Source organism: Centropristis striata, chromosome 21 (assembly GCF_030273125.1).
Source record: "Centropristis striata isolate RG_2023a ecotype Rhode Island chromosome 21, C.striata_1.0, whole genome shotgun sequence".
In the NCBI taxonomy this organism is placed as follows: domain Eukaryota; kingdom Metazoa; phylum Chordata; class Actinopteri; order Perciformes; family Serranidae; genus Centropristis; species Centropristis striata.
In genome coordinates this window covers 25,088,060-25,193,956 of record NC_081537.1, presented here as the reverse complement: position 1 = coordinate 25,193,956, position 105,897 = coordinate 25,088,060, and the positions used below count along the sequence as shown (strand labels likewise).

General features: G+C 37.7%; 7 protein-coding genes across 7 annotated transcripts; 3 read left to right on the top strand and 4 right to left on the bottom strand.

Annotated features, from left to right (window-relative positions):
- Positions 1-3,392: 3,392 nt before the first annotated feature.
- On the top strand, positions 3,393-12,211 carry ghrhr2 (growth hormone releasing hormone receptor 2). The gene is made up of 13 exons (XM_059325211.1): positions 3,393-3,446; positions 3,964-4,084; positions 4,176-4,280; positions 5,187-5,296; positions 5,404-5,501; positions 5,587-5,719; positions 8,833-8,986; positions 9,065-9,125; positions 9,716-9,782; positions 10,649-10,740; positions 10,830-10,959; positions 11,856-11,897; positions 11,984-12,211. The coding sequence occupies exons 1-13, from the start codon at positions 3,393-3,395 to the stop codon at positions 12,074-12,076; spliced, it is 1,260 nt and encodes a 419-aa protein (XP_059181194.1). The 3' UTR covers positions 12,077-12,211.
- A 2,109-nt stretch (positions 12,212-14,320) lies between these two features.
- On the top strand, positions 14,321-25,142 carry LOC131959179 (S-adenosylmethionine synthase-like). Its single transcript, XM_059324280.1, has 9 exons — positions 14,321-14,493; positions 17,618-17,695; positions 18,569-18,691; positions 18,873-18,985; positions 20,107-20,250; positions 22,884-23,102; positions 23,736-23,918; positions 24,313-24,446; positions 25,040-25,142. The coding sequence occupies exons 1-9, from the start codon at positions 14,361-14,363 to the stop codon at positions 25,140-25,142; spliced, it is 1,230 nt and encodes a 409-aa protein (XP_059180263.1). The 5' UTR covers positions 14,321-14,360.
- A 2,474-nt stretch (positions 25,143-27,616) lies between these two features.
- Positions 27,617-60,430, bottom strand: LOC131959177 (transmembrane protein 150A-like). The gene is made up of 8 exons (XM_059324278.1): positions 60,202-60,430; positions 56,366-56,439; positions 51,573-51,620; positions 47,461-47,547; positions 44,647-44,714; positions 39,635-39,762; positions 30,289-30,466; positions 27,617-28,950 (listed from the first exon to the last, which is right to left on the bottom strand). Exons 2-8 carry the CDS (start codon positions 56,428-56,430, stop codon positions 28,670-28,672), a joined length of 855 nt encoding a protein of 284 aa, XP_059180261.1. The 5' UTR covers positions 56,431-56,439; positions 60,202-60,430; the 3' UTR covers positions 27,617-28,669.
- Positions 60,431-73,008: 12,578 nt separating this feature from the next.
- Positions 73,009-85,954, bottom strand: LOC131959178 (elongation of very long chain fatty acids protein 6-like). Its single transcript, XM_059324279.1, has 4 exons — positions 85,661-85,954; positions 79,572-79,703; positions 75,743-75,894; positions 73,009-73,674 (listed from the first exon to the last, which is right to left on the bottom strand). Exons 1-4 carry the CDS (start codon positions 85,747-85,749, stop codon positions 73,247-73,249), a joined length of 801 nt encoding a protein of 266 aa, XP_059180262.1. The 5' UTR covers positions 85,750-85,954; the 3' UTR covers positions 73,009-73,246.
- Positions 85,955-90,480: 4,526 nt separating this feature from the next.
- On the top strand, positions 90,481-95,486 carry LOC131959175 (gastrula zinc finger protein XlCGF57.1-like). The gene is made up of 2 exons (XM_059324276.1): positions 90,481-90,792; positions 93,855-95,486. The coding sequence occupies exon 2, from the start codon at positions 93,859-93,861 to the stop codon at positions 95,131-95,133; it is 1,275 nt and encodes a 424-aa protein (XP_059180259.1). The 5' UTR covers positions 90,481-90,792; positions 93,855-93,858; the 3' UTR covers positions 95,134-95,486.
- A 1,493-nt stretch (positions 95,487-96,979) lies between these two features.
- Positions 96,980-99,361, bottom strand: LOC131959176 (zinc finger and SCAN domain-containing protein 22-like). Its single transcript, XM_059324277.1, has 2 exons — positions 99,034-99,361; positions 96,980-98,355 (listed from the first exon to the last, which is right to left on the bottom strand). The coding sequence occupies exon 2, from the start codon at positions 98,349-98,351 to the stop codon at positions 97,269-97,271; it is 1,083 nt and encodes a 360-aa protein (XP_059180260.1). The 5' UTR covers positions 98,352-98,355; positions 99,034-99,361; the 3' UTR covers positions 96,980-97,268.
- A 3,410-nt stretch (positions 99,362-102,771) lies between these two features.
- On the bottom strand, positions 102,772-105,477 carry LOC131959167 (zinc finger protein OZF-like). Its single transcript, XM_059324268.1, has 2 exons — positions 105,205-105,477; positions 102,772-104,626 (listed from the first exon to the last, which is right to left on the bottom strand). Exons 1-2 carry the CDS (start codon positions 105,344-105,346, stop codon positions 103,149-103,151), a joined length of 1,620 nt encoding a protein of 539 aa, XP_059180251.1. The 5' UTR covers positions 105,347-105,477; the 3' UTR covers positions 102,772-103,148.
- Positions 105,478-105,897: the final 420 nt, after the last annotated feature.

Here is a 105,897-nt window from a genome sequence, read left to right as displayed (position 1 = left end):
AAGCAAGCAAAAAGGAAGACAGACTCCTCAAAAAAGAATCTGACACAATAAACGCAATATAATATCAGGTTTTAATGTCGGTGAATCATTTTGGTGATGAAGAGAAAAGCAAAAAGTTGTAGCATGAGTTTATTTTTCTTACTTGACATTGCACGTCCTTAGATATTCTATATTATCATATTCTATATATTATATAAGATATTAGTGGTGTGCATGTGCAGATCAATGCTGAAACAATAGATCGTGCAGCTTCAACTGGTGGTGCACACAGCTGGGAATAAGATGGATTTCACTTTTCTACGAAGGATTTAGGAGGAAAAAACTTTATTTCTGTCACTAAAAGGATAATTTAAACATCTATAAACCTCCACAGCCAAAGGTCAAATAAACAAGATTCTATAGGATAATTTTCTTTACCCTGAGGTTTAAAGACTAAAGGAACATACCAGAGTCTTTGCTGCCTGTTTCAGGTTCGTACAGGTTTCTGTTCATTCTGTGGTGACACAGATCACAGTGCAGGAACAGAGTCGACTCACAGGGAGAAAGTATTTGTGATTGGGCTGTGACAGAAGATTCACATCTGAACACTTCTCAGGACAGTAACGAGTCGTCAGGCTGCAGCTCAGCTTCAGGTTTCTGTCTGAATAATGTTAAAACATAAAGACACTAACTGACCGTCTGCTCTCACTCTGTAACACCGGTTTATCCAAGCTGTGATAATTCCTCTGGATTACTGTTAATAACTTCAGCTGTCTGTTTCTATCTCACACAGACCTTTACTGCAATAGAAAAGTCTGGAAATATTATACATTTTATTATCATAATGAAATCCTGTGAAAAGAAACTAGACATTTAAGGTATTAAGTATTTCCTTATTTCTCTGCCAAAGACAAAACAGGCTCATGTATCAACAGTAAAAGTATTAATTGTGCAGTCAAATGTTCCCTGTCTGTGTTTAACTATTAAATATCATGTTTTTGATGACAGAACTTGACAAAATCTGTCTGAACTGACGACTGAAGAACAAAACATGAATCAAACACTAGAGGGAGATATTGTAACTTCAACACTCACTGCTGAATGAAAAAATATGTATATTTTTTATTATTATAAGCAAAACAAAGACTCAAAATACCAGATTATACTAATAACAAGCTCAGGTTTAATATATTGCTCAAGGCATTCTGTAAAAACGTTTAAAAAAAAAAGTTTATGACGTTTAAAGTGGGAAAATACTAAATAATTGTGCATCTGCCACTTTCTAGGGGGTTTCAAAATTATTTTATCAATAATATTTTCAATTGTCAATAAAGAGCTTCAAATGTGAAATGAAAAAAAAAACGGAAAAAAATAGTTTAAATAATATTCGAAGATAGTGAAGATGCATTCTGTCTTCTTGGAATTTATAATTATTAATCAATTTAAGATGTATATTTTGCTGTGAGGGTTTATAAATGTTCCGACAGGGATTAAAGAAATATATTATATTATATTTCTTCCATAAGAGATGACCTCTCAGTGAAACTTTCAGCTGTCACTCAGGTTTTCTCAGCGTGTGTTGTTTTTAATATAAATATTAAATGAGGAGAAACTCCTGCTGAGATTCATCTTCAGCTGAAGTGTTTTAGTCTCAGAGGTTTAATTAACTTTTCTGCATTAAAATGTCTAAAAATGAGCAGAGCTATGTTTATTATAATGTTGACTTGTGTTTTTACACAACACTCAGATGTTTCCAACAAATTTTAAACTCAGGGAACTCTGCATTTTAATGATTTTTTTCTGAAATTTAGTTGCATGTTAACGGCATCATATTTCCTTTGTGCATGCGTCAGTGTTGTGGTGTTCTGACAGTCCGTCATAAATCATCTATTTATCCGGTAATCCAGTTTAAGACACAATTTAATGATGCACCATTTAGATTTTGATTGTTTTAAATTCTTTATTTTGACCAGATAAAGTATGTAAGTTTTCAGATGTGTGGTTCTGAAGTTATCAGAGGAACAAAGTGAGCAAATGTTAGTAACAGCTTGGGTCGCAGCCACTCAGGAGTTTTTTATGATACAATTTTTAGATTTCGTCACCCTGTTAAAATAATCGCCTAACTCATTTTTTCAAGTGTTGCAGGAAAAAAAATCACCAAAAGTGTAACATATGACATTTATTGATCATTTCATCAAAAAGGATGCAACAAAGGATGGCTATTGGCATAGTAATAACACTGTGTGTAAATTATGTAACTTAAGAGAAATAAATGACTTAGGCAATTTTTTGAACAAGCAAGATATGGTAACACTTTATTTTGAAGGTGTCTACATAAGAGTCACACAAGCCTGTCAGAAACATGACATGACAAGTATCATGAGCATTAATGTTACTTCAAAGTGTCATTAATGTTCATGACACATCCCATGCCATGCTTATGACATGCTCATGTCACTCTTATGTAGACACCTTCAAAATAAAGTGTCACCATATCTTGCTTAAGTCACAAAGGCATGCTCCAAAAAATTGCCAAAGTCACATTTTATTTTGACTAAGACATAATACATCCGCTTAAGTCACACACTTGACATAGGCCATTATCTTAAAGGGGTAAAATCACATGATCTGATCAACTGAGGATGTAGGTGATTTTACCATAGGTGGCCGGCGTCATGAGGAGATGATTTAGGCAAAAAAAAAAACTATTTTGACAAAAAATTACTTAGGCGATTCTTTTAACAGTGTGACGATTTGGGTTGTTTAAAATTCTTTATTTTAACCGGATGAAGGATTTTAGCCATCAGACATTTTTTTCTCAAATTAATTAAGATTCAAAGTGAGTTAAAGTTTGCAGCACACGTCCTGTATCCAACAAACATCATCAGTGAAACACTGATTTTTAACGTGAAACTGCTTTATTTTGTGTTTTACTGGTTTTAATCTGTTTGTTTTGGAGAGGAGGAGAATTTTACTGCTGAAGGAACCTTAACCAGGAGGATCTGACTGTAATGGATGAAAACAACAACTCCCATGATTCCACACGACTTCACAACATCACCAAGCTCCGCCTTCTGTTGTTGTTTTGACTTAGAGAATATTACATATTGTGCATTTAAAGTTCAGCATCATGTCCACAGTGAGCAGCATTAATTATTAATTAAATCACCTTGTTTTGTTTGATCTCCGACTGAGTCTGAAGCTGCTCATCTTCCCTCTGCAGCTCCAGAAGAAACAGCTTAAAAATATTCTCCATTTAAAAACCAAGTAAACAACATATTTCTATTGTTAAATATGACGACAGATCTTCAGTTTGACGCAGAGAAAGATTTTTGTTTTCATTAACTTCAGAAACAACAAACAGCGAACAGCAAACAAGTTTTTTTTTTTTTTAACTTTTTAAAGGATTAAACATGAACTTGAGTCTGACTGCAGCTGTTTACATCCTGATCTTCTCTCAGAACACGGTGAGATCTCAACTTTAAACTAATTACTGCAAACAATCTGACACAATAACTATGAATCATTAGTAATGTATTTATACTGTTTACATTTTTTCATGTGTTTGTATGTGTGAGTTATATGTATTTATTTAATATTTTTGTAATATTCATGTGTTTTCTTGTTTTTTTTTCATGTTTTCTTTATCACTATTTTTTCTTTTTCTTGTTTGCATCTTTTTGTGTTTTCTTGTTTTCTTTTTTCTAATGTTGTTTTTTTGTTTTCCTTTCTCATGTTTTCTTGATTTACTTGTTCTTGTTTTCTTTATGCGTTTAATGAATTTTGCTGTGTAAATATGTGCCTTTCCTTACATTTTGAGTTTGTACGTTTGAGTAAATCAGATTACAGCGGTGCATTGAGGATGAAACATTATTAACATGAAATATTATGAAAAATAACATTATGCAGATTATAAAAACCAATGTGGACGTTACATATGAATGAAATGAACCTGTATTAATCCGTATTAATGTGTTTTTTCAGGCGAGGTCGAGTCATCCTGAGTGTTCGATTGTTTTTCAACTGCAGAAGAAAGAGAACGAGTGTAAAGTGAAGATGAAGACTGAATCTGAAGCTTCGCTGCAGAACACAAATGAAACTGCAGGTGACTGTTACTTCTGATACAAATATAAAAACTTTTTAACATCATATGAGCATTACTTCCTCCATATCATGTTTCTGATGTTGTATTGAAGGCTGTGAGACGCAGTGGGACGGGGTGAGCTGCTGGCCGGCGTCCTCTGAGGGACAGACCGTCTCCGTCCTCTGTCCTCTGCTGCTGAAGCCTCAAACTCCTCCAGGTGGGAATTATTTCTTTAGTCTCTAAACTTCAGTTATGTTATGGAGGAATACTGAAGCTCCAGAAAAGAGACTTTTTAAAATATAGGTGAAAATATATATTTTTTATTATATTCATCTAATATTTTTCATTATAATAATTATATTTTATTATATGCTTCTATAATTATAATACAATGTAGTTGTCATTAAGTTAGCATTGTAGCATTAAAAACAAATTTTAAAAACTTTTTAACATTTTTGCCATGTCTCACAATTTATTTTTACTATTTAGTCAGTATTCATAGTTTTATATTAAAATAATTAAATATGTAATGTATTTTAAGGCTTAAGGTCAGTATCTTTAATTCTTAAAAATAAATAAATAAATAATTCAACTTTAAGTTCAAACCAACAAGACGTTCAGTTTAAACTCTAACGTTCTAACGACACCAAATACGTCTGATTATATATTATATTTTTCCACATAAAAAAACTGTTATTAAAATATATTTTCTGTCAATTTTTCCTCCCAACACAGTCACCAAAGTTACATTTACAAAATTCAGTTTAAAAGCTTCATGTGTCAAGAATTTACAGTGTTGGAGAAATAAGAAAGCTCATTTGATTATCATTATTATATTATTTAAACTGAAAACTCACCAAGGGTTTGATTCGTGTTGATTTGTCCTCATCATATCATTAAATACCTCATATATATAAATATATCTAAATAATAATGAGGACACAGTCTCAGTATTATCATGTATGTTACATTCTGTATTTTACAATACCATCTGTATCTTGTATTCTGCTGCATCATGTTTCCTTTTAAGGTCGTAAACTGGAACAAAATTATTGTTTTAGAGAGTATTTCAGGCCCAGCTGCAGTTTGAACCCTTCTTGTTCCCTTCAAACATTTTCTCCAGTTGTGATCACAAGAAGCTGTACGCTGGGCGGGTGGAGCGAGCTGAGCGAGCCGTATCATGAAGCCTGTTTCTCTGAAGCTCCAGAGGAGGACGAGGCCGTGAGCAGAGAGGTGCAGCAGACACGACTTCATCTAACTCAAGTCCCTTTTGGCAGCAGGGATCCAAAGATTTAGTTCTTTATGCTTCTGATGAATAAATATTTCATGTTTTGCTCCAGAAAAACTTCTTTGCTACGGTGAAGCTGATGTACAGCGTGGGCTACGCAGCGTCTCTGGCTGCTCTGCTCCTCGCTGCGCTCATCTTCTGCTGCTTCAGGTTGGTTCGACATTAAACAACCCAAAGAAAGTCTTTAAAGTTTAATAAAGGAATGTTTGTGACAGTTTTCATCTTCTTCTCTCAGGAAGCTGCTCTGCACCAGAAACTACATCCACCTCAACCTGTTCCTGACCTTCATGCTGCGGAGCGTCGCCGTGTTCGTCAAAGACGCCGTGCTGTTCGCAGATAAAAGCACCGACCACTGCACCGTGTCCACAGTGAGACCGTCTGCTGCACCGTGTCCACAGTGAGACCGCTGCACCGTGTCCACAGTGGGACCACTGCACCGTGTCCACAGTGAGACCGCTGCACCGTGTCCACAGTGAGACCCCTGCACCGTGTCCACAGTGAGACCACCGTGTCCACAGTGAGACCACCACTGCACCGTGTCCACAGTGAGACCGCTGCACCGTGTCCACAGTGAGACCACCGTGTCCACAGTGAGACCACTGCACCGTGTCCACAGTGAGACCACTGCACCGTTTCCACAGTGAGACCACTGCACCGTGTCCACAGTGAGACCACCGCTGCACCGTGTCCACAGTGAGACCACCGTGTCCACAGTGAGACCACCACTGCACCGTGTCCACAGTGAGACCGCTGCACCGTGTCCACAGTGAAACCACCGTGTCCACAGTGAGACCACTGCACCGTGTCCACAGTGAGACCACTGCACCGTGTCCACAGTGAGACCACTGCACCGTGTCCACAGTGAGACCGTCTGCTGCACCGTGTCCACAGTGAGACCGCTGCACCGTGTCCACAGTGGGACCGCTGCACCGTGTCCACAGTGAGACCGCTGCACCGTGTCCACAGTGAGACCCCTGCACCGTGTCCACAGTGAGACCCCTGCACCGTGTCCACAGTGAGACCCCTGCACCGTGTCCACAGTGAGACCACCGTGTCCACAGTGAGACCACCACTGCACCGTGTCCACAGTGAGACCGCTGCACCGTGTCCACAGTGAGACCGCTGCACCGTGTCCACAGTGAGACCACCGTGTCCACAGTGAGACCACTGCACCGTGTCCACAGTGAGACCACTGCACCGTTTCCACAGTGAGACCACTGCACCGTGTCCACAGTGAGACCACCGCTGCACCGTGTCCACAGTGAGACCACCGTGTCCACAGTGAGACCACCACTGCACCGTGTCCACAGTGAGACCGCTGCACCGTGTCCACAGTGAGACCACCGTGTCCACAGTGAGACCGCTGCACCGTGTCCACAGTGAGACCACTGCACCGTGTCCACAGTGAGACCACTGCACCGTTTCCACAGTGAGACCACTGCACCGTGTCCACAGTGAGACCACCGTGTCCACAGTGAGACCACTGCACCGTGTCCACAGTGAGACCGCTGCACCGTTTCCACAGTGAGACCGCTGCACCGTGTCCACAGTGAGACCGTTGCACCGTGTCCACAGTGAGACCGCTGCACCGTGTCCACAGTGAGACCGCTGCTCCGTGTCCACAGTGAGACCGCTGCACCGTGTCCAGATGAGACCACTGCACCGTGTCCACAGTGAGACCACTGCACCGTGTCCAGATGAGACCACTGCACCGTGTCCACAGTGAGACCACTGCACCGTGTCCACAGTGAGACCACTGTACCGTGTCCAGATGAGACCACTGCACCGTGTCCACAGTGAGACCACTGCACCGTGTCCACAGTGAGACCACCACTGCACCGTGTCCACAGTGAGACCGCTGCACCGTGTCCACAGTGAGACCACCGTGTCCACAGTGAGACCACTGCACCGTGTTCACAGTGAGACCACCGCTGCACCGTGTCCACAGTGAGACCACCGCTGCACCGTGTCCACAGTGAGACCGCTGCACCGTGTCCACAGTGAGACCACCGTGTCCACAGTGAGACCACTGCACCGTGTCCACAGTGAGACCACTGCACCGTTTCCACAGTGAGACCGCTGCACCGTGTCCTCAGTGAGACCACTGCACCGTGTCCACAGTGAGACCACTGCACCGTTTCCACAGTGAGACCGCTGCACCGTGTCCACAGTGAGACCGCTGCACCGTGTCCACAGTGAGACCACTGCACCGTGTCCACAGTGAGACCGCTGCACCGTGTCCACAGTGAGACCGCTGCTCCGTGTCCACAGTGAGACCGCTGCACCGTGTCCAGATGAGACCACTGCACCGTGTCCACAGTGAGACCACTGCATCGTGTCCAGATGAGACCGCTGTACCGTGTCCACAGTGAGACCACTGCACCGTGTCCACAGTGAGACCACTGTACCATGTCCAGATGAGACCACTGCACCGTGTCCACAGTGAGACCACCGTGTCCACAGTGAGACCGCTGCACCGTGTCCACAGTGAGACCACCGTGTCCACAGTGAGATTACCGTGTCCACAGTGAGACCACTGCACCGTGTCCACAGTGAGACTGCAGCCAGCAGTGGGCCAGTAGAAACTAATCAGGCCTGCAGCTTACATTTATTTTCATATCAAATTAATCTGCAAACTTGAGATGCATGCATGCAAACATGCCGTTTACTGTCATTTATGACAAAGACAAGCAGAAAATCCTCTAAATTTAAAGAAGCTGCAGCCTGAAAAATGCTGCATTTCTGCAGTTTTTATTCAATAAACAACTGAAACAACTAAATAAGCAAGTCACCCTTATAATAACCATTTATGTTATTATTATATATTATCACTTACTCACAGCGTGTTATCTGCAATTCTTGAAGAAAACTTTGTCTTGCATGGTTCCAGGGTAAACAGAGTATCTAAAAATACAGAAAATGGTATAAAAATGAGTTATTTTGCAATTTTTAAGTTTTCCTTTAATTTAAAAACGCTTCACTTTGGGCCTTTAAAGGCAGTTTTGCCATTTTATGCTTTTTGAGTTGTATTTTTAATACTTTAACTACTATAATTTTCCCGATAATTTTCACATAATTTTACTTGCTTAAGAAAGACTGTCAGTGCAGGACTTTAACTTCTAGCAGGGCACTTTTCACAATGTGATATTAGTACTTTCACTTAATTAAAAGCATCTGATAACATCCTCCATTTCTGTGCGTGGCCTTAATGCAATTAAAAACTGATATGTGAAAATATTATTCAAACTTTAATGCAATTTAAGCACAACAGAACATGCTAAAAGTCTAAAGTTTTTAATTATATATGAATTAAATGAGAGGATGGAGTGAGCTGAGCAGAGTGTATTAAAAGTTACACTGTTTTTAAAGACATTTTCAACTATTTATTAAAAGAAGAACTTCACTTAAACCTGCTTATCCTCACCACAGAAGCAAGAATGTGACCCCTCCTGTGCAGTAAAACATGTTTTTGTCCTGTCAGCTCGTCTGTAAAGCTGCTGTGACCTTCTTCCACTTCTGTGTGCTGTGTAACTTCTGCTGGCTGCTGGTTGAAGCTCTGCACCTGCAGACGCTGCTGCTCTGCAGCTTCACTCACAGCAGAAACATCTTCTGGGTGTATGTCGCTGTGGGCTGGGGTAACCTCTGTGTTTATATCTAAACAGATATTATTTATTATCATTTATTCCTGCACTGATCCAGAGTCTGACCTGCAGGAGCTCCAGCAGTGACGGTGGTGGTCTGGGCTCTGCTGAAGGCTCGGCTCAACGATCAGGGGTGAGAAACACTCCATATCTCATATTTCATGTTTAAATGTTAAAATGTTCATGGTTGCAATATTAGATTTGTTACTGGCGATGGGTTCATGATGCATCACTGCCATCTCTATCAGAATGTAGGTTGGACTTAACTGGCTCTAAGAAGGGAGCAACACTGTATATTGTTTATTTATAAGGCACAACTAAAAAACTTCCACTCTCTTAACTATCCAACTCGTGCACATAACCCACTGGCTCTTAACATCCCTGCTGTTAAAACGGAGGTCGGGAAATTCGCTTTTGTTTATTTTGCTCCTTTTAAATGGAATAATCTACTGCCTCAGCTTCAATTGGATATGATTCCTTTTAATCATTTTAAAGACATTCTTGTTGATCTTATGATTTCTGAATGTACATGTGCTTGTTGAATTCGTTATGTGCTTCTGTTGAGTGTATATTATTATGGATATGTATTGTAATGTGTTGAATTGTATTTGTGCTGTAATCAGAGTGCCACTGGAAATGAGAGCTTGCTCTCAATTGGCCCTCCCTGAATAAATAAAGGTGAAATGAAATGATAAATATATATATTTGTGTGTTCATGCGCAGGTGTTGGGACGACCTGGACAGCAGCTTGTGGTGGATCATAAAGGTTCCCATCCTGCTCTCCATCTTCGTAAGTTCTTCACGCTTTACATCTATTTGTCTTATTTACCTAAATTTTCTCCTAAAGTTTCTCCTGCAGCAGCTTGTGAAGTGAGCAAATCACTGCTTTTACCTAACTTGAGTATTTCCATTTTATATAACTTTTTACTCATACTGCACTACATTTAGAGGTAAATATTGCTCATTTTACTCCACTACATTTAGCTTACAGCTTCAGTTACTTTTCAGGTGGAGATTTAACATAACTGATAAAATGATTACACATAACAGTATATAAAGTAGTTAAAATGAAAATGAACCCACCATGACAACAGGAAGGTGTTGCTGACATAAATGCATCAAAAATAGTAATACGATATCTTTTATTCATCAATGTATTATTATTAATCAGCCATTTATATTGTATACATTGATCCTAATTTTATATTTCCTCTTCATAAAAATGGTAATACTTTTCTATTTATTATTTTATTGATGCTTCTTTCTATTTTTGCTGCTGTAACTCTGGAAATCTCCCCTTTTGTGGCACTAATTAAGGATCATCTTATTTTATCTGATATATCTGGAATATTATAAACATTATGTATGACGAGTACTTTTACTTTTGATGCTTTAAGTATATTTTGATGATGATACCTTAGGTTTTGAATGCAGGACTTTTACTGTATTGTAGTATTCCACTTTTACTGCAGTAGAAGATCTGAATACTTGTCCCACCACTGTGCAGCAGGTTGAGACCATCACAAGCTATTAAACAAATAATGCATTAAGTAACATCTTAACTGACAGACAGAAATCCTGCAGCTCTAAGATCTTCTACCTTCCTCACCTCATGATACAGTTTATTATCTACTGCATATGATTTCTGATCCTCAGATAAACTTCCTGATCTTCCTGAACATCAGCAGAATCATCGTCCAGAAGACAAAAGACACCAGAGTGAACCAGAGAGAGACACACCTGTACAGGTGAGACGGATACTGAGCCATTATTCTCACATCTAGTGTTTCTGTGAGTGAGTTTTCTGTCCTCTCCTGTCCTCTGCTGCCCCCTGCAGGACGCTCCTGCGCTCCACTCTGCTCCTCGTCCCTCTCTTTGGGATCCACTTCATGGTTTTTGCTCTGATCCCAGAACACGTCGGTGTCGGAGCTCGACTCTGCTTCGAGTTGGTCTTAGGATCCTTCCAGGTGACTCAGCTGTCCACCGCTCATTCCTAAAGAGGGTTCAGTTATATAGAAGAGCTGCTGTGTGTTTTAGACACAGACTTATTATTGGTATTAGATACAGTGCCTTGCAAAAGTATTCGACCCCCTACGATGTTTTACCCTTTTGTTGCTTTTACACATGCAATCATGGTCAATATAATTTGGCCTTTTTAAAAAAAAAAATTGCAAAAAAAAACATCTTTAATATCAAAGTGAAAACAGATTTGTACAATATAGTATTAATTAATTAAAAATATATAAGGTAGTTGAATTATGTCAGTTACTTCAAAGGGTATGAATACTTATGCAATTATTTATTCTACCTTATAGATTTTTAATTAATTGATACTATTTTGTACAAATCTTTTTTCACTTTGATATTAAAGAGGGTTTTTTTGCAAATTCTTTTTAAAAAGGCCAAGTTATATCGACCATGATTTCACGTGTAAAAGCAAGAAAAGGGTGAAATATATAAGGGGTTTGAATACTTTTGCAAGGCACTGTATAAGGGCTGGGACTCAATTATTAATTTTGTCCAGAAAACAGCAATAACAACAGCAGGTGGGACTGTGGGAAACTGTGGGCAGTTTTCTCTATTTTCTGACATTTTTAAGAGCAAAGCATTCACTGATTAATTAATAAAATAATAGTTTGATCTAAAAATGTCAGAAAACTATGAAATCTGCCCTTTATAGTTTCCCTCAGTCCACCCCAGTGTCAGCAAACATCTATTTTTATTTCAAGGAAATTGTCTAAAAACCCAAAGATACACAGTTTAATGTCTAATAAAACCATAAATAACATAGTAAGTCTGAAGCATTTGAGAAACTGGAAGCAACAAATCTTTCCTAACTGTGATGTTTCCTGTTGCTCTGCAGGGTTTTATTGTCGCTCTGCTCTACTGCTTTCTGAACGGAGAGGTGAGATCAGTTTAAACAACATAAAGTCATCAGTTTTATCTTTTTAATTAAAAGCATTAAAGTTATAACTAATTATTGTCTCTCAGGTGCAGAGAGAGATCCGCAGGACTCTGAGACGATTTTGGCCAAAGACAAAAACTAACGACGTCAATCTGCCAACACAAGAAATCCTCCCATGACGTCTAAACACAGAGAATATTATATGTAGTTTGGTGATTTTTAGTTTGTGATGATGACTTAAAACAGCTGCACAAGTGAACTTTTAAAACTAGTTACTCAGAAATGTTATTTCTTTATCATGATAGCTGAATAAATCAAAAATATTCTTTGTTCTCATTTATAAAACTTCTAAGGAAATCTTGAAGAATAAAGTTAATTTATTCAAACTTAATTATTAATAAAATTATATTAAAATTATTATTTAAAATTGTTTGTTAAAAACTGTCTGCTTAACTGATAGCATCATTATTTTAAGACACATAACAGAAAAAAGAGCTCATTAACTGTATTTCACATTGATTATCCTGCTCTACCTGCAGTGTATTTATTAAAATGTGATTAAATTGAACATAAATCACTAAATTAATATAATCTTTTGTTGTGTCTTCACTCTTTAGTATCAGTGTGTAGATTTTAGTTTGTTACTGTGGGTGAATATATTTTCTGTTCTTACTGAAGATAATTAAAAAATAATAAAATACATAAAATAAAAGTTTGGAGTTTGTTAATTTAGTATTCAGAATAGAGTCACATGACCAAAAACAGTCTGATTATTTCAGTGTTTCTGCATCAGACTGACCCCTGGTGGTCACATCACCACATTACATCTGAGAGCAGAAACAGTTTACCTGCAGATGTTCTCGTCTGTTATAAATATTCTTTATGACAAACATAAACTGGAGCCAGAATATGGGAAACTTTAAATTTAAATTGTATGCACATAATTTTAAAAGATACTGCAGCTACTGATGTTAAAGCAAAACTTCATTTAAAATGTGTTATTGCTGTATTAGTGTGTTTGAAGACATTTGTACTTAATTTAGAAAAACAATAAATCTCTGAAAGGTAATGCAGTAACTTTCTGGAATTTAAAAAAAATGTTTTCAGTGTGCATAATCATAACTTTTACTCGGTCAACTATCTGAACTGTGTATTAATATTTTGGCATAATTAATGATTTTTATTTTATCTTAATCTTAACCTGGAAAGTAAATAAAGCTGTCGGTTAAATGTAGTGGAGTAAAAAGTACAATATTTACCTCAGAAAGTTACAGAAATGGAAATAAAACAAATCAAGAAAAGTACAGTACAATACTTTAATACATTTACTTAGTTACTGGGAGCAATACTGCTGTTTAGTTTCATTGTTGTCGAGAAAACATGAGTGAAGTAAAAGTACAAAGTGCCATAAAATGGTTATACTCTAGTAAAGTTACCTCAGAGTTGCACTGAAGTCTGATACTTGAATCTGCAAAGTAACTTATGCAATTAAATAAATGTAGAGAAGTTAAAAGTTAAATATCTCCTCTGAGATGTCGGGGAGTAGAAGTGAAAAGCACATAAATGGAAATACTCAAGTAAAGTTCTTTTAAATCATTTCTTAAAACCACCTTTTATAGACTTGCTTTTATGTAATGCTTTCTATCTCACCACTCCTTTTTACTTGTTCACTTTTTATTTTTTTACTCCTTTAACCGACTATTTTCTGTGTATCTGAGAATGTCTTGTGATTGTTCCTACACTGTTTTTATTGTTTTACTTTTAATGTAAGAATTGTTTTCAGCCTTATGGCATCATTCTCCTTGTGATGAACTGCTCTCCGTCAAAGCGCTTTGTAAACCGCAGTTTTTAAAAGGTGCTGTATAAATAAAGTTATTATTATTATAAAGTTACCTCAGAGCTGCAGGGGAGTCTGATACTTGGGTAAATGTACTTAGTTACTTCCTATCTGAGCTCTGGCTTCATGTGTTTTCAGACCTCAGGGGCCACATTAGGGACCTCAGGGGCCCCCAGGTACAAAGAAACAAAGAGCCGGCTGAATGAACCAGTGGAGGAGCTTCAGAGATAAACTCAGAGAAAATAAACTGTCAGATTGAAGAGTTGGACTCTGGGACAGATCTCTGAGAGGAGACGCTCTCAGCTCGGGACGAGTTCAAGAAAAGTTTCTCAGAGAAGAAGAAAACGGAGAGGAATCCACCTCCCCGTGCTCGCCTCTGAATGGTCTGACCCGCTGGTTCACATGGCTCCCTCCCCCCTCGAGTGTGTGTGTGTGTGTGTGTGTGTGTGTGTGTTGTCTTTGCTTTATATAGTGCCGTGGGGTCCGGCTGCTCTGCCTTGGACTGTGAGCTCAGCCTGCAGCCGCACCGTCTGGTCTCTGTCGCCTGTTTTCATAGGAAACAAGAGAAGAAAAGCTTCTCTCCTCTACTTCTTCTTCTTCTCTCTCTATCCAGCTATCGGGACAGAATGAACGGTAACGTGGAAGTGATGAACGGTAACGTGGAGGTGATGAACGGTAACATGGACGGGATGTACGAGAACGGTCCTCGTGAGGGCTCCTTCATGTTTACCTCTGAGTCTGTGGGAGAGGGACACCCCGGTGAGTCCGGACTTTCTGTCCCTGTCTCCACGCTGCTGCTGGTTTTACTGATCACTGATGAGTTTGAGGAATGTGCAGATTCCTGAGCGCTGCATGGAGCCACTGTAGCAGAAAAAAGTCGTTTGAAGAGCAAAAACGGCTCAAATTTATGGTGCAATTTTTTTTAATTTGTATTTTGGGCATAAAACCTAAACTTTTAAGCTATAAAATAACACTTTAAGCATGCTTTAATGCATTATCAAAGAGGAAACCTGCACTTTTGCATAAAAAAAGTAGTTTGAGGAGGAAAAATACCTCAAACTTATCGTGCAATTTGTATTAATTTGCATTTTGAGCATGAATCCTGGAATGTTAAGCTATAAAATAAGACTATAAACATGCTTTAGTGCATTATTTAGGAGGAAACTGGCACTGTTGCATAAAAAAAGTAGTTTGACGAAAAGAAACAACTCCGATGGTGCAATTTGTATTAATTTGTATTTAGAGCATGAAACCTGAACTGTTAAGCTATGAAATAAGATTTTATAGTTCATTATAAAAGAGGAAAATTGCACTGTAGCATAAAAAAGTAGTTTGAAGAGCAAAAGAAACCAACTAATGGTGCAATTTGTATTAATTTCTATTTAGAGCGTTAATCCTGGACTGTTAAGGTTTAAAATTAGACTTTAAACATGCTTTAGTGCAATTTTGAACCAGCACATGAGCTGCACATGTAGGGTTTTAATCCAGGTGCAAGAGCTGCAGCTTCACTGTAAACTGCTTAAAAATATATTTTACTTAACTAAACTTGAATACTCACTTCAAAGTCATCTCATGCTTTTTTTAATTGTAAAACCTTCTGAGGAACTTTCATTTCATGTTGATTTTGGTGCCCTCTGTGGACAGAAGTGGTAGTGTTTATATGAGCTGCATGTGCATTTTTATTTGACACGAGTAAAAGAAAGATGCAAGATATTTTAAACACGTTTTTGTTTTTTAAACACAGCTGTTTGCAAAGTGTTGACGTAATGTTTCTATTAGTGGAGCTGTAAGATGATGATGGTGAAACTGAGTAAACTTTGTTTTGGCCACCTTCGTATCTTCATATATTGATGTATTGATATAAAGTCAGTCATTTCTGCTGACACAACAAGTCTCACTTGACTGCTGCATGTGTGACAGATAGACGCTCAGCTGGCTGCAGAACGCCTCAGATGATGATTCCTGTTTTTTACAGTTTCTTTCTCGTCTTAATACATTTTTTGACTTCATAATTTTGGTGAAGTTTGCATTTGTACTACTACTACTCCTAGTGGCAGGAGTCAGATGTTCAGTGACTTGTAAAAATACAGACAATGCTCATGAAATATCAGTATTTAAAAATATATATATTTGGAAAATAGCTAAAAGCTTTTTACTGTGATTTGACCCACCTGTTGCTGCCAAATCTTGCGATTTTTTTAAATTCATACTAAAGAAGTTCAAGTTAACTTATAAAAACAAAAACAAAAAAATACAGTACATTTTGGGAAAGTAACTTACTTTTTTATACAATTAAGATGTAGATGTTTAGATTGACTTTGGGCATAACATTTCTTTGTTTTTTAAAAACATATTTTATAGAGAATTTTGCCCAATAATTCAAATAACATACTTTGACGAAATCTGTCAAAGTAGACATGTTAATGTATAAAATATTCCAAACCTCTGACTCGCTACTGCCACCTGCTGTCTCAAACTCTGTTGATGCTGAACTTCACAGTTAACAAAGAACATTTAGCTTTGTATTACTGGCCGATCATTTATCAGCTATAATTTCAATATCGGGAATAATAATAATTATTATAACATAAATGTCCCATTGTCAAAACAAAAGCCTGAACCCGAGTGTGTGAGAAGCCACAAACACACACACATTAAAGCAGAGCTGCGAGCGCGCACGCACGCACGCGCACACACACACACACACACACACACCGGACAGCAACACAACTTTGTCTCCAGACTCACCTGTCTGATGTCTCTGATCCTGAGTCCTCAGTCTGCTGCAGCTCCAGCTGCTTGGCTCGGTTCTCCTCAATGCAGAACTCATCCTGACCGCAGACTCTCTGTCAGAGTTTAAACATGTTTCTGTCACACACTGACTCACTAAAGGTAAAAGTTCTGTAGAACTGATCCTGTTAGCATCATGTAGCTGAACCCAGCATGCACCTGGAGCTGCAGCATCACCAGAGTCGCGTAAGATTTGCATCACCCTGCAGGCGGTGAACTGACGGCACAGGTGTAACCACGCCCCTCACACCACCTGACACATGCTCAGTGCAGACAATACAGACAGACAGACAGGTGAACAGACCATAGACTGTATAGACAGACAGACCTGCAGTTGATTTATTCCCTGCCTTTTTTTCAGTCCCACACAGTTTATCAGAAGTATTTGATGTGACAAAATTGCATAAAAATTAGTGTAATTTCTTACTTCCACCCCTGGTTTGCAAATGTAATCACTGTAAGAGGTTATTTAGTCAGAAAGATGTATTAACACGATATGAATTAAATCTATAACTATTCATGGAGTAGTTCAATCTGCAGAAGTCCTGCTCCTATAGAGCCAATACTGTTTATCACTGAGTCCTAAAAAACCTTATTACAAAACAAAAAAAAAGAGTAAATAATTGCTTATTATTTTGTTCTTAAGTTAAACCAACATTATTAAAAACTTCTGCAGCTCAAATACTTAGTTGCTTTGCAGTGAAAATAGATTGTAATGTATATATATATTTAAATAACTTGAAAAGGAGATTTTGTGCACTGAGAAATGCATCATATTTTATGTAGATGTTTTGTGTGAAAAAAGTTGCAACAACTTCAGCTATGAGATGAATGTGTTGCAGTGAGTGAAGCTGTGTGTTGGGTACAGTAGTGATAGTAGCTGATGTCAGAGCGGCTCTTTGATGCTCTGATGGCGTCTCAGACTACCGTGTCTCTCTTGCTATTCATAGACTCTCAGCTCCTAATAGGAGGTCATGTAGTCGAGTGATATCTGATATTTTCAGGCTCGGCCTGGATGGAGAATGTGTGACATTGGCAGCTGAAGGTCACACAAGGAAACAACCAAACTAACAGGTATTTGTGTGTTTTCCAGATAAGATCTGTGACCAGATCAGTGACGCCGTGCTGGACGCTCACCTGAAGCAGGACCCCGACGCCAAGGTGGCCTGTGGTGAGGAGAGAGTTCATCTAAAGCACATACAGCTGCATTTAAAACAGATTTTATACAAGAGTTAGATGTATTTATTAAATACACTTTAAAACATGTTACAAATAGAGCAGATTCTACCTGCAGATGAGAAGTCTGATAGTTTTCTGATATTTTAAAACATTTCAATCCACAAAAAATCATAAAAACAGCAGCAGGAAACACTCCAACCACCCTGACAGATCCCAGTGGATACATAAATACATTAAAAAAACATTTTTAAAGGGGAAAATAGATGGAGAGAGAGAGGTATCAACCAGATTTTTACTTAAGTTAGAGAGTCAATATAGGAGAGAAAATCCTGTGAAATTCAGAGAGGGTTTTGTGTTATTGTGCGCTAAAGTTTTTAAGTGGAGGAAAAGTTTAACAAAGTGACATGGAAGAATGAAAAAAATGTATTATTTCTTTACTTTCCTGTAGCTGACAATTGAAGATAAAATAAGGCTTTATTGAGGTTTATTTAAAAAAAATTCTGAAGAATTCTGAAAATCATAGCCTACAGATAAATAGAGAAAATACAAAATTAATAGTAAGAGGTTTATGAAAATAAAATAAAAATAGAAACAAGATAAATCCAAAATTGAGAGGAAAGACTGGCAGTGATGTGACTAGTAGCAGCACCTTCCCTGCCTAATAAATCAATAATCTTTAACTTAGTTTTAAACAAAAGGAACACACTGTGCTTGATTCCTTTACATCAGACTTTACAGATTATTTAAGGATCCAGAGCAATGAACACGAAACTTTCTGCTTGCACTCTGAGAAAGGCAGAGCTCAAAACGTGTGTGTGTGTGTGTGTGTGTGTGTGTGTGTGTGTGTGTGTGTGTGTGTGGACAGAGACGGTGTGTAAGACCGGCATGGTGCTGCTCTGCGGTGAGATCACGTCTCTGGCCAACGTGGACTACCAGAAGGTGGTGAGAGAAACCATCCGGAACATCGGATACGACAACTCCGACAAAGGTCACAAACACATCAAACACATCAAACACATGTTCTGTTTCTAATCTCTGCACCTTTTTCTTTCAACAGTTAGGTTAAATTTATGGGTTTGCATGAGTGAAAACGTCCCACTGGAGCTGGAGCTGGTATCTGTGTGCATCAGTCAGGAGCCCTTTAATTGAAAACGTGTCTGTGTGTCCAGGCTTTGACTATAAAACGTGTAACGTGCTGGTGGCCCTGGAGCAGCAGTCCCCAGACATCGCTCAGGGAGTCCACATCGACCGCCTGGAGAACGACATTGGAGCTGGAGATCAGGTCTGTTTTATCACCTTAGACCCTCACATTTGGTCTTTTGATGACTTAAATGATGTTTCTATACACTCAAAAAAGTAAAAGCAACATTTAAACACTTAAAAATATTGAGTTGATTTGAAAGCTCTCAAATTAGTTAAACAAAACATGAGTAATGATTAAATTTTAGTAATATTTTCAAGTGCGTCTGAATGAATTGACTTGGATCAATTACCACATAAACTGAGTAATGTTAACCATATGGAAAATATTTAAACCATGTAATTTGTGAGTCAAATATTAATTTACTTTGAAGAAGTAAACTTAATTTACATGTGGACGTTTTACACAAAGATTCCTGTTGGAGTTCTTCTAATGGATTTTGATGTAGTCAACTCAAATACTCATCATGATGATATTCAGCAGTTTTATTTAGTATGCATGCCTTTATATTACTGTCACATTTACAGACTCCTTGAATCATTTCTTAGAGTGTACACAGAAATACTTACAGAGACAAAAAACGATAAAGTCAGAGAAAGCTTAACCCTCCTGTTTTTTTTAAAGTATTTTTTGGGACGAAACCTCTTCTTCTTTGCTAAATAAGTGTAATCAACATATAAAATGAAAATGGTTCATTTCACATATTTGCATTTTAAGATTTTAAGTCAGCGGGTCAATCTGACCCTGAACAGAAGAGGTTTGTCATGTTAATTTATCAACAACACTCAAATAAAAAATCAATGTCATGTAAAACTATTGCATTCTTTATGTACGTAAGTCTTTCCAATGTACATAAACAAGTTTTAACATGCATTTTTTAATGAAAAACGAGTGAATTCTCCTCATAGAACCTGATCGGTGAGAGGGAAAGAACACTACTGCACTAAATATTGATTTAAATGGTTAGTAATGGAGTTAATCATGAAATATAAACAATGTTTATTGGGATTTTGGGGTTTGGGGTTTGGGGTTTCTGACACTTTTGGATAATTAAACACTGTCAAATTGACCCAGGAATATTATTGCTGTTTCTGAGAAATGAACATAACAGGAGGCTTAAAGATGAATCACTCACACGAGGCTGTTACAAACAGCATAAAAACATTGATAACACTCTGATATGTATGGTCCTGTGGTGACAGGGTCTGATGTTCGGCTACGCCACAGACGAGACGGAGGAGTGCATGCCGCTCACCGTTGTCCTCGCACACAAACTCAACGCCAAGATGGCCGAGCTGAGACGTAACGGAACCGTCCCCTGGCTCCGCCCAGACTCCAAGACTCAGGTGGGTCCAGACACAGACAGACAGAGTTCAGGAGAGCAGAACATGAGACCAGTTAGACAACCATGACTCTAAAGGAGAAGGGATGCTTTCTAAACAATTTTATGTTTTTTGAACTTTCAGTTTTGTTTCAGCCACTAAACAAGCTGCAGAAACTACAAGATGAGACCTTTCAGATGAAGACTCATATGAAATTTGACCTCACATTTCTTCTGTTAGACAATTTTACTCAACATTTTGTTTTGGTCTAATTCTAACTCTAACCTGAACCTAAACCTGCATGGTGTATAATCTGTTAAACTTTTGTGTTTGTAGACATAAACTCTGGATTCTGAATTTTAAACATTGTTTTTTGTTATTGTTTACACAGCGTCCCAACTTCTTTAGAATCAGGATTGTAGTTTTATGCTTCACAAACATTTCTTCCAATCAGCCAAGAAAGTGAAGAAGTTTTTCTATGAAGTTTAATTCCCAAATCTGCAAAAATGCACAATAAAAACATGAAAACTGACTTCAATCTGATCTAAATCACATAAGAATAAAAATTACATAAAAAATATTTTTTCTTCAGGGAGACTGTGACTCTCACGACCTGCCAGCGGGTATGAATAGTATGTTTTCTTTTTTTTAAATTGCCAAAAATAGACAGAAACTGTCTATTTACAGACAGAAACTGTAAAAAAAAAAAAAAAATTAAGAAAAAAAATAAAATATAATAATAAATAATAATAATAATAATAATAATAAAAGGCATTATTTAGTTGGTTATGAGTTTTACTTTTCTATGCACTGCAGTGAAACAAGGCAGGAGTGAGTAAAATGTGAGAGGAGCAAAAAAAAAAAAACTGCAGAAACTGCGTTCAGAGGGTTAACTTTAAGTTAAACTCTTTTTCACATAAAGTTATTTTTCATGAGACAACATGATGTTTTTCATCTAACTCAAAAATCAAACAGAAGATTTTTCCTAAAAACATGAGGAACAATTTGTGCTAAAACCACTTTACACTAAAATAAAGAATTCACTTCAGTAATTCACAAAATCTCCCAGGTAAAAGTTATTTCTGTAACATTTATAAACCGTTCTGATGTTTGGTCATCCTACAGTGATGTCCCTGTACGGGTCACTGTCCTGCTTCCTCACTAACAGAATAAAAGCTGAGAGCATCAACTTCCAAAAATACTCTGATTGCTCCGTGATGAAGCGTGTCACATGACAAACAGCAGGTTTACCCCGGGTCAGGGTCCTGGTCCTGGTCCTGGTGGTCAGCATGCTGAATGCTGACAGGGTTTCTCTCAAGATTTATTCACGATTCATGATTATTATATATGTATTTGCTTTTTCTACTTTGTGCTGCATAACAATCTCCCCTGGATTCTTTAATTAATTTATTGAATTATTCTTATTTTATAGATGCTGACTTTTCTGAGTACTAATCCCAAAATGTTATACTTCTGAATGAATTAATACGTAAAGTAAGCAGTCATCACAAATAATAGTAATAACAATAATATAATAATAATAATAATAATAATAATAATAATAATCAACATATGTTTATTTACGTTCGGATCAAAACAGATCTAAAGTGAGAGCTACAGTGTCCTGTTAGTTCGTCACTGGGTGATGCAGAATGTGCTGAACCAACCAGAGCTGCTGCTGGAATGTAACATCTGAGCCGAGACGTCTTTCCAACAAGCTCTCAGCAGCTTCAGCAGCTCCAGGCTGCACACGCAGCGGATCCAGTCTGTGCACACGTGTCCAGTTCAAAAGATCAAATGTAAAAAGAGGAACGAGGTCGATACTGTAGAGTTTCATGTCTTATTACAGTTGAAAATGTACATTACTTTACATGCAGGAGGACCAGAAGCATTATCATTAAAATCAATTATCGGTTAAGAAAGTTTCTGTTATAAAAAATGACCAAAACTTGTGTTAAAATGTTGATATTTGTGTCAGAATCTCTTCATTTTACATGTGTAATTTAAAATAAAGCATTTGCACTAATCAGATCCTGTTAAAAACATTAAATTCTGCTCCTCAGAGACACTGTGAGGACATGATTGATTCTGCTGAGACGAACGGTCACGTGACACATGTTCACTGAAAATCTGTTTACACAGAGCAGAGAGGAGAGGACAGGAGAGGCTGTTTACACAGAGCAGAGAGGAGAGGACAGGAGATTCTGTTTACACAGAGCAGAGAGGAGAGGACAGGAGAGGCTGGAAACATGACAATACTTCAATATTTGGAGAAAACTGTTTTTACAACATTCAGGAAACTTTTGGACACTTCGGACAAATTAAGTTTTAATCATGTTTAAAAAATAACTTATCAAAGAAATTCAACTTTTTCCGGTTTCTGTCAATCTAACTGTGTTATTTTGCACAAAGACATGTTTGAGTTGTTCCCACTTCTAGCCATGGTTGTGCTGTACAACTATAATTTTCTGATTTTACAACTTTTAATGATTTTTAATGAGGTCACCAAAAAAAATCCTTTTAAAGCTTGGCGACATCATCTCAATGAGTGGGACAAGAGATGAATATGCTGTGCAGGCACATATAAAGCCATTTACAGGCCTTAAAACTGGAATTATATCCCAGTATATATTATTTTTTCTCTCCGTTCCCTCCAGGTGACGGTTCACTACAGCCAGGACCATGGTGCTGTGGTCCCCCGGAGGGTCCACACTGTGGTGATCTCCGTGCAGCACGACGATAACGTGAGTCTGGAGGAGCAGAAGAAGGTCCTGAAGGAGAAGGTGATCAAAGCTGTGGTCCCCTCCAGGTACCTGGACGAGAACACCATCTACCACCTGCAGCCCAGCGGACGCTTCGTCATCGGTGGACCACAGGTGAAATAAACAATGTTTCTCTCAGGCTCACGCTGTTTAAATGTCCCTGAAATTTGTTTTATGATCTCTCTAAAAGCAGTCTAAAAGCAAGAAAGAAAGTTTTGTGTTTACTACAGTGCTGCTGCAGTTTTTGATGATTTTGGACTAATTTTCTCCCCCATGTAAAGGAAGCTGTAGATGAACTCTGACACGACCACAGGCTTTGAGACTTTGAAAACATGAAGATTTAGTGCTCCATATCATATTATTGCTGAAACGAAAAGTCAACAAAAGATTTGTTCATTCACACAAAATTAACCATTTACAATTTAACAATTGCTGAATAATCTAAAGCATCATCATCAAAAGACAAACGCCAAATATTCATCCCTGACGTTTGTACTGCATCTTGAAATTGTGATCAACATTTCACACAAAGTTGGGACACTATATTCAGATTTTCAGAGTTTGTTTCAGAGTTTATATTCACTAAAGTTTATCAATTTGAACATGAACCTGTCTGGTAGCCTAAAAGAAATTGCACCAAAGCTTAAAAAAGAACTGTGAGGTCCAAAAACATAAAATTCTTCATTTGAAAGGTCCCATATTTCTCTGTGTGATGGATATATAAATCTTTGTGTGTTTCTCCATCAGGGTGACGCCGGCGTGACAGGCAGGAAGATCATCGTGGACACGTACGGCGGGTGGGGTGCTCACGGTGGCGGGGCGTTCTCCGGGAAGGATTACACCAAGGTGGACCGCTCAGCTGCGTACGCCGCCCGCTGGGTGGCCAAGTCTCTGGTGAAGGCCAAGCTGTGCAGGAGGGTGCTGGTGCAGGTGAGGGCAACACAATATACACACAGGATGTTTGGTGTGGAGCTTCTTTCACTGGATTTATGTTTTTCTGGTTTCACAAAGCTTTAAGGGAAAACACTTTAACCTTTGACCTTTGATTTACGCTTTTGTGCTCATTTTCTAAGTGATTTTTGAAGATAAAGTTGTACAGTTTTTGCTGTATTTTCTGATGCTCTTGTATCTGAATGGGAGAATATTTCTGCAGCAGGTTCAACATCTGGTGCAAAATGGAAACCAGATGATTGAAGCTGCAGATTGATGCTCCTCCTTTTGAAATAAGATGCACAACAATCACACATGTTCAGGCCTGTGTACCTATTCATCCAGTCAGGTCGAAACACAGAAGTTACAGTGTCTCTGTGTGTCTGTGTGTCAGGTGGCGTATGCGATCGGCGTGGCCCACCCGCTCTCCGTCTCGCTCTTCACCTACGGCTCGTCTCAGCGCAGCGAGAAGGAGCTGCTGCAGATCGTCAACAAGAACTTTGACCTCAGACCCGGAGTCATCGTCAGGTCAGAAACTAACCGATGACACTGAAAACATTAAAGTTTAACGCCACTGTGGTGGTGGAACTAATACTGAAACTATCAACAAGTACAACAGAAATAAGACAAACTAAATAAAGCTGCAGAAGAACTAACAACAAGTAAAAGTCCTCATTCTGCAGTAAAATGTTACTGATTGTATCATTATTTATTAGTTCATTATCTCAATACTGATGCAGCAGCAAGTAAGCAGCATTTTATAATTGTAACTGCTTGAAAGTGGAGTCAGTTTCAACTGATATATGTACATGTATATGTTTATTCCAGTATTTTCTAACCTCTGGGTCGGGTTAGAGACACAATATAAGAAGTCAAAAAAGGTTGGAATACCACTGGTTTAACGTGTGTGAACTTAATCTGCAAAATAACAATAAGATGAAACTTTATTTTTTACACATACAGTCGTAGACAGCACAACGTGTAAATGTAGTGCAGGAAAAAGTAAAATAACTGTAACAGCAGTACAAAGTGGGATAAATGTAAATACTTTAGTGCGGTACTTGAATACTTCTGGACCTGTTTTAACTGAAAGCTCCTGATCGATCTCTCCCATTCTGCAGAGATCTGGACCTGAAGAGACCCATCTACCAGAAGACAGCCTGCTACGGACACTTTGGAAGGAAGGATTTCCCCTGGGAGGTCCCCAAGAACCTCAACTTCTAGAGTGTCCCTGTGTGTGTGTGTGTAAGTGTGTATGAGTGTGAGAGAGTGTGTGAGTGTGTGTGGGTGATAGATAGCTGTCCTCGTGCTCCTGTAACCCAGTAAGAGTCCGGCAGCTGGGAGCAGGGATGGGTCAGGGTGGGAGCAGATGAGCTCTTCTGATTGGACGAGGGGGAAGCATCTGTAATTTATGACCCTTTAATAGAAAAGTGAAATGTGAGCGAGCAATTTGGTATTTTTGTCCCGTAGATTCGGAGTACAGTCACATGCCTGCAGTCAAACCGGCTGATTCCTGTCCAGGAGTGAGTGAGTGACCAAAGTTGGACGGAGAGCCGAGCACATGTTCAAACACTTCAGAGTCTTAAAGAAATCTAAGTTTTTATAACTGTTGTCAGTATTTTTATATGATTAATCTGCAGGTTTTCATTTTTAAAACCTTCTGGAAGATCTCAAAGTGTTTTGTTTTCCAGAACGAAGTCAAATCTGCACCCTGAAGATAAAACTGTTATTTCTTATGTTTTATATAATTTTTCTATTAATAAAAAACAATGAATTAAGACCTGCAGACACAAAACAACGATCACAGAACAGCAGATTTCCCAAAGAAACAAATGCAATTCACTAATAAATCAGAGTGAAATTTAAGATATTTTAATTATTTTTATAGAAGAGATGGATACAGGTGACAATTTAGTAGTTTCACCTCCAGCCTTTAAAGCTGCAGGTTCAACTGAGAGTTTTAACATTTTTTGGAAGTTAATGCATCAACTTGTTCTCTTCGTCTGAGTTTTATATTATTGAGTATTCAACCAAATGACCTACAGACACTTGATCACCACAAAATGACAACGAAACAAAGATGAGAGAATAATTGTCCCAAAGAAATTTTAAAAAAATGTAGATGCTCCGAAAGTGGGAATTACAGAAAACCTGCATGCTGCTTAATGTTTGTAGCTTTATAGTACTTGGTAGAGAGCTGGCTGCTTGGAACATCTGCAGGTTTTAGACGTTATCACACTGTTGAATCAGAGGTAATCAGCGCTGTAAGTATGGGTGAGTAGGTGCCGGCTCCACCTGTCCAGTAGGTTGTTATCAGCTCATTTTGTTGCTTCTTGCTGTTTTGTTACATTTCATTTCATTTTTATAAGTTTCAGCACTGAAAAGGGCTGCAGTGAATACTTCTCTAAAGTTAGGGCTTTACTAAAGCATTGTTTAAAAAGTGAAAAAAGCATGTAAATGCCAAAATTTAAGTAGTTACGAGGACGGCGTTAATACTGTTAGTGACATAGTTATGTTAAAAATTCTAAAAATGTGTTTACTTTTGGTACGTGGTCACATGGGACAAAAGTGCAACGTTTGATGCTTTTTCTCTGCTTTATCGTTGATAATTACTACAGCTGCTAGAGAGCGCCGACAAGACACATTAATTTTGCAGCTGAATGAATGAGCTGATAACAACCTGCTGCACCTACCAGCAGGTGGAGCCCCCTACCCACCTGTACTGATAAACACAGATTCAGTCGTATGACAACCATCTAATCTGCTGTTTAAAAGTATGCTGGTAGGTCCAGTAGGTTGTTATCAGTTCATTCTGTGGCTTCTTGATCTTTTGTTACATTTAATTTAAATTTTTGACGAGGCTGCAGTTACGGCTCCTCAAAAGTTAGGGCTATACAATATGTAAAACATTGTTGTTGTTGTTGTTGTTGTTGTTAGTTAGTTAGTTACAAGGACAACATTAACACTGTTAGTGACAGAGTTATGTTGGTAACTAAAAAATGTGCAAGTTAAGTGACGTTACTTCAAATAACATGGTTTACTTTGGTTTCACATGGGACAAAAGTGCAACTTTTGATGCTTTATTCTCTGTTCCTTTACTTTCTGTGCTTTCACACTATTAATTTTGCAGTTGAATTAATGAGTTGATAACAACCTGCTGCACCTACCAGGTGGAGCAGTTCCCTACTCACCTGTACTGTCATCTGACAACAATCAGATGGCCGGTTTAAAGGTACGAAAAGTTAAGACTTTAAGTCTTCATAGTTTTTTTAGAGCTCATTTTCTTTTTCTAAACTGGGATTATATTTCCTTCCGAGGTTGATGTTAGCGATAAAACTGTTGAAAACATTGTGAACTTCATGGAGATGAAGTTTTAAATGTCAGCAAGTTGAGACTTTGGGGAAAATACAGAAAATCTGAATGCTTCCTAATTTTTATATAAATGAAGGCTGCAGGTTTTACTGGATCATCTGAAGATCTAAAACCGATCGAAGCTGAAAGTCTAACAAGAAACAAACCTGCACCAGCCTGCATTCAGAACAAACAACACAGATTCCAGTAAAGTTGGGAAACTGTGAAAAACAGAATAAAATCTGAATTCATTAAATACAGTACAAAGACAAGATATCTTTTGTTTATTATAAATATCTGTGCTCCCAACTTTTCTCCGGAATCGTGTATTTACCATCATATTTTCTCGTTCTTTCAGATGAAACATCTGCTGTTTTTTTTTAAGTTTTATATTATTTGACACTAAACAAAATAAAGTTCATTGAACAGAGAGAAGATCTTAAAGAGCTTAAAAAGTCAAAGAATCACAGAAAATCTTGTGAACCCGGAGCTTTGTGACGGACATTTTCTCTTTCTTTGCACAAACTGTGTCATTAATCCTGGAAAAATTATGTAAATATGATTTTTGAACAATAAAACTTTTTAACAAGAGGAACTTCACGTCTCTTTGTGTCTTCATTCATGAATGAATATAAAGAAATCATGTTTTTTCCCTATTTTCTTTATTTATTTTGTTCTCGGCGTACATTCCTTTCCTGTAACAGTATTTATATATAAAACCAAATACAGCAGACATTCTTATTGATAGTTTGGTCCCATTCAAACTTTGGCAAACAGCTGATACAACAAAATATACAACAGAGCTTATCGGAGCGATGAGACAGCTAAAAGTCGCACAAAACGTAAAATAACATTAGAAAAGGTTCAACATTAAGACAGATTATTATTTTGGGAACAAACGTACAGTTTTCATGTCATAAACACAGAGAGAGAACAGTTTTTTCTTCTGTATAAACCACATTAAGAGAGATTATTCTTGGCACACGGTGACCTTTGGTCCATCTATTGTCCAACATGTTTTGGAAACCTTCACCTGCTCAGTGAGGTAAAGAGCCAGGACTGATTGTGTAACAAAACTTCCTGAGTTAAACAAAGTGCCGGCGCAGCTTCTGAGGCGCTTTGAGGGCGTCGAGTCTGATGAAAGGCAGCTTCAGCTTCAGGAATGCAGCGTGATTGTTTACAGACTGAAAACAAACAGCGTGTGTGTGTTTGTGCACGTGTGGATCTCGTTCTGTGTTCAGAGATGTGATGTTGTGCATTGTTTTTGCATTTGCAGCTTGCAGGAGAAAAAGTCAGTCAGTCTTTGGTTTCTGCTGAGCGGAGCAGCTCCGTGTGCAGCTTCCAGGCCCCAGAGTCCAGCTACGTGTCTTACAGAGTCACCCTTTGACTTCAAACGTGTCTTACAGCATGGATAAGCTCTCCGGCTGGTGGAGGCTGGAGCCGCCACCCACCTCCACCTTGTGTCCTGTGTTGGAGAAGCTCAGCCCCCCTCCTCCTCCCCCTCCTACCCCACCTCCTCCTCCTCCTCCTCTGGACAGGACCATCAGCGTGTCCCCCGACATGCCCCCGAACTCGAAGGCGAACGTCCCGTAGAAGAGCATAATTAGCATGCAGTAGATCCACTCGAAGATGGCGGAGGCGTGCTGCAGGGCGAAGCTCTCCTGGCAGAAGAAAACACCGCCTGGGGGGTCAGAGGTCAAGGACGACAACGGCTGCAAATCAAACATCCCTCAGCTGCAGATTTATGTTCTTTATGCATAAGATTATTCAGGCAGCGAGATTTTATTATGCACCAGTTGCATGTGTAAAAAGTAATTTAGATTTGGAACCAACATTTACAAGTAAAAAAACATAATTTTCATCAGAATTTAGGTTTTCTTGTCTGTTTTTTTTTTTCTGGGTTTAAAATGTTGGACCAGTAAAACAATAATAATCAGGTCATAAAGATGAGGTTGTGCTGGAAGAATGACACCATTATGGCATGGTGAACATTTTTTAAGTTTATAAAGAGGCAGAATGAGAAGGAGTCAAAAACTGACACAACAGCCCAAAACACAAAAATGTTACCACCTCATTATTCGGCTGTTATCAACCTCATACATACAAATTAAACATCTCCTCAGCTGCAGATTTATCTTATTTATGCATAAGATTATTCATGCAGTGAGATTTATTATGCATGTGTTAAAGTCCAGATGTTGGTTGATGTTTGGATTTATGAAGTGGATAGAAAGTGCCTGTTCTCCAGCAGGGGGAGTCATAACACTGTTCAAACCTTTATCTATGGTTCAAACTCACAACCTCTGGACAAACTGGAAGGACGACGCAGCATCACAGGCAGATTGCTGCCTCTGATTCTTATTTACATTGTCTTGGATCTTTAATAACTTTGTGATAACTACAAACTACAGACCTAGAACATTCAGAGGACAGATGGTTTGTTTCTCAGCCAGAAACACAACACAAGAGCTCGCCTGAAATACAGAAATCTCCAAAATGTCAAAAGTTTTCAAAACCAAATCACAGCATAGATTTTCTCTGCTGTTCCTTAAAGTTTCGGTGTCTTAATGTGGAATTCTGGAGGGATTTTATGGACTTTTTTGAAACACCAGAACACTCACAGTTTACTGATAAGATAGTTAATCTATGTGGAACTAATGAGTTCAGTATTTATTTCCCAGCTGTAAAATACAACATGCACAAAAAATTAAATCTGTTTTTTTTTTTGTTTCAGTGTTTGAAGTATCTTTTTGGGTTCTGAACTAATTTATTTTTGGTCAAAACTGTTCAAGATTAGGTGCATGATCCAGTTTAAAAGCCGTTCAATGTTAGAGTCTGAAAACTAATTTCATCTAGAAGTTTCAATTCTTTTTGAAATGATGTTTAACTGATCTCACAAGTCAAAACTCACAAAGCAAGAGAAGAAAAATGCCTTAAGTAGTTTTGGAAGATAAACATGTTTCTGTTGTGAAGACAGTGGTATAATAAAGCCAAAGTGAGCTTGATGTAGTGAGGATACTGAGCACCAGGGCGACCAGAGCCAGCAGGGTCATGCCGACCCGCAGGTGCCCGACTCGGTACTCGTCCTGGGTCTTGGCGAGTCTGTAGGTCAGCGCCGACTGCAGACACACGAACAGCATGCTGGACGGGAACGCCACGCCGGCCCCCACGTAGTGCAGCACTTTGGCAAAATCCACCTGAGAAACAAACACAAAACAATTTAAATCTTGCACAGGTAATATTTAATCTTGAAAATGATTAGTGAAAAAAGGATGATAGGTTAGAATAACTTCAAGTACTTTCATAAGGGTTGGCATCATTATACATAAACAGCTGCTATAATTTCTAGTTCTAGCTTTAGTTTCTCTTGTTCCCTCATCAGGGCAGCCTTCATTTAACTTTCATATCTCAACAACTATCGGCTGGATTTCTATAAATTTCTGTGGAAACATTCATTGTTCCCAGAGGATGAATCCTAATGATCTTAGGCATCTCCTGACTTTTCTACTAGTGCGACAATGAAGATCATATTTGCATTTTTTTTCAGTAAAATGCCTCAACAACTACTGGATGAAATGTTCAACAGTGTTTTAGGGTGTTTGTGGGTAAAAAAATAAAGATTACAGAGGCAGGGGAGAGCGTAATATTCCAAGTAAAACCTCAAAGTTTCCAAGAATTGTGTGGTACATTCATCAGAAAGAAGCCCACAAATTTACAAGGAAAACATTGAATATCCTCTCAGGTTATAAAGTCATACATTTACAAGAAAAAGTTGTTTTTTTGTCAAGAAACCACAAGAATGGATTCCGTGCAAGTGTCCTTGAGTAAAGAAATTCTTAGTCGACCAAGACTCTGTCATTAAATCAACTCATCAATTAGCTGATTTATTGGACAATTTGATAAAAGATGCAAAGAATCCTGCAGAATGTTATGTCTCAAGCTTATCTCTCAAGCTGTATTTGAACATTGATCTGGTATAAAACAACTGACATCTTTCATAAAAACATTAGTGTTATTGATCTACTGATAAAATTCTCCTCACACACATAAGTTTTATAATCTTTACCCTCAAAAACATGTTGAAGAAGTCGACCCGTTCACCTCTTAACCTAAAAACATCTGTTCTTGTGACAGAACAAAGCTGATATACAGACGACACACACACACACACACACACACACACACACACTGTCACTGTGACCTGACACACGGCACTCTGGGTAATCACTGAGAGAGACGGAGACATCAGAGACATCAGAGAGAGGACGGGACAATCTGCACCAGGGGACAAAACTCTAATGACACCAATTTACACAGAGATCATCTCCATTATCAGCTGAAGCTGTGACTGTAACACAGTGTCACAGTGCAGCTTTACTACATTTATAATAATGTTTCTTTTATATTTCCTGTGTGCCCAGTTTCAAACGCATCAGCTGGTAGGATGATGACACAACCTGAACAGAAGTGAGTAGAAGAGGTGCATCGTGGGAGAAATCACAGCTGTTTGAGCTGTAATTACAGAGAAGAAACACAAAGAACAAGCAAACATATGTTCGGATTGATTTATATTCTGTGTGCTGGTTTCACACAAACCACAGAAGTTCACACTCACGTTTCTCTTCTTTAAAGCAATAATCTCAGATTGTTTATTCATGTAAATGTCCCTTAAATCACTCTTTATCCATGACACTCTGATGATTTGCAGTATTATGAACCAGCAAAAGTATTTCTCAGAAGTGGAATCCAAAAGCAAACCTACAATTATCACCGAAAACTGCCTTCAGGCTCCATGAGGCCAGTTTGTGTTTGATGATGATAGAACAAGTAAAACCGGAGATATGGACACATATTTTTAGTATAAACATATAGAACTATATGTTCTCCTCATTTCACCTCTTAGATGTTTGATTTTCAACCAACATTTATAATTCTTCACTAAAACGAAAGCAAAAAAACATCATTTTCATCAGAAATTAGGTTTATTTTGTCTGTTTGTTTTGGGTTTAAATTATTGATCCATTAAGTCAAATTGAAACAATAATGATCAGCTCATAGAGGTGAGGCTGTACTGGAAAAATGACACCAACATGTCATGGTAAAGATTTTTTAAGTTTATATACAGAAGAAGGATGAAAAGGAGTCAAAAACTGACAAAAGAGACCAAAAACTCCAAAGGGTAAAAGCAGCATTCATTTTTTTTCGAGGTGCAAGATTTGTTTCATAAAAGGCAGAAGTTCTTTGAATTAAAGTGTGTGGGTGATGAATGAATCTGCATATCCTGTTTCAAATGTCATCACCTCATTATTCGGCTATTATCAACCTTATACATGTGAGTTAGATGGTTCCTGGGAAGTATTTTTAACTACAAAAGGAATATTGTTTATTATAAAGAAAGGTCCTGCAGAAAAAGTTTGGGAACCAGTGGTTTAAGTCATTTATGAGGAAAAATATTACAAAAATTATCTGCTCTATTGTGTGCAGATCTGCTGCTTTTCTCTGTTCTCTCTGACCAATATAATATAAAATAACTACTAGCAGGTCACTCAGAGAGCACAGAGCTCCTCCGAGGCCGACTCACAATGTTACAGCAAAAATAATGAGTGTATCCGCCCCGAGATTCAGATCCACTGCAGGATTTAATGGATTCTTCCCTAACCCCATGCTGCACCTTCTACCATTAAACTGGGACAGTAGTTTCACTGGTGACAGACAGACTCATAAAGCTCCTTCAGGGGGAATAAAAAGGATGTTTAGGGGTTAAAAATGTGGACAAACTACTGAAAACAGATCTGATGTTTACTGTAAAGCTTCTATCTTTGGCAAATCTCATTCATGATTTCCAGGAACTCTGATTGGACATCAACACTTCATGTCAGAGATGTAAACAGCCGCGCACACGAGGAGCAGATGTTTACATCTCCGACAAGATTCAGAGTTCCTGGAAATCATGAATGAGATTTTCCAAAGAGAGAAGATTTACATTAAACATCAGATCTGTTTTCAGTATTTTATCCACATTTTAACCCCAAAACATCATTCTTATTCCCCCTGAAGGAGCTTCACAGCTTCACAGTAAACATCAGATCTGTTTCTAGCAGTAGTAGAAGGCTCTGCAGATGGATGGAGTACTTTTATAAAGTCAATCAGCTCCTCAAGGACTCCGGCCATGTTTACTCTGAGAGGAACACCGAGGCTCATTATGTAAGACTGAGAGCGTACAGGGAGGTGGGCTCCTGCAGCCAATCAGAGAGAAGGAGGAGGAGGAGAAGGAGAAAGAGAGAAGGAGGAGGCGGAGAAGAAGAGAGAGGAGGAGGAGGAGGAGAGAGACAAGGAGGAGGAGGAGAAGAGAGAGAAGGAGGAGGAGGAGAAGGAGAGAGAGGAGGAGGAGGCGTAGAGAGAGAAGGAGGAGGAGGAGAGAGAGAGAAGGAGGAGGAGGAGAAGAGAGAGGAGGAGGAGGAGGAGGAGGAGAAGAGAGAAGCAGGAGGAGGAGGAGAGAGAGGAGGAGGAGGACCACCCTGAGCTGGTCGACGGACCCTGAGGATGAACGGGGCATGTGTGTGTGTGTGTGTGCCCCTAACTGTAATTAGAGGGGCCCCGGCGTGTGCAGACAGAGCGAGGAATCTGAGACACACTCTGCAGAAACTCTGACCTGACCCACACACACACACACACACACACACACACACACACACACACACACACACACACACACGGCGTGTGTATCACCTCCTCACGTGGCTTTATAATGACTTTCAGCTCTTTGTTGGTTTTCAGGCGCAAAACTTATTCAGAGAGAAAACTGTTAAAAGCGTCCACACACTGCCTGTAACTGAGACAGAGTCAGTCAGAGCAGCTGGTGAACACAGAGCAGCAGTTAGCAGCTAAAGAGAGAGAGAGAGAGAGAGAGAGAGAGACAGACAGAGAGAGAGAGAGAGAGGGAGAGAGGGAGAGAGAGAGAGCGATCTCCCTCAGGAGGAGGAGACCAAAATAGAGCTAAAAGAGAGAATATTGGACACAAAGACTCAACATGTCGATCTGTAACTGCTGGATGAGGAAAAAAAATTAACTGTTTTAGTGAGACTGGCCTACCCTTAAAAAAGCGTCTGTTCAGGCAAGAAAGTATGACTCATATCTACGTTTCAGACTTTCCTCCGCTCCATCTTGCTGACGTAGCAGTAATGATTGATGGTGATGTGGACTTTAAATGGTGATGTCATAATCGGGGGGAGGAGGAGGATGGGAGTCTTTCACCAGGAGAACGGGGTTCATGTCCCATGTGGAAACTAAAGGAAAACACTTTTTACTTAACTTCCGTGGCCCACGTCATCCTCATAACTACTTCACTTCCAGCATTTTTAGAACGCTCCACTCTGTATCGTGAGCTGCCAAACACTCATAGGAGTCTATGGGTGGTGCTGACAAACTGTCGGTTCTGTCGTTTAGGTTGGAGATCTGGTTGGTTTTAGTTTATTTTAACTATTCTTAAAAGGATGAAACGAAACTCCTGACTAAGAACTAAGAATAAGGTATTCTCCTTAAGTGAATGAAAAAAAGATACATTTTAATTCATATTATTACACGGTTAAGTTGAATACTTGATTCTGATTAAGCAATTTCAGCACTCTATGATCTGTTATTTCTGAATATCAGACCACTGCTTTGACACAGTTCTCTGGAGAAAGCAATTAAGTCATTATTAAATCAACATTTTGTGAAAAAGTACTGATTTATTCAGTAAGTAGCTACGTAATAAGCAGGATAACATGCAGAATTTATTGCAGAATGAATCCTAACAGGGCGGCTCAAGACCCAGACACAAAGCAGAATCTCCTGCTCCATCCTCTGCATCACCTTCAAAAATTTCTATCCACTTTCACACCTGAACCACAGCCTAACAGGGATTATAGAGACAATTTCACAGGTCACCTTTGAGTTATAGAGCAAAGTGTTATGAGCTAATATGCACATAAATATAAATGTGAAACAAATCCTTAAATTATGGTTAAAACGATAATCAGTGTGAGAAAAACAACCTGTGGAGCATCCTAAAACATTCATTCAGCGCACCTGACGTTCACTCACTCAGGTGTTTTTGACTTATTTCACCTGATTTTGCAAACTTTGAGGATCTTTCTGAACCTCAGATTAGTTTGGTGATCTCTTGTAGTTCCAGCAATGATCAACCAAACTTCAACCTGAGGAAAAGTCTAAATAACCAGAATAACACCTGCATGCATGTAGACAAACTAAAGCTTTAATAAAACTTTTAAAAAGCTTATATAATGTTTGATAGACTCTTTGCACAATGCACAATATTTTACCAGCTTGTATTTGTTCTGTAGATCAAACCTGCATTTCAACTAATAGGAGTGGAGATGCTTGGATAAATCTCCTTTATCTCTTCCCATGACTGCTGCTCCTGAACACATGAATGTCGATGTAAAACACATACTGAGCTTAATTCCTGGCAGAAACCCAGAGTCCTCACATGTTCAGATGTAACGATGCAGCAGCACCTGAGGCGCTGAAAACCGCCAGGCAGCGCCGGAGGAGCCGTGTGTACAGTATGTTCCATACATGTAGCTGCATGTGCTGCAGTAAACCTGTCTCCATCACAGCAAATATTTAAAACCAGCAGCTACAAGTCAGTCAGCACGGAGGGTGACCCTCTCTGAGTTATCATTACAGAAGAACTGGACGGAGCGAGCTGAGGACAGGACACGCAACATCACGTCTGCTTCTGAGATCACGCTGCTGCAGAGAACAAACAGCAGCATCAAAGAGAGATTGTGTTGGAAGGTCTACAAAGTGTTGAGAGCGCCGGGGGAGCGGCTCATCAGAGACACAAACACGTGTCCAGTAACTGCTCCTCAGGAACAAAACTACTGACACCAAGTCCGGTTCTCAGTCTGATACTGGACTCATGCAAACACTTCTGACTGTGATCTTTGCTGCACTGATTACACAAACATCCAGCAAAAAATGTCCAAAATTAACAATATTATAATTAACGGTTTATATTCTTTTTATCCATGCTTTCTTATTGTGATTTTATGCAATTTATATGTAATTTATTTTATGTAGTGCCTTTTATCTGGACCTTGTGTCTGTGATAAAGGTGATTGATTGATTGATTAATTAATGACATTATTACACAGTGTTAAATACTCAACTCTAATTGGCTTTCATAGATGCTGGAGGAGGAAATAAAATTGTTTTCAAATCAGTACAATCCTTATTTATTCAATATTGTGTAACATTATTTCTATAGTAGGCAGGTATGTAGTACAGTCATGGAAAAAAATATTAGACCACCCTTGTTTTCTTTTAAATAAATTTCTTTTACATTTCTTGTTAATTTTAATGCCTGGTACATTCGATCTGAACATTTTCCATAGTTTTCTTGATAATGATTTTGGTTATTATCAAGAAAACCATGTTAAATGTCCAAACAAATGTATCTTTAGATGTACCAGGCATTAAAATTAACAAGAAATTGAAGAAAACAATGGCCTACTCATTTTTTCCATGACTGTAAGTGCAGCGATTGGTTCATTAATACCAGCTGATTCGGTCGTTATCAAACTATCGGACAGGTGCTTATCAACAGTTATCATCCTATCAGTATGGACGAGTAGGGACCTGCTCCACCTTCTATCAGGTGCAGCAGGGTGTTATCAGCTCATTTAATATATATTGATATATTAATGTGTATTGTTGCCGGTGCATTCTAGAGGCAAAGCATAAAAATTATGAGTGTGAAAGCAAAGGAATGTGGTATAAAACATTAAAAGTTGCGTTAGTGCTGGTGGAGCAAAAAAGAAATCCCTGAACACCTTTACTGTTCCATACTACTATATTTTCCAAGCATTTTCACTATACAGTTTTTAAATTTTTCAATTCAATTTTGATAATAAAAACTAATCATATTGATGATTTTTGTATTTCTCTGTACTGGACTCTATTCAAATACAGTCATGGAAAAAAATATTAGACCATTTTTTTCTTCAATTTCTTTTTCATTTTAAAGCCCGGTACAACTAAAGGTAGGTATTTGTCTGGACAAATACAATGATAACAACAAAAATAGCTGATAAGAGTTTAATTTAAGAGCTGATATCTGGACATTTTCCATGGTTTTCTTGATACTGATTTTGGTTATAATCAAGACAATAATATCTTACCTTATCTAATCAGCTATTTTTTGTTGTTATCATTATATTTGTCCAAACAGATGTACCTTTAGTTGTACCAGGCTTTAAAATGAACAAGAAATTTAAGAAAACAAGGGTCTTGCTTTTTTTTCAATGACTGTATTTTGGTGTCTATTTTGTGAGGCAACAATTCTGTCTCAGAAGTAAGAGAGAAGACGAACAACACAGCTACTCGTCTCTGCTACTAATAAAACATTTTTTTATGAGTCATCTGTGAGATAAGTTTGAAATGTCTTTCTTTCTGTTGAATGAAACAGTGATTAAATATGTGTCAGTGTTTTGGTGGCTCTCAGAGAGCAGAAAGTATTTCATCTGTTTAAATCTCTGAATCTGTTTTGAATCTCTGTGTGACCTGCAGCAGAGACCCAGTCCACCTGTGTGTTTTACTGTAACCTCCTCACTGTTACCACACAGACCCTCTGCTTCCTGCTGCCATGGCAACGACCCACAAACCACGACCAGTCTCATCTGAGCAGCTCGGTCACATGTTTAACATTAAATTAAGAATGAAGCTGAATTCTAACTCCATTCCTAAGGACAATGACTAGTTTAACTGGTATTTTAACACATTATTAAATGCAGATTTACAGTTTAAAGCTGACATTAACAGTATAGTGATGTAATCCCAGACGCCCCATTGAGCTGCAGAAAGGATCAAACAGTCTGAACTCAGCTGTGAGTCACAATAGACGGAGGCGTCAGATAGAAATCTCTCTGTGTGAATGAAAACCTTTTGGAAATTATGTAACAAATTATGTAACTAGCAGCACTTTTTATTTGATTGTTTTCATGAAGTCAAACCTCTTGTACGGTGTGTTCCAGGTTGTTTTGTCCTCTTTTCTTTGGGACATTTTAGTGACATAATATCACTTTGTTTGACTCCCTGATCACTCAAAAACCTGTCGGGGAAACTGAGTCAATTCAAAAAGATTAAATGTTTTTTAATTTTAGTTTTCTGTCATTTTTCCAGGAGATCAAGAAAACCCAGCATCGTTCTTGATCTTCTTGTTTTCCTTCTTGTTGTTGTTGTTCAATTATCCTTATTTAGTTGTTAATACATTTGTAATACTTTGGTTTCCCTGGCTCTTTCTCCTCTGTTTAATCTGATTGCTTCTCTCCTCTGTTTGGCTCTTTTCTGGGAACTTAACAGATGAATGAAAGCAAACGGTAAAAGGAAAGACGTGACCCGGAATTCAAATTACGAGAAAAATAAGAGTGTCACTGAGAATAATCAATAAGCATTTTATCTCCATTATCTTGTTTTCATAATCGTTGGAAGCCATAATCCTAATTTTAAGTCTGATTTATCACCCATCTCTACTTGGAGAGAGGAGCGACATGAAATATGCCACATTTTTTACCACATTATTATTATTTATTAGTGAACCCTAGAGGTGTGAGGACCTGCAGGTCGGGAGTCCAGCAGCAAATAAGAAGTTGAAAACCCGACTTGAGGCATAAAGAAAATGCTGCTTGATTGACATAAAGTGAACGATTACACAGACATGAGAGTACAGTTCACTCTGTGCTGTGCTGTTGTTCTGCAGCTGTTTACAGTGACGCTCAGTGTTTGATCAGCAGAGGTGGAATGTAACTACATATACTCAAGTTCTGTACTTAAGTACAATTTTGAGGTACTTGTACTTTACTTGAGTATTTCCATTTTATGTAACTTTATACTTCTACTTCACTACATTTTGAGGCAAATATTGTACTTTTTACTCCACTACATTTAGCTGACAGCTTTAGTTACTTTTCAGGTCGAGATTTAACATAAAAAACATCATAAATTTAAAGTGATTAGACTTTTCTTTAATTAAATGTCATAACAGTATATTAAGTAGTTAAAATTAGTCCAATCTTTGCTAAATTAAAACACTTCTTACATACATGCATCAATACAAATAATGTAACAATATATTTAGAATATATAAAACAATCTGAGTGGGTCCATTCTGCTTAACGAGTACTTTTACTTTTGATAGTTTAAGTACATTTTGATGCTGATACTTTTGTACTTTACTTAAGTAAGTTTTGAATGCAGGACTTTTACATGTAGTGGAGTAATTTCACAGTGTGGTGTTAGTACTTTTACTTAACTAAGGGATCTAAATACTTCTTCCACCACTGGTGATCAGTGTGTGTTACCTGGAAGTTTCCCACCATGATGAGTCCGGCGGCACAGATCCAGGCGGTGGAGAGGCCGGCTGTGTTCAGGACGCAGTTTTGGTGTTTCTCGATGACGTGAGCGTAACGCAGCAGGCCGATCAGCATCACTGCAGAAACATGGAGAGAGAGGAGAGATATTTCATCAGTCAGTCTGACTCAGATCTGTTCCAGGAGCTGTGAGCTCACTCTCTACTGATTAACAAGAAAAACAACCACAGAGAGACTTTCTGCATCTAGAAACACTTTTAGATTTCTGAGTAACTTCACACACTGACCAACATGCATCATATGTGTTTACTACAAGCATTTAGAGTTGTACTTTATATTCTTCTCAATTTATTTTAAAATCCCTCCATGCTTTCACTGTTCCTGGCGGGACACAATAATCCAGATTAGATTACCTTTATACAGCACAGTAAAAGGTTCGGACACCTTCTCATTCAGTGGTTTTTCTGTATTTTTATTAGATGTTCTACATAGTAGATTAATATAAAAGACATCAAAACTATGAAAGAACACGTGGAATTATTTGGTAAACAAAAAAGTGTTAAACAAACCAGAATGTTTTATATTTTAGATTCTTCTTTCTGCTTCTTCTCAAACACATTAAAAAGGCAAGAAATTCCACAAATTAACTCTTGAAAAAAATGCACCTTCCATCCAGGTGATCAGCTCGTGAAGCTGCTGAAAGAATATAAAAAATAAAACATATTGTGGTTTGTTTAAGCCTTTTTTTTATTACATAATTCCATATGTGTTCGTTCATAGTTTTGATGTTTTCAGTATTAAGAAAAAACATTAAATGAGAAGGTGAGTCCAAACTTTTGACTGGTGCCGTTTGTAAAGTGAAGTTCCCAAAAAATATCTAAACTTGGTTTGAACCCACTGTCATGGAAAACCTGGCAAAGTCATGGAATCATTAAAATCTACACTGAATATCATAAAGTTGGAATATTTTTTCACCTCTTTCATGAAATGATTGTGAATAAGTGATTTAATCTTGACCTCTAAAGTGTATATCTTCTCAGAACTTGATTAATCATCTCTTCCAAAGTGATTACTGATGCATTTAAATAGGAATAAAAAGAGAATTGTGTCTGAAAACTAAATAATTAGAACTTTTTGGGCAACAGGGTAGTTTTCCAGGCCTGGAAAAATCATGTAATTAGTAAAAGTCATGGATTTTTGTTGTGTTCATGAAAAGAAATGTTCAAACTTGCATCCACAAGTTAGTTTATAATAAGATACTGAAGAAAACTCTTCCCTGAAGGCTTTCCTGAGATGGAAAACCTGGCAAAGTCATGGAATTCTTAAAGCCTAGTTTTTCAGGCCTGGAAATGTCATGAAATTCTGCAAAATCCTTGAAAGTTTTAGTAAAAGTCATGGATTTCTGTTGCGTTTAATGAAAATAATTGTAATATTATTTGTTGTATGTTGTTGATGTTGCAGCAGTGGTTTATAACATGCAAAAGTTAGTTTATAATTAGATACCTGAAGAAAAACTCATTGACCTTTGACCTCCAGAATCTAATTAGTTCATACTTGAGTCCACGTGGACGTTTATGCAGAAAGTTTAAGATTTATCTAAAGGTTTTCCTGAGATATGTTGTCCTGCAAAGGCTGCATTTTTATATTAAAGGTGATACAAATAAAGTTACTATTATCATTATTATATGTTTAAATACGCTTGTGTTATGGGCACATATTTATGTATGCTGCATCTTTAGAATGATGCACTATTAACAAACAAATAAACTAAATAAAATGCAAAAACACGCTGAATGAAGCTGCTTAATAAGATGAGATATGAGGATGCAGCGTGCAGAGAGCAGCAGGTTCAGGTCTCAGTGTGAGCAGATTCCTGACGTCTGTTTATTAATCTGCTCCATCAAAGCTTCTCAGCAGCTCCACGCCGCTCTCCTGAGGCGCACGCCGCTGTCACATCTGGCGCTCATCACGCCGCAAAGTACACTCAGCGACTGTTGTGATGTTCATGTTGTCAGTCCAGCAGCGAAGATAAACGCTCTGACCACACCTCAGAATCAAACAGCTGACTCAGCAACACAAACTCATGAAACACTTCTGATGTTGGAGGAAATTTCCAGAGTGAGAGCTCAGAAACACCAACACAGTCTCTCACATTTAGAGATGAAATTATCAGTCCATTAGTAGATTAAAAAATGAATCGTCAACTATTTTAATCCTTCAAGTTTTAAGCAATGAGACTGAGAATCTGCAGGTTTGTTATCAGCTCGTGTTTATGCTTCTATTGAATATTTTGACAGATTTCAGGAGAAAGTGTCCAGTCAGTCACATGACAAATGAGGTGGAAACTGCCTCAACTGACAGAAATATGAAATACTTTTAAAAAACATGAGTTAGTGCAACATTCCTGGAAATATTCTCCATTTTACACTGAACTCTGATACTAAATCTTGAGTGGTAGGACACACAGATAAAAACCTTGGCTCCGACAGGTTAACATGCGTTTTAAATTCCAGCAAGTTCTAAGAAGGAGCCAGGTGTTGCAGGTGAGACAGAGAGTGCAAATATGCAATTTCAGTTAGTACAGTCACGTCACGGTTTAACCATTTACTGCAACATTAGAGGTGTTTCAGTCTGAGAAACTGCTCATATGAGAGCGTCCACAAGAAGAAGCTCCAGATCTGTTTTTACAATTAGTGGCACATGTATCAGATGACTGTTAAACAACTTTAATGTACTAAGAGTTTAAGAGCACATGCTATCTGTTTTTAATCTCCTTTACTGTTTCAAATATTCTTTATTGTTGAACATAATTTTTAAAGATAAACTTATGCCGTGCTTCTTTTCCATATAAACAAACATGTTTATATGTGAAAAATTATTAAAAATACTTAAGGAAAAAAATAATATTTAAATAAAATAAAATCAGTGATAACTACATTAAAAAATGAATAAATAAATGAAAAATACTAATACATTAATTAAATATTCAATAAACAATAATATTTCCAACAGCTTTCCACACTTTTCTGATGGAAAATGCAACAAAAAAAAGACTTTAATGCTGTGTGGCTGTGATATTCCTCCTCAGTGTGTGTGTGTGTGTGTGTGTGTGTGTGTGTTACAGATGGCCGTGTGTCCTGCACAGATCAGCCTACGTGATCTGCAGCACTTCACACTTTATTCATCCACCAAACCCAGTTCCTCTGAAAACTACATCAAAAAGTCACCAGAGCTGTTCAAACAAACATCTGTGTTAGAGACAAGAAACTGGATTATACAATAATAATCACCGGAAAGTTACTCTTTTCTGTTTAATGCAATTTTTTTTTATTTGGTGCAAGTCTGCCAAGTCCTGCTTTCTGTCTACAGAGACAGATTAACATGTTTACTGTTAATAACTAACCAGGATGCAAAACTTTTTAAAACTGGTGCATGAAGCCAAATTGACCCTCTGAACCTGAAACATAACGTTACACTCCACTGCAGCGTGACGTCAGGTTTCACAAAAATTTTATTATGTTGCAGCTTTTTGTTGCAGGCTGCTGCAGCATAAACACACAACACACATTCACATGAGGATGAGGACTGGTGTTTTACAATGCAGCACCTGATTGGGTGTAAATGCTGCATCAGAATATCTTCTATTCTGAAAATTTTCACGATTATATACATATTTAAACAATATACAACATAATGCCCCCTGGCCTGCCACAAAAGCTACATTTTGTTGAAAGATAAAAGACTGCAACAAATGATATTTTGGTCATTTTAGGATGATTTAATGCCGATATACTCCAGGTCAACCATCCATTACCTGTATACATTGTTTATTTGTTAAAAATGTTATATATGTACATCTTTTTGTTTATCTGTGGACTCTCTTTAACTTGCTCAGTTTTCAGTTTCTTCCCCTCTGAAACTTGCACATCAACAAAATGATTCAAAAATAATATGATATCTAGACATTTTTCATGGTTTTCTTGATAATGATTTAGGTTATTATCAAGAAAACCATGGAAAATGTCTAGATATCAGCTCTTAAATAAACTCTTATCAGCTATTGTTGTTCTTATCATCATATTCGTCCAAACAAATGTACCTTTAGTTGTACCAGGCATTAAAATGAACAAGAAATTAGAGAAAACAATGGTCTAATAATTTTTTCCATGATTGTACTTAAAGCCAATAAAGCCTGTTCTGATGAGAATATAAAAGCAGGTTGTGTTTGTTTGTTTGTGTGTGTGGAGGAGCTTCCTGAGCCCCGCCCATGGTGAACCTCTGGCCCAGAGAGCGGAGGAGAGGACAGAAGCAGCGTGACCAGAAATGACAGTAAACCGTGTCTCAGCATAGGTTTTTTTTGTTCATTAGGCTCATAAACTCTGGAATCATGTTGGCTAAAGCGTTGGTGACGAGCACAACAATATTATATGATAAATGGACTTGAGCTTGATATTGTAATTATTGTGACAGACGAAGCCCCCCACCCCTCCTCTCTACAGGCCGCCAGTGTTGTTTGGCCAATTCAGAACAAGTTGTTCCAAACAACTATAAACACTTTGACATGTCCTTTGAAATACTTCTGAAGTTTGGCTGCAAAACCTGGCAGAAAAACCAGGTAGTACCCAAGAGAAGCAGCCATCGATTCCACTGGAAATAATAGTTTAAGTACACCAAAGCTCAGTGTGGAGGGTAAATACTCAGAAAGTTTTAAAAAGCAGAAACATCTACATGCACACAGAGTGAACCACAGAGCAGAGCTGGTTTTAAGTGGTTCTGACACACAGCAGAGCCAGTAGTTGCCCTCGTGGTCACACAGCGAATGCTCATGGGTCATAAAAATTAACCATTCATGGCACAGAGTAATTTTTTCCTTCAGAGAGGAGGTGGTGGGGGGGGGGCAGAGATTTGGCTGGAGCCACTATACAGCTGAGAAAACAAGCCTGTTCAACAGAGAGCAGCATGGTGAGTAGAAACTTCTCTGTACACAAACTGTTGGTACTCACCCATAAAGGATCCAGTGCTGCATATGAGGCTGAAAAAGCAGCTTTCAGGAGGCAGAGTTCCACATTTACTGCAAATAAAGCAGAGAGGAGAGGAGAGGACAGTCAGAGTGAGCTAAAGTTCAATCAAGTTCCTACAGAGTTCACATCAGAACTGTGACCTGAGTGTTCCTGCTCTCAGTCCTGTGGTTTCTCTTTTTAACTACCTCAGAAATGGACATAAAACAGCAGCATGGTTTTATTTGTGTCCTTATTGACTCTGTGGCATTGAAAGCACAGCAACATGTTTTCTTGGAAAGCAGATGTCTATAAATGGAGGCGAGGATGAGGAGGACACGGAGATCTTCATCTGCAGATCAAAAGCACCGAAGACGAGCTGAACATCAGCAGCAGAACTGAGTGTCACTGTGAGCAGCGAGGAAAACAAACACTTCTTGTTTACATTTGACGGCTAAGTGTGGCGACTGAAGGATCCACTACACACAACAAAAGCTCTGCTTCCTGTGGAGGTGCAGAGGTCGAGCCTCCTCCCTCCGGCTCAGAGCCTCGGCCAGGCGAGAGTCGACTCATTTGACTCAAACTGTGCAGTAAAAGTGCACTTTTACTTCAGTAAGTTTTGGATGCAGGACTTTCACTAATAGATGAGTCATTTAACTGTGTTGGTACTTTTACTTTTAAAGGATCTGAATGCTTTTCCACCACTGGTGTTTACTTTGTTCCACTGACTGTTGGTCTTGCATTTCACTGTATTCTGTTTTATAAATTGTGCGAAAATAGACCTGTTGATTAAAAATGATAAAAAGCTGTTTCATGTTGCAATCAGTGTTTTTCAGACACAGGACGTCCCAGAGGAGCTGCAAGCTGAACTGACGGACTTATTTTTCTGCTAACTTAAGATCCAGACAATCTGTTTAAAATCTAGGATTAAAAATGAACAAAATCCACTAAGTATATCGTAAAAATGTCTTTAAAGTGAATAAGAAGTCAGTTTCTGACAGCTTCCAGATCTGAAACACACCATTACTGTGATTAAAATGAAAGATTTCTGCAAATCTTTAGAGTCTGAAATAATTTGAAACATTTGTGATAATGTTTGCAGACAGCTACTCAAACTATATAAAATATGTCAAGTGGTTTTTAGATATTTCAGTGCGGACAAGATGCATATTATTCCTTTGAAATTAGTTTTATTTTCTTTGTGTGTGAGATGAAGATTGAGACATTTATAACATTAATGTAACAGCACTCTGTTTAGACTTGACTTGAGAAAAAGGAACGTGTGTGCTGATTCAGACAGAGATTACCATCAGATTAACATACAGAGGTGCACAGCTGAAAGGTGTTTATATTAATGGACAATATTCAGCAGATTCAGACTGATAAATGTTCTGCTGCAGCCACTTAAAAGTCTAACATTTCACATTCCGTCCATGAATCATAAAGTCCATATTTTTCACTAATCACGGCTGCACAGCGAGCCAAGACAAACACAGCCAGCTTGACTTATTCTTGTTTTTATATTTGGGTTCAGAGCTTTAAAAGGGAGTTTTAAATAGTGAAAAAATAGAAAAAGGGCACATTAAACTGAGTGGAGGAAACCACAGAGCGCAGCGAGGCCCCGCGGTCACGTCACAGCACAATGTGAGTCTGTTGTTGTGATGTGAGAGGAAAGAGGATCCTGGGCCCGTTCGTCATCACTTCACCACCGAGGCTCCAAGAAACCATCGACTCATGTCAACAATGTGCCATTGTTCGGCTCACTGAAGAGCACAAACAGAACCAGGGAAATATGAGAGTTTCATTGAGGTTTCCCGTATTTGTAATTATGTCGATAAAGAGAGAAATATACAGTTAAATAAAATATAAAAAAGCAGGACAATACTGAGAAAACAGCTGCATACTGAGGAGAAATGGTTTAAAATCACTGGAGCTGATGCATGAATGTTTTCTTATTTTCCTCTTATTTTTGTTCTGACAGCAATAAAAGGAAAACAAGAAAATCCTTCGTGGGATTCATGACACATGCAGAAGTCTGTTATAACCCCCGAGAGTGTTTGACCTCATTAATTTGTAATTAGTTTATGGAAATAAACCCATATAAGGGCAACAACATGCAAAACCACGAACCACCAACGAGCCACTGACAACAGAAGATAATAAAGAAAATCATAAAATAAAGAAAATAAAATCAGAAAATCAGAAAATATCAGCAACGCTTCAGAATATCTAATACAATTTTTTCATAAATAAATGAAACTCTAAAATAAATACATGAACATTTTTTTTCAGCCTTCAGTAAAGACTCAGATCATTTCACAGTAACAACATTGATCTGCTATATGTCAAAAAGTAAAGTAAACTGCTTTTTCATCAGTATTATTAATATTTCAGAATTATATACCAGAATAAATAAAAAATGTATCCTGATAGATACTTTTCAGAATAATCCATTATTGGTTTATTATATTATTAATATTACTAAACATGAATAGTAGGCCTATGTTTGGGTGTATCAGCGAAATTTTGATCTTACTTAAGAACAAACGTGAAGTATGAAAGCTCTCATAACTGATTTTACAAATCTGCACAATTTAAACTTAATTGAAGTCTTTGCATGAGAAAGATTCATGCATGAGTCCCAGAGTCTTAAATTATCCAGGGAAATGAGAGTGTTTATCTTGCATATAAACTTCATGTGTTTGGTGCACAAAAAAAAGTAAAGGCAGATTCAGAGTTAACCCTTGAAGCATAAAACAGTTGGTAGATTTGGATGTTCTGCAGTACAAACTGAACTCGTCTGCAGGTTGGATAACTGACCTGATGAGCGGGACGTTGTCCAGCGTGCAGCACAGGACCGGACCTCTCTGCAGGGGAAGCTGCTCCTCACACGACTCGTTATAAAGCCTGAAAACACACAAACACCTTCAGTCTGCAGACACTGACGGATACACAAACGTAGAGACACTGCAGGTTCAAAAGGACATAAGCTGGCCATTCAAAACTCATTCTGGGCCCGGCTGGAATCTTTGAAACTCAGGTCTCAATGTTTCATAATGCATCTACAGATGAATGTGAAATGTTTTAAAACTCTGTAAATGTTTGAGCATCAACTGGCACATTTGAAGCATCAGGACTCATGAATTACGTAAACAAGTGTAGAAAATTAACCCAAAATGTTTTTAGGTGAAAGGTTTCTTAAATAACAGTTCAGCTGCTTGTTGTTCTGATCACAGATCAGTGAAACGATTCAGAGCTAAATCCTTAAACCTGACAGTGTTATTATATTACAGTTATTATATTATAGAGGTATTATATTACATAATTATCATTATTACAGGTTCGGCTGTTTTCAGACTTCTTAATTCAGTTATTTCGTTTAAGTTTTCACAGTTTGTGGCCTGAATTTAATTTTCATGAAAGTAGGTTACTTTATTTATATATAAAAATGCATTTAATTGAATATTCAAATGATTTTATATGGTTTTATTCCACCTGTTCTGCTTATGTCATATAACTTGTATAATTGTTTTAAAATTGTTTTTTATTCTATATGACTGCAGATTATTACTATCTTTTTTGTGTGTGTGTAAAATTAATGCATTCAGTAAAAGTTTGTCATTCAAAATGTTACTGAAGTTCATAAATATTAAAATACAATTTTAAGTATTAAAAGGAAAAGTGGTCATTACACAGGCACTTTTCAGAATTCTATATATATTATAGTGGATTATATAATCATAATCCACTATAATATTATATAGATTTCTTAACATACATGAGATAAAAGTGACAGAAAATAATAATAGTATTTATTCTTTTTAAATTAGCCTTTTCTAGAATTATGCGATAAGCATGAAAATAAGTTACATTTAGGCGTAATAAATAAGAATATGATATAAAATATATCATAATATTTGAGCTGTTGGATGCTGTTAGTTGCACTGAAGTAAAATCAGCTGTTTTGCAGATTGATTGATGCATTTTTTTTGTGCAGATAAGGTTTTTGAAAACATCTCGACTTATCACTATAACTGTTATTAATGCACTCTGTCATATTAATGTTTTCTGTACCAGCCTGAGAAGAGATTTAATAAACAGGTGATTCTCCTCCGTGTTTAGCTTTCACATTCCTCAGCAGAGACTCGACGTGCAGATAACTGCAGCTGCAGCTCCGACACCACTTTAAATCTCTAACAGCACCCACACACCCATGTTAACAAACGCACACAACCTGCGTCTTAACTCTGCCCCCACGCCAACGTTTGCCCCGGCTGCACTTTATTTTCTTAAAGTCTTGGTCCCTGCAGCTCGCTGTGTTTGAATTAGAGCTGACAGGAAGCAGAGCGAGGCCTTGCTGATGGAGGTAAAGAAAAGATTCCTCTCCATGAACGACCTTTTTCCTGAAACGATGCTGCACCAACAGCCAACTGAGACACATTTTCCCTCCACAGTTTTCACAGTATACCCAGTGGGCATCTGCAAGTAATTATTCACAATCAGTGGCGGAGTTTTCTGGAGTTCTGTGGCATATTAACAGGAACTGAAAATAGAAAAAAAGCATTTTCCCGCTCTGTATTGGCCACACTGAGCTGGCTCTGTACAAGAAGCAGCAGGGTCTCTTTTCATTATCTGGCTTCACTTAACAAACAAGTGTAGCATGTAGTCCAGGAAAAAGCTACAGCTTCTAAATACAAACTGATAAAACTTATGTGTGAATGCATAAATAACATCACTGCAAAAAAAAGTGAACATGCATGCAGACGAAGGTGCTGCAAAAAGAGTTTGCTGCTTAAAACGTCTCTGTGTGTTCATTAAATGTAATTAAATATGAGTATTATCTGGTGTGCAGACTCGTATCACTCATATTCTTCATCTTATAATATCACCACCCCAGAGGGCAGAGTAGATATTATTATAACTTTTGTATTGCATTAAACCAATGTGTTGCTTAGCTGTATTCTTACCAAGAAAACCCTGAAGTTACCTCACTAACATATCCAGCTGTGTCTTAGACTCAAGAATGAAGCTTTTCTACAGTTAAATTAACACAAAACACTGGCTTCCAGTAAAAATAAGGAAACAAGGACATAAAGTGCTTCAATAGCAACAGAAAAGTTTACTGTATTAAAACACTTATCAGAGGTTTAATCAGGAGACACTTTGTAACTGTTTTGTTGTTTGTGGACCCAATGATATTTTATAATAGTTCAAACAGAACAGCTGATTGGACATCAGGACATTCGCTGTGAGCTAAACTGGCAAATGTGTTTCCATATTCCTCCCTAAACGACATCAATGGAGAGTAAAAATGTTTTCCGAATAAAAGTTTTATTGACTTTTACCGTTTCCATTCAGCTATTCAGTCTGTCTGCTGTGTAGTGAACACTGGGTTTTTACAGCTTTTTATTCATTCATTTATTTATTTATTTTCAGCAGAAAATATCTGCATGCTGAAATCTTTTCTAGTTAGTAAATTCAAACTCATGGGTCAGAAACCTTTTTGATACTGAGCACCATTTTTACATTTTCTCATTAATCAGACTACAAACTATATCAAAATGGAAATCTCCAACAGATCTGTTGTTTTATTCAGCCTATTTTTTCCATCCCTATACAGTCATGGAAACAATTATCAGACCATTGTTTACTTCAACTTTTTGTTCATTTTAATGCCTGGTACAACTAAAGGTACATTTGTTTTGACAAATATAATGATAACAACAAAAGTAACTGATTAGAGTTTAATTCAAGAGCTGATATCTAGACATTTTTCATAATGTTCTTGATAATAACCAAAATCATTATCAAGAAAACCATGGCAAATGGCTAGATTAAATTAAATTAATTCAGTTTAATTAAATTAAACTCTTATCAGCTTTTTTGTTATCATTATATTTTTCCAAACAAATGTACCTTTAGTTGTACCAGGCATTAAAATGAACAAGAAATTAAAGAAAACAAGGGTGGTCTAATAATTTTTCCCATGACTGTAGACCACTGGTTCCCAACCTGAGGGTCCTGACCCCCACTAGGGTCCCCAAAGCTTCACAGGGGGTCAAAAAGCTTCTTGATTTTAAGGCTGTAAAGCTGCATTTGACCATGAAAGTACCAGGTAATGAGTCTGTCTGGTACTTTTGAAGGCACTAAGAGGTTATTAAAACATAATTACAGAGGTGAAATATTTAACCAACCTTTCACTGATCTTATTCTTTAGGAATAAATTGAACAATATTTGTACTTTTTTACCCGCTGTGTTTTTAAACTAAATGCACCGTTCCCATTTCAGCTGATTTAAATGACATTCACTCATTTACAAAATGTTGCAATAGCAGCAAATGTCACAAAGGGAGAATTAAGTGTAACAAACAGAAATATGAGCACTAGCAAGCGGCCTCCTTATCTGAAAGGTCATTCAGGGTGCGGATGAGAGGACACTGCAACATTTTCAGTTTTTGCTGGTGTGCTGTTGGTTCAGCCACCGTGGTGCCCATGCCTCAGGTTAGTGCCCTCTGCTTTAAATGAACACTAACAACATTAGATGGTTGATAATCAACACAGGAAAACTGTCAGGACGCTTTGCTTGGTTTGGTTCAGTGTGTGAAAGTCTGAATCACTTAAAAACATTTAAACTCACAGTTAGAGAGAAACAATATCAGTGACAGTACTGACGCCAGAAAGCAGTGTGTGTGTGTGTGTGTGTGTGTGTGTGTGTGTGTGTGTGTGTGTGTGTCTATGTGTCTGTCTGTGTGTGTGTGTGTGTGTGTGTGTGTTTGCATGTGTGTGTGTGTGTGTGTGTGTGTGTGTGTGTGTGTGTTTGCATGTGCGTCTGTGTGTATGTGTGTGTCTGTCTGTCTGTCTGTCTGTCTGTCTGTCTGTCTGTCTGTCTGTCTGTCTGTGTGTGTGTGTGTGTGTGTGTGTGTTTGCTGTACCAGTTGCTCACAGGGCAGACGTGCTGGTTGTACAGGGCCATGGCGTATCTGTGGAGTTAGAGAAGAGGAGAGACTCTGATTAAAGGACTGAACATAAAGTAACTCCTCAAACATAAAACAAGCTGTCTACACTGTGAGAAAACATTCACTTTAACCGACTGAATGAAGCACTTAAACACACGTCACATAGAGGCAAATTAATTCCCGTCCAGACTCTAAAGTAAAACATACGTTTCCACTAAGACAACACGTGTCACATGAATAACCACTGAGTGTCTGTGGCTGTTAGCAGGAGCTGCTGGCTGTGTTTTAACCTGCAGTCTGACGCCAGACGAGCTGCTGCTGTTAAAGCCTTAAATCTGTCGGCTACACAATAACCACCTCCAAAACACACACACACACACACACACACACACACACACACAAAGACTGTAAACCTGTGATAACTCATCACACACACAGATACACAGAGTCTCGTTCAGCGGAATACCACATTGTGAAAATACTCCATTACAAAGAAAAAGTCCTACATTCAAAACCTACTTAAGTATACTTTAAATATCAAAAGTAAAAGTACCAACTGTGCATGACAATAAGAAGTACAGTAGTTCACTCCCTCTGTGGTTAAAGGTTGAATTTCTTCCACTATAAGCTGGATCCAGAAGTGAGTCAGTCCTCAAAAACCAGTTTTCCACCAACACAAACCTCCGTCTGGTACTGGTGCTCAGGCTGGAGATCCACGTCTTTACGTCACTGTATACGATAGCACCAACTTCAAGCACTGCTTTGATTTTGTGTGCTGAGTGAAGCTTAAAAATTACATCATAATGCTTATTTCAGACGCCGTTTTAAGCCGAGATATTTCCTCATCTGTGAGTTTTACCTTCAGTCTGAATGTCTCAAAATGGAGAGGATTGATGTGAACCAGCTAAAAATATATGACATGAATTATTTGGCAATAAGAAAGGAAGTGAAACACGCCTCACACTGAGTCCCAACAGTCATCGAATCATGCAGAACAACTTTGCTGAGTCTGCAGAATCTCTGCAGAGAGAAACAGACGACCTGCAGATCTTCACCATCATTGTTCTGAATTCACTCGTCTTCTTGTACGAGGCAGGATCAATGTGAGTGTGTACTTGTTGGTCACGATAATCCCGACCCAGACACATGACGAACACTACCGCTCAGAGTTTGGTGTCACTTACAAATGTCCTTATTTATGAAAGAAAAGCAAAACATTTTTTAATTAAAATATCAGACATACAGTCAGTACGTTTACATGACACTTGGAAAAAAACGAAACATTGCCTTATCTGACTATAACTGGACAATTGAAGAGCATGAAAGTGTTAGTCTGACTGATGTCAGAGTTCTCCAACTCCAATTAGGACATCCAGATAATGCGATCAGAATAGGATTTTCGCCGGCATTTATGACAAGACAATGCATGTGCGCACGTTCCGCAGGCTCCACCCCCTTTGCTGGCGTATGACCCCGAAAAAAAAAAAAAATTCACGGAAGTCACATTAGTCGGTCACATTAGACGGTCAGTAGCTGAGGTCAACTGGAAAAGGGGCCATATTAACCCACTGAAATGATGCATATCGCCACCCAGTGTTGAGGAGGATTACACGTTCCCGTCAGTTATTCGATTTTCTCAGTTGCATGTAAACTGGGACAGGGACAGAAGTCCGATAAGATGTCAATATCGATTTTTAAGTATAGCTCGATCAAACTGTGCATGCAAACGCACTGACTGTAGACATTGGTAATGTGGTAAATGGGTATTAAAGCTGGAAACGGCTGATTTTCTTATGGGATATCTATTATGTATTGTCTCCTGTGTTCCAGTGGCACATTGTGTTAATCCACATTTATAGTGTTTAAAGGCTGATTGATCATTAAAACACCCGGGCATCATGTTAGCAGCTGAAACTGTAATAAAATGATCCTTCATCAGGCTGGCTGAGGATATAGTGCAGGGTCAGCAACCTTTACTAACAAAAGAGCCATTGTTTGACAAAAAAAGAGAAATAATGTCGTAACGGAGCCGCAAACCTTATTTTGAGCCTCACAATGAAGATGGTACAGCCTACTGAGTCTAAATTAGCCGACCAACATTACTAATAAGTAATAATGAGCATTTATTAACATGATTTTGTCAGAATGCAGCAAGGAGCAAAGTGCAAATGAGGCTGGAAACCAATAAAATATCTCAGGAGATTTAGGATGGAAAGCAAGTCTAGCTAAAGAAACTCAAAACTAGACTTGAAGTTGTCAAAATGTAGATGTTAAGTTGCCGGCTGTAGACGTTTTAATACTGTTTATAGGGAAAACAGAAATAACTGTTCATGTCATTTTTTTTGTCACAGCCACAGGGAGCCACTGCGGAGGGCCTAAAGAGTTTGAAAAGGTATTGCAGGATTTTACAAGTTTAACAAGACAAGAGGGCAGAAATGCCCACAGGATGTAGACTCTCTGGTTTACTTTAAACTGTGTTAACAACGTGTCAGCTAGAGCTCAAGAGGAAGATTACAAGAGTTTAAATCAGACATTGTGCCACAGATAAGACACAGGAATCAATCGTTACTGTACAGAAAGTTAAAATGAGCCGTGGTGATCGGAGCGGCTCTATTGATCGCTGATAACAGAGACGGTCAGGAGAATTGATCGGTCTTTACTGACGGAACTGTGATGGAGGAGATCACAGCTTTCTGCTTTAATAATTAACTCGCTTTGGTTAAAACGTGAAGCACAAAGCTCTTATTTTACAGCCAGAGCTCTTTATTTTCTTTTAGTAAACTTGACATTTGGTATGTCACCATGGTTACTGAGGGTTATTATATTATGTTATTAGAGTCTCCATAAACACATAATCATAATTATTGTTGTGATAACCCTGTTAAAAATAGTCAAATTTTGAGATATTTTCATCAAAATTGAACTGGTAGTAGGTAATATGATATATTTTCACCCCAGTGTGTTTTCCAGCTCATAAGTCCCTGTTATAATGATCTGCAGGCCTGTATTTACCAAAAATATTCAGGCGGACAATAAAAAAACATTTTTTTCACTATGTTTTAACTTCCATCACTCAATAACAGCAGCACTTACAGTTATTCTGACTCTTTGTGAATAAACTCCAGTGCTACCTTTCAAATGTGACCAAAACTACAGATTTACTCCAAACTATTCGAGAACAGCTTTCAATTTACTCTGGATATGTCTTTGATTTTTTTTTTTTTAGGCGTTTTAAGGTTAATTTGCAGGAATGCTAAGGGGTTAAGCTCCAGTTGTGTTTCTCCTCAGCAGACAGGTGTGGACGTGTCTGAGGACAGAGCGAGGGGGATCACAGGCTCAGCTCTGACAGGAGAAGCTTTGGAGAGCCGGTGTGAAGAACCCTCACGCCCTCTGTGCAGAGGTGTGAAAGGTTTCCCAACAAAAGGAGAATGTGTCAATCTGCTCACACCGAGGAGAGACAGGAAGCAGGAGCAGAGACACAAAGACACAAAGACACAGTCACACAGGACAGACACACTCTCCACGTCTCACTGCGTCTCCACATCCTAAACCTGCCCCGCTCACTGTTATCATCATTAACACACAGAGGTCAGATTTCTGTCTTTTATGGCGGGGAACGAGGGATGTTTAGGGGGAGACAGCAGGTCAACAGGAGACGCCACATTCAAGCTGAGCACGTCATCAGAAAGCTGGAAATCTGAAGGTTAGTGTGAGATGCAGTTCAAAGTTAGAGGAAGAAGTTTTCTAGTCATAAATCTGTCATAAACATTGTGTTATGCGAGGTGCCTTTTAAAATCTTGTACTAAGGTCTAAGGGCTTACACAGAGCAGAGAGGAGAGGACAGGAGGGGCTGGAAACATGACAATAGTTCAATATACAATATGTGGATAAAACTGTTTTTTGGTCAATTTGCATCTCACTTTGGTAATTTTATATCTTTTTTTTGTAATTTTACATCTATTTTTTGTCATTTTGTGTCTTTTTTGGTCATTTAGCTACATAATTTTTTGTCATTTCATTTTTTTTTTTTTATCATTTTGTGTCTTTTTTGATAGTTTAACATATTTTTTGGGAGATGTGTTTTTTTCTGGTCATTTTTTATCTATTTTTGGTAATTTTGTCTTTTTTAACAACACTTGTGACACTTGGAAAAGTGTTTTATATAAATCAGAATTTTTGCAATTAAAAAAAATATCAGAGAAATTCAACTTTTTGGGGTTTCTTTCATTCGAACTGTGTTATTCTGCACAAAGAGTTGTTTGACTTGTTCTGATTGTGGTGATTCCATAGAGCTGCAGAACTTACAGATTAATATAGATTTTATATGTTGCAGTGAAACACAAGGACACAGAGAGGAGAATATAAAAACAGCAAAAAAAACCTCCCTGAACTGTCTCGTCGGGGTTCAGAGGGTTTGTATGATACTAAACTCTGTGCAGGAAAAACCAAACAGTTGTTGTTCCATGTTGAAAGCACTCAGCTCTTGTTGTTCATTTCCTCCATAAAAAGCAGCTTTTATAGCTCCATGCAGAGCTGCAGATGTGACCGCTGAGAGTGAAACAGATGCAGGGACAGATAGACAGACAGACGGCTGAAGGAATCTCAAGGATGACTCGACTGCGACACAATGGTAAAACAAACAGCGAGCCGCCACCCTCTCCCTCCAAAAAAGGAAAGTGTTTTACATTCACGAACTTTGTACAGGCTGCTGAGGTCAGCGCGGCCTCGCTGACAGGATAACCTACAGCTGGCACACTCTGAGTACTTACACAACCCAGATCCCAGTGATGGTGAAGAGCGGCAGGCTGACGGGGAGGATCATCCACAGGGACATGACGACCACCTGCAACAACAACAACAACAACAACAAACACTTGAAGAACTGCATCACCTGTTAGTGCTGGGGACAAAAATATGATTCACTCTGCTCAGAAATAACCAGCGGTGGAAGTATTCAGACCTCTCACTTAATTAAAAGTATTTATAACACACTGTGAAATGAATCCATTACAGTAAAAGTCCTGCATTCAAAACTTACTGAAGTAAAAGTACAAAAGTATCAAAATGTGCTTAAAGAACTCGTAATACTCGTTATGCAGAATGAACTCACTTAGATGGTTTTATATATTGTAAATATAATATTTGATTATTAATATTACTGATGCATTTATAAACATTCATTCATTCATTCAATCATTCATTATCCTTAACTGCACTCGGGTCACGGGGGGCTGGAGCCTATCCCAGCTGACAATGATTAGACCCTTGTTTTCTTCAATTATTGATAATTGATATTTATTGATATATTGATATTGGTTATTCTCAAGAAAACTATGGAAAATGTCTAGACATCAGCTCTTAAATTAATCTCTTATCAGCTATTTTTGTTGTTATCATTATATTTGTCCAAACAAATGTACCTTTAGTTGTACCTGCCATTAAAGTGAACAAGAAATTGAAGAAAACAATGGTGGTCTGATAATATTTTCAGCAGTAGTTTAATTTTCTTCACTTTTAATTTATCATTTTTTATGTTAAATCTCAATCTGAAAAGTAACTAAAGCTGGCAGCTAAATGTAGTAGAGTCAAAAGTACTATATTTGCCTCAAAATGTAGTGAAGTAGAAGTATAAAGTTACATAAAATGCAAATACTCAAGTAAAGTACAAGTAACTTAAAACTGTACCTAAGAACAATAAGTACTGGAAACAAGTATAATAATCCTGTTGTGCACTTTTAAGACTTCACAACAGAAGATTACCTGATTAATTGATAGACAATATATCATTTTAGTCTTTTATTAAGACAAACTTAGAAATATTTTCTTGTTCCAGCTTCTCAGATGTGAAGATTTCTGCTTTATATCATTGTAAATTCGATAATTTGGGGTTTTTTGGACTGTTTGTTGGACAAAACAAGACATCTGAAGGACATTTTATGCTGACTGATGATTAAAAAAGTATTAGAATATTAAGAAAAATATTAGTTTGTTTCAGACCAACAACAGCTTTAAACCAGCTGCTGTTTAACAGGAATATTGGAGGCATTTAACATACAGTTGTTCATGTATATGTCATATACCACTTATACTATACTGTGTATATTTCTGTATATATTTAAATATATTTATTCATTGATGTCCATACTACATGCAACAACTTATTAAACCTATTTAACATGCTAAAATATATTTTCACCAATGTGTAATATCTGTAAAATGCATAGCACTCTTGGGAAAACAAACAAACACAAAAAATATATTTAAATAATACATGCCAAATAGCAGAAATGTATGTATACATCGTGTATAGAATGTATGCATGTGTCTTATTTTATATATTATTTTTTCTGATTTCTATATCTATGTTTTCTGTATCTTAAGCTGCTGTGACAATTCAAGGATAAATAAAGTTATATTTTATCTTATCTTATCAGAATGCCAAGAGACAGCCCTGTTAAATCCTATACATGCTCTCTTCACCAGACTCCATTGACAAAAACAGTAATTTTACAGACAGAACACAGTTTCTGGTCTCCAGCTGCTTCAACCGGTTAGTTTGTTTCTGTTATTGTGCAACTTTGCTGTTTTAAAACGGTTAGTTCAGATTCACCAAAGTTACACAAAAACGCAAACAAACTTAGACAATGAGTCAGCGATAGAGCAGAAACTGTGTTCTGTGAGGTAAAATTACTGTTTTTTTCAAAGGAGTCTGGTGGCTTTGTAGAGAGCAAAGACAACAGATTCATAAGTGATTAATGGTTCACACTGTTGGCTAAAGTTGTGGATAAATAGTTGAAATAGTTACCTAAAAGTAAGGTAAATTGAAAAAGGGTTAAATTTGTAAGTTAAAAGTAACATTAATGGATAAACGTTTGACATAGACAGCTTAAAGTAATTGACCAGTTAAAAAGTAATGGATGCCAAAAGTAGGTTCATTAATAAATAGCTGAAATAATGAGTGAAAAGCAACATTAATGGATAAACGGTTGCTTACAGTAATTTAGAAACGGCAGATATAGTTCGTTACAGGTAGGCCAATTGATAAACATTTGATATCATCAAAAGTAATGGATAAACAGTTGAATAGTTATTTATTAAATGTTAAAGCTGAAATAAATGGTTATAGCTAAACAGTTGAAACAGTTAAGAAGGTAAATTAAATGTTAAATGGTTGAAATTGTTATTTAAAGTGACTCTTTTAAAAGAAACAGCTAAACTAGTTGGCTGAACGTAAAAGGTTGAAGTAAATTGCTCAAATTAGCTGATAGCTCATAAACATGTAAGTTAAAAGTAACATTAATGGATAAACAGTTGACACAGCGAACTCAAAATAATCAATATCCAGTGTGCTAAAAGTAGGCTCATAATTGAAATAATTAGCTAAGGCAACTGATAAATGGTGGATATTGTTCTTTTTAGTAGGCCAATTAATAAACATTTGATATAATTAAAAATAACAGATAAACAGTTGAAATGGTCAGCCATAAGTTATTCATGAATTGTTGAAATAGGTAAATGGGTAAATAAATGGGTAGTTAAACAGTTGAAAGAAGGCTAATTAAAGGTTAAATGGTTGAAAGTGTTATTTAAAGTAACTAACTGAAAAGAAACAGCTAAACCAGTAGAAATAATAAGCTAAATAAATGAGAAAATTAGAAACTTTGGGTCAAAGTAATGGGTAGCTCAACAGTTTAACTAATAAACTAAAAGTATCCTAAATAGTTTAGCTAAAGGGAACATTAATGGATAAACTTTTTGAATCATAGACTAAACAGTTTATGGTAGAAAAAGTAACTTCAAAGTAAAAGACAAACTGTAATAAATAGTTCACACTTGTTTTCAGAAATAGAAAGATAGTTGAAATCACAGACTTTATATTCACGTTATGGTAGATTTTTTTTTTTAAAGTTATGATAAACTGTTAAATAGTTACCAAACGTTAAAATATAATGATAAACTGTTAATTAGTTATGAATGATGATAAACTGTTAAATAGTTACGGTGAAAAACTTTTGACACGTTCAGTAACATCAGCAGATTTCTGGTCAAACTAACAAAAATATTGACAGTTCAATTATCAGCTGAGCTGCTGAGGAGTTCAGTGCTGCTGCCTGTTATTCTGATTATATATTGTGAATATTCTGATTAGAAAAGACAAACAAATAACAAACTTATCCTAATAAAACAATACAAAATTACTGTGAACTATTAAAACTGTTTACAATCTGGGGTATAAGAACAATTGAAACCATTCAATTGATGATTTAAGTTGTTAAAGTGTTATTTTCTTGTGTCTGAAGATATATAAAGCAGGTTTTGTTGTTATAATAACTTTAAATGAGGCTGTCAGAACAGAAACATCTCCCTGTGGAGTCCTGAGTGTTAAAGTCTGATTGAACATGAAACTCTGAGCTCCATTCAGAAAACTTTCCTGAAGCTGCAGAGACAACTTTCCTGTTTCTTCACTCTGCTCTGGTTTAACAGAGTGATTCTTTACCTTACTTTACTATTTCTACCTGCAGAAGCTGCTCGTTTCTACCTGTAAACACCGTGACTGGTTCAGGTAAACGAGGTTCAGTGAAAGACTTGAAATGTTTCTTTCTACCTTCTTGTTCTCTGGGTGTAAAACGCTTCAGGTTCGCTTCATCTCAGCTCCTCCAAACTCGAGGAAAAGTTGCACAAACTCGCAGCTTGTCTGAGCTCCTGTGCATCAGCTGCCGGGTTCATGGTAAAAAAAAAAATTAATGAAAATAAGTCAGATGTGATGCAGATTTATTCCATGAAGATCAGGAGAAACCGCATCCAGACTCCGCTCCGTCTGCAGTCGGACTGTAGTGATCCGCTGCAGCTGAACCAGAAACTTTAACTCCTCCCAGTCCTCTGTGATGGTTTACCCTTTAAACACTCAGTAGCTTTACTACGACAAAAACTCTCCAACAACACCTGAATGCATCACACAGTCCAGAGTTTATACACTCAGTTAAACTAATAAAAAGGACAAAATGCATGAATTAAACTCGCCTAATCTGACACTGGTGCAGTAAGAAGTGACTGTAAACTACGACAGAGTATTACAGCTACATTTAGGAAAAAAACATTTAATTACGAGATTAAATAAATATTTAATTAATTTCGAGAATAAAGTCGAAAATATTGAATATATTATTTACGAGAATAAAGTCGTAAATATTTAATACATTATTACGAGAATAAAGTCAAAAATATTTAATTAATTAGTTTATTACCAAAACAAAGTCGAAAAACATTTAATTAATTAATAAATTAATTAATTAATTAATTACGAGAAAATATTTATTTAATTACGAAAATAAAGTCAAAAATATTTAATTAATCATTTACGAGAATAAAGTCTAAAATATTGAATTAATTATGAGAATAAAGTTGAAAATATTTAATTAATTGCAAGAATAAAGTCGAAAATATTGAATTAATTAATTACGAGAATAGAGTCGAAAATATTAAATTAATTATGAGAATAAAGTCGTAAATATTGAATTAATCACGAGAATAAAGTCAAAAATATTTTTTTAATAACGAGAATAAAGTTAAAAATATTTAATAGATTATCAAATCAAAATCAAATCAATTTTATTTATATAGCCCAAAATCACAAATCACAGATTTGCCTCAAAGGGCTTCACAGACTGTACATGGTACGACATCCTCTGTCCTTAGACCCTCACATCAGCCAGGGAAAAACTCCTTAAAAAACCCTTTTGGCAGGGGAAAAAGAAGAAGAAACCTCAGGGAGGGACAGAGGAGGGATTCATTTTCCAGGACGGACAGACGTCAATAGATGTCGTTGTACAGGGCAGGTCAGAGTAGAATAGAGTACACAGCAGCAGGTGATGAAGCGCCACCATTGGCCAGTAGTGATGGTGAGTGTAGAGTGGACCAGGAGAGGAGTATTCCCATCTGGGGCCAAACCAGATCCACAGCAGTGAGACCAGCAGGAGTGATGCCGAGCAGGACTACAGCTCCACACCCTGTGAAGAGAGAGCAGAGAAAAGTGCGAGTACTCTGGGAAAATACAAGCTTGTGTCATGTATTATTGGGACAGAGAGAAAGAGGGCCCCGGTGTATCGTGTCCCCCGACACATTGGGCCTATAGCGGCATAACTAGGGGCTGGTCCAAGGCCTCGGCCAGCCCTAACTATAGGCTTTGTCAAAGAGGAAAGTTTTAAGTTTACTCTTGAATAAAGAGAGGGGGTCTGCCTCCCGAACTGACACTGGGAGATGATTCCACAAGAGAGGAGCTTGATAACTGAAGGCTCTGGCTCCCAATCTAGTTTTAAGGGCTTTAGGAACCACAAGTAACATAGAATTTTGGGAGCGTAGTGCTCTTGAAGGGTAATATGGCATTATGAGGTCTTTAACCCTATAAAGCCAAGTGTATTACATTTGATACACAAGTTTTTGAGACCTCTGCATCATCAGTGTGATTTTTTTTCCCCTGATAAACCTGATGTACACATGTGTTGAAGATTTAAAAAAAAAACTGAGCAACAAATTGCACAAAAATACCAGATGTATCAAAAATGATATGCAGGTTCCACTGGTGGATCTGTCATTGCAGCGTGAAAACTTCATATCAGCAGATGTATGATGTTGTGTTATATGGAAAAAAATATTTTGCATGTTTGAGGAAAATGTTAAAAGGAAATTCAAAGTTTTAGGATAATAGGATAAAAATGTTAGGTTTTATATGTTTTTGTTAGTTCAAGAAAACAAACTGAAAGCAAAAAATTGCACAAAAAGACCTGATGTGTCAAATATGATACAAATTACAATTCATGTATGCAAATTGATATTGATTTTTTTCTTATTTGTCAGCAGGTTCACTAATCATTCCAGTTTTAAAAAATTTGAATTTTCTGGCAATTATTTCATGGTTCAGGCTTTATAGGGTTAAGGTATGATGGTGCCCAACCATTTAGAGCTTTGTAAGTAAGAAGAAGGATTTTAAACTCAATTCTGGATTTTACAGGGAGCCAGTGCAGCGAAGCTAGAACAGGAGAAATATGATCTCTTTTATTGGTTCTTGTTAGTACACGAGCCGTAGCATTTTGGACTAACTGAAGAGTTTTAAGGGATTTATTGGAGCAGCCTGACAGTAAGGAATTACAGTAATCTAACCTTGAAGTAACAAAAGCATGAACTAATTTTTCTGCATCCTTTTGAGACAGGATGTGTCTAATTTTTGTAATATTACGTAGGTGGAAAAATGCAGTCCTTGAAGTTTGTTTTATATGGGAGTTAAATGACAGATCCTGATCAAAGATAACTCTGAGATTCCTTACGGTGGTATTGGAGGCCAGGGTAATGCCATCGATGCTAATTAAGTCTTTAGATAATGAGTTTCGGAGGTGTTCGGGTCCCAGCACAATCACTTCCGTTTTTCCCGAGTTTAACATTAGGAAGTTGTGGACCATCCAGGTTTTTATGTCTTTAAGGCATGCATTAAGTTTGGCTAGCTGATCAGTTTCACCTGGCTTGATTGATATATATAACTGAGTGTCATCAGCATAACAATGACAGTTAATTGAATGTTTTCTAATTATATTACCTAGAGGGAGCATATAAAGGGTGAATAAAATTGGTCCAAGCACAGAACCCTGTGGAACACCGTGGTTAACATCAGTGCTCACGGAGGATTCATTGTTCACATGAACAAACTGGAAACGGTCTAATAAGTACGATTTAAACCAGCCCAGTGCCGTTCCTCTAATGCCAATTACATGTTCCAGTCTCTGTTATAGGATACGATGGTCAACTGTATCAAATGCAGCACTCAGATCTAGCAAGACAAGGACAGAGACAAGTCCTTTGTCCGAAGAAATTAAAAGGTCATTTGTAATTTTTACCAATGCTGTTTCTGTGCTATGATGAGTTCTAAATCCTGACTGGAAGTCCTCATATAAACTATTGTGTTGAAGAAAATCACAAAGCTGATTTGCGACTGCTTTCTCCAGGATCTTAGAGAGGAAGGGGAGGTTAGATATTGGTCTATAGTTTGCTAAAACGCCAGGATCTAAATTAACCTTTTTGAGAAGAGGTTTAATTACAGCTACTTTAAATGATTGTGGCACATAGCCTGTTAATAATGACAAGTTGATTGCATCTAAGAAAGAAGTGCCCATTAAAGGTAGAACCTCTTTAAGCAGCCTTGTTGGTATAGGGTCTAGGAGACAGGTTGACGATTTAGATGAGGAAATCATTGAGGTTAGTTGTTGGAAAGTGATGGGAGCGAAGCGATCTAAATATTTATCAGGGTTTGTACCCGTTTCTAAGGCTCCAGGGTTTAAGGATGCCTCAGTACCAGTTAATGGCAGGAGGTAGTGAGTTTTATTTCTAATAGTTATAATTTTCTCATTGAAAAAGCTCATAAAATCATTACTAGTGAGGGCAATAGGAATACATGGTTCAATAGAGCTGTGACTCTCTGTCAGCCTGGCTACAGTGCTGAAAATAAATTTTGGGTTGTTCTTATTTTTCTCAATTAATGACGAATAATAGGCTGATCTGGCTTTATGGAGGATTTTCTTATATGTTTTAAGACTGTCCTGCCAGGTTAAAAGAAATTCATCCAGCTTAGTTGAACGCCATTTCCTTTCGAGCTTTCGTGAAATTTGCTTCAGTTCACGGGTTTGAGAATTGTACCATGGAGTTAACTTTTTCTGTTTTATTATTTTCTTTTTTAGTGGGGCAATAAAATCTAGCGTTGTTCGCAGTGAATCTGCAGTACTGTCGACAAAGTTATCAATTAGGGAGGGACTGAAGTTAACATAGTCCTCTATTATGTTGGAGCACGACAAAGAGTTAAAGACAGGTGGAATCACTTCCTTGAACTTAGCTACAGCACTATCAGATAGACATCTAGTGTAGAAACTCTTGCTTATTAGCGAGTAGTCCAGTAGCAGGACTTCAAAAGTTATTAAATAATGGTCTGATAACACAGGATTTTGTGGGAAAACTATTAAATGGTTATGAGAATAAAGTCAAAAATATTTAATAGATTACAAGAATAAAGTCAAAAATATTGAATAAATTGAGGAGGAGAGTTGTTAAAATGAGAGCCTTGGAGCATTTTGTAGAAATATACTTTCAACTTTTATTGTTTATTATAATAATAATTTATTATTATAACAATATTTTATTATAATATTATTTATTATAATTCATTTATTCTTTCGTTTTTAAGTAAAACAGTCTAACAATTATGTACGACTTTATTCTGGTAATTAATTAAATATTTTCGACTTCATTCTAGTAATAATTTTTATTTAATTTTTTCTTTTCTAATTGTGACCCTAATACTCGTCGTAGTTTACAGCCAATTCTTTCTGCACCAGCGTCAGATTAAGTGAGTTTAATTCATGCATTTTGTCCCTTTTATTAGTTGCATTGAGTTCATAAACTCTGGACTGTTTGGTGCGTTCAGGCGTTGTTGTGGGGGTTGTTTTTCTTGTCTCCATCTTGTTCCTGGAAAGAGATTTCACAACCTGATTGGCTGCTGGTGAATCACACACATCACTACTGAAGTCTGAGAAACTGAATCCACTGTTTTCTTCTCTTTCCTCCCTCAAATAGCTCAAAATGTTTTCCAGGAATGGTGCATTGAATGGCCGCTTTGTAAACTCCTGTTTCTCACACGTATTCAATCTGTAGAAAGGTCAGTGGTGCAAGAAGATAATTATTATTGATGCATTTTTTGTAAGCAGCATTTAACTGTAATCAAGGTAGAGCTCATTTTAATTGAATTATTTTAAATGTACCATGTTGTGTAAAGCTGTCAGATAAATGTTGTGGAGTACAAAGTACAATATCTACCTCTAAAATTAGAGTAATTGTTACATAAAATGTAAATACTCAAGTAAAGTACAAGTACTTTAAATTTGTACTTAAGTACAGTAGTTGAGTAAATGTACTTGGTTATATGTCACCACTAGTGGACAGTAGAAAATAAATAAATGATACACTAAAATAACATGATATATACACCATATTGCTGCATAGTTGTTTCATGTCAGTCATTTTCATTCTTTTATTGGTGCTGCAACATTTAGTTTGATGGTTGTTGTTTTTTTTGCTTTAGCACTGATTGTGAAGAAAAACTCCTTTTACTGCAGAATAAGATGCATTACAACACTCTTAAAGAATACTTTGTTACAAGTTCAGCATTCATAAAAAGATAAGGACAACACAGTTAAAAATACAGATTCTGCAGAACAATGACCTCTGTGATGAAAGGCCCTCCTCAAAATCTATCAACTAAAGTTACATATAGTTAAAAGGTTAAAACCACTTCTCACAACAAAGTTGCTGGTTAGAGGTTATCAAAGATATTTTAAAAAGTCAAATAAATGCACGTAAATGCATAAGATGTTATGAGGATGGCATGAGTATTTGGTGTTTATAATAACTGCAGCCACTAGAGGATGCCACAACAACACATATTAACACAGCAGCCCATTAAAGGGCTGATAACAACCGACTGACCGACCAGCAGGTGGAGCAGACTCTACTCATCCTGATAACTGCTTTAATTTTAACAAAATGTGACAGGCAGAGGCTCCGGTAAAGTAGAGCAGCAGCAACCTGAAGAACAATCAATGTAATCTGTTATAGAATGTAAAGAAGATGAAGCAACAATGTACAAACCACATTTACAACATAATTGATGCAGAAACAAACTGACAAATTTGACTGTTAAAGTTGATCAAATCGCAAAATAATGTTGAATTTGTCTGTGAGATAAGTGAAATAAAAAAGTATGAGTAATTCTGAAATGTGCAATTTAAGTACAGTAGTTGACTTAATGTCGTCATTTATTGTTTGAACAGACAGATTTAAGATTTTAACACAATTTGTATTTTCATGGAGAAAGTAGAAACAAAAACTTAAATTAAATTTTAAAAGCATACTGAAACAAATATAACACACATGAAACGTTTATGAATCAAAAAGCAAAATATCAGCTTTGCAAACACACACACACACACACACACACACACAATCCCTTACATAGTGTTATTACTGCTCATTATTGATGCATGTTCAGTTCAGATTGTATTTTTCCCACGGGACTTGAAGGCACCTCACGTGGTTCCTCTCGTGCTCCTCCGTGCAGATGTTTCCACAGCTGCTCCCAGTTACCGTGTTTAAAGTTTAAATCGGGAGTCTACTGTATGGCGCCAGTTTACAGTTTTTACTGGAGCTGTGATGACTTTCTGCCGCCACATGGAGGCGCTGCAGCTCCGACTCAGCTCACCTGCTACAGAAATCAATCAGCTGTGATTCTGAGCTCAGTGGTGACTTTATGGTACAACTCTATTATAATAAAATAACTGTTCATTCATTCATTCGTTATCCGTAACTGCTTACCCAAAATAAGGTTGTGGGGATTATTATTATTATTTAAAATAAACTTTTGCTTCCCAGTAGAGAAAGTTTCTGAGCTCATTAATATTTTTATTATTTTTGAGGTTTTTTAAAAATAAAATAAAATAAAAATTGTGACTATTAATACTATTTCCACCAATGAGATTCATTTGTAATAACATTTCTTAATGTATACTTTTTTTTTTTTTTACTGATTTATATTTGCATGAGAATCTACAAAGTAGCTAAGCTGTCAGATAAATCTGGTGGAGTGAAAAGTGCAATATTAAAAGTATTACAATACCTCAGTGTTGTACTTAATCAATTATTTATCACAAAAAAAATCACACAAGGTACAATTCCAGTGAACTACAGAACTGCAGCTGTGACTCTGATCCTTGTCTCAGTAACAGTGTCTCCGTCTGTCCTCCCACAGCTGCAGGGCCGATGCTGAGCAGGCAGTTCTGTCCTCCATAAGCCCACAGAGACAGGACCGAGTCTGTCTGAGGAACTCTGTGGGTTCAACTGTCCACAGGAACTTTACTGCAGTCAGAGATTTACTGTCCTCAGTGTGGAGGACGGTGGGTTTCAGAGATCATCACGTCTGACAGGAGACCCACGTCCCCAGAACTAAAATATAATAAACCCAGAGAACATTTCCAAATCTAAATTCAATAAAAAATTATTTTGTTGATTCTGTTTTCCACTAATGGGTTTAAAAAAGTTTTTAATAAATAAAAATGTCATGATACAGTATGTCATACAAATGTCACAAAAAAAACATTTAGTGATATGTCACAAAAATGTTGAAAAAATATGAAAGAATTAATGACAAAATATGTAATAAAAATGCCAAAAGGTCACATAAAATACTTATACAATCATACAGTATGTCATAAAAACTTGAAAATATATGTGAAATATGTAATAAAAGTGTCAAAACGTCACAAAAAACCTTCATTGTCATAAAGTCATAAAAAAGAAAAAGAAATTATGTCATAGTTTATCTTAGAAATGTAAAAAAAAAATGTATTTATCTTTAAAGTTCCATTTACCAGGAGCATTTAAGTGCTAATTTAAATAATTGTATTTCATGAGAAATACTTTTTTATACAAGAAAATTTTACTCTTAAATGTTTTAAATTGGAATTTATTATCAGTTACAAATAATTAAACTTTCCATTTCAGTTAAAACAGAAACATCTATGACAGAAGAGATTTTATTAGGTAGATTATAAGAAGAATTAAACGTTATTTATCGGAGAGATGAGGTGAAGTAGTGAGGTTTGTTTGTTTTCACACTTGAATTAACTGTGAAACTTTCTGTAACATAAACACAAAACAGAGACTTTTTAAAATCATTATTGTAATGTTTTTATTGTAACAACATTTCAGCATCAGAAGCCCTTTTAGTGTTTGTTTCCCTTCATTTGCAGAATCACACATAATCAAAATAATGACAGAAGCATCGTTTGGCACAAAAATCACAGAAAATAACTTCAAGTTTAAAAGGTGTTAAAACAAGTTCTGACCAGGAATTATTACGGACATTTCACAGTGAAACTACACGTTTAGTAGAAACGAGTAAACTTCAGGCTGCACTGGCAACAAGTCTGTTAAAATAATAATAATAAAAAAATTACATTTGTGGTTTCTAATCTTCGGTCACACTCCAAACTTCAGTAAAGTAAAAAACTGCACAACCTGTACCGCTCGGAAATGTTGTTTAATGGTTTTCAAAATACAAGAAAGTTGGTGAATGAAAGAACAAATATTCCTGCACGAGTCTCGTTGTCCTTTACCTGTTATCCTGCTGCAGGATGCATCGTTAATCAGTGTTTTCTGTCCAGAACAGGGGTCGGCAACCTTTACTAACAAAAGATCCATTTTTGGACAACAAAAAAAATGCAAATGAGAGCCTCGACACCAAAGAAATATGGAAAAAATTTGGAATTGAAGCTAGAAACTCAAAACTAGAACTGAAGTTTTAGAAATACAGAGGTTAAGGCACTGGGCCGTAGACGTAAGCTATGATGCACATTTTAGTGCAATTAAAATGTTATAACATTTGTTTTAATGGCGTATATAAGCTTCACATTTTTACAATTGAATACAAATTGCTTTGAGCCTACAACAATAATAAGTTAAAATTAAAATGCAAAGAAATAACCGCTTCATTTCATATAATGTTTTCCGTCACAGCCACAGGGAGCCACTGCAGACAGCCTGAAGAGCCGCATGAGGCTCCGGAGCCTCAGGTTGCCGACCCTTGGTCCAGAATATTAAAATATTTGCACATTAAGTCTGCAGCAGCATGCACAGACTCTTACAGCAAAGATTTAAATTTCTCCATGCAGACAAAGACGTCTGTGAAATCATAGAAACAGCTATAAAGGTCCAACGTGCTGCTAAATAACAGGTCAAAAACAAGTCAATAACAGGTCAATAACAGGTCAGGGTTGCATAGAGACCGAATCACAGAGACACATAAGAAGTCCCAACGTCTGCAGGGACATTTGTGATGTGTTTGATGTGTTTACAGCATGTAAGCATGAGCTCCTCCTCAACTAACAGTTATTATAGTGGTTAACCTGATGGCAGAACAAACATTTACCTCTTATGTTCGAGCCAAAACCCTCTCAGTGTTTGTTTGCAAGCTGCTAAACACACAGACGGATTTTACCTTAAAGGACAGAAAACAAATAATAAAGACGACGACATCTGGACACTGAAACCTTCAAAGCATTATTCTTCACCTGTAAAAGTGTTTTTGTGAGTTCACTTTCTGCCCGGAAACAATAAAATATTTGCACATTAAATCTGCAGCAGCATGCACATATTTTTCCGGCAAACATTTAATTTCTCCTTGCAGATAAAGATGTCTGTGAAATCACAGAAACACCTTTAAAGGTCCATCGTGCTGCTGAATAACAGGTGAGTAACAGGTCAGGTTTGCATAGAGACAAAATCACAGAGCAACATAAAGAGTCCCAACATCTGCAGGGACATTTGATGTTCCATGAGCTCCTCCTCAGCTAACAGTTATTATAGTGGTTAAACCTGAATAAAACTAATTCACGTCTTATATTTGAGCCAAAACCCTCTCAGTGTTCGTTTGTAAGCTGCTAAAACACACAGACGGATTTTACCTTAAAGGACAGAAAACAGAGGACAGACGACGACATCTGGACACTGGAAACCTTCTTGGAAAAGTTAAAACATTATTCTTCACCTCTAAAAGTGTTTTTGCGAGTTCTGATTGTTCTGCCTGGGAACAATCAGAACATCAGATCATCATAAAAACAGCTTTAAAGCACCAACATGCTGCTTGATAACAGATCAAATATAGTGGTTTGCATAGAGACTGAACCACAGAGTTAAAGCTGCAATAATCAGTCGAGTTATCATGTTGATGGAGTGAAAATAATCGCCAAAAACTCTGATAATTGTTTAGTTTTCAGGCAGAAAAAGCCGTTTTCAGCCTCTCAGATGTGGAGATTTGCTGCTTTTCTCTGTTTTATATCACATTAAAGTGAATATCTTTGAGTTTCAGACTGACAGAACATGACATTTAAAGTCTTGTGAGAGTCGTAATTAAACCCAGTTACAGCCAGAGGTCATGCACATGTCTGCAGGGAGGTTTGATGTTTTTAAACTGAACCAGTGTCCAGAGTAAACAACACACAGACAGTTACAGAGGTTAAACATGACGACACAACAAACTCGTTTACTTCACATATTTGAGCAAAATCCCCTAAATGCTTGTCTGTAAGCTGCTGAAACATAAAAACAGGACGTGGAGGAAAAGGACCTGTTTGTTTTGAATTGTTTAAACATTAAGCTTTAGAGTAAAACTCCACGTCTGCAACATTAGGGAGGCAGAGTCAGTGTGATGTTAAGGAAAAAGAGGTTCAGAAAATGACTGGCAGGTTCAGCTTCAGATCTGCTGCAGAACGTTTGATATATGAAAATAAATATTCTTATTATTTACAGTGGATCAGTCAGAATGAGCACAGCAGCCGTTAGTTTATGAAGTTATGAAGTTTTCGTTCAGTAATGTGGACGTGTTTAAATCATCTGGAAACAGCAGAAACAGGACGAATAGTGTATAAACGAGGCCAGATGTGTGACAATGTGGACGCATAAAACCACAATTTTTCCCCACACATGAACTAATATTTAATGAAGTAGAAAACCATAAAGGATTTAACATCTGGAGGTCAGAAACTCCAAAGATCCAGAGAATTAAAGGGACTTTTATTTTATTTTATCTTTTCTTCTTCAGGTAAAAAAATGGATACTTTTATCTGTTTGCATTAGAACATAGTAGCATAATTTTCAATTTGTGCAATAAACACATCACAAATAAAAACTCTTCTTTTCCATTTTTTTTCTAATCTAAAAAAATGTATTTATACCATTTTTTTTCTCCCATTTATTCTTGATTTTAGTCTTCTGAATCCCACGGCTCTGTTGTGTTTTAATATTATATAATTGCTGTATTTCCATTGTTTTTATATTTTACTTGTATAATTGCACTTTGATTTAGTGTAATTTTTCACAAAGATGACTTTTATTTTTTAAAATATTATTATTATTATTATTATTATTATTATTATTATTATTATTATTCATTTATTATGAGTACATCAATTAAAATAGATTAAACAATAACAATTTTATTATTTTTATGTATTTAATTGAAATCTATTGTCTGTTCTCTGTACCGTGATGCTGAGCACATGTCTGCAAAAAAACCCAAAAAAACCCTCTCTGTATCTTTGTTTTGTGATCTGAGGTGTGCAGGTTTATTTTAGGATGTCAGGCTCATAAAACACACACACACACACACACACACACACACACACACACACACAGTGGAATTTACAGTGTGTGTGTGTGTGTGTGTATTTGTGCATACACACAGTTTTAAACATCTGGCTGCTGGTTTATATTTTCATACTTAATCTCTCCTCATCGTTTCAGAGCTGCCTACGAACTTTAACAACTTGTTACACACCTTCTTGTGGACGGCCTGCAGCTGAGGAATGTTCAGATTTTATCATCACAGTGTGTGTGTGTGTGTGTGGTAGTAGTGGTTAATGAGTGTTACCGACCTATTCAGTGCATGGTGAGATTTATTTTCCCTTCATTCCCTTTTGATAATCCTAAACTATTAAAAACCATTGAAACAGACATACTGTTTTAAAGGAATAGTTCAGCATTTTGGATAATTACACGTATTTACTTTCTGGCTTGTTGCATGTGAGAATCAGGATCATTTTCATAGTTTTTTCTGTCTTTACATACTTCATGTATTCAGTGCATTGTGAATTCCCTTTTGATTATCTCAGTCGTGTTAGAATTAAAACAGACACTAACTTAAAGGAACAGTTCCACATTTGGGTAATTACGCTTTCAACAGGTAAATATTTTAGCTTGTGTGCTTTTCTTTCTCTTAGAGAGAGAGAGAGGGAGAATATTATTTCCCAACATGCTGAATTATTCTTAAACAGGTTAAAACTCCTTCAGAGCTTCACTTTTTCATTACAACATTAAAACATTTGTTCACCTGACAAACATGTAGCCCTCATATGGCTGTTAGTTTTTTAGTCACCAAGGCAACAATTAAATTAAGTGAGAACTACATTACTTCTATTATTCCTTTTTTCCCTTTCTTAATGAACTAATCACAAGATCAAATTAAACTTGTTCTCTTTGCTACTGCTCGAAATCTGTGGATATGTCACTTTCTCTATAGAAAGTAAAAAAAAAAAATATTGCGATACTATTAATGTAAGGAGTGTGTCAGGATATTGTCAGGCAGTTGTCGGAACAATGCTGCAAAGTTTTTTTCGTTTCATGGTGATTTAGAGCTATAGAGAAAATAACACAATCCATCACTGTCTTGATTTGCAGAGACTTGAGGCTGTAAAACGAGTTAGAACTACATGCTAAAGACACTCATATGGCTGTTTGCTTTTTAGTCACCAAGACATTTCATCAATCATTTAAATGAAGTGAGAACTACATTAGTCACATTTTACTTATTTCCTCCTTCTTAATGAACTAATCATGAGTTAAAATTAAACTCGTTCTCCTCTTTGCTACGGCTCTAAATCTGTGGAGGTGTCACTGTCTGAGCTACAGATTCTTATAGAAAGTCTTGTGTAGATGCCATAAAGAGAGGACGGAGCAGCTGGAGACTCACAGGTTGGCATCTCGCTGCAGCAGCATGGCGGGACACGTTACTCCGCCTTGGAGCCTTTGTGTGCGGAGCCTCTGAGGTAGGTGTTGTAGAAGAAGGAGGCAAACAGGAGCAGGTAGCTGAGGTACATGAGGGAGCCCCAGGTGATGTTGTCCAGGGTGGAGGTGCAGTGTTGGTGGTGCATCCAGCGGTAGACCAGGCCCAGCACCGTCAGCCCCATCACCATCTGCAGGATCTGCGTGGCTGTGATGAGCATGGCGAAGGGCCGCGGCACCCGCAGCCCGGCCGCCCGCGCCGTGTAGTACGAGTACATGAGGGAGTGGACCACGTAGTTCATGGTCATGAACCAGCCGCCGCCCGCCACCTGGTCCTTGTAGCAGTACCAGGAGTACAGCAGCACGGTGATGTGGTGGTACCAGTGCAGGAAGATGAGACGCTGCTTCCTCAGGATGATGAACACCGTGTCGCCTGCAGAGAACAAACACCAACATCAGCCTCCAACACGCGTTTCTAAAAGGATTATTGTTATTCTGAACTTCTAGTCTGATTGTCACACCGCGGTGAGGGATGTCTTGTCTTGTTTTTTTTTGTCTTGTGAATTTACGGTTTTATTTTGAAAAGTAACTTCTGGTTTTATTTTGAAATAGTAACTTCCCTCTCGTTTCAGGTCACTTGCCCTTCCCCCTGTGTCAGGTCTGGTGTCTCCCCTGATTCCTGATTGTTTCCACCTGTGTTCCCCTCCCCCGTGTGTATATAGTCTTTGTCTTCCTTGTCCATGTTGACAGAGTATTTGTCGTCCTGTCAAATACCTCCAGCCTTGTTCACAGTCCTGTCTTGTACCAAAGTTAAGTGTGTCAAGTTTTGTTTATTGAATACTTTTCCTCTTTAACAGAGTGATTTTTTGTTCATAGTTTTCTGGTTAGCTTCTTTTATTTTCTAAGTCTAAGTAATTTTTTGTAGCATTGTTTTCCTCCCTTTGGAGCGTTTTTTGTTTGTAAATTTTGTAATATAAATTAGAGTAGATAGTTTCTTAGCCATTGTGCTTTTCCTCTTCGGAGTGATTTTGTATTTCCTTTTAGATCAGAAGGGTTTTCCTCCTTTGGGAGCGCCTTTTGTTCTGTGTTTGTTTTGTGTTCTTGTCGTGTCTTCGGACCATCTAGAAGTTCATAGCCTGTTTATTTATCATTGCTGTTTAAAGAGAAATCTATTCAGATAAATAAACCTGTCATTACTGCTGCCTATCTGCATCTGAGTCCTCCTTTTTGCCCAAGCCTGACACTGATGTATAATCTTGTTGATTTATTCTTTGGTCAGACAGTTCCAGAAATCATAGATTCAAAAATCATGGAAAAAATTATTAGATCACCCTTGTTTTCTCCTTGCTTTCTTGTTCATTTTAATGGCTGGTACAACTAAAGGTACATTCGTTTGGAGAAATATAATGATAACAACAAAAATAGCTGATAAGAGTTTAATTTAAGAGCTGATATCTAGATATCTTTCCATGGTTTTCTTGATAATGATTTTGGTTATTATCATGGATTCGCTTTTTTACCCATTTTTTTCCATGGATGTATGTTGGATTTTATCTTTGCCAGTAAACAAATTTCATGAAAGACTTAAAAAGTCTCAATTACATGATCTGAACAGTGAACCAGTCCCTGTTCTACCTGTAGTAAATGCTTGTTTTGAGGAACTTTTCTACTTAATTCTTTGGAATTTACAGATGCATTAAATAAAGCATAACCAGCAAAACCTAATGGATTCACACTGCACCATGAGCATAATATATAAAAAGCAGTATCATATCACCTCTCTCATTAAGTCGACGTTGCTATAAATAGAGTGAGACTCGGCAGGAAACCACGAGTCAGCTGACCAAACAGTAAACAAACATCACTGTTCACAGACTTCAGACTGGATTCACTGCAGTCGTGTTCACAGTTTTCAGCCGAGCAGTGAGAAGATGAAGGCACTCTTCTCTTCCTGTCTGCAGCAGAGGAAACTCTGATATCAATCATACACTAATGGGTTTTTCTTGCCGCCTCAGCATCTGCTTCAGTTTCCCGGAGCTCTCAGGTCTTAGTATCGGACAGAGAGACAAGAATATCTCACAGCCGGCCAGAGAACACGCAGCTTCAAAAAGAACTGTTTGCTGATAAAATAAAGTGCCCCGAGGAACGTGCCACAATGATTCGGTCGCTCAAGATCAAAGTTTCTGTCTGTCACTGAAAGAAAAGACTCAGAGCATCACTGCTGCTCCCTCTGAGGCCAGTGACATGCATACAGTAAATATCATGTTAAAATCTGGTTAAATATTGTTAAAAAGTAACAGCTTTTATCACAATAAATAACCATGTTTCAACAGCATTTAAATGCATCAGTGTCTGCATGTAATTAGGTTTTATCATTAAAACACAGTGATTTAAAACAACCAACACATCTAAAAGAACATGATTTTTTCATCCAGATTTAACTCAGTCTACATCTCTTTTGACCTACAGTACATCTCCCGTAATAGAGATGGAGGGCTCACCCAGCTCGGGGGCCTTGCTGATGGCGAAGGCGTAGGCCCAGAACTTGGTGACGGGGCCGCTGTAGAAACTGGTGTCACACACGGATTCTCTGAAGCCGCCGGTGGTGATGACGTGCAGCATGTAGAGTCCGGTCCGCAGGGCGCCGACGATGCTGCAGAGGCAACACAACATGCAAACACATCAGGAAACAGTTTCAAATCATACAGTTTTTATATTTTAGTTAAATGACCCAGTATTAGAGGTGGGGAAAAATTAATACAGCATAGTATCGCAATAATTTGCGTGGCAAAATTACATCGATTCATGGCGCCAAGTATTGATTTTTAGCATTAAGGCGGCCGGCTGAGTATTTTCCTAATTTTTAGGTAACATAGATACTGGTACCATATGAAACTAGAAGAACTAAGGAATCTATAGGCACCATCTGGTCAGGATATCATGTCGGGAAGCTGAAATAATGCTGCAAAGTTAGACGAAATTTCTTGTTTGTTTGGGGGGTTTTTTAACCAATTTTTAATTATTTCTTTCTAAAAATAATTTTACATTAAATCTAAAGTTTCACTGTAAGTTTTTCTGCCTTCAGAAAAAAGTATAAATTACCAGAAAGAAAAAAAAATTACCAGAAAAAAATCAACATTTCCAGAAAAAAAGTCAAAATTAAAATAAAAAAAATTAGAATTACCAGAAAAAAAGTCAAAATTACCAGAAAAAGTCAAAATTACCAGAAAAAAGTCAAATTACCAGAAGAAAATAGAATTACCAGAAAAAAAGAAAGAAAAATATCCGTCAGGATATCGACGAGGGATTTCAGCTCCATGCTAAAGACACTGGAACCAGGTATGTGACTGTCGAGATGTTATTTCACCATATCAAAGCTATACAGAGTTACTTGGTACACTTTTATTTTTCTTCACTTTTTCTTAATTTTTCTTGACTTTTGCCCTCTGGTTTGACTCTTTAGAAAGTACATATTTTCATTTCTAATCCTGTGTTTCACCTTCTTGGCTTCTCAAATTCATTCCAACTTATTACCAAACTGCTTTCAGGTGTTGCTACAACATGGGACGAGCCATAAAAATGCAAGATAATAATGCCAGAAAGTCATAAATAGATCATTCACAAGCTGAAACCTGAAGTGTGCAGGTATGAGGATGTGCAGAGATCAGGGTTCATCATCCTGACGTCATGAGAACACTTTTATCTGACTTTCTGCACTTTCCCCTACATGCAGTGAGTGATAGTGACAGTTTCATGTTTATGTAATACTGGTACACGTATCTGGACTTTCTGTACCAATATCCATCATTACACAACACAAATAACACGTCTTACTGTTGCAATTTAACAGCTATTGTCAGATAGCAATACCTTTTTGTTTATTATACTGATAAAACAGCTCAAGTTAAAGCATGCAGCACGATCATTTCATAGGCATCCCAAAACAGTTTATGCCATCCATTACAGTTGTTTTATTGCCGTTTTAAAATGTGATGGTCTCAATCTGGAGCTCTGATGTATGAAAAACATCCTATTTCAAAGGTCAAGACTGTTCTTTAGACTCTCTGTCACACACTTTAGCCTTAAAAGCTCTGTTAGCCATAACACTGTTTCTCATAAAAAACATCACTGGAGTACAGAGTTCATCCCACATGTCAATGGCTACTCAGCCCTGTAATGTCAATAAAAGCCTCTAAGAGTCCGACAATGTAATGAACCTGAACAGATCACACACTGATCCACAGACTGCAGGAAGGAATTCATCTGCCAAACACACACAGCCCATAGAAAAAATGAGTTGCTCATGTGTTGCTCAATTTCGTCTCTTGAGATCAGTTTGAGCTTCATTCTGTGATCATTTGTTTCTGAATTATTTCTCCTGAGGGACCCTTAGGAGCAAGAGATAAGCTAAAAAGAGACAAAGACATCACTAAGACAAAGGAGGTTGAGTTGAGAAAACCATTTGAGCAATACTTGAGGAGTGGGATAAACTGAGGAGTATGCCCCTGATCTCAATTATGTCTCAGTTATTTTGAAGGAGAATTAAATTGAGAAAAAAACAGACATAATTGAGATCAGGGGTGTACAACTATGAGCTCTCCTGGTTTTCTTGATAATGATTTTGGTTATTAAATTAAGAAAAGAAAGGTTTTCTAATAATTTTTTCCACGACTGTATATCATATATATATATTGTCATATCGCCCAGCCGTAGTGCTTGTTAGTGTCAAATTAGTCAATGTGATTTTGTATCACAATATCTCGATATTTGTTAATTATCACGATATGATGCCAATGAAAGACAATAAATTATTGTATTGAATTATTACCCCAAAGTCAAATTGTCATGTCCGGTATGCAGACAGTTGAGAGAGGGCCGGATTAAGATTAGAGGGAGGGCTGGCCCCCCACAGACCCCCTGCTGACGGAGCTCTGAGCTCAGGATGACTCGCTGCCAAGTAGGTCACAATCTCCATAAACTCTCCTTTTCATTGTGACATTTATCAGGTTCATCACGCCATAAACACAAACGGGGTTTTCCCAACTATTAAGAGATTTTTTACACTACATTCAGAAGTGTAAACAAGCTCGTGAGGTGAAAAGTTCACTTCAATTCTGTGAAAGCTTCGGCAGTTTCTCTGAACGCACAGCAGGTGACCTGAACCCCAGAGAGGAATGTGTTTGTGCCATCGAACTGGTTTTAGTGAACATTCCCCCGCTGCACAGGCCTCCTGCAGGTCAGAGCCAAGATCTAATCGCCCTGTTCACACAGAAATAGTTAGAATTCACTGTCAGATTACTCTTCTGTTGTTTACAGCAAATTAGGAGACAAAAACTATTTATAAAGGGACTGAGAGAGAGTGGAGCAGAAGAGAAGCACTGCAGGCAGAGACCGCTGAGGAAAATATTGGAAAATTCATATTGAGATAACACTGAAAAACTGACATACAACTTGATTAAACTGCTCAAATCTTTATGTTTAAGAGGTTCACACAATTAATGACTTAATCCACATCATCAAATTTACTGTTGTTAAAATAATTTGATTATTCTGCCTCTTGTTAAAATAATTTGTTGTCTGTCTCTGTTGTCTGTCTCTGTGCGTGACGCAGGTCACTATCAAAGGTCACTATGTATGCGTAATCCATTAAACCTTGGTTGTACTAACTATGATTTTGATACAATGATTATGTTTGTGTGTTAATGTTGGTTTAGAAACTGTCATTACTTTAATTAGATATATTCAATTTGCTTAAACTGATTCTACAATCACAAAGAATATATTGTATGTTTCATATTTTAGACTTTGGAATGCATGTAGACATTGAAAAATAAGTGGCTCCAAATTATATCTGTAAGACATAACAAGGCAGAATGTTTGTCTTCACAAGTTTTGATAGCAGGTCAGGACACAGTGTGAAGGGCAGAAATGATTGTTGCCCGGTGACATGACGTGTGTCCCTCTATTGTTTAAAACTGACAATCAAAACTTTTTTTTGCAAGAACATTCTTCAAACACATTTGAAAAAAAAAAGTGCATAACAAGAGCATATTGTACAAGAACTAGTTCCACAGCAGTTTCTGTCCTGTCTCATCTCATATTGTCTGTGTGTGTGTGTGTGTGTGTGTGTGTGTGTGTGTGTGTGTGTGTGTACATGTGTGTACATGTGTGTACATGTGTGTACATGTGTTCTTCTTCATTGGTTGTCCTGCAGTTTGATTGGATGGATGCTGTCGGATCAAAATAATGTGGATGGAATCTGATTGGATGTTGAGCAAACACATCAGACACACACAGACACACACAGGCACAGTGTGTGGACCGGCTCACCTGAAGATGGCGAGGCTGAGCGACCACAGCACCAGCGGGCGCCGCAGGTTCAGCTTGGGCCGCTCCCTCATGAAGTGCTGCCCGCCGAACACGAACGCAGCGTACAGGCCGCAGAACATGAACCCCTTGGTCCTGTGGACAGAAAACACAGCAGCAGTGAGCTGGGTGAGGAGTTTATGTTGTTCAGTCACGGAAAAATGGTTAGACCACCCTTGTTTTCTTCAATTTCTTGTTCATTTTAATTCCTGGTACAACTAAAGGACAAATATAATGATATGATGATGATAAGAGTTTAATTTAAGAGCTAATATATAGACATTTTCCATGGTTTTCTTGATAATAACCAAAATCATTATTATTAAAACCATTGAAAATGTCTAGATATCTGCTCAAAAATTAAACTCTTATCAGCTATTTTGTTGTAATCACTGTATTTGTCCAAACAAATGTACCTTTAGTTGTACCAGGCATTAAAATGAACAAGAAATTAGAGAAAACAATGGTCTAATCATTTTTTCCATGACTGTAAACAGGGCGGACAGAACAATAGAAAAAAACTATGTCCTGAACATTATAACCTTCATGTGGGAGGATTTGTTGCTGCAGGCCTGGGTGTATCTAATAAACTGGCAATTAAGTGTAAAGAAGAATAGGGAACAAACAAGCAGATAATTAATACCCACCACACCTCTGTATCTTAGCAACTGCTCTGATACACCTGCTGCACATGGGAATTTTCAATAATACATTATTTATTTCTGTGATTATTCTAATAAAAAGTCCACATTTTATTACAAAAGAAGACGTTTTTGAACAAGCATTGATTTGAATGATGTGAATGTCGGCCTCTCATGATAACACAGTTTTTAGGACGATAAATTTTCCCAGAAAACGATAGTGTCGTTGTATCGATGTAGTTTTAGCTTTATAATGATATTAGAACATAATAAGTACATCCTTTTCCACAACAATGAATTTTTAAATCTCGAGAATATTAAACATTGGAATTGAAATGTGGAAAAGAAATATTAAAATATCCTAGATAAATAAAACATAAATAAATAAACTACAACCAAAACAAATAAAATACACTTTTAGGCTCTGTTAACAAAACATTGCACTGAGATAATCATAATGTATTATATTATTTTATAACTAAAATAACAGCAGAAAAGGCTGCTCCCAAAATTGAGTTTTTTGGATATTTGTGCTGCCTGTCAAACATTTGCAGCTTTACATTAAACACAAAACAAAAAAGCACAAAAAGTCTATATATTGAGTCCAGAAAAAAACTATTGTGTCCATTTTTAGATATCGAACGATGAGTCGATATAGTAATTATCATGACAGGCCTATGTGAATGGCCTGCTGTACATGTACTTTGAGCTCCGTCAGGTTGCAAAGAGGAAGAATTCAACTTCCTCTAACTGATAAATCACCTCAGTCAGACACTGAAACTAGAGCTGATAGTACAGATGTTATACAACAAAGTTACACAATGAGGGTGAACACACCAGAGAACAAATATGAAACAACCTGTCTGCTCTGTCCTGCAGCCACCAGGCAGGTAAACATATGACATGTACATTATTTCATAACAATAAATTGAGAAATGTGTCTGTCAGCTGATATATAATCAAGGAGGAGGATTAACAGAGATTAGAGTAATGAGGCCTTTTTATCTGCACCGCCCGGTTTATCAACAATATTATTTTACAATACAATTAACAGGCGAAGACAGAGCAGGAAACACCAGAGCTCAGATAACTGGAAGAGATTAAATCATGACTCTGCTGCAAGAAAAAATAGCAAAAATACCAGATTTTTCTCTTTCTTTTGTTTTAAAATTCAGGACTCGTGTGTGTGTGTGAGTCTGAGGTGGTTTGGGTATATCCAGATGATTAATCCAGATTGGCACAATGCATATTAGACTGAGTTAATGCTGCTGCTGCTTGACCCAGTTACTGTTACTGGGCTTCTGACAGACATCCCAGTCCTTCAATTATTGATGCAGGAAAACCTGCAAGAAGCCGGAGCGGTTAGAGACGCACAAGAAGGAACAGATGTATTTAAAATAGGTATATTAGGGCTTCAACTAGGGTTGGGCTATATGGATGTCCAAAAATTGGCCAAAAACAAAAAAAATCATACTATATAGCATGTAGTTTTTTGTCAAAAATGGTGAAATTTTAAAATGCCTAAAAATGCTAAAAATTACTGTATTGTCGTCTGTTGATACATATTAGAGCATAGTTTGTCCAGAAATGACAGAAAAACTCAATATTATGGGATGTCCAAAAATTGGACAAAAAAACGAAAAAGTCGTACTATAGCATGACGTTTTTTGTCAAAAATGGTGAAATTTTTAAATGCCTAAAATTGCTCAAAAAATGACTTCATTTTAGTCTGTTGATACATATTAGAACATAGTTTGTCCAGAAATTACAGAAAAACATCATATCAAAAGTCATATCCTGACATATTTAGGCTGAATATCGATATACGATATTTTAAAAATATATTGTATATTTCTAAATGTGATATAGAATTTGACCGTATCGCATGTATTGATATAGTTAAAAAAAATGTCTTTTATATATAAATGCTGCCCTTACTAGGGTTTGTCATATTTAGCTCTTTTGTAATGTTTGTTATTCTTTTCTCATATAAATATATTTATTACAGAAAAAGATTGCCCTATTTTATTCCATAGACTATTTTTATTTAAATGTGCACTTAATGGAGCTTTGATTTGAAAAAAGGTACTCCTGTTGTTATACAGTATTTGTGACATGTGACATGTCATATTTGACTTTGACAGAACATTTGCTCTCACTTTGCCATAAAAAATATTGGGATATACATATCATATATCGATATTCAGCCTAAATATATTGGGATATGGCTTTTGGTCCATATCACCCAGCCCTTGTCCAACGGCCACTTTATCAGCAAGCAAGGTGTACCTAATAAAGTGGCCGGTGTGGTCTGCTACAGCTGATGGACGTGCTGTGGATCAGAGTCTTTTGCAGACTTTGGTTGGTTTCTGTTAAACTGTCTCCTCTGACCTCTGGAGATTTTCTCTGTAAACTCTACAGATGGTTGTTAGATCAGCAGACCAACAACCACACCATAAAGTCACTTAAATCCCCTTTCTTCCCCGTTCTTCCCCATTCTGTCTGCAGGTCTAAATGCATCGAGCTGCTGCCCTGTGATTGGCTGATTGGTTAGATATTTACATTATTGTTTGGTCTGTAAAATGCCAGAAAATAGAAAATGGCCATCAAAATTTTGTCAAAGTCCAAGATGGTGTCTTTGTTTTGTCAGCCCCCCCCCCAAAAAAACACAAGGATATTGTCTTTGATATAATGTAGAGAAAAGCATTAATTTCCATATTTGAAAATCTGAAAATGGCATTTTGTTAGATTTTTATATGTGAAATAACCTCAACAATTATTTCATTATCAAAATAGTTGGCAAAGAAGCTGTTTCAAGTACAGAGTTAAAAGAAAACTCCTACGTCCCTCTCTATGTAAATTTAACTGATGCATGAAGCTGCTGTCTGGAGGTCTGATTGTGTTTAAACAGCAAAGTGACATGAGGCCTGAGCAGAAGGAATGCTGTTATTCACTTGTTCCTCATGTCTCCATGTTCACATTGTGAGTCTGCAGGACGCCGTGGAGGGGACGTGGACTGTGCTGCACTTTGTCTCCTGAGCTTCATGTTACGTCCTCCCCGCTCAGCTAACAGGAACACAGCTGTGTGTCGTCTAAGTCCTGCATAGCCTTGTGGAAGTGAGGCTGAGAAAAATGTGGTCTAACAGCTGTTATCTCTGTAGGTGAGACAGAGATCACTCCAGCACATTTTACAGGACGGTTTAGTTTAACTTAATGCGAGCAGTGATACATATTTAAGTGTATTTCAATGATGAGATCATCGTTTAACACGACACTGATTGGCAGAGATGATATTGAAGTGTCCACGACAAAGAATGACTTACAGTTATGCAATGACTGATATGAATCTTGCATCACTCTCAGGTCTGGGCCGATTGACACCATGATTTAAACTCTCCTGTCGCAGTCAACAAGCTTAAATATTGTTCCACTAATAACGCTGAAAGTTGGCTGTTTGTGGTTCTGGTCTGCGGGTTCATTAATATTTTTTGCAGTTTCGCTCTCATAAAGAGTCAGGTGGTAGATGCATATTAAAAATGTGAAAACCCCGAGCAGAACATCACTAATAAGGAGGAAAATCAGATTAAGGACAGACTGGCTGAGTGGGTTAATGGACTGTGAATGGGCTCAAAGAGAATAATCAATAAAAAATATATTTTTTAAATTGGATAATATGGTATGGTATAACAACAAAAATAGCTGTTAAGAGTTTAATTTAAGAGCTGATATCTAGACATCTTCCATGGTTTTCTTGATTATGATTTTGGTTATTATCAAGAAAACCATGGAAGATGTCTAGATATCAGCCAAATGAACAAGAAATTGAAAAAAACACAAGGGTGGTCTAATCATTTTTGCAATGACTGTAAAATAAAATTTAAATAATATTTAATAATTTTTTAAAAAGGACAGTATTAGGTCAACCCTGGGACTTGAATATTGTGATTAATATAATTAATATACAATCAAATATATAAAATTTAAATATCATAAAATAATAAAAAAGGACAATAATATGCCTACCCTGGTACCTGAATATAACGATTACTTTGAATAATATACACTTAAATATATACAATTTAAATAATATAAAATAATAATAAAATAAAAACCAATAATATGCCTACCTTGGGACCTGAATATCATGATTATTTTCCGATATAATATATAAACTTTAAATAATGTAAAATGTTTTTAAAAAACAAAAACAACAAACACAGAAAAATAATAGGCCTTGCACGGGACTTGGTCATGATAGGCATAAAGTTGGAGAAATAAAATAAATTGTGTCGATAAGTAATAACTGATTTAAAAAAAATCATTATTCATAAATTTAATTTGAAGTTTTCAGAGACCCGTTGAGAGAGAGCTCTGAATCACTTGTTAGAGATAATAAGTCAGACTAATAAGTTAATTATTAGTCACTGCCGTTCTTGGCGTAATAAAACACCAAGAACACCAGTGACCGTGAACTCTGGAGGTCCCTTGTCGACGGCCTATACCCCAGTAGGGTGTAAGGCAGATGATGATGAATAAGTTAATAACTATGTGCTGTAGCTTATCGTCACTCTGTTAAAATAACGCCTAACTCATTTTTTCAAGTTTTGCAGGAAACACAAAAAACTTCACCTAAAGTGTAACATATGACATTTATTGATCATTTCACTCAAAAAGGATGTAACAAAGGATGGATATTGGCATAGTAATAACACTGTGTGTAAATTATGTAACTTAAGAGAAATAAATGACTTAGGCAATTTTTTGAACATGCCTTTGTGACTTAAGCAAGATATGGTAAGACTTTATTTTGAAGGTGTCTACATAAGAGTCACACAAGCCTGTCAGAAACATGACATGATAAGTATCATGAGCATTAATGTTACTTCAAGTGTCATTAATGTTCATGACACACCCCATGTCATGTTTATGACACGCTCATGTCACTCTTGTGTAGACACCTTCAAAATAAAGTGTTACCAATATTAGTGTCAACAATAAAACACTGATAAACTAAACTGATAACTAAACAATCTCCCTCTAGCTCTTCTTTGCTGGGTTCTTATCTGATGCCTATGAATGTGGCAAATTGTCAAAGAAGTGATGATCTTAAAGGGGTAAAATCACATGATCTGATTAACTGAGGATGTAGGCGATTTTACCATAGGTGGCCAGCGTCATAAGGAAATTATATAGGAAAAAAACAAACAATTTTGACAAAAATGACTTAGGCTATTATTGTAACAGGGTGACGTTATAATACGACATATTAATGCACCAAACGAGCCCCATGTGCAGGTTGACAGACGGTCAGAGTACGGGTCGCCCTGACAGGACATGGGTATGGGTATGATTATTATCATATTATTGTGTTTTTAGCGTTTTGAGAAGCTACATCTCCTACTTTTTACGCACCAGTTCTCCTGCATCCATTCCAGAGCTCGTCTCTCGTCGAAGCGCCGCTCGAAGTCGTACACCGCCAGTTTCAGCTCAGTCCCGTTCATGTTTGTTTCTGTTCCTCAGCCGAAGTTTCTGGAGGGTTTCAGTCCGGAGAAGAGAGCCTGCCGGCGGCTAAAGGGGCACCGCTGCTCGCTGATATTCACCGGATTATCTCCGGTTGTGTTCCGGGACGACAGAAGGATGCGGCGGGACCTCCAGATGTACTTCTGTCTCCTCAGCCGTTAAACAACCGGCTGGAATATATACAATGCTGTTCCGGTTTGAATTTTCAAAATAAAAACGCATCGCAGCTATGACGCAGCAAATGAATATTGACCATTTTTGTTGACAGTTTCCAGCGGGGGAAGAAGAATCCTGACCCCAGACTTTAAGTAAAAGTACTAATGCCACTGTGAAATTACTCCACTACAAGTAAAAATCCTGCATTAAAAACTTCCTGAAGTAAAAATACAAAAGTATCAAAATGCACCTAAAGTATCATTTTAATTTTGAAAAGATAGAACTAATTTTTACAACTTAATTTACTTTTATGTGGTTTGATTAAAATGTTATGCAGAATCACCCCCACTCTGATTATTTTATATATATGTGTGTGTGTGTTTATACACATACATACATACATACATACATACATACATACATACATACATACATACATACATAAATACATACATACATACATATATATATATATTAATATATTTATTAATTAATAAAGAACCTATTTAACTATTATTCTTTTGCAATATCTGTGAAATACAAAATACTGAAAAAAACACACAAAAATATATTAATATATATTAGTAATAAATGCCAAACAACAATAATACAATAGGGATGACAAAAGAAAAAATGCATATCAGGTGTATATATGTGTATATGTCTTATTTTTTTTATTCTTTATTCTGTTTTTATATCTATATGTCTATATGTCTGTATTTTGCTGTTGTGACTAATTTTTTGTTGTACTTGTATGTAATAATCTTAGTCTGTATTGATTTTTCATTAGGTAGTTGTTATTGTTTCTAACATTTTATATAAAACATAGACTAATAAATGAACCAATAAATTGAAATAAGCAGTAAGTTATGGCTTTTATTATGAAGGTATGAGTGATCGTTTCCGGTTCTTCGGGCTGTCAGCGTGCAGTTTGACGTAGTCAGAGCACGTTCTCTGTTCCTCGAGCGTGCATTGATGCAGAGGGGGGCGGGGCTTAGCTGTGACGTCGTATCAGCAGGTGGGAGTGTAACTGGCCCGATCACTCCCAGAGTCCAGTCCGGGTCCAGTCCGAGTCAAGTCCAGTCCAGTCCCAATGAGTCCAGTCCAGGTCAGTCCGGGTCCAGTCTATCACCCAGACACTCAGACCTGCGCCTCTCACTTTTATGCTTCAGCTTCAAGCTATTTGTTTTAAAGGTTATTTAACTTTAATATTTACAGGATAATAAAACCCAAAGCAAAGAGCACATATAGCTTTAGGATTATTGTAATATTAAATGATCACTGAAGGATTCTTGTCTTTTTAACAAACCTGTGCAATATTCCACCTAGAACCATCAATATTTATCTTTTATAATTTTCAACTGTGACATCTCTTGTTTTTATACGCACACATACACATAAAATCCTAAAAATCTTTATTTAATGTAGTGTTTTATTATTAGCAATTTTATTTTTTATCACAATTTTATGGTTTATACTTGTTTTATTAATTTTAGCTTTTAACTGTTTTTCCTATATGTTTATATCAAATGTTTATTTTAATTCTAATTCTTGTATACATATCTTTCATCATTTTATGGCTCCTATAAATAACTTATTACTTTTTAATTAATTATAATTACACATAAATATTTTTTGTTGTCGAGATGAAACCATTAGTTGATTAGTGACAGTGTACAATTTACTCAAGTACTGCAGTTAATTAACATTTTTACAAAGTACTTCTAGTTTATGTTACTTTATAGTTCTACTCCATAAATGTTGCACTTTTCACTCCAATAAATTTGCAGATTATTCATAGCAAATATAAATCAACTAATAAATAATAATGTAGGCTCTTATTATAGGTGCTCAGCAGTTTAAAAAGTTATAAATAATTATAAATAATTGAGTAGACACACTATACTTTGGGCATTTTAAGCTGAGATACTACAACATAATTATTATTTTTTTAAATTTAAACAATTTTGAGATTTTGGATTCTGTTTTGTGGGAAGTAAACATCCAAAATGGTCGTGTAAAAAGTTTATTTGTCTTTTAAAATTGTAAACACAAACAGAAAATATTTGTTTTCTTATTGTCTGAGTGTCCAGTGTTGGAAACATTATATCTATTAATTTATATATAAATTATAATAAATTAAATTCAATCAAATCAAGATTATGATTAGCTTCATTTATTTAAACTATTAAATATTTACAGCTCAGACTCATTAATGGTTTGGCATGTTTACTTTTAAAAAAAGGTTTTTTAAAAAAAGCATTTGCTTATAAATTGTGTTTTATTTTGGATGGTTACCGTGGAAATCACCGGAGCATCTTTCAAACTGTGAGAAAACATCCTTTAGCTGCAGCAGGGTCCCATTAACACTTCATCAGCTCAGTGAAAAATTAAGAAAGACAAGTCAAATATTTTAAAATCTAAGCTCACTTTTTAAAAAAAATCAGCTATTTATAAGTTGGTAAAATGTAAGTGGTCCTCTTGAGATAAGGAGGTGCTTCTTCTTCTGCTTTTTTGTCTTGTAAAAACAGCATTTTTAGTAATGTTAGCATATACTTCTCAGGTCAAACTTTAACATCAATCATAAATTATTACACATTTTTATGAATAAAACTGTGTGTAATTGTGTATTAATAAGTTGAAATTAGTCAACTGGCAGCATAATTTACTTCTTGCTATAATTTGGGTTTCTCTTTTTTAAAATGCTCTGTTTAAATTATTTAATTTAAGTTTTAATTAACTACTTAATGTAGTTTAATTTAATATTTGATTCAATAGTACCCCATTGTCAACCAGCAGCAGAATTTCTTCCTTGCTATTGTTTTATGTTCCTTTTCTCACAATTTTAGTTTAGTTTAATATAGTTACTTGGAAAAGTGTTTATATATTAAATCAATTCTATTCATTTTCATTAATTCCATTCATTTTTTTAAAAGTTATTCATCAGAAGAATTCAACTTAATTTTAGGTTTACTTAAAAAACTGTGTTATTCTGCACAAAAGACATGTCTGAGTTGTTCCCACTTCTAGACATGATTGTGCTGATTTCAAGCCATTTTATTTATTTATTAAATTATTTATTATTATTATTATTATTTTCTGTACTTTGTGTGTGTGCTATACCAATTAAATAAATATTGTCTCACACTCTTTCTGTCTCTCTGTCTGAACATGTCTGCTTCACGGCAACAGATGACCACACGCCCAGTCGGACCGAAAGAGTTTTACGGGAGGACAAATGGATCCACATCAGCGTGCTGACACCGTGGAGGAACTCCAGCCTGCAGGGCCTCATCAGCATGTCCACACTGGAGAAAGTTGTCACACCTGCAGCCATTGTGGGAAGACCTTCACTCAGCATGACACTCTAAAGACTCATCTGCTGATCCACACTCGAGAGAGAGACGCTTCATCTGCGAGCAGTGTGGGAAAAGTTTCAGTAAAACTTCAAATTTAAATCATCACCAGCTGATTCATACTGGAGAGAAACCGTACACCTGTGGGCAGTGTCTGGCGAGTTTGGGGCTTCCTACAACTTTCAAGGTGTCTCATACTGGAGAGAAACCGTTTGCTTGCGAGTGGTGCAGGAAAAGATATACTCAACAAAGTACCCTAAAGTATCACCAGATCAAGCACAGGTTGATATCATGAAAATATTTCAATTATATTGACATTGCATGCAACTTAAGTCGTCTGTTGTTATTGTTGCTATACATCATCAAACCACTCACTCAAATTTAAGCTGGGTTTGGATTATTTGACTTTTTGGATAAGTTTTTATACACATTGTTTTGTGTTTACAGTTTGCAGACAGTAACCTAAAGCTGTGGCAGTAGAACTCATGAAAAATATACTACTATTTAGTTGTGAGACATTTGTTACCATTATTGTAATTTTGACCAAGAAAATACATTACAAATATTATTGTTATTTTTCCCAGTGAACTGCAGCACTGATGCAACCCCGAGGTAAATATTCTGCACTGTGAAAGAAAATCTGGCAGTGTTTCATAAAGTAAATCGGTTTTGCTATAAAATCGGTTTTGCTATAAAAAAAGATTACATATTATCCAAAACAAAAATCAAAAGTGCATACATAAAGTGCCTTCTCGGATCAAGAGCTGCTAGAAAATCATTGTTTTCTTCAATTTCTTGTTCATTTCAATGCCTGGAACAACTAAAGGTACATTTGTTTGGACAAATATAATGATAACAACAAAAATTGCTTTTAAGAGTTTAATTTAAGAGCATGTGTGGATCCTCTGCTTGCCTTGTGCACCGACAATGCTTTGTGCACACTATATATGTATATAGGTGCATTGCCGCCACCAACGATGCACACCTGCACACTCACCTGCCTGTTCCATTGGTGTGTTATACCAATGACTGGGAGGAGTCCTGCCTTTCCTCTGTAAGACCTGTCCTACCTAAGAAGCAACCTTGACTTTGGGAAACAGCAAGAGAGAATTTATTTTTTTGTTTTTCTCCTCTGTTAAGCTATTGCTCCACACTCCATTCCAGGAGGTGGCGGTGAAGCGCCTAAAAGCTGCTCTGCCAGGCGCCAAAGCTAATTCAGAAGAAGAAGCAGAGAAGACGAGGAGGAACGTGGACACACAAGAACAAAGAGCAAACTCGATGGATATACAAGTTACAGGAAAGGCTCACTGTGCTCTGTGGAAAAAGGCCTCAAAGTGATGCCTTTAGTAGAATGAGCTACATAAAAAAATGAGGGGAAAAGGCGAAATTCCCCTCACAGACAGAATGAAAGCAGAGCAAGAGGAGGAACTTTCTCCTTTTTAATGGAAAACGAACGACGACACAAACTACCGTATGCTGCTTTTAACCCTGAAGTCCGACTGTACAGATTAGGTTTGTACATTTTCAGTGTTTCTCTCACTATTTGTGTTCATTTTAACGTTAGTAAACGTTGGTTAAATGTCGTTAAATGCGCTACTGCACAGCTGTGCTAAGAATGCATGCAGGCAGGGGCGGGACTTCATTCTGATGGGTACACCCTGCGGCCAATCACATGCGAGCACAGACTAGGATCATACCATTATGTGAAGGAAGGAAGGGGGGCAGACGCTCCAAAGACAGCGAGTGTAGTGGTACAGGCCAGGTACAGATAGGGCTGTTCGACCAGAGCCGCTTGTTTGGGTTTCCACCGCCAAAGAACCGGGAAAACTGGTTTCAGAGTGGCACCAACTCTTTGCTGGTCTCAAACTGCGAACCACTTACGTCATGTGCTGGGGCGGGGCTACCGGACCAACAAGATGTAGCTAGAGAGAGACCAACTGAAACGTGTATCATTCATTCATTTATTTGATTTGTTTAACCCTCTGAAATCTTCGGCCATTATGTCCGTTAAAAAACCTGTTAAAAATCTTTACCATGCCATGATGGTATCAGTTTTTTCAGCGTTACCTCACCTATATTTCCTGATAATTCATTTTAAACTTTGACTTACTTGATCAAAATTTTGAACCCAAAAGAAACTAAGGAAACATAAAATCTGATCTTGAAAATTATGTTCAAAACACAGAATTTCAAATAGGAATACAGGATACATATTGCATATATAACATATAAAAGGTAAAATGAGGATAATCTCTAGTTCAATATTTGATATTTAATATATTTGACATTATCTCTGGTTTTACTTGGCTGAATATCATCCAAAAAAAAATCTGGCATGTAGTTTCAAGCCAGAAAATCTTAGAGGGAAGCTGATGGTAAGGCTCAATGTTGCTTAATTTTTATGTCTTCACATCATGAAGAAGTAATGGGCAGGTGGTTTCATAGACTCCAGGGGCCTCATGTATCAACGCTGCGTACGCACAAAAACATTGCGGACGCTGTTTTTTCCCGCACATGCCACATGTATGAAAAGTGAACTTGCCGTGAGAATTACGCACTGGCAACTCTAACGGCTCTGACTTAATTCAATAACGGTGGTGTTTAGAAGGAGTGTGTGTTGAAGGGACCATTCTGCCATGGTGCAGGTCTCTGATTCGGCTGCGTTAACAGCCACAGTGACACCTTGTTGCTGATCCCAGACCTGAGGCAACAAAAAGCTCATTTCACCCCGGAGATCACCACGTCCACCTAGCGCACAGTGGCAGTAGTTGATTTGCCATTGTTTTGTCGATAATCAGCGGGCATGCCAGCGATTTATAGTCATTTGCATATTCATTTGTGGGAGGAGCCGGGGCGTGGTTGGTGGCTCGTGCATGTGCGCTCAGTTCCACGCTGGTTGGGATGTATCACGGAAAGGTGCGCTGAACCTGGCGTAAGCACAGTTTGATACATGTGGAGGTGAGTTTGCGTACCTACTTTTCTAGTTTTGGGAGTATGCATTCTTTCAATATGAAAGCTACGCACTATTTGATACATGAGGCCCCAGAGGGTTAACTGCAATGTGATTGTTATGGGCGATCGATATCGTGCAAACGTTAGCCGGCAATCGATAGCGTGGTAACGTTAGCCGGTGATCGCTAGCGTGCTAACATTAGCCGGCGATCGCTAGTGTGCTAACGTTAGCTGCGATCTCTAGCGTGCTAACGTTAGCCGGCAATCGATAGCGTGCTAACGTTAGCGGGCTTGTATTAGTGGGCTAGCATTGGTTTACAACAAAGTCTAACAATAACATGTTCCATTCAGTGTTAATGAGAATGTTTTGGGCATCCATGGTGATGAAGATGCGCAGCAGATGTGTTGTAGAGACATGTAGTCTGCTGTTATTATACTGACTGAGAGGGCAGAGACATAAACAGATGTTAGCAGTGACGTTATGACGTGGCTCTAGAGCCTGAGGAAGAGCAAACAGGTTCAGAGATGGTTCACAAGTTGAACCAACTGAGAACCAGCTCCCGCACAGGCTCCGAACCGGCCCTGATACTGCTTTGATAGAAAAGGGTCAAGAGTGGATTTAAACACAATACTACAGTTTATGTTTCTCTCACACTTTGAATTGTTTGGATTGTTAGTCCTCCAAACATCAACTGAGTTAAGTGAATTAACTGAAGTAGAGTCTCGCGGGGGCAGCAGTCCATGCTGTGATCAAGTATCATATTGAAATCTCCACCTATTACTGCAGCAGATACTGGACAGTTATTAAGGCTGTTATGGATATGATGCTCTAATATTTCAAGTAGTTTGTCATTCTCACAGTTGGAGTTGGAGCCATATATGTGAATAACTGTTAAGATGAAGTTGTCTGTGGTTTGGACATGAACAAAAACATGGCCTTATGTATCTCAGTGTCACTGGGATCTCCAAAATATGACATAATCAGTAGATGAGTGTGACTCTCGAATAAAACAAACATCAGTTTTGTGCTGTCTAGCGATAGCTGTCTTTAATAACAATAAGGACAAAATACAATATAAAATTTTATCCTTTATTAATCCCACTATGGGGAAATTCAACCTCTGCATTTAACCCATCCTTTTTACACACAAGTGAACACACAATGCAAGGACCAGTGAGTGGCACATTGCTGCGCCCAGGGAGCTGCTTGGGAGGGTTAGGTGCCTTGCTCAAGGGCACTTAAGTCACTGACCTGTCAGTCTGAGGATTTGAGCCTGATTCCCAACCTCTAGGCCATCGACTGCCCCTCATGCCATTATTCCATTATAGACACTGATATTCATCATTGCACAACAAGAAATAGTTCAGTAATTCAGATGGTCAGTAATTAATATGAACAGTGTGCAGAGTTTAGCTTTTTGGGATTAACACAACGTTAAGTTAGCTAAAGTGCTTTTTAATCTTTGCTCTGCCACCCTAGTTCTCTCAGACCAATCAAAAGGATTCTTTAATGTAAAGGAAATTTGTTCTATCAGAAATCATCACTAATCTCACAGACATAAAGTAATGATACCTGAGTAATCAGTGTGAAGTTACAGCTGTCCACAATGTTCTCTCTGCAGTACAATGTTCCAGCAGCTGATGGATAAAGAAGAGGTTCCCCCTGAGTGGAGCCCCAGCATGCACCAGGAGGACCCAGAGCGCCTCCAGATTAAAGGGGAACAGGAAGAACAATGGATCAGTCCAGAGGGAGAGCAGCATAATGGTCTGGAGGAGATCGATATCACCAGGTTTCCATTCACTGTGGTTATTGTGAAGTGTGAAGATGAAGAAGAGAAATGTTCTCTGCTTCATCACAGCCAAGCGGAGGACAACAGAGAGGTAGAGCGTCCAGCCAGCAGCTCAGCTGTGCAGATAAAACCAGAAACTGATGAAGAAGACTGTGGAGGATCAGAACCAGCCAGGAAGAGAGAGCCAACTCCTGAAATCGAAATCCATTACGATGAATGGCAAGACCCTTTGTCAGATTCTGAACCTGAAGACAGTGATGATGATTGGACCAGGTCACCTGAGTCTGCTGTGAATGCTCTGAAATATGAGGAAGCTCCTGGAAGTGATGTGACATCTAACACTGTGAAAAAGTCCTTTAGCTTCACCAGCTTGGATAGTAAAAAATGTTTTAGAGTGAAGCAACCAGCAGAAACAAAGACCAGAGTCCACACAAGAGAGATACCAGTTGGTTGTGATGAATGTGGGAAAAGATTCACAAAACGGGCATATTTGAAGTCGCACAAGAGAATTCACACAGGAGAGAAACCATTTGGTTGTGATGTATGTAAGAAAAGATTTACACAGCAGGGAAGTCTGAACAGACATGTAAAAGTACACACAGGAGAGAAACCATTTGGTTGTGATGAATGTGGGAAAAGATTCACAAAACGGAGACTTCTGAAGTCACACATGAGGGTTCACAAAGCAGAGGAACTACTTGTTTGTGATGTCTGTGGCAAAAGATTTACACAGCGGGGAAGTCTGAACAGACATGTAAAAGTACACACAGGAGAGAAACCATTTGGTTGTGACTTGTGTGTGAAAAGATTTACAACTAAAGGAGCTGTGAAGGCACACATGAGAGTTCACACAGGAGAGAAACTAATAAGTTGCAGTTATTGTGGGAAAAGATTTACACATCAGGGAAATTTGCAGTCACACATAAGAGTTCACACAGGAGAGAGACCATTTGGTTGTGACGTTTGTGGGAAAAGATTTACACATCAGGGAAATTTGCAGTCACACATGAGAGTTCACACAGGGGAGAGACCATTTGGTTGTGATGTTTGTGGAAAAAGATTTACACAGCAGCACACTTTGAATCGACACCTGAATGTCCATCAAGAATAGAAACCTTTCTATTCAGTTTTTTGTTGAAGGCAAACAAAGTAAATGTGTTGGTAGGAGCCTGAGTAGCATTTCAATTTCATTCCTTTTTATTGTTCTGTGTCTGTTTTTTGTTCTAAAATATGCTAAAAGTTAAAAGAATGTTTTTGTTTTGTTTGTAAAGCAGAGGGGATGACAGTGTTTTTAAGTCTTTTTATTATTATCAGTAGTTTGTTTTGTACTAAAACACTTTCATTTACTTTTTCTGTAGATTTCTTGACATAAGCTGTATGTGACTGTAAACTCCCTAACTGATGATTATCAGTGGGGAAAGTGCATTATTTAGTTGCCTTTTGATTAAATTCTACTGTAACCTAGATGGTGTTTTTGACTTTCTTTCCCACAAACAAGCATACAGTTAGACATATATTTCCTGTAATATATCTTGACATTGACAAATTCCAAATAATGACTCTTATATTTGACACTTTTAGCTGATAGTACTGATAGCCACTGGAGGACTTAATAAGCCCCTTTTTCAACAAAGCTGGTTCCCGGCCAATTCTCACCTGGTGCCCAATTGCGAGCTGGTGCTTTGGGTTTCCACCGCCAAAGAACCAGCTCTCGGCCAGGAAAACTTGCTCCATAGCAGCACCAACTCAGTGCTGGTGTTGAACCACGAACCACTTATGTCAGGGGCTGGGGGCGGGGCTATCGGACCAACAAGACCAACTCTGCCCGTTGAGAGAGACCAACTAAAACGTGTATCAATTATTTATTTAATTTATTAAACTGCAATGTGATTCATATGGGCAAGCTAGCATGCTAACGTTAGCGGACTATTGCTAGCATGCTAACATTAGTGGGCTAGCGTTAGCTTACAACAAAGTTCAACATTAACATGTTTCGTTCAGTGTTGGGCATCTGTAGTGATGAAGATGAGAAACAGATATGTTTTAGAGACATGTAATCTGCTGTTATTACACTTGACGAGCGGACGGAGACAAAAACAGACATTAACAGTGACGTAATGACGTGGATCGAGAGCCTGTGGAAGACTTAACAGGTTTAGTGCTGGTTCTCAAGTTGAACCAACTGTGAACCAGCTCTAGCACTGGCTCCGAACCGGCCCTAAAAACTGCTTTGGTCAAAAAGGACTTTATAAGTTGGAGGACGTGTCCCTCCTGATGATGAAGAGGTCCAAGAGAGCGGACAGAAGATGACAGAAAATGATACAAAGCTAGCATTGTGTGATGATATAGTTTGTTTGTTTATTCTGATGGACGGAGGTTACTTTCAATTTTGCTTAATTTTTGTTTGGGTCTTAGGGCTCTTTCACAACCCCAGTCCGTTCGGTTCATCCGAATCAGAGTGAAATTGATTCTTTTGGTTAATTTTGTATTAAGTCTGATTTCTTTCACAGAGCAGAAATGTAAATGGACCAAATAAAATAAAAAGATTTGCAGAGGGGCGTGTGCGAACATGGAGGGCTGGAAATCGACTTGCACTGTTATCATATATTGGTTGGAAAGTTGGCAGTGAAGAATGTAAACACTTAAAAAAACAACAACATGGAACCAAGTGCAAACCGAGTTTGTTTGATTTAGCGGTCATAATCTGCTCGAGTGTTCACCTAACTAATGTGAAGAGAAACGGTCAGAACAAGCTCCTGTAATGATCGGACAGCTGTACAATCAGAAGGAGAGTCTTGATGCTGCAACCACCATCTGCTGCTACCACCAAGGAAATATTAAATTATTCTGAGCAATACGTTGATAATTCTGTAATGACAAATTAGCTTTGTTCTGTTAACTCTGTAATTGTCATCTTTTTAAACATGAGGCATGAATCAACAAACAGCACAGAAAGCTGTTTTCATGTCTGTATTTTTATTGATGATACAGAAGGTCAACATATGATCCAGTTTTGTAAAACAAAAGTGTAGCTGAGTAACATGCTGCTCTCTGCAGGGTGTTCCTCTCACATGAAGAGTTACACAACAAACACCTTTGACAATTCATTTGAAACATTTTGTATATTTTAAAACAAACAAGAGAAAAAAAGAACATGGATCAATAAAAAAGAATGAAACCTGCTCAGGTTCTTACAAACACATTTATTTCATTTGGCTTCAACAAAAAAACTGAATAGAAAGGTTTCTATTCTTTGTGAACTTTCAGGTGTCGATTAAAATTTGTTTTCCACTTAAATGTTTTCCCACAAACATCACAACCAAATTGTTTCTCTCCAATGTGAACTCTCATATGTTGCTTCAGATGTCCCTGCTGTGTAAATCTTTTTCCACATAACTCACAACTAAATGGTTTAACTCCTGTGTGAACTCTCATGTGTAGATTCAAATTGTCCTGCCGTGCAACTCTTTTTCCACATACACTACAACCAAATCTTTTCTCTCCTGTGTGAACTCTCATGTGTCTACTCAGATGGCCCTGTTCTGTAAAACTTTTGCCACAATTATCACAACCAAAGGGTTTCTCTCCATTGTGAATTCTCATGTGTGCCTTCAGATGTCCCCGCTTTGTGAATCTTTTCCCACATTCATCACAACCTAATGGTTTCTCTCCTGAGTGGATTCTGGTCTTGGTGTTTGACTTTTGATTTACTATAAAACATTTTTTACTATCCAAGCTGCTGGTGAGGCTAAAGGACTTTTTTGCAGTGTTAGATGTCACATCACTTCCAGGAGCTTCCTCATATTTCAGAGCATTGACAGCAGACCCAGATGACCTGGTCTCTATCCAGTCATCATCACTGTCTTCAGGTTCAGAATCTGACAAAGGGTCTTGCCAGTCACCGTAATGGATTTCAGTCTCAGGGGAGACTGAAGTCTTTTCATCATCAGTGTTTGGTTGTGAATGACTGTCTGGCTCTCTCTTCCTGGCTGGTCCTGATCCTCCACAGTCTTCTCCATCAGTTTCTGGTTTTATCTGCACAGCTGAGCTGCCGGCTGGATGCTCTGCCTCTCTGTTGTCCTCCGCTTGGCTGTGATGAAGCAGTGAACACTCACATTTCTCTTCTTCGTCTTCACACTTCACATGAACCACAGTGGATGGAAACCTGGTGATATCGGCCTCCTCCAGACCATTATGCTGCTCTCCCTCTGGACTGATCCGGAGTTCTTCCTGTTCCCCTTTAATCTGGAGGAGCTCTGGGTCCTTCTGGTCCAGGCTGGGGCTCCACTCAGGGGGGAAATCTTCTTTAACCAACAGTTGCTGGAACATTGTACTGCAGAGAGAACATTGTGGACAGCTGTAACTTCACACTAATAACTCAGGTATCATTACTTTATGTCTGTGAGATCAGTGATGAGTTCTGATGGTACAAATTTCCTTTAAATCAAAGAATCATTTTGATTGGTCTGAGAGAACCAGTATGGCAAAGCAACGATTAAAAAGTGCTTTGGCTAACAATTAAAGTTGTGATAAACTACTTGAAATATTAGAGCATCATATCCATAACAACCTTAATAACTGTCCAGTATCTGCTGCAGTAATAGGTGGGGATTTCAATATGATACTAGATCACAGCACGGACTGCTGCCCCAACGAGACTCTACTTCAGTTAATTCACTTAACTCAGTTGATGTTTGGAGGACTAACAATCAAACAATCCAAAGAATAAGAGAAACACAAAATGTAGTATTGTATTTAATTTAGCTCTGTATGTACCTGGGCTGTACCACTACACTCACTGTCTTTGGAGCGTCTGCCCCCCTTCCTTCCTTCACATAATGGTATGAGCCTAGTCTGTGCTCGCATGTTATTGGCCGCATGGCGTGCCAATCAAAATGAAGTCCCGCCCCTGCCTGCATGGATTCAGTAGGGCATTTAACGACACTTAACCAACGTTTACTAACGTTAAAATGAACACAAAGAGTGGGAGAAACACTGAAAATGTACAAACCTAATCTGTTCAGTCGGACTTCAGGGTTAAAAGCAGCATACAGTAGTTTGTGTCGTCGCTCGTTTTCCATGAAAGGAGAAAGTTCCTCCTCTTGCTCTGCTTTCATTCTGTCTGTGAGGGGAATTCCGCCTTTTCCCCTCATTTCTTTATGTAGCTCATTCTATAAAAGTCATCACTTTGAGGCCTTTCTCCACAGAGCACAGTAAGCTTCTCCTGTTAGTGATGTGTCCTTCTGTGTCGAGGCTTCGCAGCGTCTGTCAATAATCCACGAAGATGTTTGTGAAGCTCGTATCGAGGGCGGGGCTTGTGTTGGTGATGTAGGTGGTGACGTTTGAAGCCTCGCGAGCGAGCTGGCTGTACCACGTGACTGATATCAGGGGTGTAACTGTCTCAGAGACATTCTCATTTTTGAGCTTGTTGTTTATGTTTCAGACATAAATTCGTAATCATTATAGGTCATGAATAGATAGATAAGATATTAAAACGGTTCATAAATATGTCTCAAGGATATTTAAAATGTATTGCCTTCGTGTTGGACTTTTATTGCCAATTAAAATTAAAATTTAAAATTACGATATTTATGCCTGAGGGTAAATTCAGTTAGTCTGTTTGCTCTGTTAGAATTAGACAGCCTGATGGCTGTAGGAGCGAAATATCTTTTGAATCTCTCCATCTTGCAACAGAGAGAGAGGGGATGTTCACTGCTGGGTTTTTTTTTGGTCCACCCCATAAAGGTTTTGTGTAGCGGATGATCAGGATGTTTCAAGATGGCGTCAAACAGCTGATCATCTTATCTGATCATCTGATAAAACATCTGCAGCATCTTACTACAGATGTAAAGAGATCTGAGCTTCCTTCAGAAAAAAGCCCCTATTTGTGTAGAGCGTCTGTGTTTAGGAACCAGTCCAACTTATTTTCCAGGTATACACCTAGATACTTATAACTTGGCACCACCTCGATGCCAACCCTACAGGTATTCACTCGCTGAAGAGGGGGCTTCAAACTGCGGAAATGTATGATAATTTCCTTAGTCTTTGAGGTGTTCAGTAGGAGATAGTACTTTTGACTCCAGTCACTGAAAGCTTTTATCAGATCCCATTCAGATTCCTGTCCATTCCTGCTACACGCCACAATAAGGGTCACAGTCTGATTTGAGGGCACTGTGGGAAATGTGTGGTGGAAATGTAAGGCCAGGTCAGTTGCATTATGGGTCAGAACAACATGGTTGTAGATGAAGAGTATGCAACTCCAGAGGAACAATTCTACATGTGGTCCAAGTGGTGCACGCGGCAATTTTACTGTTTCATGTTTATGTATAACTTTCCTAATGTGTCCTATTATGGACATTGGTGAAGTATTTGAAGTTAATTTATTGCAGCACATTTCTGTTGTGTTTATGTGCTTCGGACATTACAATGAGAGACTTCACAGTTGTTATTTTTAAATAAAGATGAATAAGATGTTGTCCCTAGTCACACAAGCACATTCACATCCCCAATTTGTTGCAACTTCCCCCTCTGTCCCTGCCATGATTCTGTCAGAAAAATAGACAATATATTAATGAGTATATTATATGTTTACTGGCATTATCATTTATTAACTGCAAACATCGTTTTATGTCTCATTTTTACTTTGTTTTGACCTAAAAACTTTTAAAACATTTTATTGTGAAACTTTTGCTGTGAAATGAGAAAAAAATACCTGATAACCTTTGTTTGTTTTTGTGAAGCCTACTTTAAAAAGAACCATGTAAAGATAATATAAAGTGAATTATTATATAGAACACAGCATGCACAGTTATACTGACTCATTAAATGGAGGTTGAAACTATGAAACATACGTAATATTCCAGCCGTCCTCTCTGTGGAGGCCATAATGGAGACGCAGCTCTCTCTGCTGCACTGACCTGTCCTCACCACTGAGGGGCAGCAGTGAGTAACTCTTCATGTGAGAGGGACACCCTGCAGAGGGCAGCATGTTAATCAGCTACACTTTAGGTTTTATAAAACTGGATCATATGTTGACTTTCTGTATCATAAATAAAAATGCAGACATGAAAACATGAAAACACACATGCTGTCATGGAGGAAGACACATTTGTTCTCACAGAGGGGCAGCAGACAACATTAATTCTTCCCAAGTTGTTACAAAACAAATAGATTAAAATAATGTTTTCTAAAGTGAAACAACAACTTTCTTAATGAGCTTGTGGAGAAGTTTGAACTGTATCCACACCTTATAATCTGTTCATGTATCCAAATATATCATCTTTCTTTTCAGTCTCTGAAAGATCTCATCCTGTAGTCTGATGGCTACACACTGTACACGACACACTTCACACTACACAATGAACACCACACACTGCACACTGTACAATATACACTGAAAAATGCAAACTGCACACTGAACACTACATACTACACACTACTCACTGCACACCACATAACACCCACTACACACTGCACCCTAAACACTACAAACTAAGCACTGCTAACTGTACACTGCACACTGCATACTATGCACTACACACTGCTACCTGCACACTACACACTGTACAATACACACTGCACACTACACATCACACACGACAAACTGCACACCACACACTACTCACTGCACACCACAAACTACACACTGCACAGTACACACTCTACACTACACACTGCAAACCGAACACTGCACACTACACATTGCACACTACACACTGCACACTACACAACACAAACTACACACTGCACACTACACACTACTAACTGTAGACTAAACACTGCAAACTACAAACTGCAAACTACACACTGAACAATACACACTTAATACTACAAACTGCACAATGCACACTACACACAGCACATTGCACACTACTCACTGCACACTACACATTGCAGACTGCACACTACACACTGCAAACTACACACCAGAAACTACACACTGCACACTACACACTTCTCACTGCACACTACACACTAAAAACTGAGACTAAACACTGCAAACTACAAACTGCAAATTACACACCACACACCAGACACTACACACTGCACACTCCACACTAAACACCGCACACTACAAACCACACGAGACACTACACACTGCACATTACACACTACACACTGCACAGTACACGACATACAACACACACCAGACACTACTCACTGCACACTCCACACTAAACACCGCACACTACAAACCACACGTGACACTACACACTGCACATTACACACTACACACTGCAAACTACACACCACACATTGCACACTGAACAATACATACTTCACACTACAAACTGTACAATGCACACTACACACAGCACATTGCACGCTACTCACTGCACACTACATGCTACACACGACATACTACTCACTAAACACTGCACAGTACACATTATTCACTACACACCATACACTGCAAACTACACACAACAAACTACACACCACACACTATTCACTGCACAGTACACACTGCACAGTACACACTACACAGCTAACATTGCACACATCACATCTTATTTTTCACTGTAAAAGATTCTCTTCATCATCAGGAGGGGCTCTGGTGGAGACACATCCTCCAAATTATATTGATTATATATTATATGACAAAGGCCTTCCGTGGCTATCAGTGCTATCAGCTAAAAGTGGAACATATATTAGTGATTAAAATGTTTCATCTCAAGATATATTTATCACAGGAAATATATGTTGAATTGTATGCTTGTTTGTAGAAAAGAAAGTCAAAGACACCATCTAGGTTACAGTAGAATTTAATTAAAAGTGGAAACTACATAATGCACTTCCCCGCTGTTAACCATCAGTTAGAGAGTATGCAGTCACATACAGCTTATTTCAAGAACACCATAGAAAAAAAGCATGGGAGCTGTTAATGTAAGTTGTTTAGTATCAAACAAAGTATCAATAAAAGACAGAGATTTAAAAACACCATTCCATCCCCTCTCATTTACAAACAACTTTGACACATTAATTTGAAACATTTTGTATATTTTTAAAACAAACACAAGAGAGAAAAAAGAAAACATGGAAGAATAAAAAGAATGAAAGCTGTTCAGGCTCTTACCAACACATTTACTTCATTTGCCTTCAACAAAAAACTGAATAGAAAGATTTCTATTCTTTGTGGACTTTCAGGTGTCGATTTAAACTTAGTTTCCACTTAAATCTTTTACCGCATTCATCACAACCAAATGGTATCTCTCCTGTGTGAACTCTCATATGTGTATTCAGATGCCCCAGTTCTGTGAACCTTTTCCCACAGTAATCACAACCAAATGGTTTCTCTCCTTTGTGCCCTCTCATGTGTCTCTTAAGATTTCCATTTTCTGTAAATCTTTTCCCACAATCATCACAACCAAATGGTTTCTCTCCTGTGTGAACTCTCTTATGTGTCTTCAGATGTTCCAGTTCTGTGAGTGTTTTCCCACAATCGTCACAACCAAATGGTTTCTCTCCTGTGTGACCTCTCAGGTGTCTCTTAAGACTTCCGTTTTCTGTAAACCTTTTCCCACAATCATCACAACTAAATGGTTTCTCTCCTGTGTGAACTCTCATATGTTTCTTCAGATTTCCCTGATGTGTAAATCTTTTCCCACAATCATCACAATTAAATCCTTTCTCTCCTGTGTGGGCTGTCATGTGTGACTTCAGGTTGCACTGCAGTGTAAATCTTTTCCCACAATCATCACAACCAAATGGTTTCTCTCCTGTGTGACTTCTCATGTGTGAATTCAGATTTGCCTGACGTGTAAATCTTTTCCCACAATCATCACAACTAAATCCTTTCTCTCCTGTGTGGACTGTCATGTGAGACTTCAGGTTGCACTGCCGTGCAAATATTTTCCCACAATCATCACAACCAAATGGTTTCTCTCCTGTGTGTTCTTTTAGATGTCTGTTCAGACTTCGCTTTTCTGCAAATCTTTTCCCACATTCATCACAACCAAATGGTTTCTCTCCTATGTGGACTCTGGTCTGGGTGTTTGACTTTTGTTTCACTGTAAAACATTTTTTACTATCCAAGCTGCTAGTGAGGCTAAAGGACTTTTTCACAGTGTTAGATGTCACATCACTTACAGGAGCTTCCTCATCTTCCAAAGCATTCACAGCAGACTCACTTGACCTGGTCTCCATACAATCATCATCACTGTCTTCAGGTTCAGGTTCAGAATCTGACAAAGGGTTTTGAGAGACTGAAGTCTTTTCATCATCAGTGTTTGGTTGTGAATGACTGTCTGGCTCTCTCTTCCTGGCTAGTTCTGATCCTCCACAGTCCTCTCCACCAGTTTCTGGTTTTATCTGCACAGCTGAGCTGCTGGCTGGACGCTCTGCCTCTCTGTTGTCCTCCGCTTGGCTGTGATGAAGCAGTGAGCTCTCACATTTCTCTTCTTCATCTTCACACTTCACAATAACCACAGTGAATGGAAACCTGGTGATATCGGCCTCCTCCAGACCATTATGCTGCTCTCCCTCTGGACTGATCCGGAGTTCTTCTTGTTCCCCTTTAATCTGGAGGAGCTCTGGGTCCTCCTGGTCCAGGCTGGGGCTCCACTCAGGCGGGACCTCTTGTTTAACCAACAGCTGCTGGACATCTGCAGAGAGAACATTGTGGACAGCTGTAACTTCACACTAATAACTTAGGTATCATTACTTTATGTCTGTGAGATTAGTGATAATTTCTGATGGTACATATTTCCTTTACATCAAAGAATCCTTTTGATTGGTCTGAGGGAACTACCATAACAGCCTTAATAACTGTCCAGTGTCTGCTGCAGTAATAGGTGGGGATTTCAATATGAAACTAGATCACAGCATGGACTTCTGCCCCCATGAGAGTCTACTTCAGTTAATTAATTCATTTAACTCTCAATCAAACAATCCAAAGAATAAGAGAAACACAAAATGTAGTGTATTTAAATCTGCTCTGTATGTACCTGGGCTGTACCACTACACTCGCTGTCTTTGGAGCGTCTGCCCCCCTTCCTTCCTTCACATAATAGTATGATCCTAGTCTGTGCTCGCATGTGATTGGCCGCATGGTGTGCCCATCAAAATGAGGACCTGCCCCACCCTGCATAGATCCAGTAGCGTATTTTAACGACACTTAACCAACTTTTACTAACGTTAAAATGAACACAAAGAGTGAGAGAAACACTGAAAATATACAAACCTAATCTGTTCAGTCGGACTTCAGGGTTAAAAGCAGCATACAGTAGTTTGTGTCGTCGCTCGTTTTCCATGAAAGGAGACAGTTCCTCCTCTTGCTCTGCTTTCATTCTGTCTGTGAGGGGAATTCTGCCTTTTCCCCTCATTTTTTTATGTAGCTCATTCTATAAAAGTCATCACTTTGAGGCCTTTCTCCACAGAGCACAGTGAGCTTCTCCTGTTAGTGATGTGTCCTTCTGTGTCGAGGCTTCGCAGCGTCTGTCAGTAATCCACGAAGATGTTTGTGAAGTCTCGCGAGCGAGCCGGTGTTGTGCAGAGTTATGTCTGCCCGCCGAGATGTGCACGTCCCTCGCGGGAGCGTGCACATCGAGAACTACATTGTGATGATTTCTACGGTAAAGTCTGAATTAAAAACCATATATCCCTCTTTGTGGGCTTCATCAGTGGTGATATATGACCTGCTGTCTTTAGTTTATGAACGTTTACACTCATTGATGTTTTATTAGACTCAGCTTTGTCAAATAATATATAATGTCAAATCCATCGTCAATCCACTCTGTAACTCACACTATCAATCTGAAATGGCCCGATATATGTGTTGAAATAAAGTTACAATGTGGATGCAGTATGCAGGGGTGGGACTATATTTTATTACCTGCTGAGATCTGCATCATTCCTTTCTCAGACCAGGTAAGTA

What these genes read in the sequence shown, in the direction of transcription:
- LOC131959178 (XM_059324279.1), bottom strand. Translation starts at nt 85,749, where the DNA reads ATGAACGGGACTGAGCTGAAACTGGCGGTGTACGACTTCGAGCGGCGC. An exon ending in GAATGGATGCAGGAGAACTG is followed by an intron (nt 79,704 to 85,660) that starts GTGCGTAAAAAG and finishes TTCTGTCCACAG; the next exon opens with GACCAAGGGGTTCATGTTCT. An exon ending in CAGCAAGGCCCCCGAGCTGG is followed by an intron (nt 73,675 to 75,742) that starts GTGAGCCCTCCA and finishes TGTTCTCTGCAG; the next exon opens with GCGACACGGTGTTCATCATC.
- LOC131959176 (XM_059324277.1), bottom strand. Translation starts at nt 98,351, where the DNA reads ATGTTCCAGCAACTGTTGGTTAAAGAAGATTTCCCCCCTGAGTGGAGC.
- LOC131959175 (XM_059324276.1), top strand. Translation starts at nt 93,859, where the DNA reads ATGTTCCAGCAGCTGATGGATAAAGAAGAGGTTCCCCCTGAGTGGAGC.
- LOC131959179 (XM_059324280.1), top strand. Translation starts at nt 14,361, where the DNA reads ATGAACGGTAACGTGGAAGTGATGAACGGTAACGTGGAGGTGATGAAC. An exon ending in ACATTGGAGCTGGAGATCAG is followed by an intron (nt 18,986 to 20,106) that starts GTCTGTTTTATC and finishes CTGTGGTGACAG; the next exon opens with GGTCTGATGTTCGGCTACGC. An exon ending in TCGTCATCGGTGGACCACAG is followed by an intron (nt 23,103 to 23,735) that starts GTGAAATAAACA and finishes TTTCTCCATCAG; the next exon opens with GGTGACGCCGGCGTGACAGG.
- LOC131959167 (XM_059324268.1), bottom strand. Translation starts at nt 105,346, where the DNA reads ATGAGGGGAAAAGGCAGAATTCCCCTCACAGACAGAATGAAAGCAGAG. An exon ending in AGTCCGACTGAACAGATTAG is followed by an intron (nt 104,627 to 105,204) that starts GTTTGTATATTT and finishes TTCTCTCTGCAG; the next exon opens with ATGTCCAGCAGCTGTTGGTT.
- LOC131959177 (XM_059324278.1), bottom strand. Translation starts at nt 56,430, where the DNA reads ATGTCCCTGTGGATGATCCTCCCCGTCAGCCTGCCGCTCTTCACCATC. An exon ending in TCATGGTGGGAAACTTCCAG is followed by an intron (nt 30,467 to 39,634) that starts GTAACACACACT and finishes TTTGTTTCTCAG; the next exon opens with GTGGATTTTGCCAAAGTGCT. An exon ending in TCTGGTCGCCCTGGTGCTCA is followed by an intron (nt 28,951 to 30,288) that starts GTATCCTCACTA and finishes CTGACCCCCCAG; the next exon opens with GCGGTGTTTTCTTCTGCCAG.
- ghrhr2 (XM_059325211.1), top strand. Translation starts at nt 3,393, where the DNA reads ATGAACTTGAGTCTGACTGCAGCTGTTTACATCCTGATCTTCTCTCAG. An exon ending in GAACACAAATGAAACTGCAG is followed by an intron (nt 4,085 to 4,175) that starts GTGACTGTTACT and finishes GTTGTATTGAAG; the next exon opens with GCTGTGAGACGCAGTGGGAC. An exon ending in CTCATCTTCTGCTGCTTCAG is followed by an intron (nt 5,502 to 5,586) that starts GTTGGTTCGACA and finishes TTCTTCTCTCAG; the next exon opens with GAAGCTGCTCTGCACCAGAA.